General features: G+C 40.9%; 1 protein-coding gene and 2 pseudogenes across 4 annotated transcripts; 2 read left to right on the forward strand and 1 right to left on the reverse strand.

Annotated features, from left to right (window-relative positions):
* Nucleotides 1–14,661: 14,661 nt before the first annotated feature.
* Nucleotides 14,662–95,556, reverse strand: LOC148010649 (inositol polyphosphate multikinase beta-like). Of its 4 annotated transcripts, none has more exons than XM_087672221.1 (10): nucleotides 95,427–95,556; nucleotides 53,877–54,022; nucleotides 53,730–53,788; nucleotides 18,472–18,521; nucleotides 18,181–18,380; nucleotides 18,038–18,097; nucleotides 17,305–17,360; nucleotides 15,697–15,754; nucleotides 15,406–15,608; nucleotides 14,662–15,256 (listed from the first exon to the last, which is right to left on the reverse strand). In XM_087672221.1, the coding sequence occupies exons 3-10, from the start codon at nucleotides 53,756–53,758 to the stop codon at nucleotides 15,058–15,060; spliced, it is 855 nt and encodes a 284-aa protein (XP_087528347.1). In that variant the 5' UTR covers nucleotides 53,759–53,788; nucleotides 53,877–54,022; nucleotides 95,427–95,556; the 3' UTR covers nucleotides 14,662–15,057. The 4 variants fall into 4 exon arrangements, with proteins under 4 accessions (XP_087528347.1, XP_087528348.1, XP_087528349.1 ...); XM_087672222.1 differs by lacking the exon at nucleotides 95,427–95,556 and adding an exon at nucleotides 95,222–95,377; XM_087672223.1 differs by lacking the exons at nucleotides 53,730–53,788; nucleotides 53,877–54,022; nucleotides 95,427–95,556 and adding exons at nucleotides 52,598–52,778; nucleotides 94,749–94,885.
* Nucleotides 95,557–106,388: 10,832 nt separating this feature from the next.
* LOC148010650 (uncharacterized) lies at nucleotides 106,389–107,048 on the forward strand (annotated as a pseudogene).
* A 210-nt stretch (nucleotides 107,049–107,258) lies between these two features.
* On the forward strand, nucleotides 107,259–107,908 carry LOC148010651 (uncharacterized; annotated as a pseudogene).
* The last annotated feature ends 36,271 nt before the right edge of the window (nucleotides 107,909–144,179 follow it).

Raw genomic sequence — 144,179 nt, forward strand, 5'->3', positions numbered from 1 at the left:
AAAACTTTGAGTTGTATTTCACCCTAGTATATAGTGTCAAGTGTTTGATTTGTGCTCGCTTTGTATATGGCATAGTAACAATATTTTATGATGTACAAGGTAGTTTAGTAGGTTACTTTTACTCCTATACTTGAGTGACATGTTTTTTCTCTAGAGAGAGTTTTTGATTTTTTTCCGGACTTTCTTTGGAGTCTTCTTGGACCTTGGTGGACCAGTGTGAGAGTTGCCCCAAAACTACCTTACCAAATATTTTTTTCCTTTGAATTTTTTGTTTGGAGACTTCCAAGGCAGATTAGACCCAAACTGCAAACTTTCGACCTGGAGATACCACTCTGTCACCAGATATTGATATTTTACGAAGGATCTGTTGCCCTCCCTCTCTTCAATTTTAAAAAGAGATTGGAGGCAACCGATGTATCAAGCAATCATTTTATGCTAATAGAAGTATGCTCTTACAAATCTATGTACTTCTGTCTCTCACCATTGAAGCGCACTATCTTTCTCTACTCATTCTTGTCTCTAGACTTCTCTTCACTCTCTCCCTTCTCCCCAAGCCTCACTTCTCTATTCTCTTTCCTCCAAACTTCCTGTACCTATCCCCTATCTCCACACCTCTCTCTCTTTCCTCTTCTCTCTAGACTTTACTTCCTCTCTCTACTTTTGTACTTCTCTCTCTCTCTCTCTAGGCTTCACTTGTCTCTCTTGGCTCTTCTCTTGAGACTCCTTGATTCTAGACTTCTTTGTGTGACTTCTCTCTTTCCTAGACTTCTCCATCTCTAGAATTTTTTGTCTCCAGACTTCTTTGCCCCACTTCTCTCTTCCCAAACTTCTCTACCACCACAATTCTCCTCTTCCTTGACTTCTTTAGCTCTAGACTTCTCTATCTCCAAACTTCTCCTCTTGCCTTCCCTCCAGACTCCCTTTTCTCCCCTAGACTTCTATCCCCTCTTTGCTAGACCTTCCTTCTTGGTCCCCTTCACCTTTATGAGCAACATCAATGAATTCAGAGCCATATGCATTGATTTCAAACACAAACTTACTTCCTTGACGAACCCCCCTTACACCTCATATGTGCATCTTATGTGACAAACACCCCCACAATTTGGCAGTCATAGTGTGACAATTGTTGTGCAATTTGCTAATTGTTGGAATTCCAAAGTATATGGCTACAACCCACTTAAGTAAATCCTTTGAGGTAACTTCCATTTCCATTCCTAAAACTCCTATTTGAGTTTTTAGTAGATGCCAAGTTCCATGAAGCACCAAAACATAAGTCCATCCAAAATGACTATCATGAAAAGGGGAGCTGGCAACAACTTGAGGACAAGGGTTGATGTCCCCCCTGAGCCTCTCCACAAGGCACTAGGAAGAATAACTATAAAGCCACCCATCTCAAGTGGCCACCCACTAAAGATCCTAAAATTCATGTCGGTTGATTCCATAGCTTATGTCAAAGTAGAGGGATAAATAGGGAGGATGCATTTCTCATACTCTTCCCCTCTACCCTCGAGGATATTGTGGATAGGTGGTATAGCAAGTTTTTGGAGAACCACTTTGTGACCTAGGCATCCCTCAAGGATGAGTTCCTTAAGGCTTACCATCTAGGAAATTAAGAGGATCGCATAATCCAAGAGCTCAACTCGCTAAAGTACACTAATGAAGACATGGTCATCGATCTCCTCACATGAACAAAAGTAGTGTACCTTCAGACTTACCCTAGAGACTCCATGGTACAACAATGGGTTACTAGAGTACTTCCATCAAGCACTCAACAATCGATTCATAAAACTACTAACATCAGTAATTGAATTTGTAGCAAGAGAAAATTTCTCACTATCTTTTGCATTGAAGGCTATTATTGAGGCATCAAAACAACACGAAGGCTACAATAGTATAGACGAGGTTTTTTAAAAACTCTGGAGCACTTATGTCATCCATCCCCAACAAGAAGGATGGTCCTCGATGATTGGTTGCCGAGTGAATCTTTGCTTTAGGAAAGAGGCCCTTAATGATTAGCTGCCCAGTGAATCTTTGCTTTAGGAAATTTGTAATGGTAAGTGGCTTCAGCTCTCTCTTCCCCAAGCTTGCATTATGAGTCCTCTAGTTCAAGAATATTTGCAGATTATTCTTGATCAAGTCAAGGGTCCACAATCCAACACAATTAGAGCCCCAATATCTACTACTGTCAATTGTCACCTAGAGGTGGACGTTCCTATGATTACAAACTCTCGCAACCCACTATGCTAGTCATTTGCTCAATAAGGTTGAATGCAATTACTCCACAATTGAGCAAGAAGCATTGGCTATTGTTTACACTTGTATAAAATTTTGACATTATCTTTTAAGAACCCATTTTGTCATTATTTCATATCATCAAGCTTTAAAATGTTTACTTAACAAATCTCTACTTTCTAGTCATGTTTCGAGATGCTTGCTACTTTTGTAGGAATTCGATTTTGAGTTATGGATCCATCTAGGAAAACACCATAATATGGCAGACCATCTTAGTACTACCTTTATCTTCGTCCCATACTTTCTTCTCCCATACCGTTTAGAGCTTCCCAAGCTCAAGAAGCCTTCTATCATCTTTCAGTAGCCAAATCATATCCTTGGGCAACTTTTATCACATGGTCGCTCCAAGATAGACTCCAACAATCTTGAAGAAACAAAAAAGGTAACTCAAAAATTACTTTATCTTCTACTCGCTTTTCAACTTACCTTATTCGATGCCTCTCTTCCCTATCACCATCCATCTCTAGTCCCTCTTCTTCTAAGAAAAAAAAGTCCAAATGTCACCCCAAAGTCCTCACTTATAAGCACAAGTCCAAATACACAAAGAAGGCCCAAATTGGCACAACTACTTCCATGACTTCCCCTGTGATCATTCTCCCACCTCCTCCCTCACCCCTAGTAGGCCCTCTACCATCTTTTTTCCCTTCTCCCTCTTTACCCATAACTCCTACTTTCCCTTCCCCATCTTCGGTACCATTCTTCTCATCATCGGGCCCACCCCACCTATAGACATCATCAACATCCATTTTATCCTCCTCAGCCCTTAATACCCTTGCCATGACACCACCACCTTTACTACCTTTGGTAGAACTTCTTCACGCAGATCGTCTACCTCCCTCTCCAACAACATTGACATCTGCCTCCCCAGCATTAGCTCTTAGTGGATCTCCCCTCATGTGTGTCAACATCATTACTCTAAGTGGCAACCCAACATCTATCTAATTTCATTCAACACATGGAGCTAATACAATCCATTGGTCGCATTTTGCTCTAGGACTTCCCTGCCATTATCATCAGGATGACATAGCTCTCTCAAGAGATGTATACCATAACGGTCAACCTCATTGACCATCATCAACAAATATATGCCTAAGATTAGAGATTGATTGAGCTTCAGCATACACTTCTTCAGAAAGATGCAGAGATTGCCGAGTTATAGTAGCAAATCCACACCCTAGAGGTTGATCACGATTGAGACAAAGTTCTTTTCCAACATTCCCATGATTTCTTTCGAGGCTTGGAGGATAGACTTAATGATGCTCATCAAGGACAGCGAGCATTCTAGCGATGGGCAACTTGAACTCACTATGGGAACACCACACTTGAGCTATTTTGTATTTTCTTTTTTTTAAATTGAATTTTATGTTACACTTGTATATAGTAGCAAGTGTTCAAGTTGTATTCACATTGTATATGGCATAGGAATAATCTTTTATAATATTCAAGGTATTTTAATAGGTTACTTTTACTCCTATAGTTGAGTAACTTAAGTTTTTTCTCACGAGAGAGATTTTTAATTTTATCCAGACTAGACCTTCTCTAGAGACTTCTTGGACCTTGGTGGACCTGCCTCAAGAACTGCCTTGCCAGAGATTTTTATCCTCCAGACTTTTTGTCTAGAGAGTTTGAAGGTAGACTAGACTTGACGTGCAAGCTCTAAACCTAGAGATTTTTTTGTGATAGTTTGGAGAAACCTCCTCCACCACTCTATCTCTAGATTTTTATCTTCCAAACTTTTTGTGTGGAGACTTCTCTATCTCTAGATTTCTCTACCTCTAGACTTCTCTTTCCAAAGGTCTCTAACTTTAGACTTCATGCATCTAAACTTCTCTAACTAACTTCTTTGTGGCATTCCTTATTCCCTCTAGACTTAATTTTCCCTCCTAGACTTCTCTCGCCTCTTTGCTAGACCTTCCTTTCTAGTCCTTTTTGCTTTAATGAGCAACATCAAGGAATCCGAAGGTGCATGCAACAATCAATATACTACTCTAAGGAAACCCCCACATGTCATACACGCACTTTCACGTGACAACCACCTCTACACATGCCCTTTATTTATAGACAAGGAACCAATCAAAAGTGTAGGGTTTTCTTATACGACACTCAAGAACTTTGTGCATTAAAGTTTGAGTTTTTGGGTTATCCAAAAGAGCTAACAAAAGTTTAATGTGCAATGCACCTTTTAGTTTAGCACTTTGGCTAATGGCCTATATACGTTATTGTGTAAACGTAAAGCCAAAAGCCTATGCTCTCACTACAAGGCTACATACACATCATAGTCTAGCAACTATTGATGAGAGACTTGCCTCCCCACATAGGTAGCCATCATCTCACATTTCAATGCTTTCTCTAAGTTTCACATTTCATCTCTATCCACTCCTCAATCACATTGGCCATTGCATCCAACATGGTGAAGTTAAATAGATAATAGAAGAGATGGACAAAAAGGAAGATAATGTCGATACAAACAAGGGTTAGTGATTTAGATATTTAATCAACTTGTCTCTTATTAAAGGATGTTTCTCACCTAGGCTACTTATTCATCTCAATAGTGTAAAAAATGATATACAATTAATGGTTTTACAAGGTTAGTTGTGAAAATTTTGGTTCTATTTTCTTTGGGTTGTGATGCTCCACCTATGCATTTCATGTCTGCTTCTTTTGATCTACTTGACCTAATGCATCTATATTTGCACTTTCAATTGGTTTTTTTTCTATGGTTGGTGGCTTTGGGAGTGGTTCCATGATCTTCCCCTATTCATCTTTTTTCCTTGGAATTATTAGAAGAAAGTACTAACCTCTTTCATCAATATAATGGATGGCCATCTTCCTTTCAAAACTTAGTTACATCTTAAAATTGAACTCAATTTTAGTTCAAAACTAGGATGACTTAATTATGTTAAGTGCAACAAAAACCAAATGCAAAATAATACAAACCATGTCCATTACACGAGTACATTAATAAGTCTAAAGGGATTTTACCAAAGTTCAAAAGTGTAATTTTTAGTACATGTGATCTGTTAATTAACAAGCCATTAGTTCAAACTCCCACTTGACATTTGATTTTTTGTATATTTTATACTGATGTTTAGAACCTAACAAGAGAATGTTAAAATTGAAATTAGTAACTTAAGAAATGTATTCCTAAAACCAAGCTAACATTGACCAATTAACTAACAATAAGGAATTATACCTAACATTCCCTAAGCCATCACTGCCATCATGTAGGCTGGGAAGGATGTGATATTCAAAACCTATAAAATGAAATTAACAACTTAAATTAAATTAAGAATCTTAACCATTCTAACAAAAATAATTTTAGATATATGTAGACAAATGCACACTTTACAAGCTAATAATGATATTCTAAGCCATCATCTCCATTAGATATGCTAGGTTATAGGGCTTAGAAGCATATATTACTTCACTGCCATGGACCTTGATTAATTGTATGAGCGCATTAAGTAAAACTAAAATAAGCCAAATAAATATCAATAGAATATTAAATACATGTAGCTTTTTTTTGACAATTAGATTAAAAATTCCAAACCAAATTGTTATTAAGAACAAGTTACCCATAAAAATGATGAAAAAATTTCATTAATTTCTAGCACTCACAAGAAAAAAAAATGGACTTTAGACAAAACGTAAGGTGATATTTGTGAGTTACATCTTTGAAATTTTGCCTTCCATATGGTTTAGTTATATAGTTGTTATTATTAACATGAATAAACAAGCTTGCAAGGATAGGGAAAATGAATAAAAGATATTGCTTAAGCTTGCTTACAACAATGTGGTTGCCCATTTTTTTATAACATTGTGTTATTGGTCTTCATAAATATCCTACGGAGGAGGGTTTGGGACTTTTTTTTTGTCAAACCATCCATAAATCCTTCTTTTTTTATTCATAGTTTTGAGAAAGTATAACGAAAATTATGTATTTTTGGGAAGGCTTTTTTTCTTTTGAAACAAGTTTACAAAGGCTTTCTCAAAACTTGAGATGGCTCTAGGACGGAAGGAACCCATATTTTTTCTAAACATTGATAGAGATGTCCAAAGGTGGAAGATACAAGAGATGTGGTAATTAATCCTTGTGATTGTCATATGCTATTGTTGACAGTCATCACTACCACACCTACCTCATCCTCCTCTTTCAAGCTAAGCCTATATGAATATTGAAAGACAAGATAAGGTATGAGGTTTGTGGCAATATCGGTGCCAAATTAAGAAAGACCAACTTTTACAAAAACTTTTAATATCACCCCATATATAGCCTTATGGGACTCTTAACAGCCATATTGCCTAGTTGGCAAATAGAAGAACTGCTTCTTGGCCCACACACACACGCGCGCACACACACAGAGTGTGTGCGTCTACGTGCGCGTGCGCACGTGTGTGTGTGTGTGTGTGTGTGTGTGTGTGTGTGTGTGTGTGTGTGTGTGTGTGTGTGTGTGTGTGTGTGTGTGTGTGTGTGTGTGTGTGTGTGTGTGTGTGTGTGTGTGTGTGTGTGTGTGTGTGTGTGTGTGTGTGTGTGTGTGTGTGTGTGTGTGTGTGTGTGTGTGTGTGTGTGTGTGTGTGTGTGTGTGTGTGTGTGTGTGTGTGTGTGTGTGTGTGTGTGTGTGTGTGTGCGTGCACATGCACATGCATGTGTGTCGTCTGAAGCTACAACAACTCTACTAGAAATCTTATATCAACCTTGTTCTTACATGTGGGCATCCTATAAGCTCTTGCTATCATTGCTATAGATTCTAACCTTGGGTATGGCTTCCCACATAGACCCACTAAGGCATTTCCGCTTGTCATCATGAAGTGGATATGCTTTTTAATATACATTCTATGTGATCCTAGTAAACAACTTTACTAATGCTAAGAACACATGGGAGGAATATTACATTCCTTAACAAAAAGAACAAAAGTCCTAAATACCATGAGTAAAAATATAAAAAGGTACTAGAAACAAATAGAGAGGGACTTGAGAAGCCCAAGCAACAAAATGCGAAAGCTGTATAGTCAAAGAATATTAACAAAGCAAATGCTAACATGAAAAGGTTGAGCCTAAAGCAAAGTAACAAACCTCACTAAGGTAAAGTTGAGGGTAAACTCCCGGGTGGTGCACCTATAAGAAATTATCTATATAACGTGCGTACAATGGGTATTTATAAATATCCCACAGCTTTATAATCTTTATACCCCCTACAAGGGGCTGGATAAAGTTCTTTAACCACCTGAGTTGATGATGTTGCAAATAAGCGTTCCAAGATGGAATATAAAGGTATGTATTCCAACTAATAAAATAGTAGTATCCTCTCTCATGAAATAAACTAGGTTGACATGTGCACCCAAGTTTAGGTGGTGGTATTGTGCGTGTTTTTTTTCCATGCTCTTGTTTCAAAATAGTTTGAAGAGTATGGTCTACTTTCTATTTCTTCAAAATCAAAGTTGATTTTTTTTAAAAGTCTTAGTCATCTATAAAATGATTAAAATCAATTGAAGGTAATATATTAAGTTCATGGTTGTGGAAAAACTAGTGATTTTGTTGAATACTTTGCTCGAGTTTAAGAAATAAAAAATCTACTTAAAATTCACATGTTTTTAAAGCTATGGATAATCAAGAAAGTGAAGAAACTCTACTTATTCTCATTCAGAGTTGAGAAGTGTGAAATAGATCATGTACATTTTTTTCATATGCTAAAATAGGTTTCTTATCTTCAAAAAGTAATATCTTTTTACATCTCAATGGGTGTCCATGTAGGTTATCCTACCCTATAGTAGTTCCTTTTTGGGACGGTATCTTGCTTCAAGCTCCCAACCTTGTCTATGTTATCAGCTATTGTCTCCATGTTGACCTCAAAATTATCCTTAAATGATTTGTAGGTTTGGATGTCTTTTTTCATTCTTTTGACCAATTTTATTTTGCTATTTTTTCAGCATATACTTTGTTATTTTGTTTGCATACTATACTGTAGATGAAGTGCTTAGTCTTGTTTCCCTACGTTGTCACGGCTCGTGGGTGTTGCTTGTAGTTGGCACTAGATGATGTGGTTGCACTTGAGTTGGTGGTAACATTTGTAGTGGTTGAGATTGCTACTCTCGTGCCAATAGAAGTTTGATTTCTTGTATATATATGATAGCACTGAACGAGTTGATTTGGATGTTGTAGATTTGGTTATAGACCTCTCTCTGTTGAGTAAGTATGTGACCTTTTCGATAGTCACGACAGGCTTCTCATGCCCATGAGTATAGTGGTTCACTTCCCTATAGTTTTATAGTGGTGTCGGCTTCTCCTTTTGTTGCCTCTACCAAGGCCTCAAACGAGATGTTGAATTTGTAATGTAGGATCTCAATTGTGTACACAAAGGTATAATTTGTCTTGGTGTCTAGTAGTAGTTGGGGCAACCTCTTCATAATGGATTCTCAATGGTATCTTTGTACTTCAATTTGAATTTATTGAGTATCCCATTTAGTAATCTTGCATATGAAATGGAATTACATTAGTTGTGTTGAATTAGAAACAAATCAAGGTTTTGAGAATCCTAGCAAAGTTTGTACTATTTGTGATTGTATTATGTTTTTCACGTGCATTGTTGTTCAATATGTTCTTGGATGTATCCATCAAATTTTGGAGGTATTTGTAGTTGGTGAAGCCCACAATGTGTATTGATGGTGTTTGCCTCCTAATGTTTGATATTCTCATGTAGTTCATTGATAGGTACTTGCAATGTTGTTGGTTATTAGCATGATGCTCAATCTAGTGCTACATGTTCATGTGATTTGAATATATAGCTTGAATATCCTTGTGCATTCCCATGTGGTTATATGAATTTACATTGTTGCATGTCTATAGATACTAGTGATTGTTTATGTCGTGTGTCTCATTTGGAGTCATCTTTATCTTTGGGGTGCTATTTAGTAATGAAAAGAAGAAAAAGAAATCATGTATAATATGTTAATATGGATTTTAATACAAGTGATAATCTTTTGTAGAGGAAGAAGAAGGTGGTTTTATTTCTTTGTTAGAAGTATAGGAGGTTCTTTTGTGATACCCATGTTGTAGTTGATTTGTGATCCGTTGTGTTGTAATGTGTTATTTGCATGTATGAGTCATGGTGTTGGTATGGCATTTGAGTGAAGGCAGATGAATTTGGAAGCTTGACAATATACAAGTTTCTTTTTTTAGTTAGTAGGAGAGTATCAGGTACAACACTTCAGGTGTGAATGCAATCCTTATGTGCAAAAAGTGCATTTTAGGCGATTGTAGTTCCTTGTGACTTGTGACTGGTGATTGCATACATAAGTGTCAGTGAAAACATGGATTTGTGGTACCACTTACTAATAAATGCCTTACATTTGTGCTTGCTTGCTTGTCACAAAGTTAGCTGTTGGTTGGTAGATTGAATTGTGGCATGGATTATAGAGATCGTTTTGACGTTTGTTCTCTTGATACAATCAATTCTACATGTTGCATAATTTGCGATACCTATGGTGAGGTTGATGTTCTTTGTAATCATTGTAGTTGCTCTAATTGCTCTCTCTTCTATATCATGGAAGCTCATGCCCTATAACCAATTTTGCAACATTGGCTCCTCAATTGTGTTTGTTGCAACTCTTTGACAATGTGATGTTAATGCCTCAGCTCTGATCAACCCCGCAATAATACATAATTAATAAAACCCCACGTCTTAGCCCATCCAATAACTAATTAACCCTACACTAATGCATAATTAATTACAATCTTAGCCCAACTACAATCTCAACCCACGTACTAACTAATCACCCCCACTTAACCCCACACTAATGACTAGTAACTAATTACTAATAACTATCACCAACTAAAGTACTACATACATAATCTAAGTAATTAAAGATAACTAATTGCTAATTGATTAGTTAATTGCTAATTATATTAATCTTTGCCTATTAACTTTAACTCTATGTAAACCACTAATACGCAACAATCAAACAATTATACTTGGGAATTATGAAACTAATTCATTGCAAACTACACCCCACACTCTCTCTTTCATCATCAAGTGGCTACCCTAGCCGTAAACCACTTGTTTTTATTAACCCACTAACTCGGGGTTCAATTTTTCTCTTTTGTAACACCTATACTAAATGATTGTGTAGAATGTAGGAATTGAATCGAAGACCATCTGGTTGCCACCTTGTTCAACTTAACCAACTGAGCTACACCCGTTAGTTCGCACACCACACACACACACACACACACTCTCTCTCTCTCTCTCTCTCTCTCTCTCTCTCTCTCTCTCTCTCTCTCTCTCTCTCTCTCTCTCTCTCTCTCTCTCTCTCTCTCTCTCTCTCTCTCTCATCTCAACTATCTCATCTTGTTGTCTTTTTAAGCATCACCTTTTGCTTTTCATATTTCAAAAATAGTGTCTGATGGCTCTCATCTTTACTAGTCTTTTTATATCCTCGTCTTTTTAAACTTTTTATTTTTTTAAAATAGTTGCATGCATTCAAAAAATGAGAAAAAAGCTTTTACATGCATGCAACGAGGAAAGAGATTTAAAATTCCATCATTAGATGCATGTGTAATCAAACTTGATGTTCTGAAATTGACAATGGCACAACTAGAGGTGCACCATAATCCTTCACAAAAAGCATTTAACAAGTTATGTGATGTTAGTTGTACTTGAAGAATGTACGAGGATTACGATAAGTAAAGTCATCCAACAATGGACGATCATATTAATGTAAGATCGTAGTTGTGGTATATAGAGGGCTAATTTATGAAACAAGATGAATATGGTTCCCAAGATTACGACAAATCGAATTGAGCCGTGCAAGATGATGCAATGCACCTCAAGCTCCCACCTCATATTATTTTCAATTTTGGGTACATGGCATGCCTTTACATACTATCTCATAACCATTTTGTAGCACTTTCACAAACCTTGGTGTGTATTGAAAGTTTAATGCATACAATGGTTGAGATTACAAGTTAGCATGTTGCTTGATAAGAGCGTATTGGTTGTTTCCAACACTTGAGGGTTTGATTCTCATGTTAGGCCAAATTGTTGCTTGCAATTTTGATATTCAAGATGCAATAAGGTATCATTGCAATATACTTTTATTGCAACTATGAAGATCCATAAACATATGCACTTGGAGACAAGATAGTGCTTAGTTTTAAAGCTTACTATCTAGGGACATAAGGAGAGTTTAGATTACATGAGGCCAAATTTGTCTCTAGAATATAGTGGTTAAAGGTTGGAGATTGTCCCTAGACATTCGACTTGGAAATCGTAAGGAGAATTAGATGTGTGATGTTATTCAAGTTACAAATGATGAGGGAGTACTGTAGATAGGTTCAAAAAACAAATTGTACTAGTGCTTCACAATTCTATTTCAAGCCTTTTGTGTGTGTGTGTGTTTTGGGGGGGGGGGGGGGGGAGGAAGGGATTGTCATACTAGTGGAGAACATCATATGTGATGCTTAATCACAACAAAAATTATTCTCACCTTTGAAAGATCAAATGATAGAAGAGCTAAAATTGGTAATATCTCTAATCAAAGAAAACTAGAGCCCCCAATCTTGATGTATAAATTCCATGCAAATGATATTGCTACAAGATCTCGCACTTTGCTTATAGTCTCTTATCATTATTGGCTAAAGGTTATTGGCACTCGTAGTAAAGGTCTTACCATCTAGCATTGTGCATGGTAAAGAAATTGTTTTTGTGCATAAGGAAAGTTTACATAGTAAAGTAAACATGGTTTTTCAATTGATCATTGACCATGCTCTACCCTTTAACATGGTCAATATGGACCCCTGACAAATCATAGGATAGTATTACATGACCTTTCATTTTTTGGTTTTAAGTAGAATGGGTTTGGAGCTATCCTTTCCAAAATGGTGCATGCCCATTGTTAGAAGGCATTGGCTACTTGATGTCAAGATGACAATATGATTCTTTTCCATTACAGAGAAGGCAAGGTTTCCCTTATCTCCACATCTTTTTGCACTTGTATCCAACCATGTACTATCTGATATAGATTGTGTGGTGCCTTTTATGTTTTTCAACCTAATTTGCATTAAGTGTATAACTATAAGCATTTTATGGGATACAAAAAATAAGATCATATTTAAGTATTCTAAGTGGATCATGCAAGAATGGAAAGCAAGTGGATAGGCTTTGTACTTCAATTTGAAAAGCTCCCTATGAGCTAAGTTTTCCCAACTATATAAATACAGATGTAAATACTTCTTATTTTCTTAATAAAAACTTGCACTCATAAAATAATCTTAAGAATATAATATTGGTAATTGGAGGGTAATCATGATAGTTTGACTTGAAAATTTGACATTTTTTCAATCGAAGCCTCTCTTATTTCTTTTGTGGTAGTAGATTGATGCAATTGGTGCAACAAGAGGTACAAAAAGAAGTCGAAACAAGGACAAAGGCAAGTAAACAATACATGATAGATACTATCTATTCAATACATAATGAAGCTAATTGCAAAAGAAGATTGTATCCAATGCATGTGCAAGAGGCCTCCCTAACAGGTGGCATGAAAGGGCCCAATTGATAAAGGCCACCAAACATACTAAGACTAAAGACTATACTAAAGCCAATGTCAAAAGAAAAAGGGTTTGACTGGATGGTACCATGGCATACTAATGAAGGAAAGCATTAAGCAACCATACAACTCAAGAGACATAGAAGATACTATTGCACTTTTAAAGTGATCAAGCAAGTTTGAGGGAACCAAAACATTCATCAAAGATGAAGTTACACCATCATATCTCGAAAATCCAACAAGTGGCAACTAGAAAAGAGGAAAAATGGACAATTAATTGAGGTGGTGAAGTTATCATAGAGAAGTTTAGAAAGCCCATGCATGAGTTATTTTAGAATCATCATGTGTATTAAAGAGCTTTTGTAACTTTATCAATTGGATTTTCTTTTTGTGCCAATGGCACCTCAAAGTGGATTGTAACTAAAATCCTAATATGTATCTATTTCTCCTATATGCCTTTAAGGTGTTGTAGAGGATGTTAATACCACACACACACACACACACACACACACACACTCTCTCTCTCTCTCTCTCTCTCTCTCCAAAAGATCACAATGGAAGATTTAGCAACATTGGGATACAACTAGTTTTGTTTCTTGCATTCAATACATGGATACCTTATTTGTGTTATCATGTATATTCTAATGAACAAGATAAGGCATGTGAGCCAATAAAGGAACAATTTCAAGCAAGAGAAGAGGTAGAAGAAGCTACACACGGTTGGAGAAAGTGGTATAAGTACAAAACTAAGTTTGTAGCCCAACACTTTCGACCCAACACATGTAGGAGGGCAATGTGCACATTGGTGGATGAGGGAGCATGATCCTATCATTTGCAAATTTCGAAGAGTATTTTGTCAACTCTCCACCATGCATACTATCTAGCATCCATGTAACTTTGTAGCTACACATTGACTTAATGTTTCATTAATTTTGCAAAGCAATCTATTTGGTTCGCAACACCACATCATTCAAGAACATCAGCATTACTAGTACAATCAACTCGAGCAAGAGTAAGTAGGATCCAAAAAAGGTAGTCTATGAAATATTACTTAAATTCTATAGGTAGGAAATGCACTTTGGTGAACTAGCAAAAGCATGACCCTTGTCCCCAAAAACTCCAAAGAATTGTGCCACCTCTCCACCATGCATGTTGTATGGCACTCGTGTAAACTCTACACACTATCCATTATAATTAAAAATTTTCCCTATTTTCTCTCTCAAACAATTTGACTTGTTGGCAATGCTTTGCTCAAAGCAACACTCTTTAGAACAAAGCAAGCAAGAAGCATTATCATCTCAAGTCCTTGTATGCTGAACAAACCTGATGTACGAGACTTAACACATTATTAAATATGGCTAATAAATATCTTCACTTATTAATTGCATAGATCAATGAATATCTACAATTGCATGGATCTCTAATAGTTTGTTTGAAGAGTTAAGTATTTGCACAAAATGATTTAACATCATTGTATGTGATCTTAAGAATATATGGCACGAGAAGCTTGAGTTCCAACACCTTTGTCTTCCATATGCAAAGTATTTCATCGATAAAAATCCCACCCAGCAAGGCTAGCTTTAGAACCGATTCAAATTTCCACTAGTGTAATTTTTAAAGCTAAACTAGCATAGCCTAACAACCAAGTAAATATCAACCTCTAATCTTACATGAGCCATTTGTAGCTCAAAGCATGTAGTAGCATGAATGTAGACCAAACCTCAAGATCTGGTTATCGATTTAAAAAATATCGAAGTCAATTCACATTAGTAGAATCAATGACTTCAGCATTTATCTCTACTTCAGAACAAGTTTGGAAAAATTTATCTCTACTTCAGAACAAGTTTGGAAAACAAACTCAATGAAAGAAGTAGAAGCAAAGAGCTATTGCAAATCTCAAACATGCAACAGCACACTGAACCTATCACGAAAGCATGAATGCACTGAGATAACATGGGTAAAGGTACTGCTTTCAGTAGAGGTGTCTTTACCCATGTTTTAGATGGGATTGTGCCGGTATCTTGAGCAACACCATCATAAAGTTGTGATCTAGTTCATACCCGGCCTAAAACACCAACCAAGAACCAAACAGCCTCTACTTCAAGACATGTTTCGAGTTCAAACTAGAGAATCATGGTCTCCACAAGTCCGAGTAGTTTCAGTACTTCAAACCCACAGGGGAACCCCAGCACATGCAAGAATAAACTTAAATCATCCAACTAGCTACGTCTCCTGAAGAATGTGAATTAATGAATCAAGACCTTTGAGGAAATTATCATCTCGAGCTGCTTGGCCTGTGAGGACGTGTGCAAAGTCTACCAGTTTTACAGAGGAACACATATTTCTTTCAGATGTTGTGTCACTTTCAAACATCAACAAAATGGAGCTTGAATAGAAATGATAGGAAGTCTGGTTCTCAAACCTGTAGTCACAACACAGACAACCATCTACCTTAAGAACAGTAAGACCTAAGATGGAAAAGCACATTCCAAAACATCCAAAAGCAAATAAGAAGCGCTAAGGAAACCATCATTAATGCAAACTTCAACAGCAACACAAAGTTTGGCTCACCATTTCCTCAGCTCTGTGAGCTGATTGATCAATCCCATTGGGCTTTTATACACAATAGATGCAAAAGCCAAGTCTGGATTCTCTGGGTCAGCTGGATTTGAAGATATGAACTGCTTCAAAGCCACCTTTGTGCCCTCAACTGTGAGCATTTTGCACCAAATACGGCCAGGCTTCCACATTGCCTGGGTCATTGAATCAAAAACCTGTAGCACCCCCAAAGCTACTTGACATTCTCCTTGCAGACATCATTTTCAGCATTATCAGCAGATCATCTTATGCACAAACCTATACCTGTAAGCCACTGATTCGGAACCCAAGAGCACTGGAGGTTGTCTCTGCATCCTTCTCCCTGTGTCCAGCCAAGTTGCAGCAAGGAGTTCAGAAGCTGAAAGAAAATACTATTGTGACCATAATTCAGGTCAACATCCAAAACGACTTCATTAAAAGAAACTCCCATGTTCACTGGCATTTACACTGCTGAAGCTTTATCACTTCACAAAACCAGACTGATAATTGTAGCATGCCCTTTCAATAAAGTTGGGTGAGCAGGTAAAATCTTGCACTCTTTCATATTATATGAGCGTACATCGATTTAGTGAAAATCGAACAATGGATCATTCTAATCCTGCACTAGTTTTTGGGAAGCCACTTGAATCTTCACTATTTGATAGTAGTATTGGAGCAAAATGCAAACATCAGAGTACTGCTTTCTTCTCACATCAGGCTTACATTCTACAATTATAGCTTCTATTAAATATGATGTCAAACCTAGAACACAGAGACAAAAACGGTAGAATTCGGCTTGCCTACTCCCCCTTTTAAGGCATGCCAGACATCCTTCTTGTCACCATAGGCATCACCACAGCAGGCTCCTATCTGTGCTTTAAGAAACTCAAATTCAGGTGCACAAGCCTTCAGAAACAAGCTAACAATTGTCAATCGTCTTTGATTGTAAAGCTTAGACTGACTGATTCTACTTATTTCTTCTTTTGATCTACTGCAACAAATTACCGGTTCATAAAGTCAATCCATCAACTAACACCGGCAGAACCTAACTTGTATCAGACTCACGATTACTTGCCATCTTAGGTCTTAACAACAGAGAATAAGAGAAGCCAAGGGAAATAAATGCAGAAGATCATCAGTACTTGGTACCAAACACAACCCCATCGCAGACAGCAGTGTGGCTGAAACACGGCTGAAGAGGTCACACCTAGAGAAGTGCCTGAATACCAGAGGCATCATGCAATTACATTGCCCTATGAAATCACAGCTTCTTCATAAGTCACGTGCTGAAGAAACTGGCAGTCGAGGGTTCCAGGATCCAAACACAAGCCATCGTGCAGCAAAAGCATATAGATACACCAACAAAAAAATTTATTTCCTAATTTGGGAAAAAACTGGAGTAGAAGGCTGGAGCAATAGCAGCAGCTGATGGCAGTGAAGTTGCCTGGCTGGGACACCATACATATGAATAAGGTATGGGAGTTAAAAGGCACACTGAATTCAAATACACACCTGAAACATTTGGAAGAGGTTTAACATAGCTGCCAAAATGTACACAGAAGCAAGAGATGAAGAGACAAGAATGCTGAAAATGCTAATGTGAAAGAACTTAGAAGGCAATGAACTGATCAGCAAAGCAATGAAAAAATTCTGAATATAGGCAGCACAAAAAACTTAGCAACCTTGACAGGCACACGCACGCACGAGTCTGTGCATACACGTGAATGCAAGCACACATGCATGCGTGCACTGTGTGTGTGTGTGTGTGTTTGTGTGAGAGAGAAAGAGAGAGAAAGAGAAGATTATAATCTAGAGAAACGACTCTACACTTAAACCTCTGTGCATATCATGATACACACAACAAAATACAAGAAGCATCGTTCCAATACTAACTTGCATTTTGCAATGTAGATGTCACTCGCTCCAGGGTACCATGTGTGCGATCCCATCTGTATATACATTAAAAACTTAAAAGGTATAGAAATATCCATGTATAGAGCCTCAGAATGGAAATGTATGCATAGTCAAGCCAATATTAGTTAACTTCAAATGCTATTAAAACTTTTATGTCCTCAATACAACATCCAATAGGATAAATCAACCAGTAAAATGTAATAAGCAGACAATCTTTAATACTTTTGTGGTGACATTTCCAATAGGGAGATCACAAGAAGAAAGTCGGATTTCCCTGATCAAGTAGGAAAATTTAAAATAAGATATCTATCACAAGAGTTAAGCACAGGTCTATGCTTACGCATGCTAATAGGCTCTCTCATAGGCCATTCGGCCAGGGAGAGAGAGAGGGGCACACAAACACATAGCGAGATAGAAAGATAATACAAATTAAAGTACTAGAGGCCAATTTGGCCTTTGAGATAAATTACTACAAACAAGTCCATGTCTCAAGTATCTGTGAAAACTGAAAGAGAGACAGAGACACAAACAGATGGACACACACACACACAGAGCTCAGTTTTACACAAGAAAGGAGCCAAGAGATTAAAAAAAGTTGCATATTTCAATTACACTTCAGCCAAGCAAGATTGTACATGCACATGCAATCAAGCACTTTCCAAAAGAGCATACATAATTACATAAACATGGTGTAATGGCAAGTGGGTAGAACCTTAATATCCATAACACAAGGTCGAAGAAATCTGCAAGTCAAATCTTCCAGTACAATATGATGTAGATAATTGTCAAGGAAGACAGAAATACATGAAAAGCATATTAGCATATCACTGATGCGCTCCTTACTACTTTCAGGATATCAAGAATCCCACTCCCATCGGAGGCCTGTATTTGTTCAGTGCCATTATATGCTGGGAAAAATGATTTTACTGTATCTGGTACACTTTCATCTGCCCAAAATTGTTCATAGAATATTTTCTCTCTGTGTCCTCTTTTGCCATCTTGGAGTGGTTTATAGAACCTGCCAGCAGAATCCACCACAGGACCAAGTTTTCCAACTGCAATATACCAAGGAGAAAGCTGCATGAAACCCAATTCAAACTTCATAACTCATTAATTTTAACGACAACGTTGTGACCGACATCTTACCACCAGCTTGATGGCCAGCAACCTGATTCACAGCTGGTCTAAACATTATGCTGCATAAGAACAGCAATCATATAAACTCAGATTGCTGCACTAAAGGTTTATCAGTTGAAAAAGCAAGGTTCAAAAAATTTACCCTGAGGTACAAACTTTGAAGATATGAAAAAACAAATGATGGGCCCTTTACAATGTCAAACAAAAATGTATAAATATCTATATAACAAGTCCAAATACATCATCAAGATACAAGACTGTAAGATCACAACTAGACATCGGACTGCTCTTACCAGCATTAATCAAATACTAAGCTTGCAACAAAAATGAATGTATAGTTGAATGAGACATGAAAGCGTTAGTTCACTGCTCTCAGGCTGGCCACTCTGATGGGTATTTACCTTATATGACCTATGGGAGGGAGGAAAGGGAGGAGAGAAGCTCACAATGGACACCTGCGGCAACTATAACATTTCTTTGTTTGAAAAGGATAAGTCTTAGCTCACGAAAATGAAGGAAAGCCTCTCAACACCCCCTCAACCTTTTTGAGTCACCCTCCTTTCCTCAAGGGCTTCACAACGAATGGATGATGTCAAGCTGAATGATTGCATGAGTCTTTGTCTTGTTCTGATCAATCTCTGGTCTGAATCTCTTTTTTTGCAGACATGCCAAGCTCAAACATGACTAAAAACCTCCTAGTCTCTCTCTGTCCTGTAAGCCATTTGTTTGCAAGAAAACCAAAATAGGAAATCAATCCATTGTGTATTATGTACTCTTATTATTTATAGCTCTGATATTTGCAAAGTCTTCAAACCCCATCAGGCCTAAGGTACCACACAACTCCTTACCAGGGCAGCAGCAGGTTGTCCCGGGGTACATTAGCTGCCACAACTTCTTATCAATTTGAGAAGAAAAGGTTGCAGTGTCGAATTGCTTGGCTGCAGCAACAATATCAGCTGAAGGCACAAACAGGAGCTATACTACAACTTTTAACAATGTGTGCTGTTCAACCGTGTGACTTCCACCTTCTGTGCCTCTGGCCAACCATATTCTGAATCCCTACAACACTCATTGCTAAACCAAACTAGCTAGTTAAAGTTGCTACTGGTCTTGCCAGTGAAGATCTTGCTTCAGCTGCAAGAGCGAAGGAACAAACAATTGAAGAACAAGAGGAAGAATATTCTTCTTTGTTGTACACCACCTCCCCTTTTTGTGCCAAGAAAGAAAAAAATATTATCACATTGTATCTATTAGTCTATTCCACAATTTCTAGAAATATGACTAACAAATAAAACTTCAAGGATGTGTTCATACTTGCAAAGGCACATTAAGGCTTTCAAGAGATTGTTCACATAAGAATTTTAATAAGGAATCTCTCAAAGAGTATGCAAGAAATCCATCATCACAGAGGGAGGTCCACATGTCCATAAAACATCAGTTGTATATATTTCCGTGTGAAAGAAGCTAGGCACTGCCACTACAAATAAAACTGATAAGAGCTATCCATCGTAAAATGACAAGCTAAAGTCGTATTAAATTCAGTCAGAAGATATGTATATGTCGCCCATCACCACTGGCTGCCGCCACGTCCCCCGCAACGATTCGTCCGCCTGTTTCCCCCCCCCCCCCCCCCCCCCCCCCCGGCCAGCCTATCGCGCCATCCCACAGCGGCGTGAACTGAAGCTGCCCACACCCGTCAACCCATCCCGCCCTGGTCTCCACTCTGGCTCTGCTAGTAATCCGTTCCGCTCATTCCCCCCCCCCCCCCCTTCCGCCTGGGATCCACTCTAACACCAGCCCTCCCCCAGTCTTGCGCTGTATCCCAACACCAAACCTGAAGCCCAACCGAACGTTTTTCTTTTCTTTTTTTTCTTTTTGCCCATTCTCCCCCCTCTGTGCTTCCCCAATCGGTCGCCCAGCCCCTCCACTCCCGTGTGGTCCCCGTCCCATTCAACCGGCAGCTCTAGGCCCCTCACCCGTGCGACTCTAATCTGGAAACATCTCCCGTGGCACCCAGTGCTTCCATCATCCTCAGAAAATAGAACAGAATCCCCCCCCCCCCCCCCCCCCCCCCGGTTGCTCCCTCCATTTGCACCAACACTCCCCCCCCCCCCCATCCGGCAATTTCAGCAGTGTGATCGGCACGTTTCTCAGTAGGGCGCGCAATGGAAACCTTTGGTCAGACGCTGGTGCATTCTGCGAGTACCCCCCAATCAAACAACTTGTGCATCATCCTCTTGGAGGAACAACTCTTAGCCATCCATGCTACAGAGCTGGAGTTGAAAGAAACAACAATCTTTGGTCAGGTTATTGGACACTCCCCATCAAGGGCCCAACTGCAGGATTGGCTCCACTCCACGTTGTGCATTGGCACAGCGCAAATCACGGAGGCAGTCCTCATGGGCCAAGGGATCTTCATGGTTCGACTCACCTCTGCGGATGCAGCACGTGAGTTAGTAGAGAGCTCAACCTATGCCTCCATGAAGGGGGTCATTTACATGGTTCCCTAGTATAGTGGCTTCACAGAGGAGAGACATTTGCGCTCCATTCCAGATTTCTCAAACATCGAGTTAATCTAATTTTCCCTGGACGGGCGGTAGAGTACCGCTAGTTAGTGGAGGACTTTGGACGGCTCTTCGGCACAGTTCTTCCTGTCTCTTTTGCGGATGCAGTGACAACTGCATGAGTCCCAAAGATACGAGTGGCCGTGAAAGACACAAAGAGTATACCAAAGTTCTTGGAGATTGAGGCAAGAGGTCACTCCTTTAGGCAACAGGTCATTGTAATTAGGAAACCAGGGCAGTGCCTACATTGCCATAACTTTGGGCACTAGGCAACAGACTGCACGCGTTTCGGATCCAAGGCGGCTCCGCCGACAGGCCTGCAGGTGGACGTTGACGGCTTCACACGGGTCCAAAGACAACAGAGAGGGAGGCGACAGGAGAGGCCGCAGCCACCTCCTCAGACAACCTCGGCATCAAGGAGCAGGAGGGCGAGCGACGACCCCCCGGCACAGTACTCCACAACCCCCCCTGCCCGACAGGACCGCAGTCCCCCACATCCACCACCCGCGCCACCGACTACCTCACCTAAGATCCCATAGCAACCACACTCACCCCCCCCCCCCCCAACTGACTCCAGCCTACAAACCCCCCCCCCCCCCCCCCCCTCCATGGCCACTTGCTCCCCCCGAACTTCTTTCCTTCCACCACCTCCCCTTCCGAGCACCCCCCTTGTAGTGACCAAAAGGCACGAAGATCGAGACAGTAGGTGTTCGTTACGCGCAGAGAGACAGAGAGAGTGACAGAGAGCAAAGCAGAGAGTGTACACAATTTTAGGTACAATGACGAGTGTACCTTTAGGTTTTTAGATAGATATACATGTGTAAGTACAAGTGCTAAGTGTGTGTTCACACCTGAGCATATTTAAAGACACGAGGCCTTTATTCCCAACAACCTCCCACCTAAAGGCAATGTGTCTTAAGAGGAGAAAAGAATCAGCTAAGTCTAGGTATATACAAAGCTGAAATACATATATCTATCCAACTCCCATCATCTGTCAACAATGAGTGAACCGCTCTGCTGAAAGACCCTTCGTGAGAAGGTCTGCACGATTATCATCTGTATGCACTTTGACAACCTCAATGCTCTTGCTATCAAGTACATCTCTAATGAAGTGGTACTTCACATGTATGTGCTTTGTCTTTGCATAAAAACAAGATTCCGTGCTAGCATGATAGCACTCTGACTATCACAATGGAGAACAAGAAACTCTGTGATGCCAAGCTCTTCCACTAGACGTGAAAGCCATAAAGCCTCCTTGCATGCCTCAGTGGCAGCCACATACTCTGCCTCTATAGTAGAAAATGCAACACACTCTTGTAGCCTGGAGATCCAAGAGACTACTCCTGTGAAAGTAAACACATACCCAGAAGTGGACTTCCTGCAATCCGCATGACTAGCATAGTCTGCATCTGTAAAGCCAACAACAAATGCCTTCTGCTTCCCGAAGCAGATGCACAACTCCTTTGTGCCTTTGAGATATCTCATAATATCTTTCACTGCATCCCAATGCGTCTTGCCAGGGGTTGCCATGTATCTACTAACCACTCCCACTGCAAAGGCAATGTCAGAATGTATAGCAACCATAGCATACATCAAACTGCAAACTGCTGAACCATATGGTATCTAGGCCATTTCAGCCTTCTCATAATCAAATGTAGGGCTGTCCTCTGCACTAAGTTTCACATATGGAGGCAATGGAACTCCAATTGTTTTCCCCCCCTCCATATTGAAACGCTGCAAAACCTTGGAGATATACTCCTGCTGAGATAGATAGAGTAGGCCTTTTGATCTATCTCTGAGTATTCGCATGCCCAGAATGTGATTTGCATCACCAAGATCCTTCATGTCAAAGTTGTCATGAAAACTTTGCTTCGATGAATCCAAGGCATGAGTATCCCTGCCAGCAATCAACATGTCATCAACATACAGAACCAAGATAATCAAGCTGCCATCTGCTGTCTTCTTAGTGTACAAGCAGTGATCCACTTGGCTTCTATGAAAACCTTGAGATTGCATGAATGTATCAAACTTATGATACCATTCTTTTGGTGTTTGTTTCTACCCATACAAACTCCTTTTGAGTTTACATACCATCTTTTCTTTCCCTTTTTCAACAAACCCTTTGGACTACTGCATATGTCTTCATGCAGATCACCATGTAAAAATGCAATCTTTATATCCATCTGTATGAGCTCCACATCTTCAATTGCAACTAAGCCCAAAATGATTCTCAATGTAGTCATCTTGACTACAGGAGAGAAAATCTCATCAAAGTCAATTTCATGCTCCAGCTTGTACCCCTTTGCAACCAATCTTGCTTTGTACTTTGGTGAGAAACCAAAAGTGGCCTTCATCTTATAAACCCATTTGCATGGAAGTGTTTTCCGCACCAAGTCCCAAGTGCCATTTTTCTCAACAGATTCCATTTCTGACAATACGGCTTTATACCATTTCTAACAACATGGCTTTATACCATTTCTTGTTGTCCTATTTGTCCATTGCTTCCTTGAAGCAAGACGGTTCACCACAATCTGTCAACATGACATAATCAGCCACATTGTTTGCACCAGGAACAAATCTATCAGGTTGTCTAGTAGCCCTAGACGATCTCCTAATCCAGTGATCATTGTTTGCTGGTTGTTGAGCATTTTCAGCTTGTTGTCCTGGCATTTCAACCTGCAAATCAACATTAACAACTTGTTGTCCTGGCTGTTCCTGCACATGTAGTGGCTCATTATCATGGGCAATAGCTGGCTGATCATTTCCAGCATTATTTTCAGCATTTACAGGTTCATTTACAGCAAGTATTTGCTATTGTACAGCGGGCACATTTTGCTGTCCAAAAGGTATTTCTTCCCGGATTACAACCCTATGGACCTCCTCAATCTTTTCGGGTTGTTTATGCAAGCAATCTTTCCAGAAAATAACATCATTGCTGCATACTACTTTCCTTTTCTCGGGATCCCACAGTCTATACCCCATTTCACCCTCGTCACCATATCCTAGAAAAATGCATTTACAAAACTTTGGCTCAAGTTTGTTGTGTTTTTCTTTACGAATGTGCACAAAGCCTCGCAGCCAAACACTTTCAAGTGAGCATATAAAGGTGGCTTGCCCGACCACGCTTCTTGGGGAACCCCCCCCCCCCCCCCAACCCAAAGACCTGTTTGGTGACCAATTAATTAAGTGAACGGCTGTCATAACAGCCTTTGTCCAAAAACCATGGGGTAATGCAACATGAGACAACACCGTACGGACCTTATCCTGTATGGTCTGATTCCTACGCTCTGCAACTCCATTTTGGGGTGGATTATGAGGGGTAGTGAGCTCCCTCTTTATCCCTTTGCTGTCACAAAATGCCTAAAAGGCCTTGAACACATATTCCCCACCATTGTCAGAGCAAAGACACTTAAGTGTCTTATCAATCTGATTTTCAACCAATGCCAAGAATTTTTTGAACTTGTCAAGCACTTTATTCTTGCTATGAATAGGATAAATCCATATCTTTCGTGTAGCATCGTCGACAAAGGTGACAAAATATTTCTTTCCCCCTAAAGATAATCCTAGCATCTGACATACATCTGAATGTACTAACTCTAGAGGAGAAGATTTCAACGAAAGAGACTTTTTATGAGATGTTTGAGCATGTTTGCCATAAATATAATGATCACAATGCTCAAAATCAGCATAATAAAGACAAGGCAAGTAACCCAAATGAGAAAGCACTTTCATTCCTGTTTGACTCATGTGTCCCAACCGGCCATGCCACAAAGAAACACTTGGCTGCTCGGTCACGGCAACAACATGGTCACACACACTAGATACATGAAGTGGGATACAAAGAATCACTCTTGCCACCTCTGGCAATCACTCTAGATCCCTTACAGATCTTCCATTTTCCATCACCAAAGGTGCTATGAAAACCATCATCATCTAGCTATCCTGTGCTAATCAAGCTCTTCTTGAGCTGATGCTGAAGTATAAAGATAGAGCCATGCTAAAACTGCAACTACACACTGCCAAAACCTGCAATGTCACATGCATAGTTGTCCCCAAGATGGACAACACCATGTCGACCCTTGTATAGACAAAGAACCACTCACGATGAGGAGTGACATGAAAGGAAGCACCTGAATCGAGAATCCACGTATGCATGTCATCATCTGTATCTACAAGTAAAGCATGTGCACCAAAGTGTGAAGAGACAAAGAGTACGTCACTCCCACTATCACTGTCATGAGTCACTACATTCACCTCTTCAATTTTAACACTGCTCTTCTTAGGCCGATTGTCTTTCTTCTCTTCCTTGCTATCAACTGTCTTCTTGCCTTTTCCTTTCTCTTTCTTCCATCTGTAGCAATCACGTTTAAAGTGACCCTTCTTACCACAATGGTGGCATTCAACATCTTTGCCACGTGATTTACTGCGTCCCTAGCTATCAGATTTTCCTTTCTGTTGTGATCTGTCCCTAGTATGTAAAGCACTAGAAGACTTATTGGATGCATTGTTGTGCCGATTCATTTCTTCCATGAGTAGAGTACTCTCTACATCAGCATACAAAAGAATCACATTGGAATTGCTCATAGCAGTCTTGAATGTATCCCAACTCTCTGGAAGAGTGCAAAGCAAGAACGTAGCCTTAAATTCTTCATCAATCAAGAACTTCAAGGCAACCAACTGGCTGAAAATAGAGTTAAACTCACTCAGCTGAGTAGACATTGCTGTACCTCTTCCATGCGCAAATCCATAAGCTTTTTCAGCTAATACACTTTGCTTGCAGCACTTTTCTGTGCATACACTTCTTCCAGTCGAGTCTATATAGCATATGCAGAATCCAAACCTTCAATGTTAAACAGCAAGGCATCCGAAATCAATAGCTCGATGGTTGAGCGTGCAAGCTCATTTAATTCATCTCAATCTTCCTGTTCCATGTCCGCGGGCTTTAACCCTTTGGTTTTGATCGGCTTTGCCTTCTTCTTTTGCAACAAGATAATATAGCACTACTTTTGCCAAACTGCAAAGTTATGTGCTCCTTCAAGCTTCTTTATGTGCATGAGATTGTTGTCACTGCTGCCAGCCATGATTTTCAGCCCAAATGTGACCAAAAAATCAGTAAATGCAAGCCCAAACTGTCACCCTAGTGACCAAGGTATAAACAAGTACCAACCAGCAATAAATGACCACATAGAAGCACAGATTTCAGATCTGTAATTAAATTTTCAGAAGCATCAAACCATGTGCTACAGCATTCCACAATTGATTACAGCTGTTCCAATGGCATATACATCACATTACATGAGAAAACCCAAATTTTAGCTGCAATTTCTGTTGTACATGTACCCACGGGGATAAAATTTGACACGCACGGTCAAAAGCCCCAAATTTTTTATGCTCAAAGCATTAACCATACATCTGAATCGTCTCTGACATGCATAGAATAGGCCAGTTTTGCCAAAACTGGAGCAATTTCAGCAAATCCCCCAAATTTCACTGATCAATTTGTCCCAATTGTATTAATACATGTTCCCGAAAGCATAAACTGGGCAAATTTAGCAAAATTAGCAAAATTTCACAAAATTTTGCAAAAGCCCCAAATTTTTCGGGTCCAAATGTGCACCAATGTCAGGCAATCTGACTCAGCTGAACAGAATTTCACCAATACGATAAAAGCCCCAAATTTTATGGGTCCAATGTTGAGAAATTTCACTCAAATGAGTAAAATTTCAATAATTTTGGCGAAATCCCCAATTCAAATGCGCACAATGTCTACAATTTCTGACACAAATGCCTCAATTTTGCATGAACAATACTCGGTCTGGAGAAGCCCCAAATTTCTAGGCCACCATCTTTTGTATGAGGCCAAGATGCACGACACATTATTCATTATCGAGGCAAGGTCGTGCGCAGTGGTCGATTTGGAGGCTCTACCCATCTGCCAGGTACTGGAGCCCACAGCAAACCGCTCTAAGGTATGGGAGATCATAGGGAGTCTTACTGGTTGGCATATCTAGAAGGCGCGGTGTCAAGAGGCTTTCGCGGAGAGAGTCTTTCAGTATAGGCGACCTTAGCAAAGCTCTCGACCTCCATCATCCACTCCCTCCGCGGCCGATGGGATCAAGTGGAGGGCGAATCCAAGGCTCGTCAAGAGCTCCGATGTCATTTCATGCGCACTTGGGGCAGCCATGACTTGTTTTTCGTGATGGAGACAAGCAGCCCCAAATGGTGATACACCCCCCCTCCATGGCTTCTTGCCCCCATCCCCCCCAAACCTTGAGAGGCTTGTATACATGATGTACTTGTGACTTTCATCAGCTCCAACTAGTCTGTTGAGCATGAGCATTCCGTCGTAATCAGTTTTTCTAAGTAATATAATCAGCCACATTTACTTGGAATATATGTGTGCTTCATCCATGTAACTATTCTACTCATGCGCAGACACCTTTGGGATATAGTGAATGAGGCAACACCAAGAAAAATCACTCTTGATTGGCCAGAAAAGATAAACAAGCCCTCCCTCCTATAGTATTGCACTTAGTACCTAGTTAATAAGAATTTACAGTGGGGCCTAGTGAAGCAGATGCGATGTTTAATGATTTTAAGACAGCTCCACCTAGACTGTTAAGCACAGATCCTTCGTAAAAGTCTTCTAAGTAATATAATTAGCCATACCTTTTTGCACAAAAGTCGAGTAGATATGGAGGGATTCCTCTTTAGATAGGCATTGCAAAGTCTCTCTTTTTTTTTCGGTACCACTACATTGGAAAGGAGAATTCAAATAAGGAAATATCATAGCGATATTAATTGCTATACTCCATTGATATAGACAAGGTATTTCTTCACCCTTCTTAAGGTCTAACTTTTAGAAGAGATTGAATAACAACTTCAAACTTGAGATCTTACTGTAGCTCACACAAGCCCAACAATTGGCACGTGGCTTGGCTATGGTCTGTTCCCAAAAGCTCACATCAAATGCAAGAGCCAAACAAGACACAAAAGCACCAAATTATAGGATTGTTACAATGCCAAGAAGGTGTGCAGGAGAGCCCTTGGGATTGTCTTCCATAGCACAGCTGAGACTATGATAGTGCCTTACAAGATAATGGCATGGCTCATAGTCAAAAGCTTGACATGTAGATATGAGGATTTTCAAGGGAATCATCTCTTTCTTATTTTTGGACAACCCTTCAGCATGATCCCCACACTAAACTTCTTGCAAATAGAGTGGAGGACATCATTACAAAACTAGAGCTGATTGTTACTCTTACACCTTGGTTCATAGCAAGATATAGTCACGCCATAGATCTAGAGGCCATTCTTGCCAAATGCAGTAGCAAGAGAGGATGGAGAGGATAAAAGCAACAATCTGGATGAAAATGACCTTCGGAAATAATCTTGAGGGCAATAAACATAAACTAGCTTGCATGCATGCATCAGCAAACAAACCAAAAGACTCGCTCATCAAGAGAGTTAGAATACTCTTGCGTGGTAGATGACACACAATAGACCCCCAAACGTTGGCACCCCTTTCAGTAATTCTTTATCATTATTCAAAGCTTGCACGAATCACAAGTCACTTGCTGTCACAAACCAACACTCTCTCAATGCCAATGATTCTCATGTGCCTTGCTCTTGAATCAGCCCAAACTTGTCTCCAGCACGATGTCTTAAGTTGCTCTCACCAACCTTGACCAAATGTGCAACAAATCTCTCCTGTTGCGCACTGCAAACCATGCAATACACATAAATATTAGTTCCAAACTCATCTATTCTGCAAAGCCTTAAGCCGATTCATGAGTCAATCTCAATGCTTTGCCGTAACCTTTGTCCACTCAATTCACTTCAAATTGAGTAAATTCGCACTTGCACTACTACCATAGCAACTAACCTTGATTTCATGTCCAAAACAAAAGGATAATTGCTCCGATCTCTGCCATATATGGCCCATTGGGTATTATCTTGCATTTCCCTAATTTTCCTATGCATTTCTTATAATAGAAACATTGTATTTCAATTATTTAACACGATATAACTCATCATGAGTGCACAATGACCTCGTCATCCTCAATATTGGCCTCCAACCAACTATAGAGTGTGTTGGAGCTCAACTGGGGATGTGCAACAGTTCGAGAAGAGTACGAGAGTGACGGCGAGAGTCAGAGAGCGAGAGTGAAAGTACGATTAGATTTTGAGTGTACCAACAATGTGTTGGTACACAAAGAATAAAATGTATTGATACTTGGGGCACGTAAGGGTGCATTCACATCTACAACTAAATAATGTGCGTGTACTATATACGGAGGTCAAACGAGCCTTTATCCCAACAACCTCCCACTTAAAGGTCCGAAGTGAACCTCTAACCAACTCCTACTAGTCGTATGCAATGCTCATGCTAAGCTTTGCTTAGACTTTTAGTGAGAATATCTGCAGGGTTGTCCTGTGTTTTGATCTTGGTCAATGTGATTAGAACATCTTCTAGAATCTTTTTGATGAAGTGATATCGCACATCTATATGCTTTGTGCGTGAATGATACATGGCATTCTTAGCCAGATACACAACACTCTGGCTATCACATCCCAAAGCTGCAATATCCATAAACATTCCAAGATCCTCTACTAGTCTGCTCAACCATATAGCTTCCTTAGAAGCTTCAGTAGCTGATATGTATTCAGCTTCAGTAGTACTTAGTGCAACGATGTTCTGCAACCTGGAACACCAAGAAACGGCCCCACCAACAACTATAAAGGCATACCTGCTGGTGGACCTACAAGTGTCCAAGTCACCTAACATGTCTGCATCACAATAACCTTGCAAACTAAGTGCACCCTTCCCATAGCAAATACACTTTCTTTGTATACCCTTTTAAGTATTGAAGAATACACTTAACAGCCTCCCAATGTATTTTGCCAGGATTTGACATAAACCTGCTAACAACTCCCATTACATGAGCAATGTCTGGACAAGTAGCAACCATAGCATACATAAGAGAGCCACAAGCAGATACATAAGGGACTCCCTTCATAGCATTTGCTTCTACGTCATCTTTTGGGCTGTTGGCTTAACTAAATTTAAGGTAAGGAGATAAGGGTACCCCAAAAGGCTTAGCTTCAACCATGTTAAATCTGTCCAGTACTTTTTCAATGTACATTCCTTGAGATAAAAACAGTGATTTCTGCATTCTATCTCTGCGAATCCTCATACCCAAAATATGCTCTACATTCTCCAAATCTTTCATGGAGAAGGCTGATTTCAGCTGATTTTTGAGAGCAACCAAGCTAGTCTTTCTTCTACCAACTCGCAACATATCATCCACATACAAAACTGTAAATGCCCCGAACAACGTAGTATGCTTAACAATTATGATATTCGCTTGTTTTCGAGATTTAATATAAAAGAGAATGAACACTTAAAGCTGAAAATGAAAATTACTCACAAAATTACAGCCATGAAAATGTAAAAGTAATGGAGACAAGATTGAGGGTTGAAGATGGGCAAACCCCCCCCCCCCCCCCCCTCCCGAAGAAATGTATTTCTGCTCAACCCAAGTCCCTTAGGGAAGAGCTCAGTTACAATCAACCTGAGAGTGAGGAGAAGTAATTCTCACTCTCACAAGATCATGCAAAGATGTACAAACACACATGCATTATCTATTATGCAATGATAAGAACTGATTTCTTTACAGTATGAGAGAAGAAAGAGGGAAAATCAGCCTTTCTTCATCGTTGAACAGTAGTACATGGATAGGGTTTGCTTCTTGTTGCTAAAATGGAAGAAAGAGCTTGAGAAGGAGGTGCTGTAATGAATTTACAGGCTTGCTGTCCTGTAAAACAGTAGTGATAGAAGAGGGAATATGGAGGAATTTGATAATGGAGAAGTGGGGGATGATGATGGGGATGGATGGGGCCAGTTTCTGGCTATCTGTGGGTGCTGTACATGAGTTTACAGCAAAGAAAAATGATGCTGAATGAAGAAAACCGACCTCTTATTTATAAGAGAGGGAAGAGCTAGTACAAAAGGGGAAAGTGGAGTAGCACAAGACAAGTGTCCAGCCACATGTCATGAGATGTGACAAGTGGTGGGACACTTGGAAACTTATGTGACAAGTGTCTTGACACTTGTCTCTTCTCTATGGTCTTCCCTTTTGGGCTGAATACTGTCAAGAATAGAAACAACCAAATTTAGTAAGCATAGTCAGAGTACAGAATTTACTATTTTTAGAATGACATCCCTATTTTTTACGACTAGCATTTTCAGGCTAATTCGAGGCTCCTAAAATTTAGGAACCTCCTAAAATTTAGGGACCCCCCAATATGGGTGTCATATGAAAGCTTTTTCCGTGTACATCGCAAAAACGGTATCAGAATCTTCATGTGACTTTCCTATGCAAAGAAATGTGCATTTCAAGCTTTCAGCCCACACATGCACATTGTACAAGCATTTCATGATCATGCCACCTTGTTGATTGTAACTGTCTGTTCTGGCGGATCTAGCCCACACTTCAAGGCATCAATCCTTTCTGTGTACGAGTCTAACCCTGATATGCGTGAGTTCTGGTCACATGCGCCCAATCGGGCCATATAGGTGGAAGTGTGAACTATCTTTTCTCTAACCCACCGCGTGGGTCCACCATAACCTGTGACCACTCATCAGTGGCCAGCTCCAATGCACTTTTCTTTATATCTAATTAGTGCAAAGGAAACAAATTTTTAATAAATCATTATATAGACAAATTAGTGAAAAAGGATACAAATTCTGTTTCTATAGAGTTATGACAGCCCTCTGGCTTTTATTCAGCTGTCCTCAGCTGAAAAGCTTCTTGATATGGCTGAAGAATGTCTGGGTAATCCTTCATGAATTTTTCATCTATCCACTGTGCATCTGTTGTGGGTAGATTTTTGAATTCTAGTAAGAATTTTCGTGTCACAAGGCCACTTCTTGTGGTTCGATCCTTGTGAAACAAAATCTGTTCAGGTTCCAAGAGTTGCTTTGTTTCTTCAACTTCTGAGGGATCTTCAGTAATGGGTTCCTTTGGTTCTGGACCTATGTAAGGTTTTAGCAAACTTACATGAAAAGCATTGTGTATTTTCCAATGAGCAAAAAGCTCAAGTCGATAAGAAACTTCATTTATTTTCTCAATTACTTTGAAGGGTCCAAAGTATCTACTGGAGAGCTTTGGAAAAGATGAATTTTGACCGGAACCTTGTTTGAGCCTGCTTTTATCAAACTTTAGCAAGACATATTGACCTTTTTCAAAAGCCAAAGGTCTTCTTCGTTTATCTACTTGCTTCTTTTGTCGCTCTTGGGCAACTTTGATAGTAGCTCGAACTTGAACCATTGCTATTTTTAAATCTGAAGCAAACTCATCAGCAACAAAAATCTTATCTTTAGTGCGAATAATTGGAGGAGGAATCACTTTACCCTGTACTATTTCATTTGGAGCTTTCCCTGTGGATGAGTGCATTGTATTGTTGTAAGCAAACTCCAATAATGGAAGATATTTCTCCCATTGTGACTTATGTTCACTAACATAAGCTTTCAACATATCCAAAAGAGTGAGATTCATCACCTCTGTTTGGCCGTCAGTTTGAGGATGAAAAGCTGAGGAGAACTTTAAAGTGGTTCCCAAATTCTCAAATAAAGCACGCCAAAAGTTACTTGTGAATTTGGAGTCTCTATCTGAAATGATCTCACAAGGCATACCATGTAATCTGAAGATATGTTGAATGAAAAATCTTGCACCTTGTGCGGATTTCAATGTTTTATGACATGGAATAAAATGTGATTGCTTGCTGAATCGATCAATTATGACCCAAATCATATCATGACCTTGAGGTGTTCTTGGAATACCTGAGATGAAATCCATTGTGATAGATTCCCATGAATCTTTTGGCACTGGAAGAGGTTGCAACAATCCTGGAGTCTTCTACCTATTATACTTGGATTTTTGGCATACTAGACAAGCCTCAATGAAATTATGTGTATCTCTTCGTAATGTTGGCCAATAATAGCGCTCAATTGCACTTAAAGTGGCTGCCCTCCCTCTATGCCCTGCATAAGGGGGTTCATGACTTTCTTTAAGCACCTTTTGTCGAACAGGAAGAGTGACACAAAGGCGATTCTTCATGAGAAGGTAACCGTCTTTTATGGAATAATCTGGATGAGAACCTCCTTGCTATAAATTTGACCAAATTGCTGCAAAATCAGTATCTTCATCATAAATATTCTTCATTGTTTGAAAATCTTCATGATGAGCCACTGTAATAGTTGCAATGCGAGGCACTCTAGAAAGTGCATCAGCAACTACATTTTGTTTCCCTGGAGTGTACATAATTTGAAAATGAAATATAGACAAGAAATTTTCCCATCTTGCATGTTTCTCCTGCCAATGCTTTTGAGTCTTGAAATACTTCAAGCTCTGATGATCAGTTTTAATAAGCAATTCATTGCCTAAAAGATAATGTTTCCATACCTTCAAAGCATGAACCACTGCTAAGAGCTCCTTTTCATAAATGTCATACCTTTTCTCCACATCATTTAGACGGCGGCTTTCAAAGGCTACGGCATGGCCTTCTTGATTTAGCACTGCACCAATACAATCACCGCAAGCATCTGCTTCCACCACAAATGGTTTTACCAAATCTGGAATGATAAGAATAGGTCCAGAAGTAAGACCTATTTTCAACCTTGTCAAGGCTGCCTTCTCTTTTTCCTTCCATTGGAAAGAGGTCTTCTTCTTTGTAAGGTCATGAAGTGGAGAAGCCATATGTGCAAAATACTTGATGAAGCGGCGGTAATAAGAGCATAAGCCAAGAAACAATCACACCTCCTGTACATCATGAAGATGAGGCCATTCTTGGATTATCTTGATCTTTTCAGGATCCATCTGAATCCCTTCAGAAGAGATAACATGTCCAAGGTAATTTATTTTATGCATGAAAAATTCACTCTTTTTATCATTTACCAAGAGTTGATTTTGTTGAAGTAATTGTAGAACAATCCCCAAGTGCTGATGATGCTCCTCTTCATTCTTGCTAAAGACAAGAATATCATCAAAGAAAGTACCGACATATTGTCGATGCTCTCTAAAGATGCGCTCCATCCTTCAATTAAAGGTGGCTGGTGCATTGGTTAATCTGAAAGGAACCACCAAGAATTCATAAAGACCGTATGAAGTGCGGAAAGCAGTTTTGTGTACATCTTGTGGTATTACCCTAATTTGATGATAACCACTCTTTAGATCAATGCGGTTGAAAACCTTTGAGCCTCCTAGACGATCCAAAATGTCGTCAATTCTGGGAATAGAAAACCGATTCTTCACAGTGATTTTGTTGAGGGCTCGATAATCAATGCACATCCTGAATGTGCCATCTTTCTTTTGAACAAGAAGAACCGGTGAACAAAATGGTGAGCTACTTGGCCTAATTAGCCCATGGTTGAGTAGGTCTTCGACTTGCTTTCTGATTTCTTCTTGTTGAGGACGGCTCACACGGTATGGTGCTATATTAGGAGGAGAACTGCCTGGAATAATATCAATATGATGGTCTTCTGGCCTTTCTGGGGGAAGCTGATAAGGAAGATCTTCCGAAAAACAATCTTTATACTTTTCTAAGAGCTGAAGTCGCTCTTGGTTTTCAGCATTCATATTATCTTTTACATCAGTGACATAAAGCAAACAACATTGAACACAATCCTTAATTGCTCTAGAGACTTGCATATGGCTTACCATAGGTATGGTGTCTCCAGAAACTCCAGCTTGGATCTCGTACTTATTGCCTTTGTTGGTGAGTTCTACCTTCTTTTTCTGAGAGAAGATGGTTGAATCTACTCTATGATTCCAAGGCATGCCAAGAATCACATCGCAACCATCAAGGTCTCCGATACAGAAGGTATCTTCGTCACTGTAGCCTTGAATTTGAAACTTGAGCTTGCCAATGTAGGGTGTCACAGTCTTCACTGTGTCACCTTCATCGGCATTTAAAGCTTGGCGAACTTCTGCGGGAGTGTCCATCGCTTCATTCTTTAATCCAAGCTCTTTAGCTAATTGCAAGGAAATGATATTTTCATTCGCCCCAAGATCTATCAAGAATAGTGCTTGCTTACCTTGCAACTGTCCCCAAGCTTTTAATAATTTGCGCATCTCTGGAGTGTGAGTTGTGTTTGCAACTACATCACTGATAGCATTGATTTTCACTGGCGACTTAGGCTTGTTGTCAGAAACTTTGCTTTGTCCTTTGTTTGGACATTGCTTCGCTATGTGGCCTGTTTCTCCACATTTAAAGCACTTCCCTTCTTTCATGAAGCGTTGCTTTTCTTCTTCGAAAAGTTGCTTTGCTTGTAGGTATAGATTAGAGCAAAATTGAGGAGCATTAGGTGGTGCATAGGGCTTCAACTTCTTTTGATTTGAAGGCTGCTTTTGCCACTCTTTTGGTCCTTCATTTGGGGCTGAATACTCCTCATCATCAGCTACTCTCTTCTTATCATTCTTTTGGAATGATTTGTTGCCATTGTGCTCCATTTCCCATGTCTCAGCATGGTCAATGAGTTCCCTGAGACTAGAACAATGATAATGATTAAGAGCAGTACGAAGTTTAAAATGCAAACATCCTTGAAACTTCCTAAGCTTTTCCGAACTGCTAATCTTCTTGAAATGTTGGACCCTCAAAAGTAGCTCCCAAAATCTCTTGGTATAGTCACCAAGTGACTCATTTTTCCTTTGCCAAAGCCGATCCCATTCCATTTTTACATTTCTTTTGAAATGAACAGGAAGAAATTGGCTTTGTATCATGCGAACAAAGGACCACCGTGATTTTGGGGCAGCATGATTATATTCCAACCCCGTCCACCAAGTATGGGCTAAGTCGGTCAAATGTAAAGCTGCAAACTTAATCTTTTCTTTTTCTTTATACTTGTCACGACCATACAAAATTTGAAATTGACGAATAAACTTCAGAAGAATATCAGGATTTCGGGAACCGTCATACATACTGAACTTGATCTTCTTTTCAAGTTGAGATAGTGACTTAGTCTTCTTCTTCTTATGCCTTCGTCCATGCCCAGATCTTGAGGTTGAAGATGATGAAGCGCTTGATGGAGACGAGGGTGAAGAATGTCGACGCCTTTGACGATGATGAGGTCTTCCACGAGAAGGGTGTGACTCTTTGTCACTAGAAGAGAGTCCATCAGAGTAGACGCCATATGACTTTGAAGAAGAGGATGAGCTTCGACGCGATCTCTTTCTTTGTCTTGAAGTAGAATGGGACTGCCTCTTAGAAGTAGTTGGACTTCTTGATCGCCTCCTTTCATTGGTATGGCTTTGTCTCCTTGAAGCAGATGGGCTTCTTTCCTTGAATTCTTTGGGATTCTCAACATTTTCTAGTTTGAGAAGTTGCTCACGAATTTGCTGATTCTCCTCTCTAAGACTTTGAATTGCTTGAAGGATAGCACTCGATTAATCCATTGAGACTCTAAGAAAAATATGCTCAAGCACTCAATGCAAGGGCTGAAAACAAACAAACTTATAATTGTAAGCACTACAAGTGTTGGGGTGAGGACCGAGCCAAAGCTCTGATACCACTGTAAACGCCCCAAACAACGTAGTATGCTTAACAATTATGATATTCGCTTGTTTTCAAGATTTAATATAAAAGAGAATGAACACTTAAAGCTGAAAATGAAAATTACTCACAAAATTACAGCCATGAAAATGTAAAAGTAATGGAGACAAGATTGAGGGTTGAAGATGGGCAAGCCCCCCCGAAGGATTGTATTTCTGCTCAACCCAAGTCCCTTAGGGAAAAGCTCAGTTACAATCAACTTGAGAGTGAGGAGAAGTAATTCTCACGCTCACAAGATCATGCAAAGATGTACAAACACACACGCATTATCTATTATGCAATGATAAGAACTGATTTCTTTACAGTATGAGAGAAGAAAGAGGGGAAATCAGCCTTTCCTCATCGTTGATCAGCAGTACATGGATAGGGCTTGCTTCTTGTTGCTAAAATGGAAGAAAGAGCTTGAGAAGGAGGTGCTGTAATGAATTTGCAGGCTTGCTGTCCTGTAAAACAGCAGTGATAGAAGAGGGAATATGGAGGAATTTGATAATGGAGAAGTGAAGGATGATGATGGGGATGGATGGGGCCAGTTTCTGGCTATCTGTGGGTGCTGTACATGAGTTTTTTTAATTACTTTTCCTCATTCTCAGGTTGATTGTAACTGAGCTCTTCCCTAAGGGACCTGGGTTGAGCAGAAATACATTCCTTCAGGGGGGGGGGGAAGGGGTGGTTGCCCATCTTCAACCCTCAATCTTGTCTTCATTACTTTTACAATTTCATGGCTGTAATTTTGTGAGTAATTTTCATTTTCAACTTTAAGTATTCATTCTCTTCATTCTTTAATCCAAGCTCTTTAGCTAATTGTAAGGAAATGACATTTTCATTCGCCCCAAGATCTATCAAGAATAGTGCTTGCTTACCTTGCAACTGTCCCCAAGCTTTTAATAATTTGCGCATCTCTGGAGTGTGAGTTGTGTTTGCAACTACATCACTGATAGCATTGATTTTCACTGGCGACTTAGGCTTGTTGTCAAGACCTTGCTTTGTCCTTTGTTTGGACATTGCTTCGCTATGTGGCCTGTTTGTCCACATTTAAAGCACTTCCTTCTTTCATGAAACGCTGCTTTTCTTCTTCGGAAAGTTGCTTTGCTTGTGGATATAGATTGGAGCGAAATTGAGGAGCATTACGAGGTGCATAGGGCTTCATCTTCTTTTGATTTGATGGCTGCTTTTGCCGCTGTTTTTGTCCTTCATTTGGAGCTGAATACTCCTCATCATCAGCTACTCTCTTCTTATCATTCTTTTGGAATGATTTGTTGCCATTGTGCTCCATTTCCCATGTCTCAGCATGGTCAATGAGTTCCCTGAGACTAGAATAATGATAATGATTAAGAGCACTACGAAGTTTAAAAGGCAAACCTCCTTGAAACTTCCTAAGCTTTTCCGAACTGCTGATCTTCTTGAAATGTTTAACCTTCAAAAGTAGCTCCCAAAATCTCTTGGTATAGTCACCAAGTGACTCATTTTTCCTTTGCCAAAGCCGATTCCATTCCATTTTTACATCTCTTTTGAAATGAACAGGAAGAAATTGGCTTTGTATCATGAGAACAAAGAACCGCCATGATTTTGGGGCAGCATGATCATATTCCAACCCTGTCCACCAAGTATGGGCTAAGTCGGTCAAATGTAAAGCTGCAAACTTAATCTTTTCTTTTTCTTTATACTTGTCACGACCATACAAAATTTGAAATTGACGAATAAACTTCAGAAGAAGATCAGGATTTCGGGAACCATTATACATACTAAACTTGATCTTCTTTTCAAGTTGAGATAGTGACTTAGTCTTCTTCTTCTTATGCCTTCGTCTACGCCCGGATCTTGAGGTTGAAGATGATGAAGCGCTTGATGGAGACGAGGGTGAAGAATGTCGATGCCTTTGACGATGATGAGGTCTTCCACGAGATGGGTGTGACTCTTCGTCACTAGAAGAGGGTCCATCAGAGTAGGCGCCAGATGACTTTGAAGAAGAGGATGAGCTTTGACGCGATCTCTTTCTTTGTCTTGAAGTAGAATGGGACTGCCTCTTAGAAGTAGTTGGACTTCTTGATCGGCTCCTTTCATTGGTATGGCTTTGTTTCCTTTCATTGGTATGGCTTTGTTTCTGATACCACTGTAAACGCCCCGAACAACGTAGTATGCTTAACAATTATGATATTCGCTTGTTTTCTAGATTTAATATAAAAGAGAATGAACACTTAAAGCTGAGAATGAAAATTACTCACAAAATTACAGCCATGAAAATGTAAAAGTAATGGAGACAAGATTAAGGGTTGAAGATGGGCAACCCCCCCTCCTCATCATTGATCAGCAGTACATGGATAGGGCTTGCTTCTTGTTGCTAAAATGGAAGAAAGAGCTTGAGAAGGAGGTGCTGTAATGAATTTACAGGCTTGCTGTCCTGTAAAACAGTAGTGATAGAAGAGGGAATATGGAGGAATTTGATAATGGAGAAGTGGGGGATGATGATGGGGATGGATGGGGCCAGTTTTTGGCTATCTGTGGGTGTTGTACATGAGTTTACAGCAAAGAAAAATGATGCTGAATGAAGAAAAACGAGCTCTTATTTATAGGAGAGGGAAGAGCTAGTACAAAAGGGGAAAGTGGAGTAGCACAAGACAAGTGTCCAGCCACATGTCATGAGATGTGACAAGTGGTGGGACACTTGAAAACTTGTGTAACAAGTGTCTTGACACTTGTCTCTTCTCTATGGCCTTCCCTTTTGGGCTGAATACTGTCAAGAATAGAAACAACCAAATTTAGTAAGCATAGTCAGAGTACAGAATTTACTATTTTTAGAATGACATCCCTATTTTTTAGGACTAGCATTTTTAGGCTAATTCGAGGCTCCTAAAATTTAGGGACCTCCTAAAATTTAGAGACCCCCCAATATGGGTGTCATATGAAATCTTTTTCCGTGTACATCACAAACGGTATCAGAATCTTCATGTGACTTTCCTATGCAAAGAAATGTGCATTTCAAGCTTTCATCCCACACATGCACATTGTATAAGCATTTCATGATCATGCCATCTTGTTGATTGTAACTGACTGTTCTGGCAGATCTAGCTCACACTTCAAGGCATCAATCCTTTCTGTGTGCGAGTCTAACCCTGATATGCATGAGTTCTGGTCACAAGCGCCCAATCGGGCCATATAGGTGGAAGTGTGAACTATCTTTTCTCTAACCCACTGCGTGGGTCCACCATAACCTGTGACCACTCATCAGTGGCCAGCTCCAATGCACTTTTCTTTATATCTAATTAGTGCAAAGGAAACAAATTTTTAATAAATCATTATATAGACAAATTAGTGAAAAAGGATACAAATTCTGTTTCTATAGAGTTGTGACAAAAACAAATATGATGGAATTGCCATCTATATCCTTTTTCATGTATAAACAATGATCTGCATGGCTGCATGTAAACCCATGAGATAGCATAAAAGTGTCAAGCTTTTTGTACCACTATCATGGTGCTTGCTTCAGCCCATACAGGCTATGTTTTAGTTTACACACCATCTGCTCTTTTCCAAGAACTACAAAGCCCTCGGGCTGTTTCATGTAAATTTCCTCATCAATGTCACCATGCAAGAAAGTTGTTTTTACATCCATTTGATACAGCTCTGAGTCCAATACAGCAATGAGAGCAAAAAGCACACTTAGAGTGGTCATCTTCACAATAGGTGAGAAGACCTCTTAAAAGTCAATCCCTTCCTTCTGTGCATACCCTTTAGCAACTAGTCTTGCCACTTGGGTTTCCCATCAACTGTCTTTACTTTGTAAACCCATTTGTTTGGAAGAGGCTTCCTTCCTTTGGGCAACAACACAAGATCCCCCAAGTATCATTTGCATATAGAGATTTAATCTCTTCTTGCATAGCTAGCTCCCACTTACTGTTGAATTCGCATGACTTGGCCTCTTTATATGTAAGCGGCTCACCCTCATCTGTACGCATCACATAATGCAAGGAGGAGTCAAACCTATGTGGTTGCCTTCTTACTCGTGTAGACCTGCATACCCAATGATCAACATTTTTAGGAATTGATTCTACATCTGGAGGTATATTATTTTCAACATTTATTGGCTGCTGCTGTAAGCCATTTTCAACATGTTCATGCTGTACAACACCTTCATTTTCATTACCAACACCTGCATTTTCATAATCAGCAAGTCTATCTTGTTGTCCATGACCTCCTTGTGCTCCTATTTGCTGTCTATCATCATCTGGCTCAAAAATAACCGGCTGATCATTAGTTTCAACATGTGGTACAACACCATGAGCAAATTCTGAAATTTGACCTTTTTCATATCTTCATTAGAGGCTATAAGCTCTCTCTTAATACCATACAAGTTACAAAAGGACTTGAATTCAGTAGATGTGAACTCACCCCCATTATCAATTCTCAAGCATTTCAGCTTTCTACCTGTTTGAGTGGTCACAAATGCATGAAATTTTTTAAAAACAACAAACACTTCACTTTTGTTTTTCAATAGGTATACCCAAAGCTTTTTGGAATAATCATCAATAAAGGAGACAAATTATGCAGCACTACCCAACGATTTCATGAGCATACTACACACATCAAAATGCATTAAGTCCAAGACATTGGACTTACGAGAGACACCATAGTAAAATGAATTTTTTATTTGCTTTCCAAACTAACACTCATTACAAAAGTCAAGTTTAGAGCCTTTTCCATCAAACCTCTTCACAGAGGTAAGGACATCAAGTCCTTTCTGGCTGATATGGCCTAATCTCTTATGCCATAACTCCAAGTGACTGCCAATTTCAGTAACTGCAAGGAACTTGCTATTCAAAGCTTTACAATGCAAACAATACAAAGTGCCCTTCTTGATTCCTTTTGCAATCAACATGGAGCCCTTTTTCACTTTCCACCCACCACCAAACAATGTAGTGTAACCATGCAAGTCAAGCTGACCAACAGATAGTAAACTCTTTTTAATGCTAGGCACATATCTGACATCTTTCAACACAAGCTCTTGCCCATTGTCTAAAGCCAAGTGTACAATGCCAATCCCATCAATGTTGCAAGTATGGTTATTTCCAAGATACACCTTTCCATAACTGTTTGCTATGTTCTAACTGCCTGCATTGACCATAGCAAAACACTCCAAGCAAGGAGTTACATGGAAAGAGGCACGAAAGTCTACAATCCAAGTCTGAGTAACGCCATCATCAACTGACAAAAAGGCATCAATCACATCTGCCTTGGTAATTTACATATCCTGCATGTGACATACAAGGGCATCATAATCAACTACACATAATACATCAGCCTCTATATTCTGAAAGCTCCTCTATGACCACACCGAAGGCCACATTGGCCTTTTCCTTGCCTTTGGCTGCCTCAGATACATTTGTCTTATCCTCCTCCTTTTTGTCTCTTGCATTCTTCTTTCTCTCTTATTCCTTCTTGTAATACCTGCAATCAGGTCTCTTGTGGCCCATCCGACCACAATGATAGCAAGTAATGTCACTTTTTTCCTTTCCTTTGCTCTTGCTCATGTTTCCCTATCATGCATTTGCATTTTTCTTTTCAGCCTTGCCTCTTACATCGTAAGCTCAGTTTCTCCACTAGACATATGTCTAATTCTTCATTCAAGATTGAACCCCTCACTGGGGTTATTGCTGAGAGAATTTGTGTGAGTGCGCAACAGAAGAAGGAACACAAACACAGAGAGAGAGAGAGAGAGAGAGAGAGGAAGCAGAAAATGAAGGAAGAAATATTGCACTGACTGAAATGAATGCTGAATACAAAGCTGTGGACTGATCAATCCCTGCACGCAGCCCGGAGCGTCAATGAGGGCACCAAATCAGGCTAATGATGACGGTAGCACCAAGTGGGAAATGGCTATAAATAGCCAAAAAACCCAAAAACTGGCCGACCTGAAATTTGAGGCCAAGAATATGTCTGAGCAGCATTTAATGCTGGTCCGAGCAGCATTTAATGCTGGTAAAAATACGATGAATGCTCAAAAAAATCCCGAAAAGGGTGGACAATGTCCAACATGTGAGGCCAGTTGAAGAATGCAAAAACTGCCCCAAAAAATGCACATAAAATCCCAATTAGAGGAGAAAATGCACTAAAATGCAATGTGATAAACAAGTCAAAGCTCCTAAAGTCTTCGTCTAACTTAGACTGAGGCTCACAGGTAAGAGATGAGAAGGCATGACAAACATGACTATAACAGCCCCTCTCAGATCCTAGATGTGGTAGAAGGCCAAGGGAGAAACGGATCCTGAGGTGGCAAGAGGAATGCCAATGTCGATGAAGTCCGTCGATGAAGATTGCCGATGAACAAGCTCCTCACGATCCTGGAAAACCCCCTCTAAAACACTAGGGGCCAGGAAATCAACAGCCACATCACCGAGATCATCCCCCTTTGAAAGGGATGGGGGGTACGAGGGAACCACCGGAGAAGAGAGTGGGGGATGGGAAGGAACCTATGGAAAAGAGGGTGCACAAGTGGAAACGGGTATAGCAATAGATAACTACCTCGGAGGACCTTGCATAAGAGAAGGGGAATGGAGCTTGTAAAGCCCGCTCTCCTGCCACGAGACGCGATAACAGCTCCTATAGAAGAATCATCAATACAAACGGCATGTTCAATGAAGACAACCCAGGTACCAAGCCTAGTAAGGCCATAGACTGAGAAGAGGGAAAAGCCCAAGTCTGGAATATAAAGAGCCTATGAAAGGGAGCTCGACACGCAATCGGAAAATAAAGGCAAAGTGCCAACACCACAAATAGGCACCAAAACAATGTCATCAACAGTGATTGAACCCTCAAAAGGGCATAGATCCTGTAACAAATCACCTCGGGGAGTCATATGACTAGAAGCTCCACTATCAACCAGCCAAGGCCTCTTAGAAGATGAGGCAACCACTGAAGAAGGCTCCTCTAAGTCAACAATATAAAGGAACACTTACTCATGGGTAGAGGTAGAAGGCTCAAATGTTTTAGCTCCATCCTTTGCTCCCGGATGAAGGTAAGGGTACTTCTTCCAACATTTCTCCTTTGGATGTGTCCCCTTCCCAAATTATGGGCATTTAGGCTTCTCTGAGTCAGAGTCAGAACCTAAAAAACTCTCCTGTCTTTTAGCCTGTGACCCCCCTCCCAAACCTGCAACAAAAGCTTTGATGGAGGTGGATCCACTGGCTACCTCTTAGGCGCACTTGTCATGCTCCAAACAAGCGGGGAAAGCTCCTCCCATAGAAGCTTCTCATGGGTCCTCGATGTAAGAAGATTGGTGTAGAAGACATCAAAACGGGGAGATGGCAACTGAGTCAAAAGAATCATGGCCATATCCTCGGAAGAGATCAACCTGCCAAGGGACGCAAGCTCATCCCTCATGTCCTTCAACCTGTTGATACGATCCTTCATGAAAGAAGAATCATCAACAACAAGCATCCGTAATTTCTTCTCGAGAGTAATCCGATGGACAAATGTCTTCTGATGGTACAAAGAAGCAAGCTTTGTCCACACTTCCGCTGCTTTCCACAACCTGCACACATGCACTAGGACAGAATCCTGTAAAGCTCTCGAGTTTAGCCGATCCCATAAGGTCACATGATCCTTCGATGATCCAACGGTGGGATCCTCCACTAGACGAGGAATAGGGTGGGTAACAAACTCCCAAATATCGAAGGTATCAAGGATACACTCCACCTTACATGACCAAAGCGAGTAGTTGGAACCATCAAGCTAGTCTTCTTTGGGCAAAGAAGGGAGTACGGGCACCTGTATGCAAGGTGCCATGGAAGGCATATGAAGGCCAGCTGAATGAGCCTTCTGTGAAACATGGAGAGAATGGGGAATAGAGGGATCTCGTACAAATGGGCTAGGTGACCTCCGATCGTCGCGTGAACTAGCATGAAAGTATCTCCGTCTCTCAAAGGAAGAAATAGAAACCTCATCCTCTGAATCAGCAAAGAACTAGTGATAAGACATCGACCATCATTTAATGTTGGTATAAAATACCAAGAATGCTCAGAAAAATCCCGGAAAGGGTGGACAATGTCCGACAGGTGAGGCAGACTGAAGAATGCAAAAACTGCCCCAGGAAATGCACATAAAATCTCAACTAGAGGAGAAAATGCACTGAAATGCAATAAACTGAGTGCTCTAGAATGAGCTACCTCCTCCATCAAAACAAGTGATAGACAAGTCAGAGCTCCTAAAGTCCTTGTCTAACATAGACTGAGGCTCACAGGCAGGAGATGACAAGGTATGACAAACATGACTACTAACAAAAACCACCAAGGTCTCCCAAGAATCAAGTAGTGTCATGATCAAAAAGATCGCCCTCAACTTATCATCAAAATCCAAATTTGCATCCTTGAGCTGATTTAAGATGCATGTAAATGCACTCAAGTGCTCAGTTGCTGCAGGCTTTGACTTATCCAGTCACATATTCACGAACTGCACATTAAATGCACTTGATTGATAGGTGTGGTGATCTCATAGGTAGTTTTCAGCTTCTCCCATATTGCATAACCTCTATCTAAACCCTTAATGTCTGTCAAGATGTCATCAGTGACACCCATCTTAATGTAAGCCACAGCCTTTTGTTTACTCTGGTCCATTTTGCATCAGACATTTCTGCGGGTTTATCTTCCTGCAAAGCATCCTCACGGTCCTTTAGGAACAATATGCCCTGCATACGGTCTTTCCAAAGATCAAGGCCATAACCATCAAACCGTTTGATTCCCATCAAACTCTTGATGTCTAAACTAGAAGAAGTTGCAGCCATTTGATCACGAACACAAGAGTAAATGCCCTGGACAGTAAAAGCACAAGCTGAACCAGCAAATACAATGCTGTTCTTTCTCAAACTGTAATAAATCTCTGCTATTTGTACATGAACCAGCCACCACACGGGCAAAAATGCAGAAATTTACCAAATTCTGCACAAAGCCCCAAAATTTCAGGTCCAAAAGTGCATAAATGTCAGCCAATCTGAAACAGCTGAGCAAAATTTTACCAATACATAAAAAACCCCAATTTTCCCGGATACAATGTCAAGAAATTTTACTCAAAAGAGAGAAATTCTAATAAATTTGGCAAAATCCCCAATTTAATTGAGGTCACCACACACAATGTCTGCAATTTCCGACCTAATATCACTACCAGGCATAGATGAGGTAAATTTTGGGAAAAGCCTCAAATTTTCGGGCTCAAATTTGCACAAATTTGGAACCTGTGCTTCCATACGTGAACTCTCGTTAAGGCAAGGCAAAAATAATTCAGAAATTTGAGAGGTTTCTGGTTTTTTTTAGCGGATTTCTTTTAAAAAAACGCGCAGGTCACGCCTACTAACGTTTGTCGTTGTGATGCCTGGCACCACACATTGTGCAGCCCGCTGCACCACTGACTCTACCTCCTAAACATCCAACTCCTGCACCACTGCTGGATCATTCAACACAACCTATTTATACTCTGATACCAATTGTTGGAGCTCAGTTGGGGACTGTAAAGAAGTTCCGGCATTATCTATTGGCTATACCCTTTACCTTCATTGTGGACCATCAACTGTGCCAAGAGCTAGGACTAACAAAATTAGAGTTCATTTCATCATTAAGTCTATTTCTCACTCTAGTAACACTGAAGACAGCTAACTATAGAGAGATGATGGATAACAACTAAATAATAGTAGAAGTTTTGAGCTAAAAATTCATTATCCTCTTGCTAGCTCTTTAAAACAGCGACAAAATAGTAAATTACCAATAGTTTTGTTAAACCGGGAGCGGTTCTAGAGAGTTTATGTGTCCCATATGCAAAACCCTGACTTGGGAGGATCCTTCCACATCTATAAATAGACAGGCTGCCCACCCTTCAGCCTTGTCCTTGTCTTGCACATTTCAGCCCATCAACCCTCTTCCACTAGCTGTCTAGCCCCCAGCAACTACTGCTACATTGTCTACGATGTCGTCTTGTTTCCCATAGTAGCCGGTGATCACCTGTCATCATCTTCATCATGTTGTTTTTTTGTTTTCAGCACTTTTATTCATCAATCTCTACTCTGACTAGTAGTTATTGCACTCAGGATCCATCTTCAGTGAATAACACGCATCGACATCTTCCTCAACCCGCTTCAACAAGAGACACCACTTGTTGGAGAAATCTAACCTTGAGCGTTTTGTACATTCTCTTCTTCATTTGTAGCATTGATTCATTCACTTTAGAGTTCTCTTTCTTCTTTGTTTGTGTTTGTGTTTTAGTGTTTTGCATTTAGGTTTTGAGTTTTGCACATCACTCTTTGAGTTTTGTGTTTCAGTCGTCGTAGTCATACATTCTATGTTTCCTCACTACAAACCCTAGCATACTTTCACATGGTATTAGAGCCCATGCTCTTGTGAAGAGTATCTTGCAAATATTGTGGAGACTTGGTTTTATGTGAGATACACAAACGACACATAACTAATTGATAATGCTTCAGACACCTTCCTCTTAGCATCCCATGATGTCTTATCAAGCTTCTCCATCATTGGAGGCCCTGAGAAGGCATTATGGACTTCGTGAGAAAGACGACACCCCACAATCACCTTCACTTTCTTTTTGTTCTCTTGTTTAAGATTTTAGTCTCATGCCAGAGAAAGAGTTTGAAGAGTACTTGCGCATTATGTATAGTCAAGCTTACACCCCTCCTACCAACTTTCCTACTACATCCGAGCCGGTTGGTAAGACTAGCCACCTATCCGATCATGGAGCACATACAACATTTGAGAAGGCCGAAAACCTATCTTCTTCATCTCGGCCAAGCCTAGCGTCAAGTTTGTACAACCCCTTTGAGTCGAATGAATCAAAATCCTCTCCTGTTTCTCCTTTTGGTATGCAAGTGTAAACGCCCCGAACAACGTAGTATGCTTAACAATTATGATATTCGCTTGTTTTCGAGATTTAATATAAAAGAGAATGAACACTTGAAGCTGAAAATGAAAATTACTCACAAAATTACAGCCATGAAAATGTAAAAGTAATGGAGACAAGATTGAGGGTTGAAGATGTGCAAAACTTCCCCCCCCCCCCCCCCCCCCCCGAAGGAATGTATTTGTGCTCAACCCAAGTCCCTTAGGAAAGAGCTCAGTTACAATCAACCTGAGAGTGAGGAGAAGTAATTCTCACTCTCACAAGATCATGCAAAGATGTACAAACACACATGCATTATCTATTATGCAATGATAAGAACTGATTTCTTTACAGTATGAGAGAAGAAAGAGGGGAAATCAGCCTTTCTTCATCGTTGAACAGTAGTACATGGATAGGGCTTGCTTCTTGTTGCTAAAATGGAAGAAAGAGCTTGAGAAGAAGGTGCTGTAATGAATTTACAGGCTTGTTGTCCTGTAAAACAGCAGTGATAGAAGAGGAAATATGGAGGAATTTAATAATGGAGAAGTGGGGGATGATGATGGGGATGGATGGGGCCAATTTTTGGCTATCTGTGGGTGCTGTACATGAGTTTACAGCAAAGAAAAGTGATGCTGAATGAAGAAAAACGAGCTCTTATTTATAGGAGAGGGAAGAGCTAGTACAAAAGGGGAAAGTGGAGTAGCACAAGACAAGTGTCCAGCCACATGTCATGAGATGTGACAAGTGGTGGGACACTTGGAAACTTGTGTGACAAGTGTCTTGACACTTGTCTCTTCTCTATGGCCTTCCTTTTTGGGCTGAATACTGTCAAGAATAGAAACAACCAAATTTAGTAAGTACAGCCAGAGTACAGAACTTACTATTTTTAGAATGACATCCCTATTTTTTAGGACTAGCATTTTTAGGCTAATTCGAGGCTCCTAAAATTTAGGGACCCCCCCAATATGGGTGTCATATGAAAGCTTTTTCCGTGTACATCGCAAAAACCGTATCAGAATCTTCATGTGACTTTCCTATGCAAAGAAATGTGCATTTCAAGCTTTCAGCCCACACATGCACATTATACAAGCATTTCAAGATCATGCCATCTTGTTGATTGTAACTGTCTGTTCTGGTGGATCTAGCCCACACTTCAAGGCATCAATCCTTTCTGTGTGCGAGTCTAACCCTGATATGCGTGAGTTCTGGTCACAGGCGCCCAATCGGGCCATATAGGTGGAAGTGTGAACTATCTTTTCTCTAACCCACTGCGTGGGTCCACCATAACCTGTGACCACTCATCAGTGGCCAGCTCCAATGCACTTTTCTTTATATCTAATTAGTGCAAAGGAAATAAATTTAATAAATCATTATATATTATATATACAAATTAATGAAAAATTATACAAATTCTGTTTCTATAGAGTTGTGACAGCAAGATCTAGATGATTTTCAGTATGTAAACTTTAATTGAGAGGGATCTTGAAGCAGACATTCTTCAACAAGTATATGTACATCTTTTGTTTGATTTGAGCATGTGAATCACTCTTATCAAATCCCTACCATCCCATTCACTTCTAACCACGTCTCAATTTCCTCTCTCTTCATTACAAAACCTAGGATTGCACTCCAGTTTTGCCTCTAGCACACTAGGAGTTGGATTCACAATCTCTGGTCCTAGCAATTTCTCTTTCTCCACACCATATTTGATCTATCCTCACTTCACTACCTCTTTGCATCCCAGTACATCATTAGGGAAAATGCTACCCTTTAACACTGTGCCTTCCACATACCCACCATAAGTGAGAACTTCTTTTCACCCCGCGACGGCTGTGATGGGTACACCTCTCACTACCTCCAATCACTTACCTCCCTGTACCTCAACCTTTAAGATGCAAGGATTTCTATCCCCTGCTTATGGTGTACTATCACATACTCCATGGGTCACTTCTATCTAGAGATTTCCATCTTCTATTCCACGTGTACCTATCCCTCCTCCATGGGTTACTCGTGTGCAGTCACCATGCCCATGCCCAATTAATCCATGCCCACATTTGGATCCACTGTACATACTTCCCACATGCATGGTGAACACTCTCAAATTCATTCCCAAGTATACTACACTCCCCCAATCTATCCACCCTACCCACATTATCTTATAGTAATAGGCCATTGGGCAATTGTCGTGCACCTTTTGTTCAATACCATGGCTGCTTTGGGCTGGGATCCCTTGGGTTAAAAATGGGCTTGAGCTTTTTTTCCCATCCCTTCTTGGTTCCAATTTTGGGCCTAAGAGGGGGCATTGAGCTAAAAATTCATCACCCTCTGATTAGCTCTTTAAAACAACTCCAAAACAATAAATTACCAAAAGTTTCATTAAACAAGGAGCGGTTCTAGAGAGTTTCTATGTCCCACATGCAAAACCCTAATTTGGGAGGAACCTTCCACATCTATAAATAGACGCACTATCCACCATTCAGCCCTATCCTTGTCTTGCAAGTTTCAACCATCAACCCTCTTCCACCTGTCTAGTTCCAACCAGCAACTACTGCTACCTGGTCCACTCGCTCGCCTTGCCTTCCACTGTTGCCAATGATTAGTTGCCATCATCTTTATAAAGTCGTTTTTTTGTTTTCAGCACTTTTCCTCATCAGCCTGTACTCCGACTAGTGGTTACTGCACTCAGGATCCATCTCCGATGGATAAACAATTCCCTCAGCCAGCTTCTACAAGAGGCACCGATTATTGGACAGCTTTGCTCTTAAGCATTCTGTACATTCTCTCCTTCATTTACGATATTGATTCATTCACTTCAGAGTTATATTTCTTCTCTATTTGTGTTTGTGTTTGTGTTTTTGCATTTTGCATTTTGCATTTTGAGTTTTGCATTTTGAGTTTTGCGTTTTACATTGTGTTTTGTGTCTAAGATTTGAGTTTTGCACGTTACTGTCCAAGTCTTTGTGTTTCGGTTCTGGCTGTACATTCTATGTTTCCTCAATGCAAACCCTAGCATATCTTCACTGAAGTGAGGCTGTAAACTGGAACATGATAGACTAGAAGACTACATCAGCAAATATAGTACAATCAAGGTCCTGAATCCTGATGAAGATTACGAACACTGAAAAAGCAGGTGCAGAAAATGCCGGTGATGAGAATACAGCAGCTGGATGGTAATGACCACAACTGTGAGGGATGGAAATGGAAACACGGCAGCTGATTAGGGTCACAGCAATTGCAAAGACTGGCAATGGCTGAGAATGGCAAAAGCCAGCTGGGTGATAGCACCTAAGTGATGAGGACAGCAAAGGGGAGGCTTGAGAGAAGAGGGGGGATGATGATGATGGCAATAGTCAGCAGTACAACAAGGAGTCATAAAACGTTGGCCCTAAAAAGGGAGAATGAGGTCTTTTTATAGGACTTTCTGAACTAGCTATCTTACCAAAGTTCTAATGCAATAATGCTTTCTTGAACTTTTTAGAGCCAAAAAATAAGGAGAAATTTTTGGCAAATTCTAGGTAGTTTAACCATGCCTCTCAAACCTTAAAAGGGTGATCAAAGGGAATGAGAAGCACACTCTTAGTCCCAACCCAAAAGGTCCCATCCCAAAGAGATGAAGGCATCAAACGAAGGGTGTCACACAAGAAAGCCCAAGGGCCTACCAAGATATAGAGGTGATGGAAATTTTCACTCAAGTCACCTAAGAGGTCCAAGGTGACCTAATCATCATCCACCTTAAGCTAGTGGTGGCAAACTCAATATGTAGATGCCTATATTCAGCCAACTTGACTTTTAGATCATACCCTTTCTTATTGGAAAATGCTTGAAGCTCATTATCAAGATTGATACACAACGTCCAATCTCTTGCCTTAAAGTACTCGATAAGATGCAAGGCGGCAATGTTGTAATTGATAATGGAATTCGAATAAGATCCCATGCATCAAGTTGAGATTAGCTGTAGCATTCTGAGCATTCATTGATGGAATTGATTAGGGTGGGCAACTTGAGGATCAAGCATAACCTCTACACCAAGGACTACTTTCCAAAAATCCTGCAACTCAACCACATGTTGGATGAGGTTCGACCAAGTCGTGAAGTGCATCTTGTTGAAGAGAATTTTATCACAAAATCTCATTCTTAGTTGTAGTATCTAGCATCTGAGTGATGAGTGCAGAATAGAAGGGTAGAAGTAGGGAGTCAAGTACACTTCAGGATTTGCCCCAATGTGCCCACCATGCAACAGTGAAGTATGCATACTGAATCCAAAAGTGACTATGTTAGTTATATTTACAACCCGTGTGTGTGTGAACACACCTCAATGTGTGTTTTAGCATGTGAACGTGCCTTAGTGCCTTAGTACCCTACCTTTTGTACTTTATACCTCACTCATCAATACCAATCTATTCTTTCAGTTCATGTGTTGCAAGAGTTCTCTCTCTCTTTCTCTATCTCTCTCTTTCTCCTTTCTCTCCACCAATCCATTGGCCTTAAATACTATCCATTCTATGCACATCAACTGATATCTCGAGGTCCTAGGTCCCACATTGTCAAATAATTGAACTACACTTCACATGTGCAACTCACATTTGTACATTTGATTAACTCTTAATCAAATGATAAGCAAAGCATCAAAATTTCACATGCTTGTGACAACTTGGCCTTGTATCCATTTGGCACTATTGTTTAGGAGTGAATTTAGTACCACTGAGAAGAGATAATAGCTATAGTGATGTACCTTGGACATAGAAGTCAGCAAGTCATAAGCAAGCCGAGCATGCAAGCAAAAGGAACTATGCTCAATGTATACATGAACTACAAAAGAAATAAGGCATGCATTCTCAAACAGCCTACATATAAACTTGGGATCTAATGCAATTAAATGCTAATTATGCTTGGACATGATTCTAGCAACCTAATTAAATGCATCTACAAATTGTTCGACTTACTTTTTGCATCTGTTGCAATTGTTACTCTGCAACCCTAGTGCAGTTGGTATAGATAACACCAAATCTTCTTTAACACCACCAAAACATGAAACTTATTCCATCCATACTTGTGCACAAAATTCAGGATTACAAATCACTTATTAATACCTTTGTATTGGGAAACACTTGAAGTCTAATTCTTTCTCTTTTTGGATGGCCCTTTAAATCCAGCACCTTTAGCAGATAAGTGCAAACTTTCAGATGATTTGACCTCCTTTTTAAGTCTTTTCTTCTTTCTCTTCTTTAGTGTTCTTGTTTTGCGTCCACAAGTCTCTTCACATTCATTTTCCTGTAGGATGATCTAAATGTTTAATAGACTCAGAAAAGACAATATTATAAAGTTAATATAAAAACAGGTAAACAACAAAGTCCCAATTCCTGTATGAAAGAAGAGCTCTAATCATGACCTAGGTATCTATAGGATCACAATTCCTGTATGAAAATCATCTATAGGATCCTATAGATGATTTTGTTTTCAATCATCTATAAGCTCTAATCATGCCCTAGGTATCCGTGGGCTTCTATAATGAAGGACAGGACCACAATTGTATTATAAAACCGTCTAGAACAACTCTTTGAGGCCGATAAATTCTTGCTAAAAAGTGTGAAATGTTGGTATAGAAATATGACCTACCCCACTTACTGGTACCAACCTAGGCTGGAGATCTCAGCTTCAGAGTGTCATAGTTATTATACCTTCTTCATCCTACCTTACCCCAAGCTCTAAGACTGTCCTGGATATCCTCTGCATTCTATAAGCTCTAATCATGCCCTGGGTATCTGTGGTCTTCTACAATGAAGCACAGGAACACAATTGTATTATAAGACTGTCCAAAACGACTCTTGGAAGCCAAGAAATTCTTGCTAAAAGTGTGAACTGTTGGGATAGAAATACAACCTACCCCACTTAGTAGTGAATAACCTAGGATGGAGATCTCAGCTTCAGAGTGCCATAATATTATACCTTCTTCATCCTACCTTATCCCAAACTCGGAAAGCCTTATCAAATATAAAGAAGCATAATGTACATCTTTGCGAATACGAGTAGTCATTAAGTTTAACTATGCTTATCCATCCTCGTGTTTTCTAATCACTACACTATTCAGATTGCCCAACAGCTCAGGGTTCCTAGCTTGGCACAAATACACAACACACATTCTACTCTGATATTAAATTCCAGCATGTATAAACACCACAAGATGCTTCATGTACCACCAGTGTACCAAAAGAATGTGCATACCTTAGCACTTTCTGAAAATGTGTCCACATGCCGCACTTTTTCAGCACTTGAAGAATTTTCTGTTTGAAAAACACTTAGTCATGCATAGAGTCTGACTTTCATTGATGCAGATGTGAAATTCCTGGGGAAAAGTAGCAACAAACTCACGATTCAGTGCAGCTTTGGCATTTTCCACTGCCGCTTCAACAAGAGCAGGATCTAGGCTTGCCGACCCACTGTCAAGCTTTCTCTGAAGAAACTTGGCTAAGGCAGCAGCCTTGTTAGTGGTCACAGACCCTCCAGGATGAGCAACCCTTCACAGTGCATGCACACAATACAGATAAGCTCAAGTCAACTCTGCAAATCAAAACTTTGCGCTTCTAAACAAATCAGTCAGGCTGACTCAACCCACAGCATCAATGTTAAGAGAATGTAAGATGACATGAATCAAGTTCATCACACGCAAAGTCTTTCCTCTGCTCCTGGTTAGGCGAAGCAGCCATTTCCTAGCCACAAATGCAGGAACTCTGTTTTACAAGGGTCGCAATTTCACCATTTCCGTATCACAGTTTCCTAATCTCCAATCAGAATATTGCCCTTTGCTTTCACTATTTTGGTGCTTGCTTATGTATCTCAAATCAGATTGCATACTCCTCAAAGATTCACCCAATCAATTGATTTTCCTAATATTGCCCAATAATGTGTCATAGATACACACTCTCTTAGCCATGTCTGTTTCCTGGATTTGAGGCATTGCTCACCCTATTGCTAAGAAGGGAGAGAACAGCACAGGAATGTGAAGGCCTCATTCTTGGTTTGTTTTTTTTCCCGGGGGGGGGGGGGGGGGTGTGGCGCGCCCTAGGGCGCGCATGCACACGACTTTAAAGACTTTAAAGACCACATTGTTCAAGGAACAAGCTCCTCCCCCATGGAAAAGAGGCTCAATATCCACTCAATATGGTGAGAGAGAAGGGAAGAGAGAGATTGATATGAATGCATGATCTGAAATGAAATGCTGAATACAATGTGGACTGATCAGTCCCTGCACGCAGCACAAAGCGTCAGTGTGTTAGAAGTGGGCGCAACGATGGAAGCGTAGAAGACTGCTGTAATAGACTGCACAATAAAAGAGAGGGGAGAGAAACACAAGAATACTGCAAAGAACTAAGAGGTATGCTTGGGAATGGAATCCATATACCAAACATGAGATAATCATGTACAACAGTGAGTCACTGGCTATGTGAGACACTGGCACCGGCTCCCTCTCTCCAACAGGATTTGCATTGCAAGCCTACAAGTGAATGACCATTGAGTAGGAGGGAGCCCACAAATAAATAGGCATAAAATAATTCCTAAAATGCATCAGGTCAGCCAGCATTATAATACAGTCAGCCAGTCAAGAAATGCCAGAAACCATAAAAATAAGCACTAGAAAAATGCCTGGATAAACTGTTGTGCCTGGCCCACAAATACACATGCACACACTCGCTCATGAGCTAACTAATTTGCTAGCATGGTGAGGGTAGTGGATCACATTGATAACAAAGAGTGTACTGGATGACGGAGAGTGTTGAACTTGCGAGTGCTGAAAGAAGAATGCATTGCCAAGTGAGGAGAGTGATTGACTAAATAGGCCAGGCAATCCAAACTAGCCAGCCAGCATAAATGCTGGCCGACCAGGTCAAAACCTGATCACCAGCTTACACCTGTGTGAACATAGAGTAGTGACCACTCTCTCTCTCTCTCTCTCTCTCTCTCTCTCTCTCTCGCTCTCGTCTGCACACTCTCCCAAGCCGAGCTGCTGCTGTCCTCCTCCAACAAGTGGTATCAGAACCTCCGCCACTCAGCAGCTTCCTTAGCTCCTCCAGTGCCCTGTCCACCAACTCCATGTCGTGTCCACTAGCTCCTCCAACTGTACCGCTTGCAGCCAAACTATGCCTCCTGCCAGCTCCCAGCTCCCTAGGCGGCTGCATCGCCCCGTGCTTGGCGACACCAACCAGCAGCGCCACCTGCAGCCACCACAGGTCGCCGCCCTGCAGACTGCCAATCTGCCGCCCGCCAGCCTGTTAATCCAGCCCGCAGTGCCGCCTACAGTTCGTCCGCCTCCCACAGCTCTACCCACTTGCAGCAGCCACCCTCCACCAGTAGCAGCTCCACCTACCATGGGCAGCTCCGCCAGTCCTGTGTTGGGAATAAAGACCTCGTGCCTTTAAATGTGCTCAGGTGTGAACACACCCTTAGCACTTGTACTTACACACACACACACACACATATATATCTAAAAACCTAAAGGTACACACTCGTCATTGTACCTACAAACATGCTCACTCTCTACAATTGATCTCTCTCACTCTCTGTCTCTCTGCGCACAACGAACACCTACTATCTCGATCTTCGTGCCTAACCCGTCACTACAAACTGGTATCAGAGCTAGCAAGAGACAGCTCAAATGTTGCAGGAGTCCTAGGTGGACTCGACAAGCAGGAGTTGTCACAGTCGAGCAGTCGATTGCAGCAGGCAGGCTCGTCAGCAAAGGAGACAGTCGACTGGTGCAAAAGTGCGAAGGGCACCAGCAATCATGACATGCGAAATGACTAGTCAGGTATAGGCATAATGGACATCTGACGCACGGACGACTGTTGACTGGCGAATGGGGCGATGACTGGCAGACGAGTCACAGGTAAAAGGCAACAAACTAGTCACGGCTGACAGTGTGCAAAAGGGGACGTTGCAAACGAGCTAACGACGACAAGACACGCTGCAGACGACCCTAAACGACACGTTGTAGACAGACAACTAGGACCAGACGAAACGGGCTGCAGTCGACAGGTGCTCCACGATTGACTATCACGTAACGAGCGACGCCGGGGGGGGGGCTGCACGAGTGACAGACATCACGCAGCCACACAGACCACAGGCAATCAATGCTCGTTTTTTTTAAATTGAAATCAGAAAATTCCAGTCTGATTTACTTCCCTTCTTCCAGGAGTTCACGTGAGCAAGCACAGAACCCAAATTAGTGCAAATTTTCCTCTTAAAATTTGGGGGTTTTTCCAAATTTGTGCCCAATACACATTGCATTGTTCTTTGGACTAGAAATTGCAGACATTGAATGAGCAAGCCTCAGAAATTTTTTGGGGATTCCCAAATGCAAGTGACATTTTTTCTTGGATGAGTCAATTTCACTAAAATTTGTGCAATCTTGGCCAGAAAATTTGGGGCTTTTCCCAAATTTGGGAAATGTGATGCAAGACAAACAAATTTGTCTCAAAATTTGCAGAAATTTTGTGATATTTTGCCTCCGACATTTGGGGCTTTTCATGTACATGCACAAATTGGGCTAAAATTTACCCAAGTTCTCAACATTGATGCACATTGGACCCCATGCAATTTGGGGCTTTTGCAGTTTGGGCAAAATTTCTGCAACATTTGATCATTTAATGTACATGCAGGTTGAATTCCACGCAATTTGGACATCAACACTTGGTAAAATTTGGGAGTTTTACTGAAATTACTCTATTTTGGCAAAATTGGCCAGTTCTATGCATGACAAAGAAAATGCAGATGTGTGTTTGATGCTTTGAGCATAAAATTTTGGGGCTTTTGACGTTCGTGTCAAATTTTATGCCCGTGGGTACATGTACAACAGAAATTGCAGCTAAAAATTCGTATTTCTCATGTAATGTGATGTATGTGCCCTTGGAACAACTGTAATCAGTTGTGGAATGCTGTAGCACATGATTTGGTGCTTCTGAAAATTTAATTACAGATCTGAAATCTGTGCTTTTACGTGGTTATTTATTGCTGGTTGGTACTTGTTTGTACCTTGGTCACTTGGGTGACAGTTTTGGGCTTGCTTGTGCTGTTTTTTGGTCACATTTGGGCTGAAAATCATGGCTGGCAGCAATGATAGCAGTAATCTAATGCACATAAAGAAGCTTGAAGGAGCACACAACTTTGCAATTTGGCAAAAACAGTGCTACAATATCCTATTGCAAAAGAAGCAGGCAAAGCCGCTCAAAACCAAACCGGCAAAGCGCGCAGACATGGAACAACAAGATTGGGATGAGTTAAATGAGCTTGCACGCTCAACCATCAAGCTATCGATTTCTGATGCCTTGTTGTTTAGCATTGAAGGTTTGGATTCTGCATATGCTATATGGACTCGACTGGAAGAATTGTATGCACAGAAGAGTGTTGCAAGCAAAGTGTATTGGCTGAAAAAGCTTATGGATTTGAGTATGAAAGAGGGTACAGCAATGTCTACTCATTTGAGTGAGTTTAACTCCATTTTCAGCCAGTTGGTTGCCTTGAAGTTCTTGATTGATGAAGAATTTAAGGCTATGTTCTTGCTTTGCACTCTACCAAAGAGTTGGGATACATTCAGGACTGCTATGAGCAATTCAAATGCAGTTCTTTTGTATGATGATGTGGAGAGTGCCCTACTCATGGAAGAAATGAATCGGCAGAATAATGCATCCAGTAAGTCTTCTAGTGCTTTGCATACTAGGGGCAGATCACAACAGAAAGGCAAATGTGGTAGCAAGGGACGCAGTAAATCAAGTGGCAAAGATGTTGAATGCCATCATTGTAGCAAGAAGGGTCACTTTACACGTGACTGCTACAAATGGAAGAAAGAGAAAGGAAAGGGCAAGAAGACAGATGATAGCAAGGAAGAGAAGAAGGACAATCAATCTAAAAAAAGCAGTGTAAAAATTAAAGAGGTGAATGTAGTCACTCATGACAGTGATAGTAGGAGTGACGTACTTTTGGTCTCTTCACACTTTGGTGCACATGCTTTACTTGCAAATAAAGATGATGACATGCATACCTCGATTCTCGATTCAAGTGCTTCCTTTCATGTCACCCCTCATCGTGAGTGGTTCTCTGCCTATACAAGGGGTAGACATGATGTTGTCCATCTTGGGGACAACTATGCATGTGAGATTGCAGGTATTAGCAGTGCGCAGCTACAATTTCAGTATGGCTCTGTCTTCACACTTCAACATGTACGGCATGTACCTTAGCTCAAGAAGAGCTTGATTAGCACAAGGCAACTAGATGATGATGGTTTTCATACCACCTTTGGTGATGGAAAATGAAAGATCTGTAAGGGATCTAGGGTTATTGCCAGAGGTTGCAAGAGTGATACTTTGAATCCACTTCATGTATCTAGTATACGTGACCATGTTGTTGCCGTGACCGAGCAACCAAGTATTTCTTTGTGGCATGGCCGATTGGGACACATGAGTCAAGCAGGAATGAAAGTGCTTTCTCGTTTGGGTTACTTGCCTTGTCTTCGTTATGCTGATTTTGAGCATTGTGATCATTGTATTTATGGCAAACATGCATAGATATCTCATAAAAAAGTCTCTTTCACTAAAATCTTATCCTCTAGAGTTAGTACATTCAGATGTATGTCAGATGCCAGGATTATCTTTAAGGGAAAAATATATATTGTCACCTTTGTCGACGATGCTACACGAAAGGTATGGATTTATCCTATTCGTAGCAAGGATGAAGTGCTTGACAAGTTCAAAAAATTCTTGGCATTGGTTGAAAATCAAATTGATAAGACACTTAAGTGTCTTCGCTCTGACGATGGTGGGAAATATGTGTCCAAGGCCTTTCAGGCATTTTGTGATAGCAAAGGAATAAAGAGGGAGCTCACTATCCCTCATAATCCACCCCAAAATGGAGTTGCAAAGCGTATGAATCGGACCATACAGAATGAGGTCCGTACGATACTGCCTCATGCTGCATTACCCCATGGTTTTTGGGCAGATGCTGTTATGACAGTCATTCACTTAATTAATCGGTCACCAAACAAGTCTCAGGTCTTTGGAAGGGAGGGAGAGGGGGGAGAGTTCCCCAAGAAGCGTGGTCGAGCAAGCCACCTTCATATGCTTATCTGAAAGTGTTTGGTTGTGAGGCTTTTGTGCACATTCACAAAGAAAAACGCAACAAACTTGAGCCAAAGTCCTGTAAATGCATTTTCGTAGGATATGGTGACAAGGGTGAAATGGGGTATAGATTGTGGGATCCCGAGAAAAGAAAAGTAGTACGCAGCAATGATGCTATCTTCCGAGAAGATCGCATGCATAAACAGCCCGAAAAGACTGAGGAGGTCCGTAGGGTTGTATTCCGGGAAGAAATACCTTTTGGACAGCAAAATGTGTCCGTTGTACAATGATCAGCCAGCTATTGCCCATGATAATGAGCCACTACATGTGAAGGAACAGCCAGGACAGCAAGCTGTTAATGCTGATTTGCAGGCTAAAATGCCAGGACAGCATGCTAAAAATGGATATTTGCAGGAACAGCCAACAAACAATGACCATTGGGTTAGGAAATCGTCTAGGGCTACTAGACAACCTGATAGATTTGTTCCCGGTGCAAACAATGTGGCTGATTATCTCAAGTTGACCGACTTTGGTGAACCGTCTTGCTTCAAGGAAGCAATGGACAAACACGACAGCAAGAAATGATATAAAGCCATGTTGTCAGAGATGGAATCTCTTGAGAAAAATAGCACTTGGGACTTGGTGCCATTGCCTAAAGGGCAGAAAACACTTCCATGCAAATGGGTTTACAAGATGAAGATCACTTCTGGTTCCTCACCGAAGTACAAAGCAAGATTGGTTGCAAAGAGGTACAAGCAAGAGCATGGAATTGACTTTGATGAGATCTTCTCTCTTGTAGTCAAGATGACTACCTTGAGAACCATTTTAGGCTTGGTTGCAGCTGAAGATATGGAACTCATACAGATGGATGTAAAGACTGCATTTTTACATGGTGATTTGCATGAAGACATATATATGCAACAGCCTGAAGGGTTTGTTGAAAACGGGAAAGAAAAGATGGTATGTAAACTCAAAAGGAGTTTGTATGGGCTGAAACAAACACCAAGAGAATGGTATCATAAGTTTGATGCATTCATGCAGTCTCAAGGCTTTCATAGAAGTCAAGTGGATCATTGCTTGTACACCAAGAAGGTAGTAGATGGCAACCTAATTATCTTGGTTTTGTATGTTGATGACATGCTGATTGCTGGTAGGGATACTCGGACCTTGGACTCACTGAAGCAAAGTCTTCATGGCAGCTTTGACATGAAAGATCTTGGTGATGCAAATCACATTCTCGACATGCGAATACTCAGAGATAGGTCGACAGGCTTACTCTCTCTATCTCAGCAGGAGTATATCTCCAAGGTTTTGCAACGTTTCAATATGGAGGGGGGGGAAACAATTGGGTTCCATTGCCTCCATATGTGAAACTTAGTGCAAAGGACAGCCCTACATCTGATGATGAGAAGGCTGAAATGGCCAAATTACCATATGCTTCAGCTATTGGCAATTTGATGTATGCTATGATTGCTATACGTCCTGGCATTGCCTTTGCAGTGGGAGTGGTTAGCAAATACATGGCAACTCCTGGCAAGAAACATTGGGATACAGTGAAAGCATAGTTACCTGGAACGGGGAACGGGAACGGGAACCGAGGGAACGTCCAAGGTCGGGGAACGGGAACGGGGGGAACGGCACATGTCTTAAGTGCCCCAAATATGCCCTGCATGACCCAAATTGCCCCAAAGAATGTCCCCCTAATTGCCCCAATACCCGTCAATGCATGAAATTGACCCAAATGTCCCAAATTTAACTCGATTATCCCCATAGCTCCAAATTGCCTTGAATTGCCCCAATTATCCCAATTTCCCTTGAAATTAGAGAATATAAATGGATGAATACCTTGGAATTGAGGATCGGCTGAAATTTGATTCTGATTTGCAAGAGTTGATAATGCATCAAATTTGAACTTTGCATGGACTCCTAATTAGCTTGTGGGTTGTCTTGACACTTTGAATCTTCAACCGAGAGAGAGAGAGAGAGAGAGAGAGAGAGAGAGAGAGATTAGTGTGTGCACATTAGGCAATGGAGATGGGTGAATATGTGGTAGAAGGACTATGACCCAAGCAAAAAAAGAAAAAACAAGAAAAAACATCAATTTTCAGTAAACAGGCCTAGAACGGCCGTTCCAAACAGGGAACAATAGGGGGAACGGCAGGGAACGGCAGGGGACGGCAGGGAACATTCCCTGGTCGTTTCACCTCCTTGGAGGGTTTGGAACGCGTTAGGCCGTTCCTACAGGCCGGAATGGCCATTCCCTGTTTCTATGAGTGAAAGATATTATGAGATACCTCAAAGGCACAAAGGAGTTGTGCATCTGCTTTGAAAAGCAGAAGGCATCTGTTGTTGGCTTTATGGATGCAAACTATGTGAAAGATGACGACGAAAACCAAAAAAAACAGTCCTAATCTGTGAGCACGAGTGATCCTTTTTTTCTCCCAGCCTTGCTTAGTATGTTGCTGGCCAGACCATCGTGATCCAATTGCCAGCCGTCAAACCTTGGTGAGTCCTACTATTCTTGGACTCTCTTAATTACTAGGCTCCCCTTAACCCCGTTCGGGCGCCCAAGAGCCCGGACGGTCATCCTCGTGAGTGTTTCCCTTGATTCACCTTAATGTCACATTAAATGTTACTTTAATGTCACATTCAATGCTTGTGACCTTAATGCCACATTAAATATCACTTTAATATCACATTAATGTCACATTTCCTTCCCCTTAAGAATCGGTTTCGTCCTCGAAAACGATACTTGGAAGGTCTAACTGTAAATCGGGAAATCTTTTCTTTAAAGTACTCAATTCTGGTGTTTTAACATCAGTTGAAGTTGGAATGAACCTAGCCATTTCGGTTAACCTATCTACAATCACCCACACAGAGTCGTGCCCCCTCTGTGTTCTAGGTAAAGCAACAATAAAGTCCATGGAGATACTCTCCCATTTTTCCGAAGGAATTTCTAGTGGATGGAGAAGTCCTCCCATTTTCAATCTTTCAGCTTTATTAACCTAGCATTTATTACATTTGACCACATAGTCAAGGACGTCCTTATTCATTCCAGGCCAATAGAACTGCCTTTTAATAAGACTATAAGTCTTATTAACTCCTGGATGTCCCGCGCTAGGGGTATCATGATACTCAAAGAGTATCTGGCGCCTTATTTCTGTATCTTTCGGGACACATACCCTACCCTTGTAGAGTAAATAACCATTATCAATGGTAAAATTCTTCCACTTGAATCCAGTTTGAGCAACCCCTGATGCTCCATTTCCTTGTTGAACATCGTCAGATATTCCTTCCTCAGTAGAAGCACTTTCATTTGGATCCCCATTTTTTATTGCTTCCCATATGTTGGAATATACCGGATCAACCTGGCATTTCCCTTTTAAAGATTCAAGCAAGTTGGAAGTGAACTGAGTAAAACTCAATTCATTAATGATGGGCATTCTGCTGAGTGCATCAGCTACTATATTATACTTTCCTTTTCTATATCTTATCTCATAGTCGAACTCTTGGAGGAGTTCGGCCCATCTGGCTTTACGCCCATGTAAATCCGGTTGATCATTAAGCCACTTAATGCTTTCATGATCCGATAAAATCAAAAGTTTGGCACCGTACAGATAGTGCCTCCATTTCTTCATTGCATGTACTATTGCATACAGCTCCCTCTCATAAACAGAATAATTCTATTTTGCACGGTCTAATTTCTTGCTTTCAAAAGCAATTGGTCGACCTTCTTGTAATAAGACCGTGCCTATCGCCTTATCACTGGCATCAGCTTCAACCACAAACGGTTTATTGGGATCCACAATTAATAATACTGGAGCTGTAGCAATAGCTACCTTAAGTTTTTGAAAACTTTCATTTTGGTCTGTTCCCCAATTAAAACTTTTTCCTTTCCCTTTAAGTTGGTCTGTCATTGGAACAGCTATTTTGGCATAATCTCGAATGAATCTACGATAAAATCCAAATAAACCTAGGAAGATCTGCAACTCTTCCAGGTTCCTTGGAGGTGGCCATTCAATAATTGCCTTTACTTTTTCTGGATCCATGTTGATTCCCTCTTTCGAGATAATATGCCCCAAATATTTGACCTCTTATGCAAAGAATTCACATTTAGTTTTCTTCGCATAAAGGGAATGTGTTCTTAACAGTTGGAATACTAATTGTAAGTGTTCCAAATGTTCTTCTCTTGATTTACTAAAGATCAAGATATCATCCAAGAAGACTACTACAAAATGTCCTAGATAGGGCCGTAAAACACTATTCATCAGCTTCATAAAGGTAGCTGGTGCATTAGTGAGGCCAAAAGGCATCACTAAAAAATCATAATGCCCGTATCTAGTACGAAATGCTGTCTTAGGAACATCTTGTGCCTTAATTCTTACTTGGTGATAACCTGATCTTAAATCTATCTTTGTGAAGAATTTTGCCCATTGTAATTGATCAAAAAGATTTTCCATTCTGGGCATAGGAAATTTATTCTTCACCGTTATTTTATTAAGTGCTCTATAGTCAACACAAAGTCGCATAGAACCATCTTTTTTCTTTACCAATAAAATTGGTGAAGCCCAAGGTGAATTACTGGGTTGAATAAACCCTTTATCAAGGTAATCCTTAATTTGTCTTTCAACTTCCTGGTGCTGTGTTTCACTTAACCTATACGGTGGTTTAGAAATAGGGTGTGTATCCTTATTTATATCAATTGGGTGATTTATATCACCCCTATCTGGTGGAAGGCCACTTGGTAAATCAGAAAGAAACACATCTTTAAAATCATCTAACAAACTACTTAATTCATTATTAACATTCAACTCACAAGCATAAGAAAATTATTGCTTTATATTACAGAAAGTAAAAGTGTTCTGTACAGGAAGAGACCATAACATATATACCTCACAAACTTCCTTCTTTATCAGCTTCTGAACTTCAGTAGAACACAGCAAAGGATTATCAGATACTTCATGTTCACCTTGAATGACAAAAGTCTTACCATCCCTTTCAAATTCCAGTGTATTATGGTGATAACTACGTTTTAAGGATGGTTCCAATCCCCGTAGCCACTCCCTCCCTAGAGCAATATCAGCTCTTTCCATGTTCATAATTTGGAAATCAAGTTTATCTTTATATCCTTGAATCTCAATTTCCAAATTGGATACCATTGTATCCCATATTTTATTGTCTTGGCCTTGCATCATACGAACAACATATTGATGCCCACTCTTTTGTTAGGGAAGTTTTAATTTTTTGACAAGTGCATAATTAATAAAATTATGTGTAGCAGAGTCATCAATCATGACTCTAACCCTCTTTCCGGCTATCAATCCATGTACTCTAAGTAAATCATGTGGCCCAAAAGTAGGTTGCCACATAGAAGTTGACATACAACACTTATGTTGTACATCCATGTGCAAGACCTCTAAAGATTTGTACTTTTCATACCCCTTTAATTCTAAGGTCTGCACTACATGGATTTGTTTTTCTTTTCCCTTGCCCTTGTCCTTATCCTTTCCTTTGTCTTCCCCCTTTTTCTTTTGAGGGCAATTCCAAGCAGCATGGTTAGGGGATAGGCAATTGAAACACAACTTTTCTTTTTTGGCCTTATCAAAGTCATCAGGACTTAACTTTGGCCTCGCATATGGTTTCTTTTCAAAAGGTTGTTTTTTACCCTTAAAGAATGGCATTTTCCTTTTAAATTTTCCCACAAATTTTGAGGTTTCCAATTCCTTAGACTTGGGCTCCGTATCAGTGAGACTAGTGAGTGTACCTGGACGCATACTATCTTCATGAATTCATGCAAATTTAATTGCCTCTTCCAGCATCTTAGGTGAACTCCTTTTTACTTCCTTTTTACAGGCTTTGTCTAGTCCCCTAACGAATCCTCTTGTTTTTTGGAATTCATCTATTCCTTCCAATTTGAGGATTATCTTACGATATTTCTCCAGATATGTCAGCAGAGGTCTTCCCTTTTGTCTGACATAATCCCAATCTTCCCAATTTCTTTCCATTTCATTTTCAGGAAGGAATTCTTTCAAAAAGACGGATTCAAATTGAGCCCAAGTTTCAGGTATTTTATTTGCCTCCTTTAAAGTTCGCCACCACTTATATGCTTTGGGCCCCAAAGTTAAACTAGCCTCCAGTGCTTGAAGATGTGGTGGGGTATTTTTAAGTTTATGTAAATCTTCCCATTTTTGGAGGAAATTAAAGATTGTATCTTTATTCCTATCTTTTTCCTCCCCGTGAAATTGAGGTGGTTTCATATCCTTTAGAACTGGATTATCCCTCAATTTATGGTGGGGTTGGGGTTCCTTAAGATCTCGCATAGTCACATCTAAATCTTTCGATGAAGATGGGACATCCGAGGTTTCTATCTTATTTTTATCTCTTTCTAACAATAAAGTTAATTGAGATTTTATTTCAGTGAGTGTTTGGGTTAAAAATTCCATTTGAACCCCCTGAGCTTGCACACGAGCAGTAAGATCATCAAATTGCTCTCGTGTAGCAAAAAATTCTTTCCACTGTTCTTCTTGCATGTCTGGTTCCTGGGGATCTACCATAGGGTGGTCCCCAGAACTAGAACCTTCCATTACTCTCTCTTTCCCTTTTTCTGCCATTAATACACTGGAATTGGAAAGCAAAGATAAGAAATTTGCATACAAAATAAAGTACTTCCCTGGTTTTAATGGCAAGGCAGCTGCTGCTGGATTTATTAGTAAGCCCGAAGAGTGAGAAACACCTTATCTTCCGAACTAGACCAGTCACTTGGACCACCAATATGTCTTTTATACGTGTGACAAATCTGACTGATTTCAGTCCGTCGGTGGCGATTCAAATGCTGGTACTTATCCTCACAACTACAACAGTCGTCTTTATGTTTCGCCGCGCAGCTTCTTCATATCTCGCCTCATAGCTGACGCCTTGGACATTGCGCCTTTCGTTGACCGGAAACGGAGTCTTTTTTGTCTCACACTGGGTCGTTCTGCAAGCGTTGACCAGAGACGAATCCCCTTTTCGCCTCACGCCAGTCGTTTCACAAAATGTCACTTACGTGACATGGCATACCACATATAACTTCTTCGAAATGGTTTTCGTCGATTAATGAATGGCGGGCGAGCCTCACGCGACTGGCATCTTGGCGGGCAACTCGTCGACTGAAACGCTGGCGGGCGAGCCTCACGCAACTGGCATCCTGGCGGGCAACTCGTCAACTGAAACAAACCACGAGACCATCGATGAAGAACTCCACAAATCCACACGATACTACCTGTCGGCTCTGATATCAATGAAAGATGACGACGAAAACCATAAAAAACAGTCCTAATCTGTGAGCACGAGTGATCCTTTTTTCCTCCCAGCCTTGCCTAGTATGTTGCTGGCCAGACCATCGTGATCCGATTGCCAGCCGTCAAACCTTGGTGAGTCCTACTATTCTTGGACTCTCTTAACTACTAGGCTCCCCTTAACCCCGTTCGGACGCCCAAGAGCCCGGACGGTCATCCTCGTGCGTGTTTCCCTTGATTCACCTTAATGTCACATTAAATGTCACATTAAATGTCACATTCAATGCTTGTGACCTTAATGTCACATTAAATATCACTTTAATGTCACATTAATGTCACACTATGCTGGTCATGCGGATTGCAAAGAATCCACTTCTAGGTATGTGTTTACTTTCACAGGAGTAGTCTCTTGGATCTCCAAGCTACAAGAGTGTGTTGCATTGTCTACTATAGAGACAGAGTATATGACTGCCACTGAGACATACAAGGAGGCTTTATGGCTTTCACATCTGGTGGGAGAGCTTGGCATCACAGAGTTACTTGTTCTCCATTGTGATAGTCACAGTGCTATCATGCTAGCATGGAATCCTATCTTTCATGCAAAGACAAAGCACATACAGGTGAAGTGCCACTTCATTATAGATGTACTTGACAACAAGAGCATTGAGCTTGTCAAAGTGCATACAGATGATAATCCTGCAGACCTTCTCACGAAAGGTCTTCTAGTAGAGCGGTTTGCTCATTGCCGACAAATGATGGGAGTTGGATAGAAATATGTAATTCAGCTTTGTACATACCTAGACTTAGCTTATTCTTTTCTCCTCTCAAGGCACATTGTCTTTAGGTGGGAGGTTGTTGGGAATAAAGGCCTCGTGCCTTTAAATGTGCTCGGATGTGAACACACCCTTAGTACTTATACTTACACATATATATATCTATCTAAAAACCTAAAGGTACACACTCGTCATTGTACCTATAAACATACTCACTCTCTGTGATTGCTCTCTCTCACTCTCTGTCTCTCCGGCGCAACGAACACCTGCTGTCGTGCCTAACCCGTCACTACATCATGCAACAGCTCCGCTAGCTATTTAGACATGCTTGCAGTTCGTGATCTTTGAAGCGCATACTTAACCTTCTAATAAGTTGCATCCATGCTTTCCACATAGCGATCAAACTCAAAGATCTTATCTTTTGTGTACAAAATAGGGGTTACTTTCTTACCACTCTCTACCACCTCAAATAGAGCTTTGCCCAAAGAACTATTCACTGTGTTGTTATGAGCAAACTCAACCAAGGGCAAATACTGCTCCCACTGTGTCTTGTGGTCTAAAACATAGCACCTCAAAAGATCTAACATTGTGCAATTTGCTTTCTCAGACTGACCATCTGTCGGCAAATGGAAGGATGATGAGAATTTCAATGTGGTACCCATATTCTCAAACAAGCCCTTCCAAAATAAACTGGTCATCCAGGGGTCTCGATCACTAATGATCGACTCTGGCATACAATGATACTTAAAGATGTGCTGCAAAAACAATCATGCCATATGATCACCCTTTATTTTCTTCCTCACCAGAATGAAATGGGCTTGTTTGCTAAACCTGCAAATGATAGTCAATATCCCATCATTCCTTGTAGGTGTCTTAGGAAGCTCAAAAATAAAGTCCATTGCAATGCTCTACCAAGGGCTATCTAGAATAGGCAAGGGCAGCAACAAACCTGGCATCTTTTGCCTATCATGCTTTACCTTCTGGCATACGATGCATGTTTTAAAAAACTGTTCTACATCATGCCTCAAAGCTGGCCAATAAAAGAAATGCTCCACTGCCTTGATCGTGGCATCAATACCTTTGTGTCATGCATACGCAGGAACATGACTTTTAGTGATAACTCTAGGTCTTAACTGCTTTGTGACACATAGTCGTCTATGTATCATCAAAAATCCATCTCTTACACAAAGTATCCATGCCTTTGGCCATTGCAAAGCTGATCATAAACATTAGCAAAGTTCGAATCAGCAAGATATTGCTCTTTCATGGCATCCAACTCAATGTGATAAACCATATTGACTAGCAACAACTGTGGTTTACATAACAATGCATCACTTTTCCCACTCTTTCTCTGCAGTATGTTCCTCTTTCCAACCCTATTTTTCAGATCTGCCCTAATTTTCAGCTTTATTTCAAGATTTACCCTTTTTCTCAGCCTTTGCCTCTTTGACATGTGACTTGGTATCATCATCGTGGAATCCTGCATCCTTCCACGCAGCAATGTGTCGGCTGTATTAGCATTTTCTATAAGCTGAGAAATGTTGGAAACATTGAACTTAATGCAAAAATCCTTGATTCCTTTGGCAAACCACAAATATACTTCTCCACCTGATCATGGAGGGGTACTGTGTGATAAGAAGTAACTGGCAACAATGCATCCCAAAACTTCTTATTATATTGATCATTCAACAGATTCCAAACTGTCATAATGTCTACTTCAAAGGTACTTATCAACCAATTTGAAGCAAACATTTGCTTTTACTGGACCTAAGTTGAAAAATGAGTGTAGACCACCACTGCAATGCATTTCCCGTCAAAAATGTGGTTGCCTTGCCTATCTTAGATGCCTCTATGAAGTTGCCTCCAGAATAGACTGCATCAAACTGCTGAATAAAAACAAGTGCTTTCAGCCTATCTTGTGCACCATTGAAAGGCTCAAACTTCACACTTTTGCCACCTTCATCATAGTCCTTCCACAAACCTATGGGAGTCAAGTTATCATAAATAGGCTGCTGCAAAAAGGGTGCATTGGCTGTATTTGCATGAAAACCAACACTATCTGAAGCACCTACATGACCAGCACCAAATCCTTGTGCTCCAACGGTCCCTGCGGGTGCCGATACATATCCATATGGCCCGCTTTGTGCCCCAAGCATCATACTTATGCTGCCATACATGGGATTAGGCATTCCACTTGCATTACCCGGATACATTGGGTGTTGTGAGCCGTGCATTGGCTGCTGCATACCATAGGGATTTGTGCCATACATTCCTCTATGCGGTCCCTGTCCAACCATAGCATAAAAAATGGTACCACAACCAAAGTATCGTTGTTGTCCCATGCTTGCATGTGCATAATTGCCTTGCTGCCCATGTTCCCATGTATTGGCACTACCAAGTTGGCCATGCATTTGCACTTGCTGCCCCACGGATACCAATTGTTTGTGCTCTTCAGGCATTTTGGGCTCTTCTAAAGAAGGCTTAGGCATTTCCTTCGGTTCTTGTGGCTGTCCCAAAGCTGTAGAAGGTATCTTCTTCTCTTTGCTTTGCTGTCCTTCTTTGGGGCATTCAAGAATCGAGTAAACTAGGGATCCTTTGTCAATTCGGCAAAAAGATTTGCTGTTGTACACATTCGATCCTTGACACTATCATCAAATTCTTCAGCCCCTTGCTGGTCATCAGCCTCTTAATGCATTGAAGTGCCAATATTTGGGTCATTTCCCACATTTTCAGCATGCTGTCCATGCTGAGAATCATACCCGGCATCAGTCATTGCATTTCCTCCTTCACCGTGTGATTGACCAAGGAGTGATGTATCCTCTCCACTTGATCCCGTATCACCATGTGAAGACATGCTTACTGTAATTCACTGCTAAGAACAATTTCAGCAATAATGCAATAGTCCCAAGTTGCAATCAAAGTACCACGGGCCCACCAATTCAAAGGATTTGATGGTATCCTAGTAATGGAACCATGCAACCAGCCTTCCTTCCGTGGATGGGTGGTAAGTCCCTGATTACAACTTAATTACAGCAGCAAACAATAAATGCAAATTTGAAAATACAAATTTACCTACTGATCTTGGACAATGCACACCCAATTGGCCCCAAAATTGGTGCCCCTTCCGGGATTTCTTTAGCTTTATTGAAGAAAAAGTTGATTTACAAGCAGTATTTCAACTCCCCTTGCTGTCCAAAGTGACCCACAAGTCTTCAATCTATTTTGCCCCTTGATTCTGGCACTCAATTGGCCTTCACCCGCTTTCATGGAGATGAAAAATGCCCCAAATTCAATTATTTGTTGGTCCCTCCACTCGAATAGGCTAAAAACAGCTTCAGCCCTATTCAATCCAAGTCTTGGAGCTTCCAATTTTTGGCACGATTCTCGAGGCTGCTGCTAAACCCTAATTTCTGCTGCATATTAGGGTTTACAGCAGAGAAATCTGAAATTTCTCAGCTTCCAAAGGTCCAAATGCTGAGATCTTCAGAGCAAGGCTGTGAAATGACTGGGAGATGAGAGGGAAAGCCATTGAGAGAGAAAATTCAGAGTTTTGTTGCGAAGAATGACTGAAAATCAGTCAAATGCAGCTGTTGCCCTGCCACACAAGCTTGCAGATGCAAAGAATTGAAGAAAATCAGTCATTTACAGCTGCTGCCGTGTCTCAACAGCCTGTAGATGCTGCCTCTGCTATTGATTGGTCTTCTCCTGCCCTTGGCAGCCTCAAAAGGTCCTCCAATGCCTGCAAATCAAACCAGCAGCCTCGCCTCACTCTTCTTGCAGGTTGAATTTATAAAAATGCTTCTCTCGAGTCTCTAAAGACGTTTTTCAATCTTGCATGGGAATTTTTGACAAGTGGCAACCTTTCCAAATGGTTTTTCCAACATTTTTCATAATTAAATATTAATTTTCAATCTTTAAATATTGAAAATTAATCTAATAATTATTTCGGTGCCCTGAAAAATAATCTGACTGGCCAATAATTAAATTGGCTAGGCAACTTCCATTCCCGAGTGTCTCTGTGCCATCTTTGACCATCAAATTGGCGTTAGGTACCATTAAACGCCACTTCTCTAGTGTCACCAACTGACACTTATGGCCAAATGGCCGACCTAGGCCAACAACTGACACCAGATACCACCAAGTACTTGTGCAGCATAACTTATAGCAACTTTTTCCTTTGACATCCTGTGATTTCCTCAGGTCTCAGGCTCGTAAATTTACTCTAACCCCAGTAACACCTCACATATGCAACCTTTACTTAATCATGTGATTAAAAGTTAATCCACATATTAAGTGAGGTTTCAAAAATACATGTCATCATGACAATTGCCTACTGAAATCTAAAAGTTTTCAGCACATTGAGACAATAGTGGTTGTGTGGCATGATTTAGTTGACTACAGCTAGCCATTTGCTGTAATCTCTGGACATTTACAAATTTCCAGGTCAGGCCAACTTTTGTTATCGCTCTTTGTGCATTTGGAAGAGTGACATTTATCATGGCAAATCAAAACAATGAAGGTGACAAAGGAGTAGGCTCCATGATAGATATATCAAGATCAGCCAACAAACATCCTAGCCATACACATTCAGCTGTAGTAGTGAAAGTTGCCTTGTATTCAGCTTCACAAGACGATGTAGCAACCATGGATTGTTTTTTGCTAAGCCAAGAAATGCAAAAAAAGCCAAGAAAGAAACAATTTCCACTTGTAGAGTGACGACAATCAAAATTTCCAGCCCAATTGGAGTCACTCTAAGCATGTAACTGTAGCGGTCTTCCCCCTTGGCATAAAGCAATCCAAGAGTACTAGTGCCCTGCAAATAACGGAAAACATGCTTCGCAACTTGCCAATGTGACATGTGTGGGTTGTACATATATCTGCTCAAGGCTGAAACTACAAACTGGATATCTTGCCTTGCGTTGCATAAATGATAAATGTCAAAGAGAGGCTACATGCAAGGGATATCAGCCTTGTCTACTATCCTACCAACAACAATGTGGTAGACATCTTCACCAAAGCTATTCCTCATGACAAATTTGAAGCATTTTACAATGCTTGAAATTTGATCTACTTTTGTAGATAATCCTTGTATGCTAATCACTTATCACTCCAGGGGGTTTTGTTGGGTTTTATTCACACCTATGCTCACACAAGAGTGTCGATGATCCACACGTAGGACACTAGGGCACTTTTTACTCTCCGTAAGAGAGGTTTTTCTCTCCAATCACATTATTCTTTATTTGTGTATTTATGTTACACAGTTTGGTCACTTACTACAGATTACACACACTTTAAGCCACTTACAAAACCCTAAAGTAAGGGTTGTACTTGGTACTTTGTGTTACACACTTTTCAATTAACCAAGTGTCGAGTAGTGACCACTCTCTCTCTCTCTCTCTCTCTCTCTCTCTCTCTCTCTCTCTCCAAGCTGAGCTGCTGATGTTCTCCTCCAACACAGGCATGTAAAATCAAAATGCACAGCCTGAAATAGAAGGCAATCAATGCAAACACACTCCTAAACAATCTAATACTAAAATGCACACTAATACATGAGTTGAAAACAGTCTGAGCTCCTCCGTCAATGTCAAATTCTAATAGAGCTTACAACCCAAAGATGACTAGTATCAAATGAAACAAGCTAACAAATTCCCCCAAGACCAATGTGTACTTTGCCTAGCCTAGCTCCCTTGTGAAGAAGATGCCATTGATAGTTGCTGAAAATCACAAAACTTGGCTAGTTATTACAGCCTGTACTGTTTTGGACTGAGAGAGAGAGAGAGAGAGAGAGAGTAGACTGCAGGAAAATGTGAATAGATTGCATGCACCTCAACCATGACCTGCCCCTACCCTCCCCCCCCCCCCCACCCAAAAAAAAAAACATGGCATGGCACCTCCACACCCCACCAACACACACAAGTGAACTGCAAGAAAAAACAACAGACAGCAACAAACATGACAAACAGACTCAGAAACCAATGTACAGTAGTTGTCACTTTTAAGGTCAATCCTGGTCCCCTTTCCACCCTAACTGTTCTTTACAAGGAGAACATATTAGGAAAGTTCCTATAGAAACTGGAATTTAGGATTGCATTCCCTATTTCAAACCATTCCAACACAATGTTTCTCATGTTTCATGTTACTATGGATAATGGGCTAGACTCTCTAAAACAGGCAGCCAACCAGATACCTATTGCAAAATTCCTACGGAAAACTAGCTAGTGACAGAACTAAAGGAAAGAGAGTAGGGTTGGAAGAGAGTACTCTGAACACTACATCGAGTCCAAATACTATTGATGCCTCCTCCCCCTAGAAGGAGAGTTTGTCTTTTTTCTTGCTGAAGAACTATGTACAATGACTGTAGCAGCCAATCGACTGAAGTGGACAGCGAACAGCCCAAATGCTCAGCCTTGAGCTTGAGAACTGTTGCACAAAATTGGACCTTCACTCAGGACTGCACCCAGACACCAATCAATCGTGCAATCGTGCAAATGACGGAGACAAGGCTGAGAGAAAAACGCAGCAATGGCAGCAAAGGGAATGGCTCTGACAAGGAAATTGTATAGAAAAGCGCATGCCAACTGCACAGAAGAGACTGCATGATCAGACTGGTGAATGCGGGCTGAAACACAAACAGCAGACTCCACATACGAGCAGCAACTTGAGAGCTGAATATGAGTGCCCGAACATGGGACAGCAAACGGTTGTGCTGGCTCCCTGAGGCCAAGGTAACAGCGAATCATTTCACCTCTAAAAACGTTTCATCCCCGAAACATGTGTCACGTTTCATCCCTAGTGAAATGGATTACGTGTTTCATGGTTACTATAGAAACATAGGATCCAACCTACACATGAGACATGACACAAGCCATACCCACAGCAAAGAACATAAAGGGAATGGACATCATGTTGGAAATGGGAAAGGAGGCCCGGGGGGAAGAGAGAAATGAAATGAAACGATATATTAACGTCTGCAAAAGGCCAACATGACCTATGAGACCATGAGTTACAATTATATGTCTAACGGTACAACTGTCACTAAGAGCTATAAGTAAGGAGAAATCTAGCTGACAAATAAAGAGCTCTAGCTGATACAATCTCATGGTGATGTAGAGGGCCTTGCTCTAGCTCAAGCAATAATCTCTTGTATCTGCCTATGGAAGTATTGTCAATGCCTGTGTCAAGGTCTAGGATGTCCGGATCAGCCAAGCTGGACAGCTTGATCAATCAATACCCCCCGTGTATGTGTAGATGACTGAGGCTATGGCTATCCTAAAACCTCTTGGGTCTCTCTCGTGAAAAAATATGTAAGCTGTCTCTGAGTGGACCCCCGATGTCCTTGGGCTGTTATACTGTTGAGGAGCGAGTCCCACAACCATCGTATCTCCAAGAGGAAGAGACCATGACATTGCTAGTCAATGAAATCCATGACTCTAGATAGTGGCCCAAACCTCTCTCTAAATAAACAATGGAAATGGCCTCAAATCTTGTACTATGCTGGGCAACAACACATATAGTGCTCCTCTATCTATGGCTCTAGCTATAGCATATCTCGCATATGCACTCTTCTAGTTGTATGGGTCTGTATTTGCCAGTCTCAATCTCTAACTGGCATGAATAAGTATGCAGCTGACCAATAGCACATCTAATCCCATGTGAGAGGTGGATGTCCATTTATCTCAGGCGGACAATAAATCCATCATCCATAGTATGGAGAAGATGCTCTCTACAAAAAGTCAGCTTCGTCCCTAGCTCCTATATTGGTGCCAACCATGTCCTCCTAATGTCTAGCTAGGGGAGATCCATCCTAATAACCCTACCAATCTCTGTCCATTAAGGGAGTACTGGAAGGGGGGGTAGCCTATCCATGCTAAAGCAACGTAACTCAGACCAAGCTAACATCTATGCATACCAACACAAAGTGTCATCCTCCCTAGCAAGCAATCGAGAGGACTTAGTTGCCAACCATCATGCATATCTATAACTGGGCAGATCCCATAGACTATGTACATATGTGACTCATCAGGTAAGGGCCTCTACTACAACTAGTGTGGCTGCTATCTCAGTTCTGATAATCTCATGTGGTATTGAGGCCTTACATCTAATCATTCAGAAATCATGGATACACATGACCTCTCCATCAATCTCCATCCATCATATGTCTAACCTGCTATCTCAGTTCTGATAATCTCATGTGGTATTGAGGCCTTACATCTAATCATTCAGAAATCATGGATACACATGACCTCTCCATCAATCTCCATCCATCATATGTCTAACCTGATCGGCTGCAGTGATCAAGACTGGGACCCCATACATATACTCCATAAAGTAATGTGGACCTAGCCAGTGTATCAAAGAGCCATGTCTTGGTGCGGGGTTCCTGGAACTACACCTATGAACACATCCTCTCCAAGCCACCTAGTGCTACATATCCTTAGGTCAGTCTAGTATCATCTACATCCCTCATAGAGAAAGTGAGACCTATAAATAGCACCCCTAAATATGTATATGTATCCACATACTCCAAGTCCTCTTGCCCATATGTGAGATTAGGTGCTGATTTCCTAACCCACTATGGTTTAGTGTTAAACACCATTACCTTGGTTTTACCAAGGTTCACTAAGAGTCCACTATATAATGCATAAGAGTAGTGCAACCAAATGTCTCTGTATTTAGTCAGCAATCCCATCAATGTATAGGCTGAATGGTGTCTAAGAAAGGGGACATCCTTGCTTCACCCCAATGGTGAAGAAAATAGGAGCCGAAAGGCCCTCGGATGTCGGTACTCTACCAACAACCCTCTCATACTAGTGCCAAATCCCCCAACTAAGCTCCTTAAGCACTCCCATAGCATGTAGTCTATGTATCAATTTGTCTCTCTACACTATGTCCAAGGCTTTTCAGAAATCCACAAAGCAACAATAGATCTATCAACCATGAGCCCAGCCCTCCTTAATGATCGCTTTGAGCATAAGGATGTGATCCAATGTAGAGAAGCCTTTCCTAAAGCCAGTATCTCCCTATGCTCTGAGCCCCCACCTCTCTGCCCTTCTGCTCAACAACGGAGACATACAACTTAGCCAATGTGCGTCCGACCATAATAGTCTAATAGTTACTAGGTACAGTGGAATCTCGACTTGAAGATAGGGACAATGGTGTTTGTGCTCCAACTCTTTGGGAGGCCTTCCACATGGCTTTGTTAAACATGTAAGCTAGGAACTCTACCACTAAATCTCTAGCATGAATCAAGTGCTCAGCCTACTAATCCATCATGGTCCTGTGCCTTACCTCTATTGAGTCTGTCAATAGTCTCACGGACCCTGCACTCTGTAAAGAAGGTGATCTTTGGGCAAGGCTCGTGGGTTGAGAGGAGACTAAGTTGCTACTATGTAGAGAATGGTTGCATATTGCTCCCATGTACTAGGGATGTGATGGGTGTGGCTAGACAATGTCCTCTGAAAAGCTACCAGGCCTCTCTAGAGTCCTAACTCAAGAACATCTCGTATAAGTTTCTGTCCAACTGGGCTAAGAATGCTCTCTTCTTCCGCCCTATAAGGCGCTTGATGACTAACTGTGCCTACTTGTGTGTAGTGGATCCCAATGCTACCTCTCTCTGTGGATGATCTCTAGTCTCACGGCACTCATCATCATAGCAACTATTTCAAGGTATCACCCCAGAATAGGCTTTCTGTGTAGGCTTAAGTGTATGGATATCCTCTCTCTCTCTAGAGAAGAAGTATCTCAAGTGTCGGTGAGCTATATGCTCGGTCTGCACTGTTGGAAAATGGCAGCCAGCTATGGAGAGAGAGAGGAGAGACAATGACAGCAAGAGAGTGAGCTGAAGCAAAAAGAGAAGAGTGTACTTGCTAGAATAAAAGATAGAGTGAAAGTACAACTTATGTTTAGATCAAGGGTTGACCTAACCAGCCTTCCACCAACTAACTAGAGTTAGGTTTATTTTACTCTAGAGCCTAGTGTCACTACTTTAAGCTTCTAAGACACTAGGTGTATACAACTTACATTGACACTTTAATGTGTCCACACCACACAAATTACATCGGGCGCTGCCCATAGAATCGGCAAATTCTAACACCCCCCTGCAATGCCAATGCGATGAAGTACAAGGATGATCAATCGCCAAAGGCTAACAAGTTTAAGGACTTTCGAAAAGCCTCAAACTTCTCGCGTGGTAGTGCCTTGGTGAAAATGTCTGCAACATTTTTCTATGTGGGTACATACATCAAGTTGATCTCTCCTACATAGTCTCTCTCTCTGACATAATGTTAATGCACCTCTGTGTTTCGTGCGAGCATGAAACACAAGATTTCATGCTACTGCAATAGCACTCTGACTATCAAAAAAGAATGGGTGTAGGACCCTCCAATGGTAAATGTAGATCAGCCAACAATCTGCGCAACCATACACATTCCACTATTGCCGTGAAGGCTGTCCTGTACTCAGCCTCACAAGATGAGGTAGCCACTGTAGGCTGTTTCTTGCTTAGCCATGAAATGCATGAACGGTCTAGAAAGAAACAGCGTCCACTGGTATACTGCCTAGTGTCTACATCACCAGCCCAATCTAAATCACTGTAAGCCTGTAAGTGCAAGTTTCCCCCCCTAGGAATTATTAATGCATATGACTGAGTACCTTGCAAATATCTGAAGATCCGTTGAACAACTTATCAATGTATGGTCCGTGGGCTATGCATACATTTGCTCACCTGAGATACTGCGTACTGAATGTCACGGCGTGTATTGCAAAGCTAAATAAGACAGCCAACAGCCTGGCTGTAAATTGCAACATCAGACATCTCTTCACCATCATGCATACACAGCTTTAAGCCTGGCTCCATAGGAGTACACATAGGTTTGCAATCTTGCATACTAAACCTATGTAACAACTTATCCACATATTGTGATTGTGACATGATGATACCATGCTGATTTTGGATGAATTGAATCCCCAAATAATAGTGTAGGCAGCCCATATCTGACATAGCAAATGCACGTTTTAATTCAGCCTTAAAATCTGAAATTTTTTCTTTTGTAGGTCCACTGACCAGCATGTCATCTACATAAAGAATGATAATCAGCAAGTCTCCCCCCCCCCCCCCCGGCTCATTCTTAATGTATTGAGTGGGAGCAGTTGGACTATTTTTGAACCCTTTGCCAACCAAATAAGCATCAATTTTGGAGTACCATGCACGAGGAGCCTGTTTGAGACCATAAAGAGCTTTATGCAGCTTGCATACCATGTGCTCTTTCCCTTTAACCACAAACCCTGGAGGTTGTGACACATAAACATCCTCATGCAAATCCCCATTCAAGAAAGCTGTCTAAATGTCCAACTGATGTACTTTCCAGGCATAATTTACAGCCATTGCAATCACACATCTCACCGTACTCATACGGAATGTAGGAGCAAAAGTTTCTTCATAATCTATGCCCTTCTTCTGTGCATAGTCTTTTGCTACCAACCGTGCTTTGTACATGTCAATTGTACCATCAGTAACTCCATTTTGCTGAGGAGTCATTCTAGCAATGGCTTGATGCATAATGCCATGATCAAGTAAATATGTCTCAAAAGCACGAAACATGTACTCCCCCCCTCTATCTATGAGAAGTGTCTGTACTTTTAAGTCAGTTTCAGCATCAAGCTTTGCAACAAGATGCTTGAAATGCATGAACACATCGGATTTTGTCTTCAGCCCATACACCCATATACCGAGAGTAGTCATCAATAAATGTAACAAAGTACTGATGACCTCCAAGTGCACGTGTCCTCATGGGACCACAAACATCAGAGTGAATAAGCTGCATTTTTCAAACAGCACGCACTACACCATCCTTTTTGAAGGCAAACCTATGCATCTTGCCCAAAATACATCCCTCACATGCATGAGGAGGTGGAGTCTCCACTGGAGGCAATGCATCTACCATATGACACCTCTGAAGGGTCATCAAACTCCCAAAGCTCATGTGTCCATAGCGGGCATGCCATAGCTCCGCATTTTGCATAGCAAGCGAAAGAGTAGTGACTGCTAAAGCATCATGAGACTTTCGGTCATATGTATCCAACAAAAATAGACCCTTATGCAAGGTGCCGAGCAGCCTAAGTGCATAATCCATCTCTCTGTCTCGAACAATGCATTTGTCATCATCAAAGATGACCTGAAAGCCATGCTTATTAAAAGCAAAGATAGACAACACGTTCTTTGTAATGCCAAGTACAAACAAGGCATCTAGAAGCATGAAATCACAAACATCTGCAGCAGTAATAGTGATTGTCCTAATGCCACATACATCATAACTGCTATTGTTCGCACATGTAACACACTTCCTAGCAGGGGCTGAACTTCCTGGAAGTGATGTGCTTTGACGCCCCACTGTCAAAATACCATGTTTGCTACGTTTCAACAGCATTAAATGCTGAATCAGCGATTGAAGAATCATAACTGCATGTGAGAAATGCATAGTCCTCCTACAAAGTTGGCTGAAGTATCATCATCAGTAGATTTGCTGGCTGATGTTTCTTGGACAACCAAAACCAGAGTTCTTTTTCTTCTCTTTGGCCAATCTCTTTCTGCATTCATCAATATAGTGACCGGGCTTCTTGCAATAATGGCATTTCCCCTTCTTTTTAGTTTTTTCTGTGTCTTGGACAACCTTATTTGATAGCTATCCAGCATCACCCTTTTGCTGATTTTTTGCATTTTGCTTGACTTTTCCTTTACCTTTGAACTTTGAAAGCATAGCCACATCACCTGAACACAATGCCACATTCTTTCGAGTCTGTTCCTCTTGCAGCAAGAGGCCTTCCAACTCCACAAATGTAAGGGGCTGCTGCCTCCCCCCCCCCTCAAAGATAACATCAAAGAGGTGTGGAAACCAAGATATGACTCTGGAAGAGAGTTCAGTGTGATGTTTACCAATTCAGCATCCTAAATGACCTTATCAACATTGAGTAGCTGCTCATGCAAATCATGTATGAGTAAGGTGCTCAGTCATGCAATCATCTTTATCCATGGTCACATTGACCAACTCTCTACGGAGATAGGATATCCTGGCCTCATTGCGTGCTACAAACATACACTCAAGTACATCCCATGCTGATTTTGAGGTCTTACAAGACCAAATGTGCAAAATAATTGCCCTTTTCACTGATAAGACAATCAAAGAAAGTGCATGTGCATCTTTTGAGTCCCATTTCCTCTAATCCCCAATAGGAGAGAGAGGAGGGGCAGCAACAATAGTAGCACCAATACCACCAGCACCAGCAACATGTCCTCGAGCGTTACGCTGAGGTGTCTGAGGTGCAAGACCTCCTGGTCGCTGCAAATCACCTTTAACATAATCCCACAAGTCCTTCGCCACAAGAAGGTTACGGACCATAAAACTCCATAGTGAGTAGTTTGAGCCATCAAGTTTGTCCTCCTCAGTGAGGACACCAAGGACGTTGCTCTGATCATTATTCCCCTAACGTGCCATACTGTCAATGATAGACAAAAATCTGCAACCAAATACTTCAATGTTGAAGTATAGAGTATACTCCTCAAAGTATCAAAATCCCCCACGGGATTAAGAAACAAGTACCAAACTGTCACTCAAATGCCAAAGTGTGCACAATGCCACCCAAATCAACACTCAGCCAATAAATTACAGCACTATACCACATCCACCTTGAAATGTGTGCCCACAAAAGTACAAAATACAGCAACTTAATGCTGATTCTTACCAAGATTTACTGAATTTTCCCAAAATTCTCTACCCAATCTGACTGTAACAGCAATTAAATGATGTTGTACTGCTTGTTGCTTGCCTTAGAGTGCGTGTCGAGCAAAAGCAACAAATTTCTTTCTAAAATTTCAAAGAAACTGAAAAAATTTGTACCTTACAGCTAGAATTTCTATAGAAATGTCACCTCAGGATGCGTGTCAACAATGAACAGCAACTAAAATCTGCCTCATGATGCGTGCCAAATCTAAAAAACTGAAAAGCCCCAAATTTTCTTGAGCCAATGCGGAAGAAATTGTGCAATGTCTATGAGTTTGGTAACAATTTACGCAAAGGGCCTCCAATCAAGCAAAAGCCCCAAATGTTTGGTGGGAATGTCCAAGAAATCGAGAAATTTCTTCGAATTCGTTGTCAATTCAAACTCCAGGAACAAAAATCAAAAAAAGCCCCAAATTTTTGGGCAGCACAAGCTCAGATTCGAGAAAAGATAGCAGAAATAGACTGGAAATTCCAAAAATTTTGAGAAAACCCCATATCTGAAAATTAGGGTTTTTGCACTTTTTAGGGTTTGCAGAAATTGGCAGGCAGGACTGAGAAAATGGAGGGTAGAGCTGAGAAAATGGCAGGCAGAGCTGAAAACAGAAGCAGCTCTTCTAGAACAGCAGCTCCTTGGGCTGTGTGCAGGGCTGCATGTGGGACTGCGCGTTGGACTGTGTGTAGGGCTGCGGGCAAGCTGAAAACAGCAAATCTGGAGCAAATGACTGAGTTAGACAGATCTGGAGCAAATGGACAGATTTGGAGCTGATGGCTGAATTGGACAGATCTGGAGTAGGCAAGAGACGGCTCAGCTATAGCTCCTCCACTTCAGCAGCACCTCACAGCAGCTGAAAACTCTTCCTTGAGCTGAGAACCAAGCTGGCAGCAGTAGGACTTGGGCAGGATGGCACCAGCTGACGGTGGCTGAACGGAATCCGCGCGTACGAGCTGCTCTAATACCAAATGTTGGAAAATGGCAGCCAGCTATGGAGAGAGAGAGGAGAGACAATGACAACAAGAGAGTGAGCAGAAGCAAAAAGAGAAGAGTGTACTTGCTAGAATGAAAGATAGAGTAAAAGTACAACTTATATTTAGGTCAAGGGTTGACCTAACCAGCCTTCCACCAACTAACTAGAGTTAGGTTTATTTTACTCTAGAGCCTAGTGTCACTACTTTAAGTTTCTAAGACACTAGGTGTACACACCTTACATTGACACTCTAATAAGTGTCCACACCACACAAATTACATTGGGCGCTACCCATAGAATCGGCAAATTCTAACATGCACATCAATAAATTGGAGATCCATAGTGAAAGATAGATAAGCATGATCTACTACTACTACGAGGAGACATGGTGAGACTGAGAGATCCTGAATATAGGGTATAATATATAAGAGCCTAATAAGGGGTATCTGGCTAGGCCATAAAGGATGGCTAGTCCATGTGTCATGTCCATCTCGACAAGGTATCTCCCATACTCTATGACTTCCCCCATGTCCTGAGAGGTCCTCTCCATCTATAACTCTGCCACATCCTACTCTTTGTAATATCTCCTCAATTGTATCAAAGAACCACATCTGATGGGAGGTTGTCCTAGCATTAAAGTCTCCTAGTAGAATGACATCCCCCTCCCTCGAAAACTCCCAAATATCCTCATCCGAAGCTACATACGGTGATTGACCCTTAGGTGGGGCGTAGCGAGATGTCATAGGGGGAAAATAGCATAGGGCAATGTACAGAGTGTGCTGCTTACTCTGTACTCTCATCCACATATATTTCGCCTGCTCATCTCTAAGAACCACCTAGATCACCTGCTAGAGTTCCTCTCTAAAGAGCAATGTCACTCCTCCTGATCCCCTGCTACTCTGGTGTCTACATGCCACCTCCTTGTAAGCAAAATCCCATCTATAACCTGTCACTCCTAGGAGTGTAGTATACGGTTCTTGATGTATCTCTCAATAGAAGATTATGTCTCTCCCTCTGAATATCTCCTCAAATGCTCCCACATCTAGTCGTAGAAATCCATTACAGTTCCAAGCTACAATTGCAAGGCTACTCCCATAGGTCTCGCACCGTCATTTAGAACATCCTCCGTAATCACTACTCTACCTTCCCTATAGAAAGCCATTTTGCCTTCCTACATGCTCGAATGTTGGTCACACACTCCCTCATGTGGGCTAGCCCTATGGGGATGAGGTTATATTCTCTCTTTCAACTTTCAAGTGTCGAGACGCAAGCATCTCTCTCTCTCTCTCTCTCTCTCTCTCTCTCTCTCTCTCTCTCTCTCTCTCTCTCTCTCTCTCTGGCCTCTCCCTCCGATATTGGCACCATGACTCATGAAGCACAAGGCCTTCAATTTGCATGCCATCCACGTGGAGAGACACACAAATAAATCAAACTCCCACCATTGGACATGCAACCATTTTGGGAAGTGCTATACAAGTGGTGCAACCCAACTTCTCCAATATCTTTCCAAGACGGAAGGGTAACTTGCTCCATGCAAGGAAATCCCTCAAAACATTACCCAAGAGTTGTTAGCAGAGTATTTGTCAGCTCATGTGTGAGTCTGAGCTTGATCTGGGCTGGGCATTTTTATTAGGTATTTTAGGTATTTTTCTGGTGTGGCATTTTATGCCAGTGGAGCATTTTTATGCACCAATCGGCCAGCTTTAATGCTGTCCGACCAGCATTATTGCTCCCCACTTTTTCAGCCTATTTATACTCAGTGGCTCCTCCTCAGTCAGTCACTTCATCTTCACCATCTGCAAACTCTGTGGAGAGAGGAGCCAGTGCCAGTGCCCACCCAGCCAGTGACTCACTGTTGTATGCGACTGTCTCGTGTTCAGATATATGGATTCCATTTCCCGTGCATACATCTAAGTTCTCATCTGTATCGTGTTCTTTTCTTTTCTCTTTTTGTCTTGTGTTTCAGCAGTTTATTTCAGCACATGTTTATGCTTCCACCGCTGCTCCACTTCTGACATGGTATCAGTTTTCAGGATTTGTGTTTCTGCTGTGTTTTCTTGCTGATTTCAGGACTGTTTTGTACCCCTGCTGATCAGACGACTGCTGTCGCAGCCAGGCGACCTGTTTTGGGGCTGTTTTCAGCCTGCGTTTTTTGCAGTCTTACCATCGCCTGCTGCCTACGCACCCTCTGTTGCCTGCGTTTTTCATCTACAGCTGCTGGCGACAGTTTTCTACCTGTTTTTCTCCAGTTTACAGCCTGCGTTTTGCTGATTCAGCATCTCTCGTGGCTGGGTGACTGTTACTTCAGGCCGTTTTTGCTGTTTTTGGCAGTTTTTGACTGATTTTTTGACTTTCTGCAGCAGATTTTGTCTTCTATTGATCAGATTTTGGGTTATATTGCATGTGAACTCTCCTTTTCTGTAGTCTGTGCATGTGTTTTGGCTGTGTTTCCTCTCTAAATTCCATCTCTTCTCTACTTCTCTTCTTCTCCTCTCCATATGGCTCCTCCGTGCACTTCCCCTGATGATAAGTTGCATGAGACATCCTTGAGATTACAGGGGCGGCTTCCGGCACATTATGGAGGTGAGGCTTATGTAGCTTCAGAGAGGGGTGACGGGAAGAAGAAGTCGAAGGCCCAGTGTTACCACTGTGGCAAGAAGGGACATTTGCGGAAGGACTGCAAGAAGTTAGCGGCTTCCAGGAAGAAGGAGCAGAAGACGAAGCGGGATGCTGACTCTACCGATGAGTCCTCTCCTTCATCAGACTCCGACTCCGATCCTCCAACCAAGGTGAAGTCCAAGGCGCGGAAGGGATCCTCTTCTTTGGATCGCGGGAAGGGCTTGGTGGCCCCTTCCTCGGCTGCTTTCTAGTGATGGTGATGAGGTCATCCCTCACGACTCTCTTGTGCCAGAGAGGGAGTGTGAGCGGGTGTTCCGATGGGGCAGCCGCGCCTCATCTATACTTTTATACAGGTGCACAGGTTCCAGAGAGGGACGTCCCTGACGCATCGACTTTCGTCTGGCGGAATCAAATCCTGGAGCTGGGATTGACATCCAGGTTCATGCTGAGCTAGTTATCTGACAGAGAGCGGGAGGCTTTCGTCTGGAGCTCACATGAGGGGACACTTTGGCGGTCTGGCCAAAGGCGGGGAATCCATGGTCACCTATGTTCAGAGGCATTTTTGACAGGATGGTCTTGTATGCTACTGCGAGACATTGGTGATGGACACAAAGACATGCTATGATCTTCTCTATTTTCAGGTGTTTGGTACGATCGACATCGACATCAGGTTCTCTCCGAGGCACCTTGGTGGTGGCTTGATCACCCACTGCTTGGGTATCCATGGTTCTACTTGGTGGTTCTATGTTGTATAGTTTCTGATCCCTTTTCATTGTACTATTGTATTGTATCAGATCACTCATGATCTGAGAGAGGGTGTTAGCAGAGTATTTGTCAGCTCATGTGTGAGTCTGAGCTTGATCTGGGCTGGGCATTTTTATTAGATATTTTAGGTATTTTTCTGGTGTGGCATTTTATGCCAGTGGAGCATTTTTATGCACCAATCGGCCAGCTTTAATGCTGTCCGACCAGCATTATTGCTCCCCACTTTTTCAGCCTATTTATACTCCTGTGGCTCCTCCTCAGTCAGTCACTTCATCTTCACCATCTGCAGACTCTGTGGAGAGAGGAGCCAGTGCCAGTGCCCACGCAGCCAGTGACTCACTGTTGTATGCGACTGTCTCGTGTTCAGATATATGGATTCCATTTCCTGTGCATACATCTGAGTTCTCATCTGTATCATGTTCTTTTCTTTTCTCTTTTTGTCTTGTGTTTCAGCAGTTTATTTCAGCACATGTTTATGCTTCCACCGCTGCTCCACTTCTGACAAGAGTTTCTCACCAAGATGAGAGGGGGATCCACAAGAGGAGGAGGAAGTGGCGTATCGGCACCAATTCCTATGCCTACTAATGAGGAAGCATTGGATGTGAGCATATCTTTAACCGATGCGGTACCGGAGAGACAACCCTCTCTCCCTTAAGCTCCCAGTCATGTGCATGGATCGGTTGCCTTTCTTAGAAAAAGGCAACGACTTGTCGACATTGAAATTGCACGGACAATGATTGAGTGCAATCTTGTATTCAATGTCCTAAAGCAAAAGCAATGGAAAAAGATGGTAAAAGCCATTGCCAATGTGGCTCCATGTGAAGCATGGACTATTATCATATACAATGACATGAAAAGAAAAAAAACTGATGAAGAGAAGGAGAGGATTGATAGAGCTTTTGATCCTATTCAGACCACATGGATAAAATAAAGTTGCTCCATTCTCACTAAGAGATGGAGTGATCGTAAGAAATGTGGTATCATCAATACAAACATCTCATGTCCACTTGGCACTTACTTTTTGCAGGCCGTAGACACCAACAAGAGGAGGAGGAAAACGATAGGCACATCCATCTACCGCCACATTCGATAAGCTATCATTGAGGTGTAGATTGTCTTTTAAATTTGTTTCACTTTCTTCCATTATAATTTATGCATAACTATCTATCTCCCTATTCTCTCTAATATCTATCTCAATTCTCTCTTCCCCCCAAACCTCTATCTCTCTTGATTCTTGAATCTTGAAAGGCTCAACTCTTTCTCTCTCTCTCTAACCTCTTAAGTATTGTTATTTACTTGTAATTTGTGGTTGTAGGTGGGCCTCTCAAATGTGGTGCAAGTTGTTACCGACAATGCATCAATTTATCAACATATGGGCCGTTTGCTTGAGGCCAAGTTTCCCATAATTGGTGGACTCCATGTGCAAGTCATTGTTTGGACTTGCTCATGGAGAACATCAAGAAGCTCAAGTGGGTGAAGAGGATGGTCCACAAAACTATATCTGTTGTCACCTTCTTCACGATAAAGGTAAAGATGCTTGCGATGTATCGTGAGCATAGCACACTCGAGTTTAAAAAGCCTTCTTCAACTCAGTTTGCTTACATGTGGTTGTTGCTCAAGCGCTTTTATGAGGTCTGATCCGGACAATGGTGTCCACTTCATGGAATGAATGGGATGAGCATGAGACAAAGGAGGCCAAAGCCATGCAGCACTTGTGCCTTAATGAGCAGTTTTGACAGAAAGTCCGTACCATTGTCATTGTCATGGCTCCATTTTATAAGGTGTTACGTATAAGTGATTGCAAGGGGTTCACCATGGGTCTTCTTATTCACTTCTTTAGAGCAATCTTAGTGGGAGACACGTGCTTGCACAATGATCACAGAGACACATCGTGCACATGTTCTAGAGATAGCAAAGAGAATATAGGCATGGATGCCTTAGCCCATCCATGGTTTTGCCATATTCGTACATCCCGCCTACAAGTCGCTAACAATCACGAATGATAGAGAGCTTTGTTCGGACCAGCTTGCTTATTTGACTCGTGTGGTTTCTATGGATGACCACAATGCAATGCTGGAGGAGGTAGGATGCTATGCAGATCAAAGAGGGCATGTGGCTTTTGCTTTTTCCACTTCTTGGAGGAGAGAGTCACTTGTGAAGCCTTTACTTTGGTGGCAAAACTTTGGATTCGCATTAGAGACCCTTTAGCCCTTAGCCATGAGAGTCCTTGCTCACGATTACACTTCAGGTGCATGTGAGAAAAACTGTCATGAGGACATGTATTTTGAAACCTTACTGAACATGTGGATTAACTTTTAATCACATGATTAAGTAAATGTTGCACATGTGAGGTATTACTAGGGTTAGAGTAAATTTACGAGCCTGGGACTCCAAAAAATCACGGAATGTCAAAGACAAAAGTTGCTATAATTTATGATGCACAGGCACTTAGTGGTATTTGGTGCCAGTTGTTGGCCTAGGTAGTTCATTTGGCCATAAGTGTCAATTGGTGACACTAGAAAAGTGGCATTTAATGGTACCTAATGCTAATCTCATGGTCAAAGATGGTGCAGAGACACTCAGGAGTGGAAGAGGCCAGTTAGATTTATTTTGAGGGCACCGAAATAATTATTAGATTAATTTTCAACATTTAAAGACTGAAAATTAATATTTAATTATGAATAGTGCTAGAAAAACCATTTGGGAAGGTTGCCACTTGTCAAAAATGCCCATTCAAGACTGAAAAACGTCTTTAGAGGTTGGAGAGAGGCATTTTTAGTGTATTCAGCCTGCAAGAGAGAGGGAGGAGATGTTGTCGGTCTGATTTTCAACCATTGGAGGACCTTATGAGGCAGCCAGGGGCTGGAAAAGACCAATCAACAGCATGTGACAGTGTCTACAGGCTGTTGAGACAAGGTAGCAACAGTAAATGACTGATTTTCTTCAGTTCTTTGCATCTATAAGCTGTTGAGACAGGGCAGCAGCAGTAGATGACAGATTTTCTTGGAGGCAGAGAAATCGGAGATTTCTCTGCTGTAAACCCTAATTTACAACAAAAATTAGGGTTTAGCAACAGCCTTGGGAAGTGTGCCAAAAATTAAAAGCTCCAAGACTTGGATTTTTCAAGGCTGAAGGTGAATTTCAGCTGAATTCACGTGGACGGCTAGCTAGTCATTGAATTTGGGGCATTTCTATCGTCTATGAAATGGGTGAAGGCCAATTAAGTGCCGAATCAAGGGGCAAATCAAATTGAAGACTTGTTGGTCATTTTGGAAAGCAAGGGGAGTTTGGATTGCGAAAGGGATCGGGAGAATCCAATTGTAAATCAACTTTTTCTTCAATAAAGCTAAAGAAATACCAAAAGGGGCACCAATTTTGGGGCCAATCGGATGTGCATTGTCTAAGATCAGTAGGTAAATTTGTATTTTCAGATTTACATTAATTGTTTGCTACTATAATTAAGTTGTAATCGGGAATTTACCACCCACCCAAGGAAGGAAGGCTTGTTTCATAGTTCCATTGCTGGGATACCATCAAATCCTTTGAATTACTGGGCCCGTAGTACGTGATTGCAACTTAGGATATTGCATTATTGCTGAAATTGTTCTCAACAGTGAATTACAGCAAGCACGTCTTCACATGGTGATACGGGATCAAGTGGAAAGGATACATCACTCCTTGGTCAATTACATGGTGAAGGGGGAAATGCAATGCCTGATGTTGGGCATGGTTCTCACCATGGACAACATGCTGATGTGGGAAATGACCCAAATGTTGGCACTTCAATGCATTAAGAGGCTAATAACCAACAAGGGGCTAAAGAATTTGATAATAGCTTCAAGGATCGAATGCATACAACAGCAAATATTTTTGCTGAATTGGCAAAGGATCCCCAGGTTACTCGATTCTTGAATGCCCCAAAGAAGGACAGCAAAGGCAAAGAGAAGAAGACACCTTCTACAGCTTCGAGACAGCCATAAGAACCGAAGGAAATGCCTAAACCTTCTTTAGAAGAGCCCAAAATGACTAATGAGCACAAAAAATTGGTATCCGTGGAGCAGCAAGTGCAAATGCATGGCCAACTTGGTAGTGCCAATCCATGGGAACATGGGCAACAAGGCAATTATGCACATGCAAGCATGGGACAACAACGATACTTTGGTGGTGGTACCATTTTTCATGCTATGGTTGGACAGGCACCGCATACGGGAATGTATGGCACAAATCCCTATGATATGCAGCAGCCAATGCATGGCTCACAACACCCAATGTATCCAGGTAACACAAGTGGAATGCCTAATCCCATGTATGGCAGCATAAGCATGATGCTTGAGGCACAAAGCGGGCCATATGGATATGTATCGGCACCCCCAGGGACTGTTGGAGCACAAGGATTTGGTGTTGGTCATGTAGATGCTTCAAATAGTGCTGGTTTTTATGCAAATATAGCCAATGCACCCTTTTTGCAGCAGCCCATTTATGATAACTTGACTCCCATAGGTTCATAGAAGGACTATGACAAAGCTGGCAAAAGCTAGAAGTTTAAGCCTTTCAATGGTGCACAAGATAGGCTGAAAGCACTTGTTTTTATTCAGAAATTTGATGCAGCCTATTCTGGAGGCAACTTCACAGAGGCATCTAAGATATGCAAGGCAGCCACATTTTTGAAGGGAAATGCATTGCAATGGCGGACTACACTTTTTATTCAAGGGAAGTCGCCTACCACTTGAGTTCAGTTCAAGCAAAATGTTTGCTTCAAATTGGTTGACAAGTACCTTTAAAGTAGACATTATGTCTCTTACAACTCCTATGGACTCGAATTGAAAGGCTACAGCTCATTCCGATCCCCCTTTGGCGGATGCTACCCGTTATAGGCAGTTGGTTGGTTCCTTGATCCAGCTTCTTAATACCCGTGTTGACTTATGTTATGTTGTAGGTGTGTTCGTCTTGGGTTCATGAACCCAAGATGGTGCATTGGCAGGCTGCACAAAGGATTTTGCGGTTTCTACGGGGTGGCTTCATAGGCTCCTAGAGGAGCTTGGCTGCCCGCCAACAAGTCCTAATGTTCTACAGTGCGACGATGAGATTTGCATTGCCTTGGCCAGGAATCCTGTGTTTCATGCTCGGACGAAGCATATTGAGATCCAGTACCATTTCATTTAGGAGAAGATTCTAGATGAGACCATTTCCCTAGTCTATTGCAAGACAGAGGACAATCTTGCAAATTTGTTTACAAAGGTGCTTCCCCAGGCTTTACTTCGACAGCACTCCAAATCCCTTAGCCTTCTTCCATGTCCAGGATCTGAGAGGGGGTGTTAGAGTTGGTTAGTTGATCATTCCCTGGACAGGAGCAGCAAGTACATCACTTGGTTTTCATAGATTTCAAGCTACAGACCATGGAGATTGTTCTCGGGGCTGTCACAGACTGAGATCTTCGAGATGGAGACATATACAAATATTCTCTTTGCACCCATGTATATTTCTATATCCTTATACAGCACCCTTCACTGCAAATTTTCTGCATTTCACTGTCTCTTTCTCTCTGTGTCCACTCTTTGTCTTGGTCATTCGGTTCCGCATTGCTTCACTCTCACAAAACTGACCATTGCTTTTTGTTGCTCCATGAAACAATACATGCACCGAGTAGAAAGTAAAAACCTATCATCAATCATCTAAGATCAACATTGCCATCCAAATCAAAATATGTCCATCCCCACAACACCAAGCTTGTGTCTCCTGAAACCAGCCTTCCTTCTTGGAATGGGTGGTGATAACCTGATTTAAGAGTTAATTACAACAATAAATAAATGCACATAAAATGAAATACACACTTCACCATAACATTCTTGGACAATAGACACCCTATTGGCGCCCCTTGCGGTATTTCTTTAGCTTTCAATCTCCTCCTGCTAACCAATTGCTCTTGCTGTTATAAATGACCAACAAGCCTTTTGAGTCATTTGCCCCTTGATTCACCCAAGACTTCTTTTCCAATTTGACCCTTGGCTGGCCAAATGCTGCCCCAAATCAATTCGGGATGAGCTGGCTCCTGAAATCCCTTGATAATCTTCAATTATCAGCTGCTGCTGATATCAGTCCCTTGAGCCTTCGATCTCTGGCACGAATCCCAAGGTGACTGCTAAACCCTAATTTCTGCTGTAAATTAGGGTTTACTGCAGAAATTACAGATCAGCCCACCAAAAATGGCTGAGATCTCCTCCAAATGGCTGAGAATTGCTGAGAATGGCTGAGCACAAACTGAAGGAGAGGAGAGAATGCTGTAGAGAGAGAAATTTCTGAGATATGTCGCGAAGAACTGATCAAAATCAGCAGCTGCCATGCTGTACCAGCCCCAAACTGATGCACCAACAACAATTGGAGCATCAGAGACTGTGATCTTCAGAAAAAAGTGCATTAGCAGCAATTGCCAGCTTCCCAAGCTCAAGAATATGTAATCTCCATCACCAAAATGGTCTCCAATGGCTGGGAAATGGCCCCAAAAGCTGGTAGCAACAGTCCAACACCTCTTCCCAACAGCTCCAAAATGAAAAAACGAGATTTCCCTCTCCCTTCAGCCCTATTTAGCATTTCCCCCACTTGCATGGGAAAGTTTTGCCAAGTGGCAGCTTTCTTAATCCATTTTCAGCAATTTTCAGTCATTTAATTAATTTTCAGAATTAATTATTTTTAAAAATTAATTCAACCCTTAATCCATGCCCAGAAAATTGAACTTGCCCATCCAAAAATTAATTGGCTAGGCCATTTGCAACCCAAAGTGGTCCCATGCATTAATTTACCCTTGGACAAGCATTAATCCATTAATTTATGCCTAGTCCCTAGTGTCACCACTGACACTTAATGGCCAATTAATGGTCCAAGGGGCAAACCAACACCAAAATTCACCTAGAATCTAACAAGTGTAACTTGTTACAACTTTTGCCTTTGACACCCGTCTTTTTCATAGGGTCCTTCGGCCTTCAACTGTGAAAAAGTAGCTTGCACCTCACATGTGCAACACATGTGCATCTTTTAATTGCACATTTGATTAATCCTTTAATCAAATGTCAATTAAACATAAGCAAAACATCAAATTTTCATGTCCACGTGACATCTCCTAAACCTATGGGATAGAAGATGCCAAGGTCAAGAATCCTCTAAGAAAACGAAGAATCCTCAAGGCAGCCTACCAACAAGTTTTATTGCACTCACTTATAAACCCTACAAGCAAACTAATCGCAAAACAAAGACTGATCCTAGGGTTAATTAGCCAAATCAAAGATTCAATCAGCTATCGGTACCTAGAGCATCAACAACCAATGAATCTACATAAGTTGAAGCCTTACAATTAGGATCCATAGGAGTGGAGATGGGACAGTGTGTGGTCTGTTGAGCTAAAAATACGTTAGCTTCTTTAAAACAGCCCCAAAACATGATCAATTAATGAATTAAACCCTTTTATTAAAAGGAATTATGTTCAAGAGATTATTTGTGTCCCATAAGCACAAACCATGTTGGGAGGACCCAAACTTTCTATAAATAGGCACGTTGTCCTCCATCCAATCTCAATCTCACTTTTTCAATTTTCAGGTGCCATATCTATGTTGTCCACACCCCATTCGCGGGGAATATCTCACTCCAAGCTGCTACACACCATTGTCCATGATCATACGCCTACTGTCCAGTTCCCCTGTTGCTGTTGACAATGTTTCTCAGCATGATTTCCACTATTGATCTGATGCGTTCATTGTCCTACACTACTATCCAAGCTGTGTTTGGTGATTTGATATTGTCACCTGCAAAAAAGGGCAGCAGAGGACCTATGTTTTTGCAACTTCCACTGTTTACTATGCTGCAACATCATCAACCTTGCAGCATCTTGTGGTTCTCCTACTCCGAATTCGCATCGGACATTGATCCAACCTGACAGAGTTGTGTTTGTTGTTGCCACACATCCCTAGAGACTGCCTACTATGTTTTGTGATCTGCCAAGGTACGACATACTTTTCAATTCATTCTCTCTGGCCCGGTATATGAGACACAAGAATTCAAGGATCAGTATTCTTCGCTGCATAGTGTGTTTGCTATATTGAGCATTGTATTATATTCAGTATTCATCTATTATCATTCATTGTGTTCATTGTCTCTGAGTTATCCTAATCCTATCTGTGTTTCTTTATCACTCTGTGAGTTTGTCAAACGATTGTGTTCTGTTTTCTCTAACAGACCATTTCTTTACATGGTCATCTCAAAGGCAGTCAAAAGCTCCTGCACATACCATTGTTAAGAGAGAAAGATCCCCCTCTTGGTTGCCATATCTCATGACCTAAGAAGAAACATAGAAGACCCATGCCAATCATCTCAAAATTCTCATTAAGGGCATCCTTTGTTTGCTTAATCATCTAGGCATGCTCACCTATCAATATGAGGTTGTCCACATACAGCACAAACACTACATGCCGAGGCCCGACAGGCTGAAGAGTGGACATGCAAATTCGAGTCGGAGTCCACCCTTCGAATCTCTAATACCCCAGTCTTTCCCTAAGGTATCAATATTTTTTTGGAGCAAATCCTATCATGCTACCAAGTGAGAGCATTTAGCTCCGCTATTTGTGGGTGTTTTTATTTGCCGATCTACTATTTTAACTAATTGTGCTTTCTAAATTTATGTTTGCTGCGCTTTAGTTATCTGAGGGCCAACTGCATAACCAATTAGACATGGTTTTAGCAGATCATGGATTTGCGGCCTCAGATAAAGGCAAGGGCAATCATAGAAACACTCGAGGCAAAAGCCTAAAGGCAAGGCAGCCCCATCCACAGACTCTACTGTTGGAAAGGCTGAGGGGAAGAAGAAGAAAAAGAAAAAGAAGGTGTTTTAATCCAGGCTTGAGACTATCATATTTCCATGTCAATTGGTCTTCTGGCGTGTCAATGTGACGCTAATTCGGGAAAACAGAGATACATACCTGGTTTTGAGCGTCGACTGAAGGGTGGATGAAGGAGGGGGGAGGGGAGCAAAGCGGCTGCCTCGCAGAGCACGCCGCTCGTCTTCTGAGAGGGGCTCCTCCGAAGGCTCTCCCTCTCCCTGCTGCTTCACATGCATGGGGGGACCGGAGTGGACTCTCGCACTGTCTCTCACGGACACCGACAAAAGTGATAAAGAACATCTATATATCTATACTTGTATACCATCTCTTATTTTCTGCGTCTATCTATACTTCTTTTATTTTATAATCTGCCGTCACATGAGAGAATCCTTCAAAATTATTTTTCTTTAAAATTTTCCATTCGAAATCTATACTCAATGAAAATTATAAAATTATTTTTCTTTGAAATTTTCCAAAGAACACGATAGTCTCAAAACCGGCACAGGTCCGTGGGGGATCCTCTGACCCAAAAGGCTAGAAGGAGGCTCCACGTTCAGATCGAGGCCGCCCACCTGCATGGCGGAGGCAGAGGCAGCAGCTTCCTCCTGTTCAGCCATGTCCACTTCAGGCCCTGCAACTGTGTCTATAGCACCGGACATTCTCCCTCAAGCAAGACCAATTCTTACATGGGCGATTCAAATCAGATCTGCTACAGCACACAGAGAGAGAGAGAGAGAGAGAGAGAGAGAAGGCGGGACACGTGCAAGGAGTCAGTACAGGCAAGGGGCGGAGGGCGGGTTGGCGGAGGCGGCGGGCAGGGAGCTGCGGGCCAGTCGTGGTCGGCGGGTGCGCGCGAGGCCACCGCAGTGAAAAAAGTGGGAGCGCGAGCGCACGCCCACCTTTCGATAATATTCGTAAAAAATTGCTTGGGTTATTTCTAAAATGTAAATGGTGTATTTCAATCTACTATATTTGATAGTACTTCTTCATGGGCATTTTTTTCCTTTCACAATACAAAAAGTTCAAGTTGTGTTAAGTGTGAAAGAAAGTAGTCACCACTCCTTCACATAGATGCAACTCTCGAGTAAGCAACACTGAGATTGTCGAACAGTGTCATGCCTACTGGTACTTGCTATATATTGAAGTAAATTGCATGTGACACCTTTTTAAACCCTCTTTTACTACTTACTATACAAGGGAAGTGCTTTACTTACACTGCTTTAGAATAGTCTCTAACCGATGCTTCCATGTGGCAAAACTCTTTTTTTTTTTTTAATGTGAAGCATATAAAATATGCAATGAGAAACAACTTTACATTGAAAGGAGGTCATTTTTCAAATCAGATCTGCTACAGCACACACACACAGAGGGACTCCTCTAGCCACAGATTACCGACCTAGAATGACATGTACACATATGTATACTTCCCCCAATTCTTAAAGGTCTGCCGTGGGCGATGACTGAGTCCTAAATTGCAAATTGCATTGTATTCTTGATTGACGACTCATGATGACTCTGAATGAGTTTGGACCTTTGAAGAAGGACTAGCTACCAACATATGCATTGCAGTCTACATAAGAATCTTAATTAACCAACATTGTTGGCTTTTTACAACAATGAGTTTGGACCAAGGAGGACAACTAATTACACTGAATCTGGTATTCACTCACTGGCAGGTTGCTTGGGCTGGAGAAAACAATCCACATGAGACTTTGATGTGTGCTGGAGAAAAACGACAGGATTGAGGAGACTTTGATGATAGATTGCTTCTTAAGACTAACCGTCAAGGCCCGCACTACCTAGTTGAATGTCAATTTCGAACATTGAATTGTGAGGTCTTCATAAACTCAGTATGTTTGAAGCATCTTTGTCATCTGGTGTTGCAATTTTATGTTTTCACCATTGAACTTTTCCTTAAGCAATAACTTAAATTGAGAAAATGTACATTTATGTTTTACAAGTTTCCTTTGAACTAGGGTCAACCTCCTCATTAAGCTGAAATATTTGGAGATTCTTGAGCCCTCAGCAAGTAATTCCGTTCAATAGTACAATACTTATTCTAGGTCTTTCCAAAAAATGTCGCTTTTGGTCATACTATATAACGGTTTGACATTTTAATTCTTGATATGTTTAGTAGTTTTTGGAGAGTCAAGTATTCTTGAAGTTTGCTTAAGGAGTCAAGACATTGGGAGTTGGATAAACAATTGGGGAAAGGCTTACATTGAAAAAGCTATCAAGTAATTGGCTAGAGGTATGTTTACTATCATTCTTCTATATTTTCTATTGACTTGTAAAGTCACAATTGGAAAAGCTTTTAGCCGATAGGATATCAATACAAGTTCTATATGTTGGCAGTGTGTTATGTTTTCATGGAAGTGCATAAAAAATACCAAAAAGCAAAAAACCTTTGAGGAGTCTCTTGGACTATATGCTTTGCCAAGAGATGTGGGCAATAATGCATCAAATGCTATGAATGTGCCAATCAATATTGATGATGGAAACAACAATGGAAAGAAAAAGTATCACAGGGTGTTCCTTGAGCATTGGAAAATACATCATCCTTGCGTGTATTGCCAATGAGTATTGATGATGGAAACAACAATGGAAAGAAAAAGCATCACAAGGTGTTCCTTGAGCATTGGAAAATACATCATCCTTAAGTGTATTGCATTGTCAATAATAATGGAAAAGAGAGGGTGAAATGTAAGTGGTGTTCATTTGCTCAAAAGACAGATCCATTTACTAAACCCGATTGTGTAACCTCATTGCAAATTAAGAATGCATTGCAGATCCATGAGAGCTCAAGGGAGCATATTGAGTCAAGGCTCATATGGCAAGAACATGAAAAAAGAAATATAATCCCTATGGAAAAACACATTGACACTATGGTAGAGAGAGAGAGAGAGAGAGAGAATTATAACATGCCTCCAAACAAGTTGGTACACTACAAGATATAGGCCTTATACCGACGTTTAAAGCGACGAAAATACAAACAACAAAATTTGCCCCCGTCGTCGCAAAAAGCGTTATTATTAATAATGCCATAGAAACGTCGGTATTGGCGTCGCTATTGGCGTCGCTACCAGCGTCGCAAATCTATTAGCGTCGCTATTGGCATCGCTACCAGCGTCGCATTTGCGACGCTGATAGCGACGCTAATAGCGACGGTTTGCGATGCCAATAGCGACGCGAGTAGTAAAATTTACGACGCTAATAGCAACGGTAACTGTGATAAAAAAATTTGTGGCAAGGCAGCTTGGCATTTTCACTAATACATTGTTTTCTAAAAAAGGTAAGTTTTTGCATTCTATGGTGTTTAGTTTTTGTGTTTTATGGCTTTAAATATTAAGTTCTTGCCGGCAAGAAATAGGATATGACTTGCCAGCACTTTGCTGGCACATGTGAAATAATTGTATAGCACTGTGTGCTTTATGAGAGCCATACAAAATAGTTTCTGCACTACTATGTACAAAGCGCTTGCAAACAAAAAGAATGTATACTGAAATCATAAAACTGATACATGAAATAAATACATGATCGCATAAAAAGCGATTGGTACAGTTATGACAGGATATCACTAATATATAGAACATGTCTACATAGATCAGGCGACTCAAAAATAAAGGTGTGTTAGCTCTAGGGATCCAAGGGCGAGCTACGCATCCTCATCCCCCGAAAGCTCGTCTTGCCGCAAAGGAGCATCGAACGGACTCTGCAGAAAAAGAAACAACACATCGGTCCACCATACAATAATGCATTCAAATATCTCATGGTAACTACGAACAAGAAAGATGAGTGACTTACAGGGTCGCCGCGTCTATACAATCGGTCGATCAATGCATTGAGACCGTGCCTCTCTGCATATCGAGTCTCAAGGCCGGTCGGATCGCGATTTGTAATGGCTACAAAGAAAACAAAATGCTAACTGTTAGAAACATGATTGTCAGTACAAATAATATTTCAAAAAAAAAACAAACAAGCAAAACAAAAGAAAAACTTACAAAGTCCTCCAAATATGTCCTGTGGCCGCCACTCCCAAGATGATGGACCACTCCGGCCTCGAGTCATGCCCTCGCCGCCTCGCGCTGCTGACTCCAACGTCCTGGAGAATTTGTAGCCTCCTCCCTCAGTCAGTGCCAGTCGTTTGCATCTAACCACTCGGCCTTTGCAGCCCCACTCTTGATTGCCTTGCATGCGTCGGATCATCTATGTGACATGTATGCACGCATGCAATCCATCATCCAGCCTGTAGAGAATCTATCTACTGCGGCTGGTACCGGAAACTCCTCGTGCAAGGATCTCATGCGAGCCATCACCCTCCTCCCCTCATCATTCATGATGATGGCTCCTGACATACTATCAACCAGATATCCATAACCCCTAGGAGTCTGCCTAAGATGGGTCCTCTCCCATCTGCGTCCACGCTCTTGGGCATATCCAGGAGACCCCTCTATATCCGGTATACCGACGGGGGTAATCTCTCTCAGAGTAGCACCCAAAGGGGTGCCACCTCTGCTGACGGCTGCGCAAAAGCCGGAGTAACTGGAGTAGACGTCCCCACAAGTGTAACAAATCCTGGAGGTGACGCAGCTCCAACTGAACGACGAGACGGAGACACCACATCCGTGTCTCCAGAGCAGCATCCCCCTGATCCCGATGCACTCCCTTCCTCTGGCCCAAGTCGTGAGCGTCGAGATCGTTTGCTCGAAGCCGAAGCATCCGATCGCGTTGAAGCAGATCTAGCAGAGCGCCCTGACGAAGAATGAGACAGCTCCTGGTCTGCCATCTCTCTGAATCTAGTGAGCTGGTCTGGAGACATGCGTGCGAAGATGTCCTGTAACTCCTCATCGCTCATCTCTCGACTCATCCTGAAAATGTCACCTACACAGACAAAAAATGATGTTAAAATAATCAATTTAAATCATACAAAGCACAGTAATGTAAATCATTTTTAAAAAATCTCACTTAAAATGCATATCTTATGTACCTTTATAAGAGATTGGTCAATGAATTGAGTAAGTGGATGCTCCAAGTATGAAGTATCCTATGGTCCCATGTTAATCTCCTGACACAACTCTGCATACACTGGAAGGTCGATAGACATGTCACCACAAAAGAATGAGTCCGCCTCGTTCTCAAAGAATTCTTGGACTCCTATATTTCCATCATTGTTAGCCGATGCTGGCTCCAAGCTTTCGACGGCCTCCACCCCTTGCAATATCGACCCCTCTATTTGCATATTATCTTCATCTATGCTCGAAACATCGCTTTGATCATATACTCTCGCACTTCGGGGAGTTGAAGGTATAACATACCACCATCGAGGTTGTCGGGAGTTTGGATAGAAGATTACCTGTTCACAAACACGTACAAGAGAGTTCAAACCATTGTGACATAAACCATGTCATAATACAATTAGCAAGCAAATGACTCCATGCACCTGTTCATAATGGGCCGGCAACACAAAGGTGTCGCGCAAATCTGTCCATTTTTTTTCAGAATCTATTTCGAGAAATCCAGATGGACCTCGTCGAACTATTGCTCTAGCTCCTCCAAGTACCACTTTGAACCACTGCACATCGAATAGTATCATGAAGAAGCTACGGTAATCCACCGTAATAATACTTTGCAAGTTCCCAAAATACTCCATCTCATCCACAACCGTGTTTGGATCCATTGCTTGTCGCTGGCTCTCTTGCTCGAACCTTGCCATGACACCACAGTCCATTGTGGAGCGCATTTTGTCAATATACTCCATGTGCAAATGCCGTCCGCGCGACCACGCTGCACTATATATTTTGTATTGTACATTGAAACACTCAAATTAGATGTCGCATATAAAATTTAGATACGACAGATTCTAAACCCCTCATCACCTTTGGACTACATCCCCTCGAGAATTTCCACTCCTCCATTGAGACCTCTGTCCCTTCGCAAGATGCTGCAGTAAAGGCTCCATGCAACCATCGCATTGACATAAACCGCGGCATCTCCTCCATGCCTTCGGGATATCAAATCGATCGATGACGCGTACTACGTCGGAATTCAGCTCGCACTTCCTCTCGATCTTGCCTTGCAATCTGGTACTTAGCGAGCCACGTCTCCATGGAGGCATGGTGCAACATACAAAAGCGATTCACCTTCTCTTCCATTGAGGTATCCATTCTTTTTTCTACCCCATTTCCAACCACCACATCTCCAGTCAGTCTATCATCGTCCTTCAGCGCGACCATAGCATTTCATTGTCTGGTTCCACCGTTGGTAGCCATTGTGAAATATGCATTAGCGCCTCAAACACCAACCAACCTTTGGCCACGCTACCTTCTGGCCGAGCTCGTTGTCGCACAAAGCCTTTCAGGGTTTTCATGAAGCGCTTCAGGAAGAACATCCATCGCGTATGGACAGGTCCAGCAATCTCCACTTCGTCCACAAGATGCACAAGAAGGTGGATTTGTATCGTGAGCATGCTGGTGGACAAGTATTTCTCAAAGAGACAGACCGTCTCCACTGCTCCCGCCTCACGGATTCAATAGAGGACGTCTTAATCTCTTTCTGTGAGATCTATTGCACCAAAGTCGACAATTTGTAAATGGCCCCGCGAATTTCTAGAGGAAGGCATCCTGCAATCGCGATCGGTAGTACAAACTGCCACAAATGAGAAAGCATTATCAATAATGGCCACATTCCAAATAGCAAAATGCCCACGCTAATTACAATCCATTCGTAGTACAAACCTGACATATCTTATGCCAATCATGGGATTTTAGCCCCGATAATTGGTCGTCTTTAGAAAATGCGGACCTGAGAGAATGCATCATATCCGTCGGAGTGCGGATAGACTTGATTACTTGCTTCACAATGCGCTCTTCTTTAGTGGACAAAACCCAAGGAGCGCAAGGAAGCTGCACGCGACCATCAGCACTCGACTGCGGCCAAAGCGCCTCCATCTTATCTACCTCCTTTAAATCCATTCGTGCCCCTATAGTGTCTCTCTTTCCTGTGATGTGGTCCCATAGCAAGCTGCCCACATTCTTGAAAATATGCATGGGATCCAATAAGTCGTTGACCTGTAAGTGGGTCCAATATGGCAACTCGTAGAAAACTGAGAACCGCCGCATTCCATTTGGATGTGATTCCACGTGGACCATTTTCAGCTCATACCAGCTTGCGGCGTTCATACATGTTGGAGGTCGTCCAAGGAAACCTTCCCTGAGTTCATGATCCTCCGGCAAGAAAGCAGTGTGTCCTTGATATACCATCTTCTTCATGGTTCGTGACCTTCGGGGGTCTAACTGTGGCCCGCACAATGGACATGCATGATAACATGAGGTAACCAGACCTGTTCCAACACCATGACCTAGTAAATACTTGATTGAATGAGATAAAATATAGATATTACCAGCGAGAACAGAGGCCTGCTCACCTGAGCACTCTCCCAATCCCGGAAAGTCATGCATCGTCCACATGAGAATGGCTCGAATATTGGTTGACCGCCAACCATCGCGCCTGCTCATATCTTGCATAGTGACCCCCTCCTCCCACAAAATCTTAAGCTCATCGACTAATGGACGAAGATACACGTCCATATTTTTTACTTTGTAGCGACCTAGGACGAGCAAGCTAAGGATGAGATGTCCTTTCTTCGTAGAAAGCTGTAGTTGACGAGGACTATAGGCTACACATTGTAAGAAGTTGAGCGCAGACCGAATGGGTTCACGCCATCCATTGCGAGACCGAGCCAAAGATTCCTTGGCTCTCACGCAAAGCCTGGGAAGGTAGAGTCAATGTGGCTCCATGCGCACGAATCCGCTGATATTCATTGAACTCCATCCGTGGACCTATTCTGCGCATGCCACGTTGTCAAGCTCGCCATGCCAGACGTACGAAACATGTGGTTTATGTAGGGGATGAGTGGAAAGTGTCTGAGAACTTTTTGAGGGATGGTTTGCCCTTGCAAGTCCTGTCGATACCTGTGAGCACCACACTTTGGACATGTCTCCATAGTCTCGTATTCTCCTCGAAACAAACAGCAATCGTTGATACATGCATGAATGTTATTGTAGTCCATGCCAAGCTTCCGTAAAACATGTCGTGCATCATCATGAGACTCATGCATGGTATTTACAGGTGGTAATATATGATATTTCAATAACCTGAAAAAAATCATAAAACACCTTGAAAAAGCACAAATGTTTGTAATAATAGTGTCAAAAAAAATAAATCAATGAAGCCTATGTACAAGGTACCTGAACAACTCGGTCATACTCGTATCGCTCCACCTGTATTTTGCTTGCACACTTAAGAGTGCAAGCAGTGTCTTCAACCGAGATACTCTGCACCCATCATATAATGGTATGGATGCTTCCTCTCTAAGCGGATCAGAAGTCTCGACATCCATGGGAATCAATACATCGATCATTCCCTCCATCTCAGACTCCAAGATTGTAGGTAGGTCTGGAAGGTTGTTTGTCTCCTTTGGCATTGACGGTGTAAATTGGCCTTGCGAGTGGTGGATTGGCTCCTGCACTCCATCCATCGCACACCCACGAACTCTTCTAATTGGCCGCAAAGGGTGCACTCCCCCTTGGGACGAGACATCACCTCCCTGAATAGAAAATTTGCCAGCAAGACCCAATCTTATTGTATATGGTATTCAATTAGCTTGCGAGTACAATGCATGATTGATATTAACTTCAAATTACCGTTTGCTGAAAATCCGCAATCGCCTGATCAATGATCTCAGATTGAAACTCGCCAAATTGTCGTATGTGTTCTATAGACAATCGGCATTTTCTTCTAATTGCTAACTTGCATTGAGAGCAAGGACATGGGATGCGTTGATTAAGATACGTCTTGCGATCTTGAACAACATGACCTTCTTCGTTTTCCATCTTGTCTACTACGTTACAACAAACAATTTAATGACTTGTAATACAATTTGGGAAAACGAGGCTCAAATGGATAGCTTTATGGAGATGTATGTCAAGTTGCAAGTTGACCATAAGCTCTTGCTTGAGAGGTTTTAGCCTCTGCAAGAGGTTGAGAAGCAAATTTTGAAAAACATTGAGGTTGATATTGATGCATCCATGGTGTTGAAATCTAAACTTCAAGATATAAGAAATGCTTTACTGATTGATGTAAAAAATGCATGGGACATAGTAGTCGAGAGATTTATTGATGTTATATCTCGGCCATATACCATGCTCAAGGATTTGTTTGTCCCGATAGATAATTATTCATTATTGTAGAAAAAAAATGCATTGGTTCATAAGGTTCATGAGTTGAAGACTAAATGTTTGGACTTGACTAAAATATTGGATAATGCCTTAGATACTAAAAGGAAAAGTGATGAATATGTTACTTCATCATTGCAACAGAAAGATTGGTGACAAGGATGCTATGATTAATGAAGTTCTTCACGAGGTGAATATAGAGTTGAAGGGGATGGAACACGATTCTTCTTTGGGATTTAGTGGTGATCAGTCAATTATTGAGGTGTCTTCTTGTATGGCCATTATACCTTAAATACCTAGCTACGGTCTCTAGGTTATGTACTTTGAGTATCTTAGAGGGGCTCTACTAGGATTACTTATACAACTGCACTAGAGGGCTTTGAGTATAAGTAATCCTAGTCAACAAAATTTATGAGTATCATTGAGGATCTCTTAGTCTAATAATAAATCAATCTCAACAAAAAGCATCTTAGTAATGTGGTTTTTTTGTCCTACGTCCATGTATAAAAATTAATGCCATCTATGAAATTTATCAACTTTTATTGTAATGATTGGAAGACATCAAATGCAACAATGTAATACAAGGTTACCATGTCAAAGACAATATCAAATAGTAAAAATGTGTGCCTGTGTGGGGGTGTGTGTGTGTGTACCATAGTTATAAAATTTGTTCCAATCAATTATACTCATAGTCATAACCTTTGAAAAAAATATCCTATGCTCAATTTAAGGGATTCTTCTTCTATGGCAATACTTTTGGGTTCATTTTGATGAAGTACCATAATGACCATTAGCTAGGGGATCATTTTCTTTTAGTCCTTCCGTTGACTAGTTTGCATGATTACTAATTTGTTATGCCTATAAAGTTAATACAAAAACAAGGAATTATGCATATCACAATTAGATCCCCTACTTGGACATTATGAAGGATATGACCAATTTTAAGCCATCTTAAAGAGTCACCAATGTACGTGGCCCATGGTAAAAGCACATGCATACCATTATCGATAAGTCTATTATCGTGCATCTTAAATCTCCTAATTAGACTTTATAAAGTGTATGACCAATTTTTAGCCCTCTTAAGGAGTCGATGTAATGGTACCCATAAAAAAAGCAAAGTGCATACCATTACCATAATCATGGATATGTTATTGTTCCAATATATATACACACACAGGTGGACTACATCTTGAGTAGACAAAAGCTATCCATTTGAGTAGACATACATCTCCATAAAGCTATCCATTTGAGTATACATCTCTTTCTCTTTCTCTCCCTCTCTCTCTCTCTCCCTCTCTTTCTCTCTCATTTCCTCTCCCTCTCACAATATATCCTAACACTCTCCAAAAGCAAAAGGGAGAGGGAGAGAGAGAATGCACTCTCCCTCTCTTTCTCTTTCTCTCCCTCTCTCATTTCCTCCCTCTCCCTCTCCCTCTCTTTCTCTTTCTCTCCCTCTCTCTCTCTCTCTCTCTCATTTCCTCTCCCTCCCACAATATATCCTAATACTCTCCAAAAGCAAAAGGGAGAGGGAGGGAGAGAATGCACTCTCCCTCCCTCTCCCTCTCCCTCTCCCTTTCCCTCTCCCTCTCTTTCTCTTTCTCTCCCTCTCTCATTTCCTCCCCCTCCCTCTCCCTCTCCCTCTCCCTCTCCCTCTCCCTCTCCCTCTCCCTCCCCTCTCTCTCTCTCTCTCTCTCTCTCTCTTTCTCTTTCTCTTTCTCTTTCTTTTTCTCTTTCTCTTTCTCTTTCTCTTTCTCTCTCTTTCTCTCCCTCCCTCTCCCTCTCCCTCTCTTTCTCTCTCATTTCCTCTCCTAAACAAGCAAAAGAGAAAGTGATTTAAACCTTAAACAAGCAAAAGAAGGAGAGAGGGAGACTCATCGATGAGATATGGCGACTGTGGGGCGGCTCCTCTTCGTGATGAAGGCTCCTCCTCTCCTTCGCGAACAATGGCGGCGGCGGCGGCAAGTCTTCTTCCTCTCCTTCTCTCACGACGATCGCTCTCTCTCTCTCTCTCTCTCTCTCTCGCTCTCAAAACACAAAATGCAAAAACGTGAAATAAAGCCGTGCTCGGTTTCAGCCTATTTTTTTTCCCTGTGGAGCGTCGTTATCTGCGTCGCTATTTGCGTCGCAAAATAGCGACGCCGCTACCCGCGTCGCTACCCGCCGTCGCTATAAGCTTAAATCCTTGTAGTGGTATGTGGTCAAAAGATACTTACCTTTGGAAGAGTTTCACAATTTGTGTAACTTCAAAAGATTTATGCAAACGCCAAATATGCCTCTTGTAAGTGAGTATTCTACCTACAGTAGCAAGGATGCAAGCGCAAAGAGTTCACACAAGCAATGAAGCATGTATGTTGGGAAAGAGTGAAACATAATATAATGAGTAGTCCATTCTACTCTCTTTAGGTTGATGAGAGCACAAATGTTAGTGTACAATAGTATATGATTTTGTATGTCACCTTTATTGAGGATGTAGAGAATCACAATCTTTCTTGATCTTCTTCACCCAATGAATGCAACTGCAAAGGCTTTGTATGATACATTAGTTGAGTTCTTGCATTGTATGGAATTACCACTAGAAAACATTGTGGGAACTACAACAGATGGTGCCACTATGATGAAGGTATCAAACACTGGTTTGGTAGCAAGGCTACATAGAGTGATTCCACACCTCATGAGCTATCATTGCACAACCCGTAGAGAGACACTTGTAGTTAGTGACACATTTAGCAAGTTCAAGGAATTTAAGAACATGGATAAAATTGCACACAAAATGTATGAATGGACATCTAGATCGGCAAAAATACATGTATTCTTGGCTAATGTTGTTAAGTCATTTGGCATTAGTAGCAAAGGAAAGCTCAAAATGTAAAAAATGCATGATGTAAGATGGCTTTCAAGAGGTCAAGTGATGACCACTATTGTGAGGCCTATGCCTACATTGTTGATAGTTATACAAAATGAGGATGCTATTTTGTACTCTTTCTTGACTAACTACAAGGTGCAGTTTGTATTTCACTTTTTTGTTGATGTGCTGGAAAAATTGAACATGTTAAATGCCACTTTCCAATCGAGTCACCCTGATATATCTAGTATTTGAAGTCATATTGAGTCAGCTATGGAGACTTTTCTTCTTACATTGATAATGCATATACATATAACTTTATAAAGAAGGTGCAAGAATAGATAGAGAGGATGTAAATCATGAGTACTATTTGCATTTGGAACCTAAGTGGGAAGATGATGTTGCTAATCCACATTATATATATGATAGCATAGTGGGACACTTGATATTTTTGTGCAAGTCGTACCTGCAGAAGGAAAAGCTTTGGCTATTAGATGGTTATTGGTTGCGTGTCGAAAACGTTCAGGTCAAAGTATGGCTTTAAGATTGAGTGATGAATCAATGGATGCTATCACAAATTTGATACAAGCTTTTTGGGGTAGATTTAGAAATGATTTTGATGTGTTTGAAGCATCCAAATTCTTCTCTTCAAAAGATTATGAAAGTGATTTAGAAAAGTTGGATTCTTCCACTAAAGAATGGTTGCAAGTATTGTGTGGACACTTTGGTCAAAATGCAAGCTCTTTGATCAACTAACAAGAATGTAAGGGTGAGAGAAGGTCTTTTGGTACAAGAATGTGAAATTGTTTTAAGGGGAGAGACATGCATTCAACTTGGAAAGAGTGTTGCAATCATGATGAGTGGAAACAATCATTTCCATCAATAATGAAGCTATGGAGAGCATTATGGTCTTGTATATCTCTTCAGTTGCATGTGAGAGAGGATTATCCAAGATGAATAAGATCAAAAATAAGTTTCAGAATCATCTCTCACTTGATACTTCGAGTTTGCTTATGTTTGAGGATATGAATACCCCAAAGGTATCAAATCCAGAACATGTGCCATGGAGTGAATAATATGATGCTTGGAAGGGCATGAAGAACAGGAGATTTGGTGGGTGCTTTAAAAACAACATGAAAAAGATATTGATGCTCTTGTTAGTTGTTGCTTTTGTGTTTTTGTGACCTTGCATGCAAATAGCTAATTGCATTATTGCTCGTTGTTGAACTTTTTATGCATTTTTATTCAAAAATGGCACATTACTTCTTATTACATTCGATGTTGGTAATTTGCTTCAAATCACAAGGCATAAAGTAGTAGAAACTTAAGTAAAGGTTGTCATTAATATAAGGTATATAAGCTAAGTGTTTTGAATTATTACTATTTTTTGTCTTTCTTGGGTTACATGTTGATGTCTATAATCACAATAGTATGAAAAGCATAACTTTAGGATGCTTTTCAATGGATTGGCAATGTTGAAATTTTCCATGGAAGTGTGAATAGCAAGGTCTAAAAGAGAATGTCTTTAGAAAAGTAGGGGTGCATGTCAAATCCTAATGCTGGCACTGTGGGGTCAAACATGTAGGGTTTTTTTAAAAGGGTTGCATAGCCCTTCTAGAAGCATTCTGTGTGTGTGTGTGTGTGTGATTTCCTTAAGTTAGTATTGTATTCATTTTGTTAGTACATTAGTTGGTTTTTTTAGTAGGTTAGTTAGTTAGTTCGTCTAGTTAGCTAAGAATGTTAGTTTAGTTTGTTGGTGAGTTTATTTGGTTTGGAGTTGGTTCAATATTTTGTTAATTGGTTGAGGGTTAGTTTGGCTTGGATTGTTGGTTTGGTTTGCTTGTTGATTTAGCTTAGATTTTTCATTAATTGTTTATTACATGTTGGTTTGGAGTGGGGAGAGAGAGAGAGAGAGAGAGAGAGAGAGAGAGAGAGAGAGAGAGAGAGAGAGAGAGAGAGAGAGAGAGAGAGAGAGAGAGAGAGAGAGAGAGAGAGAGAGAGAGAGAGAGAGAGAGAGAGAGAGAGAGAGAGAGAGAGAGAGAGAGAGAGAGAGAGAGAGAGAGATTAGTTAGTGCTTTGGTTGCTATTACTCTTTGTTGGTGTTCGATTATGTGTTTATGAGTAGGCAAGAGTATTTTTCGCGACCATTGTCTAAGTTGATGATCTTTCTCTCTTTCAATATAGGTTATAATGGATTATACACATTTAATTTGAATATTTTATAACATTTTAGTTTTTTATTTATGCCATGTAATTTTATAGGTGAAATAGATCTCTTTCTCTCTCTCTCTCTTCAATATTTTGAGATAGGGTGATACATTGCAAGCATTTGAGTAAGAATATATATATATATATATATATATCTCCCCTCCCCCCTCTAGTGTTTTAAGATAGGGTGATACATTGTATGCATTTGAGTGAGAAAAGATCTCTCTCTCTCTCTCTCTCTCTCTCTCATGTTTTAAGATAAATAGATTATACACATTTAATCTGATTTTGATTTTGAATATTTTATGCTATTTTAGGTTTTTATTTATGCAATGTAATTTTATGGGTAAAGCTCTCTCTCTCTCTCTCTCTCTCTCTCTCCAGTGTTTTAAGATAGATGGATTGTACACATTTAATTTGAATTTGAATTTGTGTTTTGTGATATTTTTGTTTTTTATTTATGCAATGTAATTTTATAGGTAAAATAGGTGTGTGTGTGTGTGTGTGTGTGTTGGTCTCTCTCCTTTTTCAATGTTTTGAGATAGGGTGATACATTGCATGCATTTGAGTAAGAAAAGATCTCTCTCTCTCTCTCTCTCTCTCTCTCTCTCTCTCTCTCTCTCTCTCTCTCTCTCCAACATTTTAAGATAGAGAAATAGGGTGATACATTGCATGCATTTGAGTAAGGAAAGTAAATCTCTCTTTCTCTCTCTCACCTTTTAAGAGAGAGGAGTTTCCAATGTTTTTTAATATATATGGAGAGGTTTCTAGCATTTGTTTGATTTATATGTAGAAATCTCTCTCTCCTTCTCATTTTAGGATAAAGATCTATGTCAAATATAGTTAAATGTTAGAAACCTTTTAAGCTAGAATATATTTACATTAGATACACTTACTATTTCGACCTTTGGTATATTCTCAAATAGAAAGGTTTTGAGTAAGGAAAGTACATACACACACACACACACACCCTCTCTCGCTCTCTCTATCTCTCTCTCTCATAAAGATCTATGTTAGATACATTTAATTTAGGATTTCAACATTAGTTAGGATATTCTCAAATAGAAAGATTTTAAATATTTATTTGGAAGTGTGATATTAAGAGACTAGATCCATCCTCTACTTTTGCTCATTACAATTGTTCATCAATATAATTCTATAGGTGCCATGACAACATGGCTTGCTTGTGTGAGATTGATGCAAATTTCTTTCTCAACACTTCCATTGACCATGGCAATAGAAAGGACTGTCATATTATCAACCCCTATAGGTACCAAAATGAACCCATGTATCTTGAACTCCAAACTAGGAGCTACAAATTTCCATATATATGTTATTCGCGGATTAGCAAGTAATGATTTTCTAGGAAAGGATATTATGTAGTGTGCACTCTTGTACCATAAGGCTCCATTTTCAACCAACTCATTGGTAGTTGTAGTATTGAGAGCACCAAAAGCCAAATACTAATTCTATTTATCCATGACTTTCATTATTGAGAGATTAGATCCATCCTCTACTTTGCTCATTACAATTCATGAGGCTAGGATAACTATAAAGGACTTTGAATTTGTCCATAAGTTGTGAACAAAGACAAATTGCCAGGCTCAAGACTCAAAGGGTTCATAGGTCATGATAGATCTATTCATAGGGATATTCAAATCATTCTTATTGTCTAAAACTCTAATCTCTCGCTTGTAAAGTCATAGGAATTTGCTTGAGATACTCTAATTGCACCTTGAAGACATACATATGACTAGTATGCGAGGGAATGAAAGACCCACTTGAGTCTTGTATGTGAGATAGACAATTTGAAACTTGATCGCAAATGCTACTCGCTATAGCAAATCCTAATCCAACTTATGGCCCAAACACGTGTGTTTCAAATTTAACACATTAGAAGGCTAATCCAATGCTATCTAGGATTTCTTGCTATTTCTAAATTTTGAGAATAGTTTATATGCATCTCAATGTTAATGAACGCGTTTTGTGCAATATGGAGGCTTCTGCAACAAACAAAAATGTATATGTAGCAAATGTTGTGCAATGCACTCCCAAGGTGCAAATGAATATATGCAAAATGAAAGAGATGACAAGGAAGATGGTAGTTCGTCATACACTCAAGCATACTAGAGGGCATGATAGATCTATTGGTTTCTTAAGGATCATTCATCGCTTGGGCAGGATTGAGAAGCAAGTGAAGACACTATTTTGGCATTAAAAAGCTTTGATTTCTCCTAGTGAAAACATTGGTAATCGTCTACAAAGGATTGAGAGAATATTGGAAGAAAATTATGAAGGGCACCTTGCTATAATGGAGTGATAATACATGATGAGTTAGGAGAAATTAAGGGTTATATAGGAGATATATATGAACACATCCAAAAATATTAGCCACACATTGGATCCTTGGATGATCATGAAGAGAAGATGAGAGATCTCATTAATAGTGCTGGTTATATAGATGATGGACTATGTGAGTTAATTGCTCACAAGAATGAGAGCTTGGTTGCATTAAAGAACATTACCCTTTATGTGTAACTTATTTATTTAAAACTTTATCTTTAAAGGTTTTCAGTAATGTTAACCCAGATGAATTGCTATGTAGGCTCATCCTCCTTCACGGGAGAACATTGCCCTTGATTGCAACTTGCTTCTTTGAATGTTTATCTTGATAGGTTTTTGGCAATGTTAACTTGGATGGATCGTCACATAAGCTCATCCTCGAATATATACTTTGCTTGACATATGTGACCTCTATAAGACTTCTTAGATGAGTTATTTGATGAAAATCTCCATTTTGAAACTTTTTCTTTCTCTTCTAAATTATAAAACTATTTTTATACCCTTTTAATAGTTCATTTTCCCGGTTGTCTCTCTCTCCATTGATATTGTTGTGAGAATACTAAACAAAACATGTGTATATACATGTGTGTGTATGTAGGCTGCAAACAAAATAGTAAACAACTAAGTAGGTTATTTCAAGAAATTATTTTTTAGGAAGCTAATGTTATATTTGATCCAAAGAAGCATCAAAATTTAGAACATTATTCTTATTAGAAAGTAATGTGTTAAAAACTCAATTGTTCATTTTAACTAGGAAACCTACACAATAGCATGCATGAGTTTGTAACATCCCCACTTTAAAAGCTTATAACAATAAAGAGTTTGATTAGATCAATCATGACGGATGCATTTGGACCAATGTGATTTCATAACTTAGATTAGATACATAAAATAGTTGAAGCTTATAAGTGTTGCAACGCAAAAAGGACATGATAACATGTTTTACTGTGATCCATTGAGATGAAAAATGAATGTTATAAGGTCTTACCTTACGTTTCACACGATGATTCGATGGTGTCCTATTTGCTAGCAAGAGTTACCTCATGATGATTCACTTTCGAGTCTTGGACACCTTCAGGTCTACAACACTTTTGAGCTTTGTGTGAGTGCTATGTGTGGATGTAAACAAATGAGCATCCACCATTAGTAAGGCACACACACACACACACATAGATACACACATAACAATGCTTGGTTGGCTTTTATTGAGTGCCATGTATGCATGTACTCATGCATGGCCACATGCATCCTCATGCATGCCCGAGCTAATGCATCTCTATTCTTTTACTTTTAAGTCTAGGATATCTTTCGAGTTTAGAACATCTTTGAATTTACAATTGATGCTTTTGAGTTTAGGACACTTCCAAGTTTACAAATGATGCTATCTAGGTCTTTAGCAAGTGCCATGTGCACATGTAGATGAATGAACATCCATTATAGAGGGAGGGGGAGAGAGAGAGGGAAGGGGGATCAGACAATGTTTGGCTAGCCTTTGGTGAGCACCATGTATGCATGTGCTCATGCATGACTATTCTTTTTCCTTTGAGTCTAGGACACCTTCGATTTAGGGTTTTTGATTGCAAATATGTTTATCGATTGTATCTTCAATAGCTTTGAGATTTCTCTACTAGAACTCTAACACTCTCTTGAAAGTTTCATGTAGGCATGGAACAAAGAAAAGCAATGGAAGATGTTCCAGACATAGTGCTTTGGGCTCCATTGAATGTAGTGGATTCAATAGAATTAAGAAAAACAACCATAACATCATCTCTTTGACGCTTGCTTGCTTAGAGCTGTTCACATGGGCGTGAAAGATAGTTGTTATACTTGTGCTTACATCAAAGTATTATGTATTTTTTTGGGATAATCATTTGTATATTTTGTTGCAGCCAAAATGTGGAGTCTAGTAGAGTGGATGTGCATAAAATGAAAGAAGTGGCGAGACAACATGAAACACATGTTGCTAAATCTACAAGAACTATAAGGGTTCGAAGAAACACAAAGGCTACTTCAAGCTCTCCAGGCTTTAAATATCTCGAGACCGAGATGAATGAGTTGATGGAATTGTGGACGGGTTTATGCAGACGTATTGTTAGGACTTGACATTCTTTTGCTTATAGTTTGTGGACTTGACAGTCTCCGGTTTGATTTAGCAATGGTTTTGGGACTAATTTCTAGCGTATTCTAGCAACCCATCTTGCCCTTGTGTGTACTTGCTTGGTCTCATTATGGCTAGTAGTTCTCATGACAGCGCTATCTTCAATATTGAGACACTGGATGTGACCAATTACGACTATTGAAAGACATATGTATTGCAGGTTTTAGTGTATAAATTGTAGGTTATACCACTCAAAAATGGGGGTGCTAAACTTGAAAACATTGCAGCTAAGGATTGGGATGAATTGGATGAGCTATGCAAGTCCACAATCATTTTATCACTCTCTAAGTGGATTTACTACAATGTTGTAATTAGAAATCACACTGCATATGAGCTTTGGATATAGATTAAGAATCTTTATGACAAGTAGAGTCCTACATCTCAAATATATTGATTGAAATAGTTGATGGACCTTTGCATGAAGGAAGGGAATTCTATGTCTGCCCACTTGAATGAGTTTTACTCCATTATTAGCCATTTAGCTTCGCAAGAGACGGAGTTCAAGGATACTTTGCAACCTTTATTTCTACTTGGTTGCTAACCTCAATTAGAGATGGTAGAAATATGAAGCAAAGAGTGAAAAAGGACAAAAAAAGAGCAAAGGTGCAGAGGCAGCCCCTAAAGTTTAAGCTGATACAAAAAACACAATTTTAAATGGAAGGTGCCTCAAAAAACTCTAAAAACTCTTGAAAAAGAGTGCAGGCTTCCTTCTATGCCATTTGTAAAAGAATAGATGTGTGTAAGTTTAAGGAATGAGGCAAGAAGAGGGAAATGGGAAAAAGGACCTTGCCACAATGACCGGCCATGTAAAAAGGGATGGGTACCCATGGGATTTTAGGGTCTTGTATATAAAGTTCAAAAAGTGAATGGAAGCTCATTCTTTGGTGTGTGGCTAACAAGAGTCCTCTCTTCTTCTCTTCTTCTCTTCACCTTGCTTGTGTGTGAGCTCTTGAGAGAGGGAGTGTGAGGGAGTGAGTGTATGGGAGTGAGGGATCAAGAGAGTGAAGCTCTTCACCATCTCCTCTTCTCTTCTTCTCTTCTCTTTTCTTTTCTTGCGTACGTGCGAATATGGTGGATGGAGCTCGATAGAGGAGGCTTGAGCTAGCATCTAAGATCGTGGAGTTACAGGTGTGTGCGAGGGAGGAGGCAACTCACTTCAGCATCGAGACAAGCTTACTACACTCGTAGGTTTGAAGGCGCGTCGGCTAGGTGAGAGATAGCCATTAGAGCTCGCTTAAAACACTTGAAACAATAAGTGGTCTATGGGTCTTGGCGGTTGAGCGTGAGCTCCCTCTACATTTTGGTTTCGTGCCATGACCAACGGATTCAAGCTTGAGCACTTGCGCACCTCATATCGAGCATCGAAGTAAGGGATTCATCCTTGAAACGGAGCTTGAGATAGGTAGGAAGTTTAGGTTTTTTGATCTTCGATACAAGTAAGTATTTGGTTGTTTGATGATTGGAAAAAAAGGGGAAATCATTTTAGTTATTTGCTTTCTATTCTTGTTGCATTTAGCTTAGGTTAGGATTAATAAATTAGATTGGAAAACCATAGGGTTACTGCTGTAAAACAGGGCAAAATAGGGCACAAATCATGGTAAAAAGGAAAAAAAAGTATTTGAAATGATTTAATCTCGGCAAGTGAGTGATTGGGGATTTCAAGATCTTGCCCGAGAAGGAGTTTAAGGCCCAGGAGACAATGGAAAAGCTCATTTTTCACCCGATCATTGAGAGAGAGAGAGAGAGAGAGAGAGAGAGAGAGAGAGAGAGAGAGAGAGAGAGAGAGAGAGAGAGAGAGAGAGAGAGAGAGAGAGAGAGAGAGAGAGAGAGAGAGAGAGAGAGAGAGAGAGAGAGAGAGAGAGAGAGAGAGAGCCTCCATTAGTGACTCAATTCGATCTTGTTGTCCTATATCCCTATTGTGATCTGGAAGTTTGTGTGCCTTATGATTGTTTGGATTGTGGGATTTAACGAAATCATCCTCGGTGCTGTCGTCGTCGCGTGCAACTCGGCCTGCCCGAGTGGCTTGGTTCTGGGCCGAGTCCTAGAATCAGCCCTTAGTCCTCTTGCATTTGGCCAATTCGGCTCGTCCGAAAAGACAACTAGGTCAATTTCTTTAAATTTGACCATCGGCCCTGGCGCCTCGGCCCATCCGAATATACCATTCAACCCTATTTGGATTCGACCCTCGACCAATTTGATTCGGTCCAAACCACTCAACCATTTCCACTCCGCTCTTTTTGACTCAGCCCGTTCAAACAATCGATTCGGCCCACTAACTTGACTCGGCCCTCGGCCACATCTAATCGGCCGTCCGAGCCGCAAATTTGACCACTGTTCCCATTCGGCCCTCGGCCCTCGGCCCTCCGAGTCCACCACTTGACTGAGTCAAAATTTTGCACATTTTTTGAAAAATTGCGCCAGACCCAGCTAGATCTCAATTGCATAAACCTTAGTGAGCCATCCCGATGCCAGAACTCGATTCTAGCGCAAGGATTAGGTGAATTCACAAGACGCATCCACTTAGTAGCTTGAGTAGGCTATTGAGAGAGTCAGCGCCTTAACGGGAGCCAGTGGATTCATAGACCCCGAAACGAACCTAGAACGAGTAAGACGATGCAGCAAGGAACCCTAAAACCTATCAAGATGGCAAAAAATTGATCGAACCAGCCTATTAGACCTAAGATGAAATGAGAGTGCGTAAGCTATTTAGACACTTGTCCTTCACACTCACCTTGATTTCCAGCACTTAAAGTACACCCAATAATAGTTGAAAGTCTGATTAAGCAAAAGAGCACAGAAAAGAACGCACACATGCACACACACTGAGTGGAGGTAATTTGAGGATTGTATGCAATAATTAAGGAACTCACTCAGATAAAAAAACTTGAAGGAACCCACCAATAGGAGAAGATCCCAAGACATAGACGGATAATGGGAGCCCAGCATAGGATCAAGCATCCTTTATCTATCACATAGAAGAAGTATATCCACAAAGTCATTGAGGGATTTCATATGTAGCATGGTAAGCCAATTGGTTGTTTTCTACCTTCTCATGTGAAGCTTAGTTAGGCCGATTGTCTATAGTTTGATGAGTAGAAGGCCGAGATGGCCAAGATCCCTTATGCATTCGTGGTGGTTAGTTTTGATATATGCCATGATAGCTACTCGTCCTGACATAGCATTTGCAATGAGAGTTGTGGTACGCTATACGGCTACACTTGGCATGCATTGGGATGCCATCAAGGGTATCATGAGGCACCTAAAGGCCACAACAACTATGTGCATATGTTATGCTGGCCAGGATACAAGAGTCGTGGGGTACACTAACTCTAATTATGTATGACATGCAGACAGTAGGAAGTCCACCTTTGGCTATATCTTCACCTTTGTTGGAGGTGTTGTTTCTTTGATATCCAAGGTACAGAAATACATGGCCCACTCTAAGTAAGGGCAGTTTCAGTGGTTGTTTTTGAGACAAGCAAGTTGATGAATCTGTTATTACTAAATGATATGTGGGCATCATTTTGGGGGCTTGGAGATGACAACGAGCTAGTGATTTGCCAAAGGGGTTGTCGATTACCATTCTTACAGTTGCAAATGAATGTTAGCTAGTTTAATGCCTTACTGCAACAATTGAGTTGACAGATGAATAGTCACAACTAAGGAGAAAGACTTGCTTGGGATAAAACGTATAAGGTACTATTATCTGGCTTATTTTAAAGTGCTTGGGCCATTACTTTTTTGTGATAATATATGCTTCCTTTTTTGAAGCTTGGACGAGTCTTAACATAATAAAGCTAAACCAAGTAAAATGTATTGGGTACGTACAATGTTATAGCTCTTTCTTGAGATTTGATCTATAGAAATAATTATTCTATCTTGCAATCTAGAGAGAAAACTTTACTGATTTTTGCAATGTAACCATAATTTTAATATCTAATAGTTAAATATTCGAACATACATACATACATACATACATACATACATACATACATACATACATACATACATACATACATACATACATACATATATATATATATATATATATATATATATATATATATATATATATATATGCATGCATGCATGCATGCATACATACATACATACATACATACATACATACATACATACATACACACACACACACACACACATATATATATATATCTCCCTCCCCAACATTTTAAGATAAAAGGACTTGCATTAGATTAGAATAATATGCATTTTTCTCTCTTTTAAAGAGTTTGTAAACATTAAACACATTTCAAACTTTAAGTATATATCCTTTGGGTGTTAGGAATAGAGGGGATTTTTTTGTCATGGGAAGGGTAATTCTTGAATCTACATTGGGTCACCAGTTGAAATACCAATAGCAACATCAACATTTAATTTATATTATGTTACTAATCTCTTCATGGTAAACGTAATTCTTGAATCTCCATCAAGTCTCCGGTTGAAGTATTGGCATAATTTAATGTTAAATGCATATGCATTGGTTTGGCACACATGCATGCACGCACACACACACACACACACACACACACACACACACACACACACACACACACACACACACACACACACACACACACACACACACACACACACACACACACACACACACAAAACTCTCTCTCTCTCTCTCTCTCTCTCTCTCTCTCTCTAGGCATCCATCATGTTTAAGAAAGTAACTGATAATGAAAAAAGCTTTTAGAATAATTTAGATCTCCAATTGTTTTTGACTTAGATCTCCAATTTGTACTTAGAGATTGGCATTTGGATTTGCATTTAGATCATATGAGGATAATTTAATGTTAAATAATGGTAAATGCATATGCATTGATTTGGGCCTCTCTCTCTCTCTCTCTCTCTCTCTCTCTCTCTCATAGCTATCTTACTAGCCTTCTCTTTACGAATTTCATTTAATCTACTATATTATGTTCTACATTATTATTTTCATCATGGGAAAGGTAATTCTTGAATCTCCATTGGATCTCCACTTGAAATATTAAAATTTGATTTATATTGCATTATTACTTTCATCATAGCAAGGGTAATTCTTGAATCTCCAGTTGACTCATTGATATAATTTAAATGCATATGCATTGGTTTGGCTCTCTCTCTCTCTCTCTCTCTCTCTCTCTCTCTCTCTCTCTCTCTCTCTCTCTCTCTCTCTCTCTCTCTCTCTCTCTCTCTCTCTCTCTCTCTCTCTCCGTAACCATAGAGTTTAGGAAAGTAACTTATAATGAAAAAAGCTTTGAGAATTGTTTTAGACTTAGATTTTCAATTTATGCTTAGAGATTTTCATTTAGATCATATGAATAAAATTTAATGTTAAATGACGTTAAATGCATATGCATTCATTTGGCTCTCTCTCTCTCTCTCTCTCTCTCTCTCTCTCTCTCTCTCTCTCTCTCTCTCTCTCTCTCTCTCTCTCTCTCTCTCTCTCTCTCTCTTTGTGTTAAGTCTTAGTGACACCCATTTATAACATTTGAGAAAGTTATTAGTGTTGGAAACAACTTTGAGATTCATTTAGATTGATTGCCCCCACACATACTTGCACGACTTGGCTCTTATCGCAATGGGAAATTGTCTAAAGGAGGATTCACAATAGGGTGGGCAGACTCATAGACAAATCCGCGTGGGTCCACCATGTGACTCACAAATGAGCAAACTATTCACATTACTCTTATTTTCACATTTCTTGAGGCTACCCCAAAGCTAACAATGTTAACATGTCAATTATACATTACTCTAGAAGCTAAAAAGTATGAAATTAAAATTTTCCTAAGAGGTGTTGCCACATGCCTTGAACTCTCTATGTGAAGTGGGCATTCAGACTCATGTGGACCCACCCTAAAACTTTGTGTGTTTGCTTCTTTATGTCGAGGGTATGTCATGGGTCCACCTTGTGACTCACAAATGAGCAAGCTATTTACGTTACTCTTATTTTCACATTTCTTGAGGCTACTCCAAACCTAACAATGTTAACATGCCAATTATACATTACTCTAGAAGCTTAAAAAGTATGAAATTAAAAATTTCCTAAGAGGTGTTGCCACATGCCTTGAAGTCTCTATGTGAAGTGGGCATTCAGACTCATGTGAACCCACCCTAAAACTTTGTGTGTTTGCTTCTTTATGTCGAGGGTAAAGGCACCTGTGCCTATGCTGCCCTGTATTTACTTCACACAACACTGTGATCGCACACCTGTACATTATTGCAAGTAGCGGGCACCCATCATTGTCACTTTATTCTTTATTCTTTTAGTGTGACTATTGAATAAGGGAAGGCTAGTCACACATTGTGACTATTGGAGTTCCCCATAGCTTGCATCTCTCTTTCTTCTTCTTCCTTGTGCTTCCACTTGGACTCCACCTTTCAATTGGCATCAGAGTTGAGATTGAGGAGCTTCACCCACCATTGCTTTAGCTTGGATTTGAATAACTACAACATTTTATTGAGGACATCCATTGGTCAAGCTTCCAAGGTAATCATTTGGTCTCTCCCACTTCCTAGCTTATAGTACAAGGCTTCTTTAGGGCATTGCAGGGGCTTCATTGAGCTCCCCTTGAGCTTCCATTGTGCCCCATTCACCTCAATCATAATGACAACAACCTCAACAGTAGTAATGTGAATTGTGGATGCTATTGTTGGCCCCATTCCTGACCTTGTCAACCACTTCTCGAGCTTTTGAACACTCTTGGAAACATAGGAAATCATCCTAGAGACTACCGGACAATGGCATTTGGCATTGGGTAAGCACTGATTTGAAGCTCATACACCTCTAGTCTTTGCTGAATACAACAACTATTTGTTGTAATTAGGTTTGTGCAATATTTTTCTTCATTTTTCTTGGATGACATACATGCTTCTCTTGATGCCTATTTGATGCTTGATCATCAGTAGGTGTTTGGTTGATGTATTAGGATGCTCTTGGACTAATTTGAGCTATTGATAGTCATTTCATTGTTAGAATACTTCTAGATGGTAAGCTACTTGCTTGGGAAGTTAGGACTACTATCATTTGATGATATATAGGTATATCACTTGGATGTCTTGATGCTTAGCATTTGATGCTATGTTTATGGAATGCGTTGGGTTCAATTTTGAGCCACATTTGATGTCTTGGCACTTTGGCTACATAACTTAGTTGATATAGGGGTTCATTTACGTATGGGCTTGAGGATTTTTTGAGGTTCTATGCTCACAGCTATATGCTTGATGTATCTTGGATTCTGGATGGTCATGTACTTGATGTCTTGAGCTTACATTGCTCATTTGGCATTCAGATTTGCTTCAATGAGAGCTACTTGCTATTGGAATTAGAGCTTTGAATTCTATATGTAGTTGAGCTTGATCTCTTGTGAAGGTGGGACTCTCGACTTATGTGCATGCTCTCTTGGTGCTCGTGGGATGTAGTTACCCTACTAGTGGGCTGATTTGATTACATGGTTTGGACATGGCACTTGTTTTTGTCAACATGATGCCAGTGATGTATACATGCATCTTGGTTATGTATTGAGCTTCATTACTCTCTGGTCAGTCCATTTTGCATTTGCCAGCTCTCTTTTCTTGCCATTGAGATCTACTACATGCATGGTGTCTATGCCTATTGGATGTGTGGTTTACTGACACATTGAGATTGTGATAGATCTTGGTACCAATTTTATACCGATTCATTATTGGTTGCTTTTACATATCCTAGTTGTTCTCGGATATTCCCAACCCAGTGGGAGCTTGGCTTTTCTTGATCAATTACCCACAATTGGTTCTTGTCATATAGCTGCATTTATTACAACAATGCTCTAATGATAGTTTTTAGCATTCTTTGTGATAGTAGATACTTGGATTTGACAATCTATTACTTGCAGTTAGTGGACAACTCTCTATTTTGATTATCCCTCTTGTTTTGCCCTTGTTTTGGCCGAGTTTTAGGGTTATTTTGTAGTCATTTATAGCAACTTGTACTCTTGAGTTTTGTATCTATTTGCTATCATTATGGTTGGTGGTTCAAAAGATAGTGTTATCTTCAACATTGTGACAAACTTGATGGCACTAAAAATAGCTACTAAGATGCAAATATGGCAGGTATTTGTACAAATGTTGCATATTAGACCATTGAAATGCAAGGGTGTAAAGCCATAATGCTTTGATCGAGACACTTGGGCTGACATGGATGAGCTTTGCAAATATACTATCATATTGTCACTCTCTAAGCAAGTCTATTTTAATGTTGTCTTTGATGGTGATACTTCCTAGTAGTTATAGGAGAAGACAGGTAATATTTAAGACAAAAAACGTCTTACATCATAGATGTATTTGTTGAAGTAGCTTATGGACCTTTGTGTGAAGGAAGGGACTAGGGTGTTTGCATGTGTGAATGTTTGTTACACTGCTAGAATCATGGGATACTTTTCGTACTACGATGTATGGCTAATATGCCTAAAGACGGCCTTAAATTGTAGGATGTAGAGGGTGATTTATTGACAAAAGAGATCAATAGAAAAAAATGTGGACGCTTCTCATAGTTCTCATGCTTGGACTGTTAGGGGCAAATGAGATGGTATGAAGAATAGTAATGACCATTGTGGTAGAGACTCTCAAAAGTCTCAATCTCAATCATGCATGCAATCTCACAATGAATCCCATTGTCATTAGTTCTCATTAGCTTCTCATTACTGTGGGAAGCAGGGTCATATTAGACCATAGAGCTATAAGATGCGTGATGATAAGTGCAAGGAGAAAGGCAATGACAAAGTGTGGGATAAGTTTGATGATTGTAGCATTATTCCTAGTAAGCCTATCGTGAAAATTTAAGGGGATAAATACCTTAAATGTATATTATAAAAAAACATGTTAAAATATATTTATCCAATCAATTTGGATTATGTTATCATACATAGATGGATCACCTCCCTAATGAAGTGATAGCGCAACTCAATGCACTTTGTCCTTGTATGGAAGACTAGATTCTTGGCCAATTGAATGGTACTCATAAAATCTAGATGCAGTGTAGGAGTAATAATAATACCAAGGTCTGGACTAACCATAGGACTACCTTGCAAGCCTCAATGGCTGCAACATACTCAGCCTCAGTATAGTAGATAAAACCATCCAAGAAATAATACCTCTAGCAAAGATGAAGACATAGCCAGAGGCAGACTTTCTATTGTCTACATGTCATGCATAATTAGAGTCTATTGATTGAGCTCAAATATGCGGAAAAATATATGTTATGCAAAGTGAAATTTTTGTATCAAAATGTCATGAGAGCCATCCTTTTATGTATTCCCAAATACAAAATGTACCATGTTGTATGGTCTAATATGTGGACAAGGAGGACAAAATGCCAAGGTTCAAAAGTCCTAGTTCTTTATGTACTCAAATGTTTTTATAAAGAAATATGAATATGGGAAGAGTCGTGTGATGGTTGGTTCGGGGAGTTGCAACCACTTGCTCTCTTTATCATTCCATTCTCACATATCTTTTCCTCTCTCTTTTTGGGGCACAAATCTTGCTTATCTCTTTGTGTGTTTCTTGGTTCTATCTATGGAAGAGGGAGATAGTGAGGATGATGGCAGTGAATATCTATTGTGTGCCTTGTTCGTGGAAGAGAAGAGAGAGATGCTTGAGATTGAAAGCCAAGCTTTCCACATAGATTTTGTGGGTGTTCTCTGGTCTTCTTACTGTTCTTGGTGTTTGTGGGAGGGTTAATCATGTGGTGCGCAGCCGGGGAAACCTCCAATATCAAGCTAAGAAGGAGAGAAGGTTAAGCAAAGGCCATGAGAAGGATTAATGCGATGATAGAGACCAAGATAGAGAAGAAGGTGGGAATGCTATTGCCAAACTGTTCTTTGCAGTGTGATAGCATTAGATTGCTCTTCTAATTCTGCTTGGGCCTCTCTACATAGATAGATCTTGGTGTTCTTTCATCGAAAGCAATTTTTAGTGTTGGTCTGTCTTCTACTAAAACGTTCGATGTCTATTCTCCTCCAAGATGTAGGCATTTTATCTTTCTTCTCTATGCAGATCGATGCCCTTCCTTGCAGCTCATGTGGTGGCAGCGTGTTCATCTGACGGCCTATCATGTGACGCTCCTTATCATCCACAAACCCTTATTACCTTTTATTTATTATAATACCTTTATAATCATTTATTTGTTGAACTAATTTTTTTTACAAAAGGTACCGAATAGAGATCCCTTGTTCACATGTTGTGTGAAGCAAGAAAAGCAATGGCATGCTATCATATTCCTAGGTGGGATGGTGGACAGGTCTATGGATTACTGTGGAAGAATATTTTCTCTAAAGATTATGCAAAGTTTTTAGTATGGGAGTTTGCAAGCCCTTCTCTGCAAGCTTCACGACAAGTCAACTTTTCCCTTTTTGATCCCCCTTTTCCCTATATTCCTTGGTTCTTATTATTCTTCAGCGGTTCGTGAGGATGCTTCACTTCTTAGTGTGGGAGTATGATGGAGCTCAAATATGTGGAAAAATATATGTCATGCAAAGTGAAATTATTGTATCAAAATGTCATGAGAGCCATCCTTTTATGTATTCCAAAATACAAAATGTACTGTGTTGTATGGTCTAATATGTGGACAAGGAGGACAAAAATGCCAAGGTTCAAAAGTCCTAATTCTTTATGTACTCAAATGTTTTAATAAAGAAATATGAATATGGGAAGAGTTGTGTGAAGGTTAGTTAGGGGAGTTGCAGCCACTTGCTCTCTCTTTATCATCCCATTCTCACGTATCTTTTCCTCTCTCTTTTCGGGGCACAACTCTTGCTTATCTCTTTGTGTGTTTCTTGGTTCTATCTATGGAAGAGGGAGATAGTGAGGATGATGACAATGAATATCTATTGTGTGCCTTGTTTATGGAAGAGAAGAGAGAGATGCTTGAGATTGAAAGCCAAGCTTTCCACATAGATTTTGTGGGAGTGTTATCTAGTCTTTTTGCCGTTCTTGGTGTCTGTGGGAGGGTCAATCATGTTTTTGGTGGGAAAGGGGGTTAAAGAGGGTAAATAGGGGGGTTTAGTTGGGGGAGGGGGGAAGGGGGGACTTGGGGGAGGGGGGTGGTGGGGGTTTAGTGGGTGGGGGGAAGGGGGGGTTGGTGGTGGGGGGGACTTGGGGGCCGGTGGGTGTAAGAGGTGGTGGGGGTGGTGGTTGTAGGACACGCGGGACGCATGGTGTACTAACAATCTCTTGTTTGTCCAATTAGCACCCCATTGGAAGTTGGTGGATAGAGTATTCTTCACAACATACACTATTGAAACCATCAAAAGTTGGCATTATTATGATGATGGCACAACAACGATCCTCAGAAGAATGAGTTTTGATACCTTCAGAATGGAATATCTCCCCCTCTATAGTGGTTTGAAGGCTGAATTCAGAGACATAGAAAAGCAAGAAGTAAAAGAAATGTTAGCTAGAGAGTCCTCCAGAGACTAAAGCCCCTTTTGATTTTGTTTTGTTGAGTACATACCAATTGGGTGGAGCCAACCCCTTGACGAATGACACAATCAAGAGGCAAGGACTAGAATGAGTTTAGAGATACGCAAGAAGAGAGAAGGAAAAAATCAAGGCTGAGAATGAGCTTGCAGCAGAAGCCTCCTTTGATACCTTAAAGCCACTCTTTATAGAAGTCCCTATGGTGATTCAAGGTCCCCTTCCTAGTCAAATCCATCCTGGAAATATTGCTGATGACAGGCTAGTAAATGTAGTCCCATTGCCCATTTTTAAGGGAGAGTACAATGAAGAACTTGATCTTCATGTAGCAGAGTTTATGGTAGCATGTGTGGCTAACAATGAGAGAACCCTTGAGCATTGGCTCTAGCAATATTCCCCTCCACTTTCAAAGGCGCAGCGTTTCAATGGTATGAGAGACAAGCAACATGAACTTTTGGCACTTGGGACATTGGCTTTCCTCACTAAATTTAGGCGTGAATGTTTTGAAGAGCGGATGTGAGAAGAGTTTATGAACCTAGTCTTGGTGAACAAGTAGAAGCTTATGTCTCGCGAATGGAATCCATACTAAAGAGATGGACCAACCATCATTTGGATGAAGGCATCCAGAAGGGGGTTTTTTTTAGAGGTCTACAAACCAGGAGTTTGTAAGTTCATGGAATTGAGAAGACTAGTCAATCTGCAAGTTGCAGTGAAAGGTGCAAGACTATATGACAAAATTGAAGCAAGGTTGTCAATGGCCTCAGGAAGAGGATTCTTACCTCCTTCCATGCCAAGAATGGTATATCCACCAAATGCAGTCCCACGGATAGTTCACTACCCCTATCCCCAGATACAAATAGTGCTGCAATACAGTACATCAAATCCACAATGGCTCAAATGATGGTTCAATCACAACAGCAATGGCCTCAAACAGTTCCTCCAATGGCGACTCAACAACAGTGGAACCCTACCAACTGGAATAAAAAACCCCAAGTCTCAACAGGAGATCTGAATCAAAACCAGAATAGAGAACCCTTTGGATCAACCCAACCAGTGTATGCAGTAATCACAAAAGCTTCCCAAAACCCTACTACAAGTACTCTAGGAGGTGAAAATTTGAAGGATTACCTATCCAACACAGTTGCAAGTATTAAGACAGAGCTTATGGATGTGATTACAGAATAACTACAGACATTGAAAGTGAATACCGCCAATATATCCACTTCTATAGGAGGTGGGAGAGATGTGATGCATTCTAATAAATGATGTGAAAAGTGCCATCAAGTGAGACATTTAGCCATTCAATGTACCTAAAAACCAACCATTCCTAGAGCCTTTTGTTCATACTGCTTGAGGAAGAACTATATAGAGGATATCTATTCTTTGAAAGAGATGCATGAAAGAAGAAAGAAAGATGAAGACACAAGATTCAACTTGTTGGAATCCAAAATGACAATGTAGGACATTAGACCAAAGCCTAGGGAGTTTGGTCCTAGTTTTGGTCCAAGGAGGTTCCCCTCTCAAAGTTACAAAGGAAGACAGTCTGGTGGTGGCCATAGATTAGAGGTGGAGTGTTACATGAGAGGTGAGAAGGATCGAAGCTTGCACTTAAGAGCTATGGCGGGAGAGCAAGAGCAAGAAAGAGGGAGACAAGAAATGGGAACTCCAACAGTCACAATGTGTGATCGGACCTTCCTTTATTCAAACTGTCACTAAAAGAATAAAGAATAAAGTGACGGTGACGGGCACCCGCCACTTGTAGTATGCAGTGGCGGTGACTGTCGGTGTAGTAATACACGGGAGGCTAGGCAAAGGTGCCTTTACCCCCAACAACCTCCCACTTAAAGGTGAATTTGCTCTAGTGAGGAGTGAAAAGAAAAAGAAAAAGACAGTACAACATGTACACATGTATAACAATAGGATGAGGAAAGACGTCATCTCATCCCACGCCCATCAACCTTCCAAGGAAGGCAAATCGCTCTGTAGAGAGGCTTTTCGTGAGTAGATCTATAGCATTCTGGTTAGTCGAGATCTTGACAAGATCAATAGACTTGTTTTCAATGACCCCACGTATGAAGTGATACCTCACCTCAATGTGTTTCATCTTCGCATAGAAGACCGGATTCTTGGCTAACTGAATAGCACTCATAGAATCCGAATGCAGTATAGGGAGAGCATCAATACCAAGGTCAGCAACCAAATGACCCAACCAAATGGCCTCCTTGCAAGCCTCAGTGGCTGCAACATACTCGGACTCTATAGTAGAAAGGGCCGTGCATTTCTGCACCCTGGACATCCAAGAAACAGCACCTCCAGCATATGTGAATACATAGCCAGAAGTGGACTTCCTACTATCTGCATGTCCTACATAATCAGAGTCAGTGTACCCCACGAATCCTTTATCCTGGTACCATAGCATATGCACATATCTACAATGCCCTTCAGGTACCTCATGATACCCTTCACGGCATCCCAATGCTTCTTGCCAAGTGTAGCCATATAGCGTGCCACAACACTAACTGCAAAGGCAATATCTGGACGAGTGGCTATCATGGCATACATAAGACTGCCCACTGCAAATGCATAGGGAATCTTGGCCATCTCAGCCCTCTGCTCATCTGTCTATCAGCCTGTGATACCTTCACATAAGAAGGAAATGGACAACCAATAGGCTTTATATCCTGCATGTGGAAGCGCTCAAGGACTTTATGAATGTACTCCCTCTGTGACAAGCAGAGGAGTCCTTGATGCTTGTCGCGGCTAATGCGCATACCAAGTATGTGAGCGGCATGTCCCAGATCTTTCATCTCAAAACTCTTCTTGACCTGAACCTTAAGAGCATCTAGCTCATCATGAGCTTTCCCTGTTATCAGCATATCATCCACATAGACGACCAAAATCAATAAAGAACCATCACGGGCTTTCTTCTGTAAAGACACGGATCCATAGCACTCCTGCTATAGCCCTGTGACTGCATAAAGGCATCAAACTTATGATACCACTCCCTAGGTGCTTGTTTTAAGCCATAAAGACTTTTCTTCAATTTGCACACTAGGTGCTCCCTGCCAGGTTCTGCAAAGCCCTTAGGCTGCTCTATATAAATCTCATCATGCAAGTCCCCATGTAAGAAAGCCGTCTTGACATCCATCTGGTATAAATCCAAGTCAAGCTGAGCAACCAAAGCCAAGACTAATCACAGGGTGGTCATCTTAACCACAGGAGAAAAGACCTCATCAAAGTCCACACCATGCTCCTGCTTAAAACCCTTTGCTACCAATCTAGCCTTGTATGCCGGCTTGGGGTGTCTAGGGGTACTTTTCAGCTTGTACACCCACTTGCATGGCAAAGCCTTCTTGCCCGTAGGCAAGGAAACCAAATCCCAAGTCTCATTCTTATGCAAGGAGTCTATCTCAGATTGCATAGCCCTCTCCCAAGAGTGACTGTCACCCTTGCACATAGCCTCATCATAAGTGAAAGGCTCTCCTGCATTTGTAACCAAGACATAATGCATCGAGGGCTGAAATCTATCAGGTGGACATCTATCTCTAGTAGACCATCTCACGGCAGGCTCTGTGGCCTGCCCAGCTGCCTGTCCAACTCCCTGACCATGAGCATCTACTGTAGCTGTAGGCTATCCAACTGGCTATGTGGGAGCTCTTGGCTCCTCCTGAAATATGACCCTGTGGATCTCAACAACTCTCTCAGGCTGCGGATGCATCTTGTCTTCATGAAAGACTACATCATGACTGCGGATGACTTTCTGCGCTTGCGGATCCCAGAGACGGTAACCCATCTCGCCTGTATCCCCATAACCATGGAAAATGCATTTGACACATTTAGGATCCAGCTTACTTCTCTTGTCCCTGGGCACATGCCAAAATGACTCACATCTAAAGACACAGAGATGCACATAAGAGGGAGGTTTTCCAGTCCATACCTCCTCTACAACCTGGAAATCCAAACCACTAGAAGGTGATCTATTTATGACATGCACAGTTGTACTAACTGTCTCAGCCCAAAAGCTCTGTGGTAGGCCTGTGTGGCTAAGCATACTATGTACACGCTCTTGGATGGTTCTATTCATCCACTCAGCCAAAACATTCTGGGGGGGTGTAGGGGCGGTCAACTGACGCTTAATATCCCTCTCATCACATAACTGCTCAAAAGCACGTGAGACATATTCACCCCCATTATCTGTCCTTAGGCATTTTAGCCTATACCCAGACTGGTTCTCAACCAATGCAAGCCATCTCTGAAACACAGCCAAGACATCGGATTTCAGCTTAATGGGATAAGCCCAAACTTTTCGTGAAAAATCATCTATGAAAGTAATAAAATTCTTGGCACCACCCATAGACTGACAAGGCATGGGCCCACAGATATCCGAATGTACCAATGCCAAGGGCTCACTCATGTGTGGCCTACCAAACTTCTTATGCGTACACCTAGTCTGCCTGCCATAAAGACAATGCTCACATGAATCAAAACATGCATAATCAAGGGGCAGTAAGTACGACAAGCCGGAAAGCATTTTCATTCCCTTCAAAGACATATGGCCCAAACGGGCTGCCAAAGAGATATATGTGGGATAGAACCCACAAACAAAACATGATCAAGGGAAGAAGCTGATACAAACAAGGGATAGAGGCTGCCAGCCTTTGCACCTCTCGCAATCACAAGTTTGCCACGAGTGATCTTCCATGTAGAGTCTCCAAAACATACATGATATCCTACATCATCAAGCTGTCTAGCTGATAGGAGACTGCGTGTCAAAGCATGTACATGACATACATCCTGCATAACAAAACTGCTGCCAGAAGGAAACTGCAGCCTAACATAACCTGAAACAATACGGTATGAATGAAACCACTCTCGGCAAGGTGTGACATGAAAGGACGCACCTGAGTCCAAGAGCCAACACTGTGCATACATAGAGTGTATCTCTGTCATGTGCGAAGTACTAGAAGAAGCTGCAAGGATATAATCATCATCATCAACATCCTCAGGCTGCATAACATTGATCTCTTAAATTTTAACACTGGACTTTGCAGGCACTATGCTGTGATCAGAAGACTTATCCTGCACTTTGTCTTTTCCCTTATCTTTGCGCCTTTCATTGTGCAGTTCATGGCATTGTGGCCTAATATGGCCCTTTTTCCCACAATGGTGACAAGTAACATCGGCATTCCTGCCACGGGATTTGCTACATGACTTCCCGCGAGACTTGGACCGAGATTTCTGAAAATCCCGTCCACAGTCACTGCCATTGCCATGCTTTCCATATCCATCATTTCTGCCTCTAATTGTCATAGCATGCGACACACAAGAGGCATCTAAATTCTTATGGTTAACCTCTTCTTGCAGAAGAGCACTCTCAACATCAGATAATTTCAAGGTAGCAGTAGAGGCACATAATGCAGTGCGGAATACATCCCATGACTCATTAAGAGTACCAAGCAAGAAAAGAGGAGTGACATCCTCTACAAAAGTGATATCCTGCGAAGTCAAGTTCTTGAGTATAGCATGGAACTGGCTTAAGTGAGTAGACATGGTCACATTCTCCTTCATGCGGCGCAGATCCATAAGCTGCTTCAGCCAATACATCTGACTCGCTGGACTTTTCTTGTCATAGAGATTCTTGATTTTATCCCACAACTGCCATGCACTCTGTTCTTCCTCAAATACATTGTAGTGAACCTGTTCTGTGAGAGATAATACAATTGTGGACTTGTATAACTCATCAAGCTCAAGCCATTCCTCATCTGGCATAGTTGTAGGCGGATGCCCGCTCAACCTCAAAGGTTTGATCTGCGATTTTTGCACCAACACCTGCCAAATCTGGCTCTTCCAATAAGAGTAATTCGTACCATCAAGCTTAGTGATGTTGAAAATAGCATGATTAGTGTACGAACTCGCCATAATGCAGGCTGGAAGACTGTAGACAGTTCAAAATTGCTTGCTGTTTACTGCGGAAAATGACAAAAAAATCACCAAAATCGAGAGAAAATAGCGAGAAAAGTGTAACCAAAGCTGCTGCCCAGCAAGTAGTAGTGAAAATATATCATTTCAGAAGATTTCAGCATGAAAAATCCATGTCAGTCCATAGATATATGCTTTCTGTAACAAATTATAGATTTCAGTAAATGAGAGCTAACAGTGCCAAAATCGGATCCCAAGTCAATCAGATATTGCCAAGACCAAAGCCAGCATAATGTGGGCATAACATAGGCATATGACAGTTGATAAGCATGAATCCAACACCCAAACATGTCATACAAACATCTGTCAGTGAGTTGGCACATCCCCCAGTCAACAGGGCAAAGTGTTCCTGCCACTACCAAAACTTGACACAAGTAGGTGTCAGCTCACAAAGATACGGATCCAAATCTAAGACTCAGCTCATAAGCATACAGTGAACCAAGACATATAAACCATGCATCATCCCAAAGGGTAAGAAATCCCAAAGTCTCAAGTGTATGTAACTGCTCAATGCATAAAAGCACCGCCTGCTCAATGTCTGATAAGCATTCAAGAATGCTCCCACTAGCACAAAAGCCGTATGTACGGCAAGACATAGTGCCAATGACATAAGTCCAAGACAATACATCAATAGTGCAGCCCGAACATGTAGGCGGTAGAGCATCCGTATGTAGTATCCATAAGCATGTAAGACATCAAGTACATCCTAATCCAAACTCTGACAAGCCAAGTAACATCCAAGACAACTCTAGATAATCCAAAACTCCTGCTCGAGAGAATATGACTAGACTTCTGGATGCAGACGGGCAACTGGTCCTTGACCCGCAGACTATTGTGCATATGTGCAGGGATTATTTCATTGAGCTTCTTGGTTCCACTTCGCCACCTTCATCCCAAACTACTCAGGCCCGTTCAGTCTTTTATGACCTGGTTCGTAATCAGGTTCCGCAAGACATGCAAGCCGCTCTGGAGTCAGATATTTGTGAGGCGGAGGTTGTAGATGTTTTGTTACACTTACCCAAGGATAAAAGTCTTGGTTGGGATGGTCTCACCAATGAGTTCTTTGAGGTTTTTGCTACCCAATTGGCGAAACCATTAACGGCTTTGTTTCAACAGGTGTGGGAAACGGGGATTATGCCTTCCTCATGGAAAGAAGGACTTATAAAATTGCTTCTGAAGGTTCCTTCGCCGTCTATGTTGAAACATTGGCGCCCAATTTCTTTAATGGGGTCTATGTACAAAATCTTTTCCAAAGTAATGGCGAATCGGCTCCACAAGCATCTCCCTGCCATTGTGCATCCACTTCAATATGGTTTTATTAAGGGCCGAAACATTCTGCACAATGTGTTAAATGCGCAACTGGCGATTGATTATGCACGGCATTCTAATCAGGAGGTCGTACTGATTCAATTGGACCTGGAAAAGGCTTTCGACTATCTGGACTGGTCACGCGAGACTGCCAGCAATTCCAGTTGAAACGAATTAGCAACCAAGCGATCCTCCGCTGGATGCCACTGAGCCTTCCGGAGGACCAGTTTCCAGGAACATACCAAATGGGTAAGCAGGGATGAAGAGGAACAAGCGAATCGGGAATCGGCATTAAGGACATGCCACCACGAACTCTGGATTTGGGTATTGCCATGCCGAAGCCCCTGCTCCTCAAGGAAATAATGGGCTATAACGACCCACGGATGATGATCTGAGCACATAGCACGGAAAAGAGACCAACGGAGGGCCAGCATGTGGGTTTGGGCATCCAAAATAGCTCCTCCACCCATGTCCAAGGTAGAGCTTCAATGAGCACTCAAGCTCAATGTATACATAGGGTAATCAACCGAGACATGAGCATCAAGCCGTATGCAATGGGTATGCATAAGCCCAAGGAGCATTGCTGTCAAAGCATATACCACTGTCAAGCATGAACCATGTCAATGAGTGCGTAATATCAAAGCTCTTCCAAACACATCCGGAATGAAATCCAAGCTCGAAGTCGTACCCCGAAGATCAATACTTCATGGCATATATCCAAGACATAGGCCGGAACCAATAGGCATAACCCAAGGCATGTGTAATAGCTTCAGCCTGCTTTTATTACAGCCAAGAATTTCTATCAAAACTGAGAAATTTCAGCATGCAAGATTGGCTCCAAATGGTTGCCAAACAATAGGCATACATTTCCCTAACATGTAGGCATCATACGGGACCAACCAGGCATCAAATGAGAATGCCAAGCAAGCATAAACATCAAATGTTACTGTAGCATTGCTATAAATTGCTTGTGGACTATTGTGATAGTCCCAAATCAGTGCTAAATCAGACCATAAGCAATGTCAATGCTCAAACCTTCGATACCAAGCATGAAAGTATGTGCAAATGCCTCAAATGAAGCCTGTTTAAGTGTCCAATGGCCTGGAGCTTGAGTAGCACCCTATGATGCAGATGGAGACCAGCCTAGAATCAGGCACAAATAGTGTGCTACTGTCATGGGTGGATTGCAACCCACGTGGTATAAATGGGGTTGAGGAGGGGCTCAAGTAGGTGCCCAAGGGGGCACACAACAAGCCTCAAGAGGTCTTGATCAGAGGCAATGTAGATATGAAGCAAGGGAGCTTCAATGGTGGTTGCCCCAAACTGTTCACAGCTTGTGTGACCTGAAAAAAATACAAAAACCTGTGGAGAATGAAGCAATACCTCTGATGTAATTCCCTGAAGGTGCCCAACAATGCCGGGAAGAATCTCGAGAAGCCGGGGAGTGATGGGAGCTTGAAGGAGTCGGATATGGCTGCCGGGAAGGAGACCCAATGCGAGTAGGGAGTCGATGGGAAGCTGAGAATGCCACAATCCAAGCTCAAGAGTTGAGAAGCCGAGCTCTGATACTAGTTGAAAGGTGAGAAGGATCGAAGCTTGCACTCGAGAGCTATGGTGGGAGAGCAAGAGCAAGAAAGAGAGAGACAAGAAATGGGAACTCCAATAGTCACAATGTGTGACCGGGCCTTCCTTTATTCAAACTGTTACTAAAAGAATAAAGAATAAAGTGATGATGGTGACGGGCACCTGCCACTTGTAGTGTGTAGTGGCGGTGACTGTCAGTGTAGTAATACACGGGTGGCTAGGCAGAGGCGCCTTTACCCCCAACATTACAGATGTGGAGAAAAGGGTTATATCTCACCGAACTATCTAAACCCTAGGTCTTTGGATTACAAGCCCTTACGCAGTCAATGCAAAGGAGAAGGCCAAACTACAAAAGACTATCCAAGTCCAGCTCCTGTGAAAGCTACTCCAGATGCCCAACAGAAGACCCAAGAACCTGCTTCCAATTTGGTGGAATTGGAAGTGGCCGTAATAACATGGGCAAAGAAAGGAGAACCAGTAGTTCCAAAAGAGAATGTTCCCTCTACCAAGACTGTGAAGTTCAACCTTCCTCAGGAAAAGCAGAACAATGCAATCCAGAATAAGGAAGTACAGAGCACTATAGAGCCACAGAGAGCCACAGAGGACAGTAGCAGGCAGGACCAGAGGTCCAGGAGATAGAGGATTCCGAAGTACCTCCTCATTTAGAAGAAACACAGATGTTGCCATTCTTAGAAGAAAAAGGAACGATAAAAGTGGGAGTGGCCACATTTCCCAGCCGATTGGAAAAGCCTGTGGATCCTATCAAAGAGTATGATTTGTTCAAAGACCTAGACATAAACCAAACTTAACATTTCGATAGTTATTGATGTTGTCTCTTAGCTGTCGAAAGAAATTCAAAAGCATACTTACAAGAAGAAGAGGCCTAAGAATTGTTCCCTCCATGGTGACCAAGTCTAATAGAGCCTTAGAGCCCGTGAAAGAAGTAGACGTGGCTAATGCCTTCTTGGATCCGGGAACCCCAGAGATTTTTGGCATATGGATTATTGCATATGCATTGATTGATGGAGGCTCATCAGTAAACATAATGACGGATGTGACAATGAAGGATCTAACACCATATTGGGGAATATGAAAATTTCCCATAGGTTTGGAACACGTGGTCAAATCTTTAGATTTGTCATAACTTGAACACTATAACTCCAAATCGAGCGCTCTATAGCTCAATAGATTCCATTTTTCAAGCGCTTTCCAATGATAGGTCACATCATATGGTTTTGAGAAACTTATGGGCATGTTATCCGGGTGCCACCTTTTTAGTATTCATAAAATGGGAATTGGAAACTCACTAATATTGTGTTATCTAGGCTTGCAAGGAATGCAACCTACACAGTGGCCTATCAGATTGGTAGGCCAAAGCAGAATCAAACTGTTGGGAATCCTCCCATAAGTAAAGACACCCTTTGTAGGAAGAGACTATAGGCTGACATATCTGGTGGTCAAACCAAATTCCTACGGGACCTCATACCCTCTGTTGTTGGGAAGACCTTGGCCTTTTGAAGAAAGAGCAAGGATGGATTGGTTCAAAGGAATCCTAACCCTAGCCAAAGGACCTTATGAAGAAAGAGCAAGGATGGATTGGTTCAAAGGAATCGTAACCCTAGCCAAAGGACCCAATAAAGTGGTGTTGAAGTTGTATGGATCACAAAAAGGCAATGGATTCACGTCCATCGAAGTCATAACCGACTCATCCAATGAAGTAACAGATGGTACATCAGGAGATGAAGAGGCTATCAAATAGATATTTTCGAAGAAAATAGAGGCCAGGGTCCCTAACAATAGCCACTGTAAGCCAACTACCAAAAGAAGCAAAGTCTTTGTCCATGGGAGAATACCTCCTGCTTGAACCCGAATTGACTTCTGAAATCACCTCTAACAGTGAGATAGAAGCATGGATGTACTATTCTCCTTGTTACATGGCAATCGCAGAGACACAGCCAGAGCCAGAGATAGGAGCAGAGATAGAGCCAAACATAGAGAGAGAAGCAGAAGAAAAAGCCATAATAGAGAGCTTGTTCTTCTCTTACAGAGCCCCCACAAGGTAGAAGTAGAATTTGAGAGCAGGAAAGTGATAATGCAGGCAAAGGTTATAAAATCGAGCTAGAAGAGTCAATCCTACTCTCAAAAGGCAGAGACGAGGAAGAAGTTCCTGAAGTTCCTAAAGCCTCAGTAGAAACAGAAGATCCTTTTCTATTTGACAGAATGATTATGGTGCCCTTTGGACTGATTAATGAATCATGTCATGAGCAAAGTCTTTATAAGAAATGGATTATGAAGAATAGGCCTTCCTTTAGTAGTGGCTCTTGTCACCCAAATTTGCCTCTCTTATGAGAGGATGATGACGATGCACCTTGCCAACAATCCTCAGCCTTGCAGTTTAAACAGAACACAGAAAGTTCCTGTTATGTGATATTCTTGGATGCATCTTCAGAAGATGAATCCTCGAGCCAAGAAGTAGCTCATCCCCAACCCAAACCCAAAACCTCAATGATATCCTTTCAGCCTCCCAAAGAGCGAGCTAAGCCTCCATTAAAAGAGGACAGTAGTTCGAGTGCATCATCAGAAAAGGAGAGCACTCCCTTGAAGAAGTTGAATCTTTGCTCAGAAGCAGTCCATGGGACATTTGTCCGTGAAGTGGGAGGAGAAAAGCAATTGATGTTCGTGGATGCTAATGGTACTGAATGTCACTTGAAGGTGGGTCTAAATATTCTAGAAGAGAAACTACTGGTCATGCGAGACCTACTAAAAGAGAACTTAGATGTGTTTGCATGGTCGTATAAAGATCTAAAGGGGATTTGATCCCATAGTATGCCAACACCACATCGACCTAGAGCCTAATGCCAAACCAATGAGGCAAATACAGAGGTGTATGAATCCCAATTATTCTACTCTGGGGAAGGTTGAATTATTGAAGTTCCTTGAAACTGAGTTCATTTATTCAGTGGCTAATAGTGAATGGGTTTCACTCATTGTGGTCGTACCCAAGAAGAACAGAAAACTGAGAATATGTGTGAACTTCCGAAAGCTAAATTCCAAGACAAAGAAGGATCATTTTCCTATCCCTTTCATAGACCAATTGTTGGACACAGTGGCAGGCCATGAGTTCTATTCCCTCTTGGATGGATTCAACGGATACAATCAAGTCCAAATCGCAGAAGAGGACCAATCCAAAACAACCTTCACAACAGAATGGGGAACCTATGCTTACAAAGTGATGCCATTTGGGCTATGTAATGCTCTTGTTACTTTTCAATGAGTGATGATGGTTGCCTTCCAAAACCATTGACATGATTTCATTAAGGCGTATCTTGATGACTTCTGTGTCTATAGCCTAATTTGTGAACATTGGGGACACTTAGAGAAGTGTTTTGACAGATGTTGAGAGTATGGGATTTCTCTCAATCCCGACAAATGTGTCTTTGGCATCTCATCAGGAGTTCTTCTAGGCCACATTGTCTTTGCACAAGGGATAGCAACATATCCTGCTAAGATTGAGAATATTGTAACCTTAACAACCCCAATCAACCTTAAACAATTGAGGGGATTCCTTGGTCATGTGGGCTATTATAGAAGATTCATTGCGCACTTTGCGACAAAGGCAATCCCTTTGCATAAACTCCTGAGGAAAGATGCCGAGTTTACATGGACCACTAATTGTGATGAGGCATTAAACACTTTGAAGTAGTGTTTGATTGAAGCACCCATCCTGCAGCCTCATGATTGGACGAAGGAGTTCCATGTGCATATTGATGCATGAGTTGAAGGCCTAGGGGCAGTCTTATGCCAAAAGGGCCTCTCTAAGTTAGATCAACCAACATATTTTATGCAAGCCAAAAAGTAACCGACAGAGAGCAAAACTACATAGTGATGAAGCTTGAGTGTCTAGCAATGGTGTTTGCTTTGGAGAAGTTCTGACACTATCTACTGTCGACGCATTTTAAATTCTACGTAGCCTTAGTCAACATGTCTCCACAATTACCATGATCGAGTTGTATCCTCCTTGAACTGAGGGTAATCTAAGGAGTTAACTTGACTGACTAGATAATGTTTCTTAGTATCAACCTTTATATATTGGATCTTGCATGTCTTTTGGTTATTATGTGATGTAATCATGCCAAGATTTCAAATAAGAAAGGGTCTTGCAAACTTGATACTTGAGGGATAAATTTAGTACACTATATCATCTTACCCTTATAGAAATCGAGGTCTCCTTATCTTTATAAGAACTAAGATATTGTATTTCAGTTCTGATTTGATCTACTCAAGTTGCATTATAAGTTCCTTGAGTGAGGGTTAATGATATCAATCAATTGATCATTAGGTTTCTCTTTGATACTATGTTTGATGTACCTACTTCTAACCAAGATAGCAAGGCTAGTAGAGGTGATGAAATTGTGAAAAGGGAGATAGAGATGACACAAGTTGGCATCTTAAAGTGGGATAGAAAGGAATTTAATTAGCTAAGTTTGATAAAACCTTACATGATTAAACCTATTATATTAACTTGCATGAAGTAACACTAATCAATTAAACCTAATCAGCTACTAAGCTTAGCTAGCTATTCTATTTTGATCTATTTAATAGCCTTATCACAACTAACCAATCTATTTTGATTGATATCCCCAAATATATTAAGTTTCTATATCTTTAATAGCTTTAAGTATTAGGCAACCTAACTTAATTTTTAATCTTTGATATAAATACTACACTATTAACTAGCTAGGTATCCTTTATATAATTTTACTCACCTAAGCTTGCTAATGTGACTAACAAGATAATGTTACTTACTATTGATCTTTATATTTTGGTTCTTGTTTTTCTTTATGTTATTGTATGTTGATACTATCATGATGAGATACCAACTTAGAAAGGATCTTGCAAACTTGATACTCAAAGGAAATCTAGGTGTATTACATAAAAAATGTAAGAAATATTGTATTCAAGCAGCAAAATACAACAATAAGTTGTAGACTAAAGTTAAGGATAAAGTTTGAAATAAAAAACTTAATTGATTTAAACACTTGAGCTATACAACAATTTCATAGGTGGGCAAAGTCACATGTCCCATGTATGTGGGGGACGTTTGTCAAAGAAATATAATATTACAAACATCTTCATTCTATTGAAAACAATTCATCAATCACTACTTGAAGATTCCTTATAAGTAGGAAATCCTTGAGGATTATAGTTATGATATTTGCATGTATCACTTAATGCTGAGTATCACTCTTTTCAGACAACCAAAAAATAATTTACATCCTTTGGAGGGTATGAAGACATTCTTTTGTAAAGCAAGTAGGTCTATCTTGTCCTTTTGGTAAAAATCATGTCCTAATTTGTGATTATAGAGATCTTACACAAACTTGCATACAATTCTTGAGAAGCTAGCCTTTGGAAAATAGCATTTTTATCTTGATTCCCCTCAAGGCCATTGTACCTAGCCTCCATCTACATTTTTTGTGAGGATGTTGGAGAAGCCCTTTTGGGAGTTAACTTGAAGATCATAAGCTAGACTAAGAAGGAATTGGTTTGCTAATAGGCTGAGAAATAGCACTATCAAAGACCGGATTTGGGATACTAATTGCTTGGTTATGGTAAACATGATATGGGACTATAAGTGGAAGCTTTTTTGCAACTATCTTGGATCTAACCATCTTTCCTACATAGAAACATAATTGGAAATTTAGTGAACAAGATAGATATTGAAATCATAAAATATAGTGCTTAAAATATCACACACACACACACACACACACACACACACACACACACACACACACACACACACACACACACACACACACACACACACACACACACACACACACACACACACACACACACACACACACACACACACACACACACACACACACACACACACACACACACACACACACACACACACACACACACACACACACACACACACACACACACACACACACACACACACACACACACACATGGAGGTTACAATCTATCATTCCTACAATTGAGGACAATGGAAACTTGGCATTTAATGGATTTTTTAGGTGATCAAAACTATCTAGGGAGGAATTTGGTGGTCAAAATCAGTGCTACTATCATGAGACCTTGAGATCTATATCATTTGGCCATTATTAGCTAGTGTTGATGATCGTTGAAGAGAAAGTGAGGCAGCCTCTTCTCTTTAATCATAATTTGAAATTAGATTTTAGCCGCACTCTTGGATAGAGGACCTATCTTTCCTAGGGAAGATTCTCCATGCAAGGTGACTTTTCAATTGGAGAGTGATTTTATTCTCAAGATCTACTAGAGGGGAATTAGACAAAGAGAGTGCATGATCTTAGAGATGCTAGATAGGGACAAAAATAGGGGATTTTGCATTGAATGGAGGATATAGACACACTTCTCATAGATCTTTAACATATTCTTTACTTTGGGAACAGTGATCCAAAGAAACTCTCCACACATGACATAATAGCACCTCCATATTTGCAACCTTCATCCAAGAAAATTAAACTCTCAACCCAAGGCTAGCACACCAAGAGCAATAGCATTGTAATCATCTATACTTCCAAGCAAAGTAGGTAAGTAGAAAACAAGACCAATACCATTGTAATCATCTATAACTCCAAGCAAAGTGGGCAAGTAGAAGTCCTTGGACCACCTTCGAGGAGATTTGAATTGTGAGATACTTTCAATCTAGAAGGACCAACTCTAGGAGTTGCTTTCACACCTCCACAAGCATGTTTGTAGTCATTGGGCCTTTGGTGCAAACACATAAAACCTCCTCAAACTCCATAGCTTCATGAATAGCAACACAACACATCCAACAACTTGGCTTTAACTCTTAAACTCTTTCTAGCATGAACTTAGAGTGAGAAACATCTCACATTTTCTCTCTTATTCATTGATGATCCACACACACCACAATCACCTTTTCATCCTCAAGAATGGGCCTTCTTATTAATCTCCACAAGGCTAGATTTTTCAACATAGCACCTTACTTCCATGCTTTCTTGCAATTCAATCTTAGTGAAGCTTTTGCTTTGATCATCTCTCCCCCAAAATAGCATGACAATAACATCAATGATCATATAAATACAAGATTTAATCATTTGTAGATGTGTGTTTATGGCCACTAGAATCTTACCTTTTCTTCCAATCTCCACCAATCAATTTGCAGGTCTCTTTGGGACCACCATACAGCTCAATTATGAAACCAATGTTTCTCAAATTGGCTTTGTTTCTCTACTTGTCATTTTGGTTCTTTTATCTCAAATGTGTTTTTCTAGTAGAGCACTTTGTTGAATGTGAGGGTTAAGCAATGTTGTTTGGCTTTGTCGCTCAAGATGTGTCGCATGAGATCACATCTGGAAGCTCCTCATAGTGCTTGTTGAGATGTTTTCTCTTTTCCCATGTTAGCAGATATGCTAGGCATTCCTCATATTCCCTAAGCAATGTGTCCATATTAGTGTGGGCATAGATGTATGCAAGCACCTTCAACTTAGCATCTAATTTGGTACTGCACTATGTAACATTTATATTCTCTATGCAAGCTTGCTCCATTACCATTTTCTTTAAGGTTCTCATTGTTGGTTGGGGCTTTAGTGTTGTTGGAGGCTTGGGTTGAGATAAGTAAGATTAGTCGAGTGCATGGTTTCTTGTGCTTTCAATGTTCTCATATTTATCCTGAGGCACAGTGGCTACCATATCTTATTTCTCATTGGGTGTGACAAGTGTTGTCACAACTAATGGTTGTGACTATTTTGATTCCACTCTTGATTGATCATTATGAGGAAGGAAAGGAAACAATAGAAACATTAGCAGATACAAGTGGCTATAGAAGCCATAAAAATAGAGCAATGAGAATCTCATACACTTCTCATCGGATCGAACTATGAACAATTCTACGCCTACTTCTTGTAAGAGTGATAATACTATGGATACTTCGAAGGACTCTAAGGGTTCTAACCAATCATTGTTGTCAACTGCTCTGTTGACAAAACCTAGTCCATCGATAAAGATTTAGGCAATGAAGGTGTGGGATTTGGAGATTTGAGGCCCTCGAATAAGTAATTGAGTCACTTGATTGGCTATTAGTTCCTTTTTTCCCTTTAGTCTCCTCGTGGACTTTGCTAAGTCATATTTGGCAACATTGTTAGATTGTGATGGTTCAACTACCTCTTAGTCATGATATTTTGACTTTTTAGCTATTCCTCCTCCATTAGACACATTATCCATTGGTGTTGGTGTTTGTTGTTACTTAATTGTCGATTCTAGGACTTCATCCTAGTCAATTGTGATTTGTTTGTCCTTGGGAGTGATGATTGTCATATTCTATTGCTTGAGAAATAAAGTCACTTAATGTGTAAACCTTTGACATTGTTAGGCAAGAGTTCCTTTACATCATCACTCACTCCCCAATGAAATTGTCTAATGAAAAATAATCCTCATACCAAGTCAAATCACAAGCGAGTTGCTAAAATTTAGATGCATAAATAGATAATGGTCAAGATCCTTAATGTAGACTTCTTATTTTAATCTCAACAATTCTAGTTCTCTAGCCAAGAATTTTCAAACAAAAGCTTCAAAATCATGAAGTACAAGATATTCCTTCTCAAGTAAGGGTGAAAACCAAGAGGGGGATGTACCAAAGAGGAGTGTGCCAATATATTCCACTTATTAAGCATAATTAGGATAGTGCTTGTGTTACATGTAGATAAATAACCACACTTGTGGCAAAAAGCATCTAAACTTTGATGTTGCCATATTTCAATAGTGATGTGTATGAATACACTTAGGACTTCCGAGGAAAAATTTTCCCTCTTTATATGCCTATTTATTTTTAGGCCATACTTAGTCTTCTAAACATTCTCTATTGATACTTCTCAATACACTTTGAGTTGTGCTCTCTCAAGCTTCTTCTTCTCCAAGATGTGTACTTGTATTGTTGCAACCCTAGATCCAACAATTGGTATCATAGCTCTCATTGACCTCTTGGATAGAGCCATCAATACCTTTTGCTCGGATGAGATTTGACAAGCATTTGAAGGTCAACAAGTACTTCAAGTGAGACAATAAAGGCCCAAAATTGTTAACTTTTTTATTTAGGTTAATTTTGACCTCCCTTTGTACTACTACCAATACTACACAAGCTATTTTGGTCATTTTGTGAAGAATTTTTGACACCTGTTAGTTTTGCAGCTAAGAGGACTTATAGTCTTCTTTATACTATTCTAAATAACACATGTTGGTTTTGTGCATGTTTTCCTCTATACAAGCAGTTTTTACATCAAGCACATGGTTGGCAACAATGATGTATTCTATATGTTGGCTATTGAGGACAAGTTGAATGGAACCAACTATCCACAGTGGGATTATATAGTACACCATGTGCTGGTTACAAAGGGACTTTAGAATATTATACATGGAATTGAAAGACATCTTGGTGGTTTTTTAGAAGTTGAAAGTGTCATAAAAGCAATAGAAACAAGTGTTGTTAATGATATCATCGGTTCCAATTCTACTCCAATTTAATTCTACAACACCACCACTACTTACTCTTGAGTAGATTCATTGGGATGGCAAGGATGCAAAAGCTCATGCTTTGATTACATTGTTTGATAAATGTACCACGATCCTACATATTCACTCATGTAAGAGAATTCAGAATGTCTAGGATACTCTTACACATTTGTATCTAGGAATAAATGAGACCCATGTTGCTTACCTGCATAAGTAGTTAGAGAGTGAACATATGGATCAAGAGACTTATAGATAGTTTTTAAACAAAAATTAAAGAACTTAAGGAGTAGTTGATTGCTATAGATGAGATTTTGCTAGATATTTTACTTATGTAGATTGTTCTCAATGGTCTTCCCGATTCTTATAAAAAATTTGCATCAACTCTTTGTTTGATGATGAAAGAAGATTTGAATTCTTTATCATTTGTTAACTTGGATTCTGTTTTGCTATAAGAAGAACAATCTAGACAAAGCAAGTCCATTATGCATATTCTAGACCAAGCTTTTGTAGCTAGTTAGAAATAGCTAGTTAGAAAAAACCATATATGGCTCGCTCGCATGTTTTTAGTTGCTTGGCTTTTGGTTTGCTACTAGTGTAACAATGCAAGAAGTTGGATGACAAGGCTGTAGAATGCATTTTTGTTGGGTACAATAATGAAAGCAAAGGTTATAAGTTACATCATCCAAGAAGTAAGTGCATCTTGGTCAGTTGTGATGTTGTCATTGTAGAAGATACTTTTTAGCATTTACTTTCATATATGAGAGAGATAGATGTAAGCTCACATGATATCTATGACACTTTGATGCCTCATTTCAATGGTGTGCAATCACATGCAATGCCAAATGAGGTAGTTTTTCCAACCAATATAGGTTTCTCATGGTACCACA

This window comes from Lygodium microphyllum, chromosome 29 (assembly GCF_053477565.2).
Source record: "Lygodium microphyllum isolate KBCC chromosome 29, Lygodium_microphyllum_v1.1.10, whole genome shotgun sequence".
Lineage (NCBI taxonomy): Eukaryota > Viridiplantae > Streptophyta > Polypodiopsida > Schizaeales > Lygodiaceae > Lygodium > Lygodium microphyllum.

Bases quoted from the DNA above. Each gene is read 5' to 3' on its own strand.
- LOC148010649 (XM_087672221.1), bottom strand. From the start codon at position 53,758: ATGTGGACACATTTTCAGAAAGTGCTAAG. The intron at 18,522-53,729 runs GTATGCACATTC...GTTCTTATGCAG, and splicing joins CATTTTCAGAAAGTGCTAAG to CATAATGTTTAGACCAGCTG. The intron at 15,755-17,304 runs GTTAGTATTGGA...GGCTGGACACAG, and splicing joins ATCTACATTGCAAAATGCAA to GGAGAAGGATGCAGAGACAA.